A 144,179-nucleotide genomic window follows, 5' to 3' on the forward strand; every position below is an offset into this window, starting at 1 on the left:
AACTATTGTCACAAAAAAAGTTAAAATAACTATGAGCTTAATTAATTTAAATTTATTAATTTTTATCGCGTATAACTTCTTTCTGGTAAAAATCATTCGGAATCATAATTTTATAGCTTACTGTATTATATACTGTACCTTTTCTGTAGGCCTACTTTAGCCGACATGAAACAAAAAACTATTGTGACAAGAAATAAGTTAATGTATGTGTACTAAAAAAAAATCAAAATCAAAATAGGCCTATTAATGAAAGAACTCTGAACATACGCGTGGCAATGCGTTATTGCAGCATATCGATTATGAAATTTTAATTTCAATTCTCAATTCAAATTGTATTCATACCACAACATGCTAAATGGAACAACAATTCCCGTTAAATTTAGGTCAGGTTTCTAACATTTACTTTGTTCTATATAAGTGCAGAAATAATAGGTATAGATGCCTGGATGGCCGAATAATTAGCTAAAAGCCACATAAATTAAATTGATTACAAATGGAAAACAGAGTCACTCGAATCCTAACAATTCGCCTTAGGAATGACGTAATATACATTATATGACTATATAACTCGTATATATTAAATGGAGCCAGGCGTAAAATTGATTACATTTACGGAGACTTCACCACCATCGTTTATTGGATGCGCTATGCATGCGTGAATGTGCGTAATGAAGAGCCAAGCCACCGGGCTTGAATGATGCCGAGCAGCTTAGACACTGGTGCCAAACGAATGGTGGGTGGGAAGGTATTTATTAGTGATTAATAAAGACTTTAGGCCTAGAGGAAGTTTCTAAACTAGACGAATCTTATCGAGGATACTTAAGCCTCTGCATTACAGTACTCATTTACAGCTGAGTGGACTGGGAGTAAACTAGAAAAACAATGGAGACATGTAAAGGTCAATATACACGGACGAATGGTAACGGTAGCCTGGTCCACATTAGAGTCTGAGGGCATATCTATCCATCCTGAGCGGGTTTCCGATAATTCGCCCGTCCGCCGCTCCACGCGTTTTGTGTAAAATGGTCATGAGAAATAACATTCTATATTTGAGTTTATCTGTTTACTGGTACCGTTGCCCCTCGTCTGTGTAAATTGGCCTTTACATTTTCCATCGATATTTTGGTTTTTTTTCTAGTTTAATCCCAGTCCACTCAGCTGTAAATAAGTACCTTGTTGAGGATGGCGGCATGAGACCCTTATCACATAATGCAGAGGCTTAGTAGCTTCGCCTTCATAGAAGACTTCATCTTTACCTTACTTGACAAAAAAGCAACACGTTAACAGAACTATTCGTCAACGTATGAACAACAATAAAATATACTTTTACCGACAACATAATGTATTGATATTCTCCAATCACTTTATTCCCTATAAATGTGTTTCTACATATTACAATGTGATTTATAGTTTTGAAAAAGGACTCGAATTATGATAAAACACCGGTGATACATTATTTAATTGTGATGATTGATTGCGGTATAGAATATCAACGATTTTAATATTTCATGATGTTCTAATTCTTATAGCCTTTAGGTTACTAAGATTCAATTAATAGTCACGGAATTACACATAGAAGATAATTTATAACGTCTCAGCTTAGTGCATTCAGGTGTTAAGATATAACAACAGAGAAGAAGCAAATTTAGAATCTTGTTTTGTATTTTAATTTATTTTGTGTTTGTTTTTCTGTTATGTAGGCTTACACTAATCAAGTTTATTGAGGCCTGTTTAGGTGACCTATTCGTAGTGTAATTGCAAGACAACATACTGTATCCGCTGGTCCCACAATTAGACAATACTATGCAATTGTACATGTCGAGAACATTCATTTTATGTATTTACCTATTTTACAAGAGACGATTATTACCGTCGTAACCATAATCTTGGTAAAACTCTCACCAATTCGAGTACAAGAAAACGCCACGTATCCCTAACCATTAAGTTGGAATAAGTCACCTACATTGTTTCTGAAGGAAAACACAGTTACAACTTTAGAATTCTCGACCGTAATTGCAATTGGCGGCTCTGTCCTCCCCAGGCATTTTCAGTAATATCTTTTAATACACATCGTATACAATATGATATTCGAGAAAAGTCACTAAGTTACTGTATATGTAGGTCATCTTTAAATTATGTTCACTTAATCTGTATACACCCTGCCCGATACTGTTTATTATCAAAACACTTTATGCATTTTATAAATCCACACGAAATGAATAAGAACAGATAAACTGTTTGCATATATTTCTGATGTTTGGGTTAGTCCTTATTTGCTGTCAAAATACAAACTTTGTTAGGACACAGTGTGCATTATTCTCAGACAATACGATGAACGCACGATGAAATGTTGAGGAGGTGTTCCGTGAATGAAGTCAGGGAGCGGAAGATTAAGTCATACTGTGACTGAACTTATACCCTATAGTGCAACCTACATCTAAGAGCCACCGTAAGGTTGATTATCACTGACACGCTGTCTATTAATATAATGTCACACATTATTATCACATGTCACCGCGACGTCCGACGACAGTCACATGGCCAGGTTTCGAAAATTGAAGAAGCAGGTAGTAGCAACAGAAGCACTGGGAATTTAAAGAGTAGAAGCAGCAACAGAAGCAGGATGGACTAAATCGGTAGTAGCGGAAAGTAGCAGCAACAGAAGCAGGATGTACTAAATCGGTAAAAGCAGCAGGTAGCAGCAATAGAAGCACTGGGAACTAAAGCGGTAGAAGCAGCAACAGAAGCAGGATTGACTAAATCGGTAGTAGCAGCAGATAGCAGCAACAGAAGCAGGATGTACTAAATCGGTAAAAGCAGCAGGTAGCAGCAATAGAAGCACTGGGAACTAAAGCGGTAGAAGCAGCAACAGAAGCAGGATGGACTAAATCGGTAAAAGCAGCAGGTAGCAGCAATAGAAGGGAACTAAAGCGGTAGAAACAGTAACAGAAGCAGGATTGACTAAATCGGTAGTAGCAGCAGATAGCAGCAACAGAAGCAGGATGTACTAAATCGGTAAAAGCAGCAGGTAGCAGCAATAGAAGCACTGGGAACTAAAGCGGTAGAAACAGTAACAGAAGCAGGATGGACTAAATCGGTAAAAGCTGCAGGTAGCAGCAATAGAAGCACTGGGAACTAAAGCGGTAGAAACAGTAACAGAAGCAGGATGGACTAAATCGGTAGAAGCAGCAGATAGCAGCAATAGAAAGGAACTAAAGCGGTAGAAGCAGCAGATAGCAGCAACAGAAGCAGGATTGACCAAATCCTTAGAGGCAGCAGTAGCAGCAATAGAAACAGGATTGACTAAATTGGTAGTAGCAGCAGGTAGCAGTGACAGATGGGAACTAAAGCGGTAGAAGCAGCAACAGATGCAGGGTGGACTAAATCAGTAGTAGCAGCAATATAAGCACTGGTAACTAAAGCGGTAGAAGCAGCAGATAGCAGCAATAGAAACAGGATTGACTAAATTGGTAGTAGCAGCAGGTAGCAGCGACAGAAGGGAACTAAAGCGGTAGAAGCAGCAACAGAAGCAGGATGGACTTAATCTTAGAAGCAGGATGGACTTAATCTTTAGAGGCAGCAGGTAGCAGGAACAGAAGGTAACTAAAGCGGTAGAAGCGGCAACACGCAGCAACAGAAGCAGGATGTACTAAATCGGTTGTAGCAGCTATAGAAGCAAGATGGGCTAAATCGGTTGTAGCAGCAGGCATCAGCAATACAAGCAGGATGGGTTAAATCGGTTGTAGCGGCAATAGAAGCAGGATGGGCTAAATCGGTTGTAGCGGCAATAGAAGCAGGATGGGCTAAATCGGTAGTAGCAGAAGGTAGCAGCAATAGAAGCAGGATGTACTAAATCGGTAGTAGCAGAAGGTAACAGCAATAGAAGCAGGATGTACTAAATCGGTAAAAGCAGCAGGTAACAGCAATAGAAGCAGGATGTACTAAATCGGTAGTAGCAGAAGGTAGCAGCAACAGAAGCAGGATGGACTAAATTGGTAGAAGCAGCAGATAGCAGCAACAGAAGCAGGGTGGACTAAATTGGTATATAGTGCAGTAGCAGCAGTAACATAACAGTACCATCAGTTCAGTCCCATAGTAGCAAGGAGTTAAATACCGTAATATTTGTAGATGTACAGTAAATGGATTAGTTTTCATTCGTCAGGGATAACTACAATGTTAATCCTCAGGCTATTCTATGCAAAATTAATCAATTGCAACGTTCGACTGAAAATTGATATTAATATATCAAGTGTGCATTAATTTTGGAATTATGATTCCATGCATTATTCAATGATGAATGATTATGATTTAACCATAGTTTTAATGCTAAACGGTCAACTAGGCGATGCCAGCAAATAATAACATAAAATATTATGAATAAACTACACAAATCAGTAACTGTAATTTTGTTAAAGTACCTTTTATTATAAATGTTGGTAAAAGTCTTAAATTGTACAAATAGGCCTATGTTATCGCATTGATGCGTTGAACACGCTGCAAAAAAAGAAATGACGCAATCGTAAGAAATTCTAATTTCTTACGTCGACTGGAAACCAGGCTTTAAGCGTGGTTCCCACTAGAACGCAACGCAGCGACGTATCGACACAAAGTGCTGCATTGCGTAATCACAAGTGGGAATCGACGACGCAGTTATAGTGCTGCAAACATCATAGGTTTGATTTCACACAGGCGGACATTTTCTTACGTTGCGTAGATTGCGTTACGTTGCGTCGCTAGTGGGAACCAAGCATGGAACTGACGTCGTATCTGGTGTAAAGTAACCATATCGCGAGGATGGGGCAGTACTTATATTAGAGCTTATCGCGTGGTCTCTCTCCAAGGTGAATCTCTTTTGAAGCTGTGGCTGTGCTGGAGGCCGTCTAAAGCATTTCTATAGTGTGTATCCTATCCTATATGGAGTTTGCTGTTACTGTATTTGCCATTTTGTTTTGTATCCGATTTGATAAAGGTCGACTTTGACAAGAATAATAGCCCAATTAAACATTTAATCAATCAAGCTTAGCTCTTAGTATATATGAATTAGATTTTTAAGTCCAAGATCATCCTTTCCTTAATTGCAATGAATGAATGTGGTTTAGCCTAATTCCCTAAGTGATTACATACCCATGGTGAGTGATCTATTGTTCAGGAATACTTGAGTTGAGTAACGATCAATTAATAATTCTATTTGTTTAATTCTATAACCTAGATTAGAATGATTTATTTATCCTTAAATATAACGTAAATTTCTGTGAATTAATTCAAGTATTTTTCAACAAAAATCAATCTATATCTTCGAATTATAGAACCGCCCCAAACTGAGGTCTATTATACACATACACTTAGAATTCTGCATTTTGTTGTCATAGCACGTGCAAGTTAGTTACACATGCAATGCATGCTATTAACAAATGTCAAATTCAATAAGATAATTTAATTTGAAAACATGTTTGGTATTAACACTCACGTCAGCAACATATTAAAACTAATATTATTAATAATTACTTTTGTTAGTACATCCAGGGAGACATCAGTAACATGAGTTGTTTCAGATTTGAAAATAACGATCATGGAGGTTGTATTTTCAATTCTCAATTTTCGTACGCGCGCGTAATGACTATGTTTTATTTTTTGTTTTTATTCCATGTTTATAGAGGGTGACCCTTCTAGTTCCCTCGCAGGGAACTTGATATCCAGGGCCCTCTAATATTCAATTAAAAATACAAAAATTACAATCGCAAAAAAGTACATTCAAAAGATACGGTACAAATTTAACAATAATTATTGTTATTATCTCATAGTTGCGTCAATCATGCAATTGTTTCGTTTTAACGAGTAAATGCTAATTAATAAGCATATTCTACAGCTGCTCACATGTCCAGAGATATCCTTAGATTTGATAGGGCCTACATGTAAAGAAAGTTTAGAAACAGTAGAACACCGGCCTCCCATGGAAAGACACTTTCTCATGAAACTAACGAGGGTAGCTACTGCAAGCAATACCTATTTAGGGGTCACCTCTATTATATTTCGTCATCAGTTAGTCGTTACGTCATTGTACGAGAGACCGTACCGCGCATATGTCAACCAGGGACACTTGTTAGGCCCTAAAATGTATTTCCTTAATAATGATTCGACCGTGTCTGTTATTGTGTAGCTGAAATGATGTATAACTTTTAAACATACATTTTTTAGCATCATTTGTGAAATCCACTTAATCGTTCTAAAGTAAGCGTGGCTTATTTTAAATCCCTTATTACAAGTTCCTAAATCCGATATGTTTAAATCGATTGGAAACGTGGACACGTCATGTTTTCAGATATTTCATTAATTAACAGGTGTATCGCTATCAATTGCAGGCCTAACAACTAATCATGTACACTATTAGGTCTATGCCTAGAAGAAATGTACACATTATACGAAAACTTCTTAGTATTTATATAGTCACTGTTCAATTTGTACTACTGAGGCATGCTTCTTTGAATTTACGTGCGTTCGAGTTGAGTGTTTAATTTTTAAGGGTGGTGGGAGGTCAGTGTGGTGGTGGGTGAGGGGATGTACATCCATATAACAGGCAGTGATCTAAGACCCTTATTTTGGCGTTCGAGTATGGAAAACTATCTAATCGTATAGTTGAACAATATTGAATCTACGTTTTGAGAAACATCTGAGATATATAGAGTAGTTATCCAGGACGGTTATTTCTATATAAACTGTTTGTATGTGTTCGCCTATCTCAGAATTATGCAAACTATAATTACACAGATGCATTATTATCAACAACACACATGTCATTAATATTTATTGTACAATTCAGACTGAAAAGTATTTTTGATATTGCAATTGGATTGATTCATTGAGTTGATGATTATGCCCCTGGGACTTGAACCTATTGTTAAATGTATGTATACTTATTAAAATAAGTAGGTTCAGGAAACTGACAAATTGATCTTGTAGATATTACACGTGATGCTATTTCTCGATAAATATGTATTATGCCTACCTATGTTACTAATAATTAAATTATTAGTAACTTAGGTAGGCCTATAACCGAAGATACGTTCGCACTGAGCCCAGATTTGGTCCGAATGGCCGGGGAAAAAATGCAGGTTATACGTTCTTCGATTACACACGTACGAGCCCGGGGATTTGGTCCGGTGGTTGGATAATACGTTACGTTTTCGAACCTACACGTACGTTTTCTACGGAATGTGGAATAAACACTACCTATTTCTACGACAACAGGCTTATCGTCAACCAAGCTTTAAGCATAATAATATATTCTGTAAAATACCAAATTGTTATATGAGTTGAGGCGATTTTTTTCGTTGTCTTCTCCGTTTCATATTCATTTATTTTATAGCAATGACGGGACGTTATTATTGCTTTTAAAATTACAATTCACCATCTGATGTTTAATTCCACATACCTATGCGTACTACTAACGTTCACAAATAGGGCAATTAGGCCTATATACAATTTTTAACTATCATTTCTGATTTACAATGAACAAAATGTCACATAGTTCGAATATCTGTAACAAACGTCACAAATAAAAACAAAATAATATATAGCAATAAATTCACCAGTTTTGAGAGGAAATTAAAATTTACAATTAGTGTGCTCGAAAAAATATCATGTGTCTAGTAGTTTACCAGCACACATAATCAGTTAACATACGAAAATGTTTAATATCTGTATGTACGTAGCAGTTAACATATACAACCTTTATTAACTGAACTTATGATGTCGAACCCGCAAGGGAAGATGAATTTTTGTTTCACGACGCGCCATCACGTCTGCAAAATTTCCATTACAAAGTGATATTGGTAATAATTGAAAAAAAAATATGGAAACAATATCAGACAATATTATTTTATTTGGCTGTCACTGGGTTAGTTAAAACAGTGAAGAATAAGCGAGAGTGTAATCTCCATGTTCCTGATTTGTAAAATGATGAATTCGCATATTATTAAATTGTAGAACTCCGCACAGTTGTTAAAATGCTAATCACACTTTCCCGGGAGCGACATTTCTTGCGACTGGCAGTACAGTATTTCCGTAGTTTCAGGATAATCTTAAAAATTACTAGTAAAAACATTTCCACTGGCACTACCTAATTTCGAAAGCATGGGTTTAAATTAATATTGCTAATCTTGCTGTTGATTGTCATTAAAATAAAGTAGACCCTACTCTGTAATTTGAAATATAATTGTATTTTGTATTATTAAAACAATATCATTATTACGAACTACGAATTCTCTGCAGTAGGCCTTCTATATCTCTGTTATTTATAGGCTTATTATAGACGTATAATGTTTGAATCTGTTTGAAGTCCTAAGACTAAAGCTCTGTCTACAGTTTCAACATTAATGTGACAACAAAATGCGATGTGCTCATATGGACACACTTTGACGTCATATCACTATCATATTTGGGCACATCACATTTGTCAAACTATTGTATACAGCAGAACCCCACCTTCGTGACATTATTAAAGGGGAACTTTCTCATGAAGCGAACGAAGGGAAGGGAGTTGGGTCTCGCCGGGTGACCCTTTAACATGAGTTTTACTGTGTATAGTCTACAGGCATACGTTTACAAAAGTGGAATTCAAAAGAAAACTGTATCAATTCGGTGCATCATAAAGAAGTATACTAGATTATTCTGCGGCAACAATTGCACGTAATGCACGTAGGATTATGCCGCCTATAGCATGCTGTAAAATGTGATTTGTTGGTTTGTTTTACAACCTTATGGACGAGTGCAAAAGGTTTAGTGTATCTAAAAATATAAAAAGCACACTTTACGATACAGGAACTACTATTTAACATATTAAGAACAGTTGTTGATACTACTGTATTATCATAACATAATCCGAAATCTTTCGATTTTTTCATAACCCAGATTAAAACTAGTTTTTCTTGTGTAGGCTAATGTGGAATTTTTTTTCTCTTTTTAAATTAAATTTCCGTTTTCTACCTTTTTTCGTTATTTTCTGATTTTTACACTTTTAACCTTTATACATAGTGTTATAATTATGCATACAAATAACCGTAAACACTTTTTTGTAAGAGTTATTAATGAGCGATTCAAGGAATCGCTAACTTTATTGATTTCAACGGTTTTTCTTGCATTTTATGCATATTAACAAATGTTCAACTTAGTCATTTAGAAAGTAAGAATGAAACTAACACTGCACATTGATGTACTTGAATGGTTCCTGTATACTTTGATAGTTCCTGTATACTTCTTATTGTTATAAACATTAATCTATATATAAATCGTTCGTCCGTTCCTCTTGTGGCAAAGAATCTTTCATTAATGAGAGACACAAAGACGCGGCTCCGCTTTCATTTTGTTGGAAAGTATTGCAAGCGGTCGCTTTGTATTTTATCATATATAAAATAACCGTTGAAGATGACTGCTAGATATAGCAGACATGGATCGGTTATCATAACGTGAGTGTCCCGGTGAGTTTGTTAACGATAAATCGTATTCACTGTAGTATCATTTTGTGAAAGAACCGATGTTAATAACGTGAAATGTGTTTCGAGTTTCAGTATTTAACCATTATTTTGTAATGTTGTCTGATCGTCTCCATGGTCTGATGACCAAAGAGCTTCGTATTATAATGTTGTATAACGATTTTGAAATATGATTCTAGATTAAATATAATTATATTTTTACCAAAAAAAGGCATAGTTTAATAACGCGATTTTGATTACATTTATAGTTTTGATTTGTTCAAAATTAATATTTCTGTATCATCATACATCATGATTGAATGGTTCACTATAATTATGTTAAACTTAAATTTCTTACTGAAATGTGCTTTCAGGAAAGCGATTATTGCACTTAATAGCGTTCCATACGTGTGTCATGTTCGAGAGGCGTACACACGGTGGACTATAATTGGCTGCAACCGTGGATCCTATCATGGAGGTATTTGTTATACCTCCATGATCCTACTTATTGTACTTACTTCCACCATTCTCTTTACGGAACTGACGTTCCATTGAGCAGGATAGAGAGTAGCATATAGCTCTTCTAATAATACGATCCATAAGTATTGTTCTTCAGACCATTGTGTCTTTCCTTGATTTTAAGCAATATAAGTTGTTTGTATTGTTATTTAACCATTGAAGCTTTTACGCTACAGAAAAACACATCATTACTGTGACATCTTAATTCCCTGCGTATTCTTTAGACTGTCTAGATCTTCTTCGTATTTAAGGCAGGTTCTATACTTATACATTCTTCCCAATTCCTAATTATTCTCTCACTTTGTAAGCAGTCCATTATGATATGTATATTTTTATATAAAATATGACAACATCATAATTGTCTTTTGGCGCCACATTTATCAGACGGCACACTAGCAGACGAGATCTCTTTAATCTGTCCATCTCTCTGCATTTTTTTTCTATATTGAACGACACTATTTTCTTCGATTTTACAGTAAAATGTAAACCACATTGTTCATATTTTAATTTAATACTATACTTTTGATTTTGTAAGTGTGTCATAAGTCGAATTTAACCCATATTCATCATTACTTATTCTCTGTTTCATGCAGTCTCGTCTCAATTATCATCAACACCTACGGTGTAACCTGGTAATATTCACTAATAGCAGGTGCATATTGACAGTTGTAATTTAAGAAATATTTGCTGTTCGACTCGATTTAAATTGCTTGGAGTCGTATGTCTTTATTGTCGATAAGCCACCGATTAAAACACACTTATCCTTTCATCAGAAAATAATTATATTACTTGTGACACTGAATGAGAAAAAAATCATTTGAGTACGCATGTTCTGGATTATAACAACATAGGCCTATATACCTTTCTGTTGACGCTATTTCTGCTGCTTCTTCTAAAACGTGACGATATTTTCAAGGAAAAGTATTCATACCCTCTGGGTTAGTATTGTGTAGCTATATGATGTATAAATGATTTATTTCAGATTAAAATATTATTGGATTACGTTTTATATATTGAATGTCAATTAGTTCAGGTATAGTTTGTGTCAATATGACGGGTCAGCCAGAGAGCTGTCCATTTGGTTGGACCTAGACAGAATGAATTTGAATGTTATGTATTTATACTGGGTAACCTCTTCAGTCAAAGACTGGTCTCATAGAGGTCCCAGCTATGAACAGTGTCTGTGTGTGTACACTGGGGTAACCCTACTCGTCTCGAAAGATGTAGGTTCTTTAAAGTGCACATGAGCTAGATGTGTAGGCCCTGCACTGGTAGTCTTTATTCAAAAAGACTTGTTCTAACACCAGAATCATAGTCTTAAGATTGCGAGTAAGCCTAACTACTGATGGAGTTACACTTTAGTTCGCGTCACTTGAGGACATAGGTGTTTGCGATATGTATTCAAAGGGGGACATGTGGGAAGTTGGTGCAGTCAGGGTAAATAACAAAAATATAGGAAAATACTAAGAAGATGAACATCATGTCTATGTATCTATTTTGTATTATGAGGTGGATGCCGTCTGGGTGAACAAAGAACACAACACATAAAAAACATTTTAGTAATTATACGTGTTTTAATATCGGTTTAATTAGTAATTACAACGCCCAAAACTTGGTAAGAATACACATGGAACCTGATAAAGCTTCTTATTTTGCTATATGTATTACTTTACGTAACGTGCTGTTTAAAATCCGTGTAAAATATGTATTGTTCATGTGTTGGAATTGAAACACATTTGTCATTCTAAGCATATCGTTTCAGATGTTTCTATTCATGACATATTACTAAATATAATTTTCACAGACGTATCAAAGAACGAACAATACTCGACAAAGATGGTGAATACAAAACGATTCGAAAATTAATAGGATTTTTTAACTGATATCAATGTTTATGACAATTTCAATCACGACGCATAATTCCGTCTATTATGAAAAATATTTGAATATTTTTTTTATATAATTATGATTGAAACATTTTGCTAATAGGTTTGACATGGCGTATAAGATACATTATTATTACGAAAGATGAAGAAGGATTAGATTTAGACCTTAATTTTTGCATAAGAACCTTAGATTTAGAGGCCTTCGAGCAAAATATTATATTATAACGATTGATCAGGGAAAAATGAATTTAGTATGTTAATCTTTATGATAAATAAAAGACAAAGCATGTTACTAATTTAAAAGTCACGTATACCGAGTTAGGTATCGTCCAGTGATTTGTAATAGCCGAAGTGTTCTTATTACATCTCTCTCTGGTCTCGTCACAATGAAATATAGTTGTCACGAAAATCATCTTACCTCAACCTCCACAACAGTTAGGAACGATTGTTTAGGCTTTTACAATGTTATCTAAAGAAGCCGAAGGCAACTCTGTGCTTTCTGAGCATGGAAAGTACGTTTGTCAAATACCATATCAAATCCACAAAACGTTATACTTTTAGTAGACTAGTCTAAATTTAATTTGTCCTTTATGTTAATCCACCAGTCTGAGTATTATCTTCGTATTATACGTATGCAGCGCCAATGCTAAAATGTATCTTTTTAACACAGTCTATACAGTACCTAGAATAGTAAATATGAATTATTTTTTTTTGTTTATTTCCCTTTTGATTCTAATTATCTTGTGCATTATTTTATTTTTCTTAATTTTAATTGTTGCATGTTTATGTAATAATTGTATTTCTGTGAGGATCCTTTATCAGCTTCGGCTGGATGGACCACCCTCGTAAAATGTTGTTGAAATAAAAATACTTTTATGAACACCATTGCTTCTGCCAAAATATTCAAATTCTTTTTTTATGGTATATTTTTGGAAGCAGGAACAGGCACTATATTGAGTACTGTATACGCAGCAGGCCTTATCTTCCCAATGTGCATGTATATGAACACGATGTTTCTTTACCTTTACCAGACCTCATGAGTCATGTTGAGTTTATTTTAAAATATACAGCACGTTTGCTTTAACAAATAAAATGTGTCAGTAAGCAATTATATAATATTATTGGAATTGATTTGTTTTATAGGTACGAAACGAAGCTAAAACAGTCATAAAAAAAGACACGTTGTGGTCAAAAAGGTAAGTGAATAAATTTTACAATCGCAAATTATCACCATTTATAAATGAACCATTCCACAGACTATGTTCGACAAGTATATTTAAAGAGAATTATTCAAAGAGATTGCAGAGCAATTTAACTTACAAGTTCCGAGGCGTACGGAAGTTCTCGATCTCATGCATTTGGGTTTCAACAGCATGTTCGGGACCAGAAGCTTTCCCTTCTCGGTCCGACTGTATTTGATTAGGTGAATATTAACTTACTGGTTAATCTTGTCTCCCACTCGGACGCGACGCAAGCGCAACGCAGTTTGACCAATGAAGCTTGGTTCCCACTAGTGACGCAACGTAACGCAACGTAAGACAATGCTCTTCCAATAATTGCATTTTCCCTCGCCTGCGTGAAATCAAACCTACGATGTTTGCAGCACTATTGCGTCGTCGGTTCCCACTTGTGATTACGCAATACAGCACTTTGCGTCGATACGTCGCTGCGTTGCGTTCTAGTGGGAACCACGCTTAACGACGCGATGGATCATCCGAATTGTCGCTGGTGATTGGTCAAATTACTCAAGCTTGGTTCACATTTAGACGCAACACAAGAACAGTAAGCGTAACGCAAGTATAATTTTGACCAATCACGAGCCAGTGGATCATCGGGAATGTGGGTTATGATTGGTCAACTCACTTGCGTTGCGCTTCGTCCTTGCGTTCTGTCCAATGGGACGTGCGCTGAAGCTCTGGCACATAAGCGTTCCTTAAGCGTGGTTCTCACTAGAACGCAACGCAGCGACGTATCGACGCAAAGTGCTGTATTGCGTAATCACAAGTGGGAACCGACGAAGCTATAGTGCTGCATACATCGCAGGTTTAATTTCACGCAGGCGGGGGCAAACACAATTATTAGAAGGGCATTTGCTTACGTTGCGTAGATTTCGTTACGTTGCGTTGCTAGTGGGAACCACGCTTTAGTGAGTCACATAATTATATACCAAACGAATCTGACTGTGTAATGCCGCTATTCATCTCATCGTCTATAATAAATATTTTGCTATTTCTTTTCTTCTCTTTCTACTAAAAATAGTAAGCCTATTATATGGCATTTAATGAAAACTGAAAGTTCATTCGATAAGAAATTAACAATAGCGGCTTACTAATTGCCAGTTGTATAACATTAAATACAACACCTAGGGCATTTAATAGGAACAATTGCGTGTTTGGCGGTGTATTTGCAACACATTTAGTTTATTAACCAAGGTTCCTTGCAGACATACTTCGGCAATTGAGAGACGTAATGGTGAACGAACTATAATAATAACGCATGACGTATTTTAGTTTACAATATGGATATTGATTTAGTTCATGTGATGGCGATGTTGATATTTGATATGAATGGTGGTGCTGGCAGTGGTTGTTCAGTCATGATCACGATGTTTTTGATGATGATGATGTTGATGATTGTGGTATCTATGCAGACAATAAATGAACTACCATATAACGCATTAGGTATCATTGTCATCGCTTTGTAATGCTTGGTTCCGTAAACGCTTTACCAGATTTTCGCAGATGAGCAGAACTCGTAGCTTGAGTGAAAAGGGGCGTCGGTCTATCCCAATGAAGATAGGGTGTGTCTACGCAGATGATGAGTTATGATGATAGTGATGGAAGACGATGAAAAGGCTTATTGTATTTCTGATAATAAGTTGAAGATAATGATGGTGCTATTGTTGATGAGGATGTTTGATGAAAATGTGCCTCAAACGATGGTGGCGGTTATATGGATATTCATAAAGATGAAGATAATGGTGGATGTGTTTGATGGTGGTTATACATTAGTGATGTTCACAAAGAAGAGCTGCAGTGTCAGATAATAAATGATGTTTGATGATAATGACTACAGTGATGCTAGTGTTATTGATGATGATGGTGGTGAAAATAAGGGGATGATTATATCGATTATGATAGCAATGATTGTGATAATGATAAACGTGTTGGTGACGGTGTTTGATATGATAATGACTACAGTGATGCTATTGTTATTGACAATGATGATGATGATGATGATGATGATGGTCGTGAAAATAAGGGTGATGATTATATCGATGATTATGATAGCAATGATTGTGATAATGATAAACATGATAATAATATGATAATAATCTGAAGTTTGCAGACCTATTTAGGAAGGAGAACTGTAGACAAAATCGTGATTTGTTTGTAATATAGTTACAAATGTTTAAATATTTATTATAACCAGAAATAATTCATAACTAGGTCGAGGTAGCTTAGGTTTAATGTAGCATAGACTGACTTTATCGACCAGGGCCGATAAATTCATTTGTACATTAATTCTACACTATGCTGTTATTATTTTGCAATAGACTGCTAGACGGATAGATAATTTAAAAATTATACGCCGTATTGAATAGGCCTATTTACATGCATTATTGTGTGTGATAGTATTTTCAGACCTTACGGGACACATGATATTGATACTCTACTCATCCATGAGTGAGAATCACATTTTTTTAATCAAATGCAAAGTGCTCGGTGTAGATTTATGGTCTCTGATTTAATTTTAATGATTCTTTAAGTTCGATTGCTTGCATCTCTAATAAGGAGGATTGTCTACAACAGACGCACCGAGTGAAATAAGCTCATAAGCTTTTGAGCATATCCTGGACATTCTTGTTGAAATTTCTTTTTTTTAAATAAGAATTTCAATAACTTAAATATTATTTTAAGCAATTTTCGATCGCCAATAAATCAAATAAAACCGACTGAAATGAAAACACTATCAAACAGTATGTGATTATGTGTGATGTGCCCATAAATGGACACGATGTTGTCATATCACTACCATATTTGTGCACATCACACTTTTTTTTGTCAAACTATGGCTACCAAAATATCTAAGTGACTACTTTGACTTCTTAGGACTGAGGTAAAATAAATATTAATAGTGTACACTATTATTATTATTTACGGAGACCATGCCTTATGGCTTATTATAATTATTAAATTGATTGTAAATTTACAACATAATAAAAGCATTATCTCATTCTATGCAAATTTATTCAACAATATTGCCTATTATTAGGCATGTATCTAGATTTCATTTAACATATGCTTGTTTACAACACGCATGAGAATCTACCATTTTCTGACAGGGGTGTCACTTTCTAATTATTATGAAGGGTTATTTTTCATTCCAAAAAAACATTTCAGAATTGTAAATGACAACTCAATTATTGTGTATGATGCTTTAATATTGTCACACATTTTGTTTACTTCACGTAAGACTAAACTTTACCATTGTTTAAACCAGAGAAAAGTGAGTTGAGTTTAAGCAAAATAAATTGTTTCATTCAATTTGAGGAGGACGGCGATGCTCTGTAGTATGTTGAACCTTAATTATCATTCTTAGCAATGACCTGTTTTGTAACCTCTATTGTATTAGAAAACACATTGTTATGCATTTGCCATGAATCGAGCAGCCACTGAGGTAGAACTTGTACGACAATGTAAATAAGTCATGGGCTGTTTGTGACAAAAAGTTAACCCGGATATAGCTATGAATACGAATGAAACGTTGTTGACTTGGAACTTAATGGATTCAAGGAAGAAACGATAATTGTCAATTAATTATAGTTACAATAACTAGGATGTTGGTTTATTTTCAACTGAGATGTATTGAATATAATTTTATGGTTAACACCCATGGGTTATTGAGTAACGGGTCATTATTGTGATTTCACACACTTGAATAGTTTAATGGTTTTGCTTGTAGTTCATAGAGAGTACCGACAAAAGAAAGGATTTAAAGAAACCACCGCTAAGATTGTTTTGTTAAGAGACAACGGACAGGTTTAAAAAAACCCTCTTATGGTCTGTCGTAGTTATTTTTTAAATTGTATTCTTTTGTGTTGGTTTCCCTGGTGTATCTAGACAAATGCCATAATATAGTATCATAGGATACCAAATACAATGTGATATTTATCCTAACCCTTTAAAATGAATCCTATAATACTTAAAGCAATAAATAGAAACAGTTCGAAGAAAAAGTGTTTGCATTGATGAATACGCATGCGCATAAACCAACGCTTTCAATTCGTGCGAATAAAGTCGCTTAGTGGTAATAGTCTTTAGAGACGGCTTAGTTGTACTGTCAATATGATTTAACACAGGCGATATGGACAACAACGTTTATAACGTATGGGCTGGGCGATTAGGACGTATTCTTAGAAAGGCTCATATTAGATTGTAAATCTTGTAAATTAGGATAGTATATAAATCTAGATTTGGATTCACGGGGCTTTTAATGTTTATTATTTATTTTATTTTATTTTAACAATATTTTACGAGGCTGATCATAAGGGACCCTCACAATAAATGTATTTGTTTGGACGTTAACTCAACGTGGTTCACGGCTTGGCACGCCCTCATCTTTACGATGGAGGCGGGATCTTCGAAACGATATAATGACCCTCGTGCATTAGTGCCTACCTTGTATAAACTTGGCAGTTTAGCGTTTCTCACACTTATAATGCTGTATACACGTATCGTCTTGTTCTATGAATTCAGTATGCATACATTGATAAATTCTAATCGCTATCCTCGTTAAAACATCATCGTATTTTCGTTGAAAAGAATTTTAAGCGAGCATTATTGAACGGTTACCCGTGTGTTGCTTCATATGCAAAAGGCTTCAAATATGTGAACGAAGATTTATTATTCTGCCCAAATATAGACATTTTGTTAAAGATGTTGTGAAGACCGTAACTCGAAAAAGAGGTATTCGGACATTTTGCCGAATGCCATTTCGTCGACAGACATTTAGCCGACTGACATTTTCCCGACCGGACAAATCGCCGACATGACATTTTGGCCGACAGAGAGTACCAAACCAAGCAATGAAATTTAAATTGTGACACCATTATTTTTGCGTTAAGAAACATTATTCTTAAATACTTTATGATCCAAAGTGGTCTAGTGACTGAATCGTTTTGATTATGTATGGTGATAAAATGGAAAAAGGCAATGCTTATAAATTATAAAGGTATAAATCGGTATAAAAATCACTATCCAATGTGTCCAATGATCTTGTTTGATGGATCTTGAGAAATGAGTAGGCCTAAATCATTGGTGGTTTATCGAAGGCTAACAACAACCGCCGAGAAATTCTCAACTTTTATACGTCTAAACATTCTCAACTTTATTTCCTTTTTAGAAACCTATGGTGTACCGCAAACCTAACTTTAATAACAATAAGCATTCATACCAGTATACAGAAGACTAGCATACACACTTAACTGGTGAGTAGGCCTAATAATGATATCGATAATTCAATATTTGTATTTGAACTATAGGGATGAGCATTCGCGGAATACGAGTATTCGTTCATATTGACTGCTTAATGAAATCAAAATATTTAGATTTGCCGAGTGAACCCGAAGTCATAGCGACCTGAATTGCAATGCTACTTTATCGGAATTCACACTATCATAGCAAAGCATAAGGTCACGTGAGCCTAGCGGGAACCGTATAGTGGATCGATTAAACTAATAAAGTGGCAGACAACCAATAGTTTATCACAATTATTAATTTGTCATATATTTATTTACAGTTTTTATGTATAGTAAGTAACTTTATTTTGAATATGAATGTGAATAAAAGTGGTGTTTGCCCCACAAAAGAGAAAAAAAAACAACTTTATTTTGTTGTTCTAAATTTAATTAACACATTATACAAACAATAAGGAAACGATGGAAAAGAAAAGATATTTCTTGTTTTATCATGCTAATTACTTTCTGATTTACATACAACCTGTCCTATTGGTTATAAGTACTCTTAGGCGTTTTCTGTTCTGATGATGAGAATAATTTCTCGAAACATGTCACATTTTAAGGCAGTTTTCCTAAATGCCTCACTATCGTTATTTTAACTCGAAATCATTCATGATTTATCTAAAAGATATTTCCAATTTTATTGTTTTTAGTGTTCTTTTCATGTTATTATACAATTTTGTATTGTAAGGGGCTCTCATGAGACAAGCTTTTGAAATAGGACAATACAGGTCTGAAGTTTTGAGTAAACAAATAAAAATTAAGTTAATTTTATTGTTATTCACTTTAAAATCAGACAAACATTTTATATTAGTAATTTATCAACGAATCTGTTTTGTAGAATAATAAAACAAGACATTTAGAAATGAACATTTACTTTATTTCACTAAGTTGTATCATTGTTAATCTGTGTCTGACGATTATTGCGCTTAATGGGTGTCATAAATACTTTCTTTATAGCGTAAACGTTTTTTATCTGATTATCAAAACAAAAAGTTTAGACTTTTTATTTAGTTTTGACGTGTGATTGGTTGAAACAGAAAGCTATTCAAAGCTTTAGGCAAGCCTAGATAGTTGTAATGTTAAATAATCCTTCCATAGCCTATCATATAAATCGATATCAATTTTAAGAGTTAGGAGATTCTATGCATGTACCCCTGGAGGCAAAATGTATGTATGTGTATATACAGATCATTCACGGTATACTTCCTTTCTACTGCGGTCTTTCCGTTAGTTAGGGGCTAATACGCCGTGCGCGCACTTAGTATAACAACATGTTTTCTTTCAGACAATAATAATGCTGTTTAATATAAAAGAATTATGCCTTTTCTTTTTAACCTGCTGACCACCGCCTCATCAATCGTGTACTAAATTTCAAAGCCGATTCATTTCTTTCACCTGCTACGACTAGATATTGATCGACTCGATCTAACCTATAAACCGTGTTATTTTGCATGTATTGTAACTTGCATGCAAAAACTATATTTAGGCATTTTTTAATATTAAAAAGATAATAGATGTCTTTATAAACATCTAATTAAAAGTTGTGTTTTTTTTTCGTGGAAATTTCGTTCGATGTCTGTAGAGCTATTTTATATCGCGTGCTACTTTTAGTCCACCCATAGTAATAGAATTTAAGATTCGGTAAAATTCTGAAACCTCTTAACTTTGGAATATTTTTTCCTGCCTACTTTTTATTACTATTAATATAGTTTTTAAAATTACTGTGGAAATGAATCCATCTTCGTGAATACAACTCTTATATAACACTCTAATTTAATATAAAACCATTTTTTGGTTATTTGTACGCCAATCGTAATAATGCACTTTTTTAATCAATACGCTGGAGGAGCTGAAAATAGAACATTGAAATAATATAGATGAAACATGAAAGTGTATGTCGATGCATTATATATATATTTGTAATCACCAGAAGTAAAAGTATCAATATGATTTTCTATTTTTAGTTTAAAGGCATTTAGGATTTAGTTTTTGTTTCTATACTGGCAATGTCGTCTCGTCTCGGCGTCTCCTTGGCAGAGTTTAATGTTGGTGGTCTTGAACTAAACTAAAGTTTAAATATGAATTTCCGTCAATGTAATTGTTGTCAGTAGGCGTAATAGGTCTACAGTAGGCCTACTCCTAATAAGGAGTCGACTTCCTGCAGACCCAAACAATCCCTTGTGTTTCCCATTCGGTTCACAAGAAAGGGTCCTCATTATAGGGGTATCCTCTGAACAAGGTGTCCTCCCAATGGATGGTTCATTTTAAATACAGATAATAATTGCATATAAAAATATCAAAATGTATTATGTATAAACGTATTGTGTTCGTGGATAATAAAGATAGAAATTTCAAATAGGCCTTAATTTACATATCATTACAATTCAACAGACATGTCCGCTATCGGAGAGCGGTACACTAAATCCACATGCGCTGCAGTTATTGATCATAAAAGTAATATAATAATAATATATTCTTGTTTAGTTTGTTGTTTTAACAACAACAAGTTGTATAATAATAACAATAATATATCCGTGTTTAATTAGGCAAACTTTTCGTTTACTATTTTTAAATCATTTTCCAGAAAAAGGAACACCAAAGGAAACATATTGTGAGTTGAATATCCTGTCCTTGAATAAGCATACGGTATGCATAATTATTATTAATGTATTAGATTGAACATATTTTAAATAATCTATTGTATTAAATACAACTAAATCATGGAATGGTTAGAAAAATAAATAAATAAAATGTTCTTAGGAATTTAAAAATAGTTCATGGTAGTTTCAGGTATTATAGAAATTCTTTATAGTAATTTCGAGGTATTGAGTATTACTGTTGTATGAGGTTTCAATGATAAATATAGTTTGTGACGTAACGATATGTAACCCAATCTCAGTCACGGAAAGCACGCCCAAAATTACCCCGGGAAACCCCTAACGAGAGGTGGCTTGTGGGTTCAGGGCCTTCGCGAAATTGTAATGTAATTTAGACCTAAGAGTTGATGATGATTGTGTGATTTGTAGGCGAGTATACACCCTAGAATCTGCCTTTGACACTGCCGTACAATGTATTTGTTCTTTAATGTGACGTGTGACATGGTAATTTATCTCCCACTATTTTCTTTAAACATATAAAACTGAATTCACTACGTTCTCTCTTATTTCTCTACTCGACTAATCACGGTTGTCGTGACCATGGATATAAATAGTGCGGCATTGACAATACACTATACAGTACTAATAATTATATGCAAGGTCATAATAACTTTGAGCCTTTAAAATGCGTGTGAATCCGCTTGTTATTATTATTCGAACTCACAAACAGATTAACCAGACACGCGCAAGTCGTTTATCTAGGTAGCTATTCACACGCTGTCGTGTGCTCATATACTATGGTTGAACAGAAGTCACCATTGATAATATTGATCTGAGCTACCGAATTTGAGCTAGTTTAATTAATAGGGTCGTCATTTAGTCTTCAAACAAGTTGTGTACGTGTAATGCCATCATCGTCGTCTTCAAACGTAATGTTTATCTCATTTTACAGGTTGTTCTGCTAGGCCCAGCACCCTTTGGAATTAACGTTTCACCGGTGAACTGAATGTGATAATAACTCGGGTAAGTTACACTTGATTTTGTGTGCTAAAACTGAATTAATTCACACTATGTGGAGATCATTGACAAAGACTATTGATCGCATTTAGTTTGTATAGCTTGCTGCAGCCTGGTGTCGAGCATGTGTGCGTTTCATACCACGATGTTTAATGAAATTACACCAACATTAATATACTCATAGAAAGAAATGCTCTTATTATATTGTACGCCAATGACAAGTATACGGTATTAATATCGGAAGGGGATGACGCTAATTATAGTATTATTACAAGGCGAGCAAAACCACTTTTAACCCGTTACCCACGTAATGTGGAAAACATCTTTAATGAGTCATTTTTTTGTCATGGTTCCACTTGGTTTAGCTGAGTTTTCATAAAAAATGGTCGAGTACATTATTCAGCAAAAAAAATGTATAGTTATGTCTGATTTTTAATTATATAGGCCTATTGTCGAAAACAACCACGACACCAGGAAGAATGGTTTCGGTTGGGTGAGAGTGTGTGGGCCATTCATTCAGTGCCATATTCTTTTAAAATGTACAAGTTTATTATTTACTCTAGCGTTTGTCATCGAATTCAAACAGCTTTATTCAGAAAACAGTTTAGATATTATAATGAACTATTATTAGATGACAATATTTGCATAGAGTTTGTCTTATTGTTATCTTTCCACGTACGTTGTGTAGTCAGTCGGAATAGAGTCTCCTAAAATAGACAACTTATTTTCTTGTATTCGATTTCTGCTTATATTTATAGATTATCCAGACCTATTGACATTACTGTTTATTATATATCGTTTATTATATGTCCGTTATCTTCGCCGTCGTATCTGCTATTGAGGAATCTACTGTAGGAATTGAATACCGACAAATCAACAACAAAAAAACTCGATTATCATTATTAATAATTGAATATACTGAAACCGTGTCACATATATTGACCACTGTATTTAAGTGGACAGACCAACAAACTAACACTGAGACGCATACAGAGAACGGTCAAATTTCGGTATTATATCGTAGGCGACAACAGGTAAGGCTTGGTTCCCACTAGCGACGCAACGCAAGGAAATAACGCAACGTAAGTGATATGACCAATCACAATCGATAGATTATTAAAACAGTGGCTTGTCATTGGTCAACTCGCTTGCGTTGGGCGTACGTCCTTGCGCTGCGTCTCTAGTGGGAACCACGCTTAGCTGTTGACTGAGTAGGCTAACTTAGTGTTTCGGTTGCATAAAAACCACTGCGTCTACAAATTAGGACTAACCGACAAACCAACACAATACTATATCACTAAAGCTAAAGCTTCTGTGTCAGAATGAATATACTCATATCGTATTTAGCAAGGTGAATTACGTATGTTGACAGAGTGAGGTAATTCCACTCGATATACTAATCGTGTTATATTGACCACTGCGTTTAGTAGTACACGCTATATTAAACCTTCAAGTGCATTATTATGTGACATGCAAAAGTACTTTATTGAAGACTCGTTGAACTAATCATGTGATGTTTGCTTTACTAATGTAAAACACCTCAACCTAATTCTTTAATCGTTCAGGCATACTTACGTAGAAAATGCAAATACGTTTGTATATTTATTAAAATTATTATATTTTAGTGATAATCAGCAGTTACTCATTAACACTTTTCAACGTCATCACCGGCATTTTCGTAATTCACTGTATTTTGTGACTATGACGATTTTCATCATCACGCTCATCATGTTATAATTTTATATTACCAGCGTTATTTTCGTCATCATTACATTCATCGTTTTCATCACCAGTATCATTATCATTGCGTCATTATTTTCGTCATCATTACAATCATCGTTTTCATCACCAGTATCATTATCATTGCGTCATTTTCGTCATCATTACAATCATCGTTTTCATCACCAATATCATTATCATTGCGTCATTATTTTCGTCATCATTACAATCTCGTTTTCATCACCTGTATCATTATCATTGCGTTATTTTCGTCATCATTACAATCATCGTTTTCATCACCAGTATCATAATCATTGCGTCATTTTCGTCATCATTACAATCATCGTTTTCATCACCAGTATCATTATCATTGCGTCATTTTCGTCATCATTACAATCATCGTTTTCTTCACCAGTATCATTATCATTGCGTCATTTTCGTCATCATTACAATCATCGTTTTCATCACCAGTATCATTATCATTGCGTCATTTTCGTCATCATTACAATCATCGTTTTCATCACCAGTATCATAATCATTGCGTCATTTTCTTCAAAGTTTTAGTTTCATTTTGTCAGGACTCTTATCGTAATTGTCATCATCATCAGAATTGTCATCATTAGAATATCACTATTATATCCTGCACAATCCTTTCAAATTACTATTTCTGTATTTACAATTATGTTTTCAAGGCTTCAAGTACAGCTAGCAGTACCTGATGTTTTGTTTTCATGAGGCCTAGGCCTGATATTGATTCTTCGTACCGTTAACAGAATTCATAATTGTGTGTTAGTTATATATCTCCACAATAAATACTACTATCTAAATAATATGACAATGAAAGAAACATCTGAATGAACTACACGATAAACATATTAGGTTGAGTCAATATTATATTGAGGTGTCAACACCCGAACAACAATTAAATGAAATGACACAATAATACAAAACACACCGTGATGTGGCAAACGCTGTCAATACTGCATTCATGGGTTTGTTAAAACCTGTTCACACGGGGTTTTTTTCTGAGTAAAAAAATGTACTGTGTTTCAATCCGTTTAATCAGGGTTAAGTTTCACTCTTCCCTGGTTTAACTGAGTTCACACTTATGTCTGGGAAAAGCCCTGGGTTTTGTTCGGATGCTTTGTTAACACACGTAGCCTACGCTTTGTACGAAACACTACATACACCTTTCATGGATTTTTATCCGGCAACCGGACGCTAATATATGCTCAGTGTGAAACTAGCTTTATACCAGAGTTAACGACGCGGATGTCAGTAAAGATTTAATAACAGCGAATTGCCAATGCACCATTATAGAATGGATGTGAATACCGCTTAAAGGGTCGTTCACACCTGTTCCGGTACGGTTCAAGTCCAACAAATCGAACGCCAATGTTTCGTTTTCACGACGTTCCACGCGGCTATGCGTTAATCGATATGCGCGTAGCCGCGTGAAAACAAAACATTGACGTCTGATTTCCAGCGCCGGACCCGAACCGTGCCAGAAAAGGTGTGAAAGACCCTTAAGCTATTACTGTATAATAAATTACTTTTAAGGAAAATTATTATATTTGCAATTATAATGTATATATAATCTGGATAGATTAACAGTACGCAACGTAATATAATAGGCCTCCTACGCGCATGTTTGAATGTGAAATGGAGTGCGCTTCAAATGATGTATCCCTGTGAGTGAATGTCCTGCGGTGGTGGTGGAGATTTTATCGAATTTTTCACAATATTCCCAGTACTGTAATGACAGATAGTCAATGAACATACTTCCACGAAGTCATCTCCTTTTACTATGCAAACTCACCATTACGCCATGCTTCGCAATACGTTATAGAAATCACAATTGGATTAAGACTGTAGAGAAACCGAATTTAAATTCAATGCACTGCAAATCATTATTGATTACTTACATCTAATCTTAGTGGTTTGCCTTCGTTGTCGATTTAATCAGCATAACCAACATAAGAATTAATATTCCCTTCACTTCCAATTACCGTTTGAATAAAACACATAAAAGATTAATACACAATACATTTGTGCCGTGTGTTTAATTCAGTATTGGAATGTTTTATAGATGATTCAGATTTTCACATCTGAAAGCACTCGCCCGGCCGAGAAAGCGTAAATTATTGTTATTAAATAGCTTATGGTAAGTGTTGTCTTATTAATATTATATATAAAATAATTTTGTATATAAATATATATAATACATTTTCACCCGAATTGTATTGTATCTCTGCTTTATGGCACTCTGCTCGGTATCATAGGCAAATTGTGTAATACGGTCACGTGTATCAGATGTGCCTGTTAGGGTTAGGTTAAGCTTATACAGGCGTCACATGTGATACATGTAACATTGTATAAACTGTCCTCTACGATACTGACAAAGATACAGTGACGAGAATGACAAATTACTGAATTTGTACTATATTTTTCCAATTTCATTTAAACACTGTGATACTCTGTAAATACAATAGGCCCCTTCTAAGGACGAAGGGTATAACATATATGTTTTCATACAACAACTATTTAGAGGACACCCGCTGATATCCTTAATTCATAATGTACTTGTGTTTTTTAATTTGTTTCGGTAAATATTTCAAATGTTATATTGTACTAGTAAAAATTCCCGCAGAGTTGATGTTTTCTTTATTTCTGCTTCTCTTGCCATAGTAGGTATAAGAGGTATAACAAAAAACAGACCCCTCAACAGTTTGTTTATAGATAATATTTGATTTAGTCATACCTCAACTATTAACATTTGAGTGTAGAGACGACAGTGCCAATTTAAACGAAATGTAAAATGTTGCCACACATCTTGTTTATAAAAGTAATGTTGTTATCGTTAACTTTTCTCATAACTTATGTAGGCCCATGAAGTTATCCATGGCAGGTAGGCCTAACTATTTAGATTAAGAAGTCGTAAAATTGCCAAGTACAGAAATATACCAAATCTTTATACTTTGTTTATAAATATTTAAATTGTTCTAATCCACAGATGGCTTCAATCAGATCCTTAAAAATAAACTTAATTATTTTTGTCTGTGAACTGGCAATTAAAAACTTGATAGAAGTTAAACAATCCGGGAATTTATCTAAAGCCGTCTACACTATCAAAAACGTGTGTATAGTAAAGGTGGAATATAAAACATCGCATCTTTTAATAGATCACATTCCCTTTCTTCTTCACTATGGTATTTATATACGGCCACCGTTTCCGTAATACAGTCAACTCTCCCAATACCAGAAACCTTTGGGCGTGCCTAATAATTATGTCTGGTTTTATGAAATGGTATTAATGTGTTTCTAGTGGTAAAACTGAATTTGGGACATTTTGGATCTCAAGAAAAGTCTGGTTTTGGGAGAGTTTCCGGTTTTCAGAGAGTCCGGTATTGCGAGAGTTGACTGTATTAACATTTTGTCAAACCAATTCCTATTATGATAATAGTCTCTATGTAGTAATGATTTGCTTTGTTGTACTGATTTGATTGATTGATTGATATGATTATTCAGTTTTGTTTTCACTGTTATTATAAACCAATACCTCGAAACCTTAACGATTGTGGTAATGCTAGTGGGAACTCGCTTCCTTAATCGTGATCCTTCTGTTTGTATTTCTAAGAGCGGCTTAAGACCCATTTATTTTTGTCAGTTTAGACATTGGTTTTCGTTCATGACTGAGTTTCTATAGCTTTACTAGGAGATGAGGCGCCCGTCATGGGAACCAGGGGACTCAACTGGTGCTAAACCGCTTCAATAGTTCAAATCCTGGTTAGCGACGAGGGCGTATCCCCATCGGATTAGATTGAAACTACATATACTATCTATCTGTATAAGTAAGGGATACCTAAACCCCGACTTTCACCTTAACAGCCGATTCTCGGTACTATTTCATATGAAAGTATCATATGAAAATTTGGGAATACATCAGCACACGTGTCTAGTAGTAACAAACCGTACATGATACAGGCATCATATGTGTATTACCAAATGTTCCTATGATACTTGGGAATATAGATAGTGTGGAGATACAGCATTGGGAATAGGGGGTGACCTTAATCGAGGTTTCTCCTATAAAAAAATGATTGCATGCCCTAGTGATGTCCCAGACGAGGAGGTTACGTCATCAGTATCCCTTCAATAGAGTGTCTATTTTTTTATTATATTTAATGAGGGTGATCCATCTAGCAATTGCTGATCATAAGGGACCCTCAGAGGTTGACAAGACAAACATACACAAGCTGCTCTACATAAACAAAGTCTTATTACAAGTCTTTGGGAGTGGAGTTGTAATTTTTTCCTTAGAAAAAAAATCCTGACATGTGACGGGACTTCAACCCAGGACCCTTGGAGTGGTAGCCAAGCATCATAACCACCAAGCCACACTCCACTCACATTCTCATGAATATGGTTTTAATAAATTAATTTCCATGTAACATCTGCGCTATTGTGCTTGAATCCGTTAGTTGCCATTCGCTTTGTATTTTATTACTTTTTTTGCTTTTGAGGTCGCGGTTCGTTTAGTTTAATTACAGTTGTAATGAGAGTATGCGATGCTTCCCGTTTCTCATCATAATCCCTTAGATTAATGTAGATGACGATATCAAACAGTAATAACAATCATATTCTACTGCTTTGTAATAAACCGTGCATGTACACTACTAAAGTTTAATCAGATTTTAACCAAAACATCTATTAGATTTTGGTTGAATCTTTTCTTTTACATTTTGATCGTAACTATTTCTGGCTTTTATTGATTCCTCGAGGCTTTTTGTTGAACTATTATTGGGTGAAAAAACTCTAATCGTAGAAGGATGTTGTAGAATAGACATTTATGAACACAAATCGTTTCCGTTTAGTAAAAGACGAGTAAAATATAACAAAATGGAAATAACCGCGAATAGGCTCGATACGAAGGACTTGAAAAACGGTAAACTATAGCGTAGATTATTAATTTTATTAAAGGCATTCTGTCCCAGTTTGAATTCTACTCCATGATCAAAATGTCGTCTCATCAAAACATAATGAATGACACAATGAGTACAAGTCTTCTCTGATAAGGTCCAGTGTACACATCTGGTTCGTGTGAACTTCAAATAAACCAGTATATCTTTCGGAATAGTAGGGGAGAGGACTATACCCCGGTTGGTCCATCTCAGCCAGCCCATCGTTCATGGTAAGGTGGACTGTTGCTAGCGTGGGTCCGTAGATAGCATAAACAAAATGTAAAACAGACAAACAAAAATTGAAAAACGTAAAATACTTTTAATGACAAAATGCCACTGTGGAAAATAGACGTCAATGTACAGTCGTTTATGCACAGTTATTATACATAAACGACTCTACACAAACGTTTTTTTTCACATTTAAATTTTCATTAATTTTCAGCTAGATAAGAAAGATTCCTTCAGGACTCTAATTTACTGGAACTGGAACTCATATCCGGCTTAGGCACACAATACCGTATAATTAATGAAGACGAACATAAATTACAACACATATAGGCCTAAATAATGTACCCTGAACTACTTTTTAGATGAATGACACGATGAATTAGTGTCACTTTGATAATGAATAAATTAAGTTGTGTTCCTAGTTAAATTGTCAATTTGAAAATAAGGTTGTACCATTTGACAAACAAGATCAACCTCCGGGGCTCAGGGTTCTTCATTTTCAAGAGTTGTGTTAGACCTCTCCTTTTTTCCATTAATTTCCAAAGTATTATACATTTTATCCACTATTTTAGTGTGACTAATTTCCCACCTAAATGTTGTGTTTAATGTTTGCTTTAAAATGAACACTAGTCCTTTTTTTATGTTTTTATGTTAGTCCACCAGTCGGTGTTTCGATTTTTGTATGAATAGGCCTACTCTAGCTCATGTATTACGTATGAAACGCCATATGTGCCAAAATATTTATTTTTACTAATTTCGGTCTAGAACCCAGACTATATGCACACCCATGGTATTCAAGATTCACACGCATACGCTATTGACAACCGCTTGAAAGAAAGCAGGATTCACAACTTCTGTCATTATGCACGTTTACAACATAAAATGTACGGTATCTATTTTAATTATTACGGATTGATTTTAGTGTTGTTGTAATTGACTATAGCTTGATAAGCTGAGAGATTTTTCTAAAATTAACGTTATGATTCGAAACAAATTCTTCATTTCAATTAAGCTCCATAGCTCCCATTGCAGTACTATAATTAATGAATTAAGTGTCGCTATGACATTTTCAGCGTTTTCAACGCGGCTTTTATTTGTTCGCGGCACTCATATTTGACTGCTCCAATTATTATGGTGTTATGCATGCAGTGTCCATTTAGCAATTGCGAACATTCGAATTATTTAAGTTAATTTTATATTTCTGAAAGAAATTCTTATGTATTCAACAATTGAAGACTATCTTTTCTAACAACCTTTTTCATAACCATTTATTTTGCCATTTCTGTTACATTAAGTTATGTACAGCGCATCGAGAGCTATGCGCTATCATAAAAATGAACTAATATAATTACTTGTTACCACAAAAAGTCAATAATGTAAAAAGGCATTTTCACTCAAACGTGCAACAATGTTATTATTTTATTTTTTGTCACTAATAATACAACATTTTGTCCAAAAATGGCTACAACTACCATTTTATGTCGCTTTCTGTACCCACCACAGCTCAGGTTGGGGGACAGGTAGGGGGAAGATGTCAAAGAAACCACTGTGGTCATGCTACAAAACAATAGACTATCTGATAACTTAATCACAAGACTACCACAATAGAAAACCACGTAAGAAGCATTTTACTATTTCACCACTAACTGAGCTGGCATTATGAACAATACAATACTAAGGTATGTTCCTGTTACGGTTAACAATGGTTGGCCTAACGTTTGTTCATGTTTTGACAGTCGATAATGATTTCGTAGTTTCTGATCTTTTTCCTTATCACGCATACGGATCCTTCTACTACTATTGCTATATTAAACTAGACCAAAGTCAAGGTGAAACGATCGATCTATTCGTAAGCCTCCGTGTTGTTCCATAATGTGTTGTTGTTTTTCATGTCGTTTTGTGTAAATACGCATTTCCGGTATTACTATTATATTGATATTATGTTCCTCCATGGTGATACAGTATTCTACAAGAACAGTCAATTCAACAACAACTATTGATGTTGACTTCGTGTAGCTTTTAAGAACAACACATTATTGATTTCTTTTTAGTATTTTTCATGTTTAGCTTTAAAGAAATTATATTATCATTTCCAGAAGAATATCTAAAATGTCTGCGAATTAATGAAAGGTAAGAAATGCTATTGTGTTGCATTTGTTTGAAGTTGCCGACTGGTCATCTTCTATAGTGTCAGATGGTCATCTAGTGACCGATGGTTATCTTCTTATTCATTATAAAGCATTCGTCTGTTTGAATATTGCTCCCTCAGCTTAAATTTCCTTCGGCCATATACTGTCTTCGACAATTACTAACATTTACCGAAAGCTAGACCATTACGGAATAGATAAGAAAGAATAGGCTTTTGCCTCAATTTTCCTGTCCCAGGAGAGCCAACCAGAGAAATATTATATTGAGATTATTACTAAAAGTATAAGAACATAAAATGTTAGGGAAATGGACAGGTAAGAGAGAGCGTTTGTACGTTTTCACAATCTAAACAAACGGAGTCCGGTATCAAAATGACCGGAATTGAAAGTTTTAAACTACACTGTGGGCCTACTTTAAACCCCGTCTTAAGGAAGTGTGTTTGAGATGGGGGCTTGGAGCGGATTCTCTCTTATGTGTAATATAAAATAATACTACTATATTTAAAATAACGTTGGTATAAGAGGATAACACTAGAGTTGCAATCTGGAAATTGATGCTAGCCTGCGGCAATTTTTATATAGCTGTTATGCAAGACTTGAAAGCTCGATATACCTGAATATTTTATATACATTAAACATTCAATACACTTATATTATAATTGTATATACTTCTTTTAGCGACTGTTTTAACGCCTTCGGTAGTTTAATTATAGGCCTACGGTGTTTAAAGTCAGACTTTTGAAGCTCAGTGATGAAGATTTAATGACAAATACCCCCCTTGGGCCGAAGAGTCGTTGGTTCAGTTCTATCTATTTAAATAATAAATCATTTCAGCTTTAAATCAATCAAGCCAATTTACCATTTAGTCACAAAGTGCTAAAGAAATTAATTTCACCTCGAGTATAAGTATGAATCGTCGCAATTCAATAATGTTTATTTTCTTCTTGCGTTGATGCTTATAATAATATTGTTAATACAATATTTTGTATGTACCGGTATAACATGTAACACTTTTTTTTAGTGCTCTATCTCGGGTACAACCTTGCTTGTTTTTTCGTTTGTTTATGAGATGAATAAAGAGATTTATGTTACAACAATTATTGTACCAGTAGCCAATTTGTACTCATAAGACTATCACATGCGATGCTGTGTTTCGGAATTTTCTTATGATATTGGGAAAATATATATACAGAACCGAGAGGTATCATTACGGCTAAAAATAGTAATTTCGTCCCCATCCGTAACCCTCAAAATCTGGTACAAAATTAGTAAAATTATTTGCATCATGGAGTTTTTTCTCTAATGTAAAACTATTACATTCCCAGAAATTGTTTTATGAATTGCTATACAGTAGAATCGTTATTAAGGGGTCACCTTCGGCATAAAACAATGTGTCTATCCTCAATAGGGGTGTCCCCTGAAAGAGGTGTCCCCCATAGGAGGAGTATGTTGTGATTAGCGTGTACTACCGTTCACATTGTATAACCAAATGGGAACAAGTCAACGTTAATCAACATGCGTGTGTTTCTGTGAAACTCTAAAGTAACAACAACTGAAACAATCAGTTATGACTAATATCGAATCAATTTAGGATTAGGATGAAAGTCAAGTGAACCACAAACATCGTTAATATTGATGTAAAAACCATGAACATCGATAGATGTATATTGTAAATAATATTTTCATTTGTTTATTTCACTAACCACAATCTAGACTTGCCCCAAGTCTGTATATATTGTCTTTTTTATGTCAGTCCACCAGTCGACGTTTCGATTTTTGTCTGAAAATACAAGCGCAAGTAGTATACGTATGAAACGCCATATGTGCCAAAATATTTATCTTTTTACTAATATTAAGTCAATCAAACATGAAAAAATTGCTTTGTATAGTCACGGTCTCCAGTTTAACAATTCTAATGTTTATACAATAACTGTTATCTTAATGGCCGACGTCTGTCGCAAACAACAATGTCATTAGGCCTACATTATCTGTTAATTTATCAGTTATCAATGGTTTCTCTCGTGGAGTGCCCTCCTTGGTCAGAGGAAAGGCATGAGCCAATACGTCTGAGGCAGATACTAGATGCAGGGGATGCCATAAGAGTCAGCAGTGCTGATTTCAAACGCGTGATGAGACCCCAACTCCATATTACATTCCCAGATGGTCTGCCATCCAACCTCTAAAGACCCCAACTCCATATTACATTCCCAGATGGTCTGCCATCCAACCTCTGAAGACCCCAACTCCATATTACATTCCCAGATGGTCTGCCATCCAAGCTCTAAATTTTCCCTTTGATATATAATTATTATACGTACTGCAATATGGTTTAGGCAGGCGCTGGATAACCTGGGCTATTGCTGATATAAAGCCTATTTTACACACTACCGCGTGTGCAAATTGTTTCGTGTACCACAATCTTTCCATAATTACGCATGCGCTGTGGGATATGCCTACCATCAACTTATTAAATTTGCTTATACGGCTTTAATATTGACCAATTAAAACATTTATCTTATATATTATGTTGTATTCTATTATTATTATCATTTCGATGATAAACTCGCGTTAAATTGAGTAAACTGACTACGAACTTCGGTCAAAAGTTTTTTTTATATATGTAAACATATTTTGACAAGGTGTAAATGACCTGCAAATTGGTTGTGTTGTCCAGGGAGAGCGTATAGCGCCTCGCAGGCATCTGTAACTGTTTGACATTCAAACAAATCGATATGTATTTTGCATGTTGTTCAACAGGTTAAGTGTTATTAAACACAAAGCCGTCTATCTGCTTAGATATGACAATAGACTACGCTGGTCAGTTTGGTAAAGGCTGTGGAAGATGCTTAGTAAAGTAAACACGTCTAATATTGTGATATCAGCATGGTACGCAATGATCGTACTCTGGAGTGAAGGACTGTTTAGCTAACTTCTTGATTCCATCACGTTTGCCGCCAACATGTTACCGTCTGATTTAGTTTCAAGTGTGACAATTGATTGTTGTAAAATTAAAATACGTGTTTTTTTACAATAAATATGAGTGATTGTATAGTCTTGTTCGTCTGTTTTGGAGATGCGATGTAGGCCTACAGTAAGTACTAACTAACTACTATTATATCAATACATACCGAATTGAGTAGCTGATTTTATAAGGTATCGTGCATATTATGATGTAGGGCTTGTTACAGTAAGTACAGTAAAGTATATCATTCTATCAATAAATTGAGTAGATGATTTTAATTTGCATTTTAGGTATCATGCAAAATCTTAAATTCGATTTACGTTACTTCCATGCGTTGATACAATTTGTAATGGAATTTAGATAAAGTTCAATCAATTGTTAAAAGATTATTCTATATTTAAAATAATGTCTTCAAAGACACAATTTGGACACAAACTTAGAACCATCTCGATTTACAGCTTTAAAATTAGTAACCTACCTTGTGTTACATTATTTATATCATTCTTAATATTCGATTCGCGATAAAATCGGAGTCCACCAAGTTAATGCCGAAAGACCTCGGCGATTGACTTGACGGCCATAATTGCATAGTGAGTAGGCCTGGAGTAGCTATTCGTAACTATTTTTGGATCCTAGGCGTGAAATAACTATTTATGGCGACAAGAATCGATTTTCGTGCATTTTATAGATCATCATATCTTCTGGAGATTCTAAAGCTTCCAGGCTATCTTGGAAATTCGATTCAATTGATTGTTGACTACAAATGCTGGTTCTTTTGTCAATTAGTTTGATAGTTTCTGCATGGCCTATATAAAACGATCAGATAAGGCACTGTTTACAATGTGGTTTAATAATGTGTATTAGTCTGGTGTTTGCTGATATAACAATGGTTTGGGGTTTTGGATATATGACTATAAAAAAAGGCTCATAAATAGGATTATCACTGTCGTATATGGAACATCACCGCGTTGGTATCTCCACTCAACTGAGCATAAGACGATCCCCATGATTCTTCAGAGTGTGTAATTGTCTTCTTACTGAAATTCTTCTAAATACGCTTTTGATTTAAGATTTTCTCTTTATCTTACAGTAATGAGAGTACAGTGCTTGTTTTTATAAGGAAAACTGTCCAGGATATACCATAAGCGAATATTTACTCACTGTTTTTGTTCAAAGTGACAAACTGTTAACAGGACCAACCTTTGTCTTTGGAATGGAGTCGTTATTTTGTCATGAGATGACGGGATTTGAACCCAGAACCTTGGAAGCAGCTTAACCACCAAGCTATAATTATTTGTGTATATTTTGTAATAATGACATGTTCTTTTTTATAACTTTACAGCCATGATATGAAAATCACAACGTAAGGATCTCGTGTCCTGGTGGTCGAACGCTTCAAGTCACCAAATATGTCTACAAAAGCCGTTCAACCTAACTTGTATTCCGTGACTGTAATCGGACTTACATCGCCGTACAGAACAGTGGTGTTGGATGAAAATTCACTAAATAGTACATATGAATTGAGAGTTCCAACAAGTGCTTTGATGAACGATGGATTCGATCAATTATCATCTACAAATTCTTCCGGAAATCTACTTTGCCCTACAGAGGGCAATGCGCAGGTTGCAGCAGGTATTGCACTTACGTGCATAACACTTGCAACGTTTTTTGGTAACTGTCTAGTCATCGCATCGGTATTAAATTGGCGACATCTACGGAAAAGAATAACAAATCATTTTATTGTATCATTAGCCTTCTCGGACGTTCTCGTCGCTTTACTTGTTATGAGTTTTAACGTTGTTTATACAACGGCTGGATATTGGCCGTTTGGTCGTTTTTGTGATATACACACGGCGCTGGATATAATGATGTCAACCGCTTCCATTTTAAATTTGTTTGTTATCAGTTTGGATAGATATTGGGCTATAATGATGCCGTTTCAATACCAGAGTAAAATGACAAAAAGAAAGTCACGAATAATGATAATGACTGCGTGGATAGTTTCTGCTCTTTTGTCGTTTGTACCCGTTTTAACTGGAATACACCGGGAACCAGAAGATTTAGGACTACTTGATTGTGATATCCCAAAATGTGATTTCGCCTTAAATAGGTATTACTCCGTTATATCGTCTTGTATTAGCTTTTACATTCCGTCTCTAATCATGGTTGGCCTGTACTTACGTATATATTTAGAAGCACAAAAACAGGAAAGGCAGATACGTCTTCAAACAAAACTCTCACGTCATCAAAAACACGCACGCGGTGAGCGTCGAGCGGCAAAAACGCTTGGAACAATTATGGGTGCCTTCGTTTGCTGTTGGCTGCCGTTTTTTGTTGTAAATTGTATCAAGCCATTTTGCAGCGATTGCGTGGGACCTACAACGTACTATGTTGTTGTCTGGCTTGGTTGGATCAATAGTTCACTTAACCCTTTGATATATTCCACGAACACTGAATTTCGCAGTGGATTTAAGCGCCTTCTCTGTCGTAAAGCTTTTTACAGAGACCGAGACAATTCTGAATTTACTGCATTGACAAACGTCATGTCATTCGTCTCACCAAATAAATCAGTCAATGGAAACGGCAGTTCGACCACGATTGACGCCAACAAAAACCACCATATATCTCCTGAACTTCAAGTGTGTTTAAACGATATCACAGAGGAACAAACAGAACCATTAAATGGTAAAGAATATGTGCGTATTGATCAAGTATAACATATATATAAAATATATTAAAAACATATATAATATAATAATTATATCCCACCCATGAGCTTTTATATTTAATATTAAATATTTCGTCCATCGAAAAGCACGTGAATCTATTTATTGTGTGCATTTAGGACATACCTGCTTTAAAATCTATTTTACACGAGCTCTTAGTCTACGCTCTGCCGTTATAATATAGTCGGTATGAAAAGCATAGTCCCTATTACTCTAGAGACGCATCGCAAGGATGTAGACACAACTCAAGCGAACTAACCAATGACAAGCTACAGTTTGTATAACCCTTCACTTGTGATTGGTCAAATCACTTACGTTGCGTTACGTTATGGTAGCATTAAGCTACGTTCCATCAAAATAGTGAAACAAGTAGAACCGTTCACACTTTACTCATCCGGATTTCGTTAAAAAACAACGCAACGTGGCCTTCTTCTCCGGCTACCCGACCGAAATGTCACTATTACTGATATCGAAAAAAAACCCAAAAAAGTTCAAAGCATCAACTCAGTAAAAAGGTATCTCGTTTTACTTCTATGTTTTGTTATTGTTAGCATCAATGAAATTGACTCGAATGCTTGATTCCCACTAGAACGCAACACAAGGACGTAGACACAACGCAAGAGAGTTGACCAATGACAACCGACAGTTTGAATATTCTATCGATTGTGATTGGTCAACTCGCTTGCGTCCTGGTGGGAACCAAGCTTAAAACGGAATAACCATTTCTTTCTTTCTTTTATTCAATTTTTCACACTTCAAAAATAATACAAGTTATGTGAAACATTAAGGTAATCAAACTAATTTAAACAAAATATATAGAGATACTTGTACAACAAAGAAGTGTGAAAGGAGGTCAAATAAGTATGATACTTTAAGCTTGACCCCCTAACAAGACTGCAGTTACGGTACATGACAAAAACCATGACAAGTGGTCTAATGGTAGTTTATTAAGTTCACTTGATGTGCAGCCGGGTTCAATCTCTCACCATTTGTTGAACAGTGTACCTCTCTGATATGCCTACAAATATTACAAAATATGGGCATTTTATAGATGCAAATAAAATATTTAGAAACTCACTATTTACAGTCATTAACGTTAGTACATGATACGAACTATTAATCGAACACGTGTGTTGAATACCGGTTTCTATGAAGTTTTTCTTAATAAAATGCTTATAACGAATAAATAGTCTGTGTTTTCTACTCTGTTCTGCCATGTCTGTCGTTATAGGTCCGCTTTGGATGATTAAACTAAGAATCTGGAACTGCCTCTTGCATCTGGTTTTGTCAAGAAAATGTCTCCAGTATCAAAGGAAAGTTCTTTAATACAGCATCACATGTGTCTCACATGTAGGCCTATCGCTTTGCATCATAGACCAAACCTTAACATAACCACGATACAGTACCACATGAGATGCTGTATTATGAAATTTTCCTCAAACACTGTACAAGTATTGCCATGATATGGAGACAGCACTGGGGATCGGGTAATAGAAATTCACTATTCCATTGTAGTTATTTGATTATTTAATTTATACAAATAAATGTTTTAATAAAATCGAATTTATGATTACCTGTTAACAAACATTAAAACAATAATGTAGGAGGGCGCCAGAATGGTTTGTAAGTAAAAGTGAAAAGTAAAATTTGCTGCCACCTATCTTGCTTTCATTGATGAGTAAGTACATTTGCATAAATCTTTATCCAGGTTGAATATGCTCCCTGTGGATTACCATTGCATGCCGCTGTTTAGTGTCGCAAGAACGAAAGCAATAATATGCAGCGGAAGAAACTCATTCTAAGCCGTGTATGTTTTTATTTCTACTTTTTAAAATAATAGGCCTAGCTATAATTGACTATTTAATATGAGTTATGGCATTGAGTAGATAGATAAATTGATATTGCTAAAAGGCTGCTATTGTGTTATTTTGCATATAAATGTTCATTATGATATATATTGTATGTTAGTTTTTATTTAATTGCAACTAAACTGTTTGTCGGTCAGTTAAATGCAGAAGAGAATCGTATTATCGATTGTTTCTTCGCGACAGTGCAATGACATTAAAGTGCAATTCCCATTCAGCGGTATGTCAAATACCGGATATACTCGCGTGCATTGCTCGTGCAAAATTCGTGGGTTATTTTATATAGAAAGACATCATCTAATCTGGGAGTGCCACACGCGCATAATGAACGCGTATTGTCCGCGAAACAATGAGAACGATATAAAGTGCCTATCTGTAATATCAATATCCATATTTTATTAAATTCATTTTATCATGATTAAGTGAAGTATGATTTTATCTAAAGCTTAGAAATTCGAAGGTTCATTACTATGGTAAGCGCATTAAATATAATTATATGGCGAAGATATTAATAAATAACTGTACTAAAGTACTGTACTCGAATCCGACTCGAATATGTGGCGCCGTTTTTATGAAAATAGTTTGTGTGCACATGTTAAGTTAATATAGATATTCGTCGTCGTCGTCGTTTTCGTGTAAAATATATAGATTTAAACATCGATAATGCTTTTATCTAATTAATGTTAAAATCGGCTTGTTTGATTATAATTAAATAGTCATTATCTACCCATTGGGAATGTTCTTTTCATTTATTAAAATATTAAGTTAATGGGTTGTTTTTAAGCTTATATATACGTCACATTGTTTGTATCTTTAGATATTTTATATAACTTTTTTTTTCTAAACTTAGGTTCTAAACTAAACGCGCGTGTCTGATCGTGTCGCAGCTCCACAGATAAACCCTCTGATCTTCGTAGCCCTGCAGCATCCTGTTGTTAGATTGTCTTGGTTGTCCCAATGAAAGCAGACCTTACTACTATGTCATTTGAACCAATTTTACAAAAACATTAATAATCCCATATTTATATTGTGCCTGTGGTAAGCCTATTTTCTGTGTAGGCCCAGATCATGCCGTATTAGAATTGAGTGTCCTGTGGCCATATTCAGTTACAGTAAGAGTTAAGTTACACTAAGATAAGAGGCTTACCCTGAAAATTAAATAAACAATCTCCTATCTAACTGAATACAATTTAAGGGAAGTATGTATTGAGTTAAGTGAAATACTTAACGCAACGTAAGCGAGTTGACCAATGACAAGCGACAGTTCGCATAATCCATCGCGTGTGAATGGTCAAAATCACTTAAGTTGCGTTCGTTACGTCCTTGTGTTGCGTCTAGTGGAAACCAAGCATTATCGAAAACAAGGCCAACAGCCATAAGTCGCGTGCTCTCAGAAAAAAATGAACTTTCAAAAAGTAATGTACTTTAAAACTTTTCTGTACATCAAAACAGTTCAAAAAGTACAGAAAAGCGATAAAACGCATAGTGATACCGGACCGACAGACAGACCGACAGACCGACATAGTGAACTATAGAGTCGCGTCCACGCGACTAAAAATGACCTATGCTAAGAAAGAAAGGAATTGTTAGAGTACCGTATAATGATACTTAGTATCGGTTAAGTCGTGATTTATCACATTATTAAATGGAATTAGCACTCTTAATACTACTTCTTTTTATAAGCAAGTAAATCATTGACAAACCATTAAGATTAAGTAGATACATGTCGTAAGTATTGTTCGTGGTATTTCAGAAATACGGCAAAATATATTACGGATTTTACTATCGCCTTTCATACGACCGGATCTTTCTGACCTACTTTCAGAAACATTAATGTAATTAATTCTCTGTTTGAGTTCAAGATTACACAGTTCGTAAATCTATCAAAAATGAATTGCAAACATGATGTGTTCTTAATGGGATCGATAAAATCGCACAAAGTTATTTTAATATTAATAATTACTAATTACTGAAAATGTTATCGCAATGAAGATCCAAATAAAATAAGCAAAAAGCTAAATCAAAACGGTAAAGCAAACAGCCAAAAAGATTAAGCGCCATGGTTTTGGAAAATACATTCCTTCGTCATTATAATAAAAGTAATAGTTAATTTCATAGAGGCCTTCTGATATATAAAGTGTTGAGTACCACAGAATGTTCGTCAACAATGATTTAGCCTATAACATCTCTCGTAGAATGTACAACCATTTATTAATTTTCAATATTGATAATTCGTGTATGCCTATTGAACTCTAATAGCAATTTTTAATGAAGTACAGTAGCCGATTGACCGCCTTGGATTTTTATAAGTACTGTAACCTAATGCCGATGCCGTGAATTCGGCGCATGAAACGGATAGACGGGTATTTTACTTTTACTAATGTTAGAATCGTACTATTAATCAATATGCTTTATCCGTTCACGAGACGTCTGGCGGCAAGATGCAGGTGTACGGTTTTCTACAAAAATCTACGACATATTCAAGGTGCATGTTGGTGTTTTTTTAATTAGTTATACAGGTGTATGTGATCTAGGTATTGAATGTATGTATTGATTTTGTTTAACACGGTAATCTAATTCAAAAAATGTGATATGTATGAACATTTTTTTTTTCCGAGGGTTGATATCCATGCAGTGACTTTAAAAAAGAAAAGGGGGATACATACACGAGTATAGCATGCGAGGTATTGTGTTATTATAGGATGAGGGGGCTTTGGGTTTTATCAATTTTATCAGGCCAACTAACTTAACTACGACCATTTAAATGGCTTGTTTTTTCTTGACCATTCAAATGGCCTGTTTTTTCTTGACCATTCAAAAGGCCTAGTTTTTTCAAAACAAAACAAATCTCCAAAGTTCATAAAAATCTTTTCGTTGAACAATTTAATAAACAAATACGTGACTAAAGTGCATAATCCATTAATACAAATTACTCTAAAATTTATCAAATATAAACTGGTAAAATATAAAATGTATTATTTCAAATGTCAACCACACCAACAGCGAATCAATGTCACTATTATAGGCTGGTATATAACTATATAGTATATTAGTATATAATAGTATAAACCTTAATTCTATGTTACATACATCTATTTACACAAAATGTAATAATCTAATATTAAATTGTTAATATTATTGGTTTTATTGTTAGCACCATGGAAGAAAATCATTAAACACAAGTTTAAACATATTTTACATTTCACAGTTAAATTAAATATAATTTATATATATCTAAATACCCACTACATCTGGTTAGTGTACTATTTATTCTTTCGCACCCACCCTTACCGTCGGAAACCCCCCCCCCCCCGCGCAAATTTAAACATATTTAAATTTTTACAGTTAAATATAATATAATTTATATATGTCTAGATACATTTCAACACGGCACATCTGGTAATTCTTTCGCATCCACACCCCACCTAACCGTCGAAACCGGCTTACAAAACAGAAGCTACTGGGCCTTTTTTATAAATTTCATTAGCAATCATTTCATTACCAACAACCAATTCTAATTGCACTATTTACTATAACATACATATTACACTTAATTTAGGCAATATAAATAGGCATTAATATTTTTTATTTTCAGAATACTGTTTACAATTAGGACTAGGAATTTGAAAATTAAAATGACTTGAACCAATGCATTCTGACAACAGGACACCGAGCATGCCTTGCCAAGATATGAATTCGTAACAGTCCTTTGATCTTATGTCTGGCTGCGACAAATACCACAGTGCTGTACTATGTACATTCTCAGCGCGTGCGGTGCGTGTTAAGGGGCGTGGAACTGATCGTGTCGCAGCCACAGATAAACCCTTTGATCTCAGGAGCTCAGCATCCTGTTGTTAGATTGCCTTGCTTGAACATTTTTTTGTCAAATTCATAAATCTTAATGTCAAATTCATAAATCTTAAAGATGAAAATCTTAAGCTCCCTAATAAATAGGTGTCCGACAGTTTAAGATTTTCAATTCTGTCCCTGTTTTGTCTCATAAAATTAATTTTTTAATAGCACGATTGCCGAGTTCGTCGTACTCTTTCCGAGTAATCCAACACTTTTGAAATGTACTCAACGACCCTAAAATAGATCCCCCTATCCATACATTAAACTTTCGTTCCGGTGCAGCTACTACCTTTACTCTCATGGACTTAGGAGCCAGTGATTTTATTTCCTTCTGGAGCCTCTCGGCAAATCCTGGTATTAGAGAAGTTCCACCAGAGATCACAATACTGCAGCATATGTCACGACGTATATCAATACCACACTTCATTATACTGTTATAAACAGTCTGGTGAATGCCGCAATGACCCAGTTCCATCAAATACGGATCAAAAAGAACTTCCGGACATCGGAATCTTTCTTTTCCAAGGGTAATCTCGCGACCATCTGCAAGTTGGTAACTCTTTGCTAGTAATGGATTGGACGATGCTGATGCTAACTCTTGTTGAAAATCTTCAGCGACGTAACAGAGGCTGTCCTTTAATTTTCTTACGCTTTCCATCTCGGCTAAAAAAAAACACATAATTTTTGTTTAATTAAATCTAAATGGACAAGCTGTTAAATTCCATATTAATGAATATTTTTACATATGACTTGTTAATCAAGGCTACCTGCTGTTAACAATGATTATTGAGAATATTCTCACTCCGTTCTTTGAAACAACATAATCGTCCAATTATGTCAAACGCAATGATAGAAACTACTAGATTATGGCTCGCCCCATTTTTTCATTTTCATTTTTTCATTCAAATGGCCTGTTTTATCCTTGACCATTTAACTGGCCCGTTTTTTTCCTTGACCATTCAAATGGCTTGTTCTTTTCTTGATCATTCAATAGGCTTGTTTTTTTTTTCTTGACCATTCAAATGGCCAGTTTTTTTCTTGACCATTTAAATGGCCTGTTTTTTCCTTGACCATTCAAATGGCTTGTTTTTTCCTTGGCCATTCAAATGGCCTGTTTTTTCCCTGACCATTCAAATGGCCTGTTCTTTTTCTTGACCATTTAAATGGCCTGTTTTTTCTTGACCATTCAAATGGCTTGTTTTTTCTTGACCATTCAAATGGCCTGTTTTTTTCTTGACCATTTAAATGACTTGTTTTTTCTTGACTATTCGAATGGCCTGTTTTTTTTCTTGACCATTTGAATGGCCTGTTTTTTTTCTTGACCATTCAAATGACTTTACAGCTCACTATGTTGGTCGGTAATACGGCAATACAATTACGTGCGTAGCGCATATAACGCATGGGTTCGCGCACTTACAATTTTCAAAATTGTCAAATCGGTTGGTCGGTCGATAAACACTAACTTGAGCACACGACTGCAGCCATGTACATGGCCTTGTCTCTTGACCATTCAAATGGTATGTTACTTGAACATTACAAAAATGACTGATACAAACCTGTATTCATGAATGTATATCCTCTTTCAGCAAGCAACTGAGCCATATACTGCGTTAGGTCACACCCTCCAAATTCAATTCTTTGAATAGCTTTCTTAATGGCATATCCCTCATAAATCGGTACGATGTGAATCACCCCATCACCTATATCCACACTTATTGCACTACCTCTACCGGATGCATAGATTGACATTTGACCTTGGATACTCACATACATTGCAGGTACATTAAATTTCTCAAATAACACCTATAAAATAATAATAATATTGATAGTGACTGTCACAGTCACTAAGTGTCTTTTGATGATGGACCATTAGGCTGCACAGAAGAAATCATTTTAATAACATAATGGGTAAAACCGTGGAAAAAAATAAATTTCAAGAGTTTTGATAGTCGTTTTATTGGTTTACTGAAATATGACCTAATTAATATTTTGATTCCAACTCCTTCATCATGCCATTAATGGGCAATTTCTTCTGGTTGGGAAAAAAAACATTGTTTACTGTAGAAGCTCAAGATACTCAAGATTGTTTAAATAGCACCCTCTACTATACTGTTTGATGTATTTTATAATTTGTATAGCACCCTCTCTTGTTTGGATGCTTTCACAATTAATTCTCCAGATATTTAATTTTTTTTCAAGTTAGGACTTCAGTGGCGGATCTAGGATCTGACGAGGGGGGGTGGCCACGAAAGTGGCAAACAAGGTGAGTAGCTCCGAGCGGGGGAGGGTTTGGGAGCTAGCGACGGTCAATCGGAGGTAGGTTGCATCTTTTTTTTGGAGAGAGAATTAAAGGGGTGGCTAGCCACCCTATTCACCCCCCTAGCTAGATCCGCCACTGGACTTACTGTTTGTTATATAGGTCATATGGTGAAAATGTATTTATTCTTGTTCCTCTGAACAATACCATAACTTAATAATAATTCTAATACTAACCACTTAAAATCTTTTAGTGGAAAGTTGGCATTCATATAGTTACCTTCATAATCTGCTCTCTGTTTGAGTCTGGGTTCATAACTGGTTCCAATACAAGAACTAAATGTTCCTCTGGCTTGATTTTGAGTTCATTGTAAAAACAATGATGCCATATTTTTTCCATTGCATCCCAGTTGGTTATAACACCACGCTCTATGGGATATTCAATATCAAGATTGTCTAACTGTGAATAGGCTTCATCCCCAACATAATATTCTTTGTGCTCCAGTGACTTTTGGTAAACAAAAAATAATAATTTGAAAGATAAATAGCCACTAGGTAGGGAAGCATTATTTTTTTTCCTATGAGGTTAAGGCAGAAATCATCAATAATTCATTACCTTATTAGAGCTATGAGTACAGTATTAGTTATTACTGACTTATCATTGACATAACAAAAAAAACACAAGATTATAAAATATTATGCACAGCACTGAAAGCACATTTCAATTAAAACATGATTAATCCATATATTATGTTTAACTTTACTCTCTCATTCATTAGATAGGCCTATGTAATGTAGCATAGGCTAGGCCTAGATACTTTAACTTGGCTTCAAACCGGTTCTCTACGGCAGAGTACATACTCAGAGAGGGTTCGTACCTGATGCTTAGGCCAACCAACGACTGCTGGGAACATGACCCGAGGTGCATCCTCTCCAGCAAAACCAGCTTTACACATAATAGAACCATTATCGATAACAACTACTGCAGCATTCTCATCAGACATCTTGTTGTTACGGGATATAACATGAATGTAATATTTTATTTAGGCCTAATTATACCAATAAATACGGCCTATCAGCTGTTCTAACCATTCGGAATGTCATGCTCGGGGTCTTGGGAGTGGTAGTGGTGAGGCTAAATATAAAATAAGTGTAGAAAATAGAGAGGGCGGCAAACATAAATTAACGCACTTCACACTTAATTCCTTTATTTCTTGATTAATCAAACAATGAAACCAATATAGGGCCTATCACTTATTAATATAATATTATTTTTATTTCTAAAACACAAAGTACATTTCAAATTAAATTGTAATTACATTACACCACTGTACTTTATACTACACTAACCAAAATAATGTATATAAAAGAACTGAAATATAGTGGTACAGTAAAGTTCTTCAAACCTATATGTCCATAATGCCTATCTTCTTTCACTTCCAGTGTTATGATGAGTTTCTTTGCAATTAATTATATTAATTTTAGGCTACAATTTTTAAAAACTTTGCACACTTTTCTTAATAAATTAACTGTTGTTTTCTATTTAATGCTGCTACTTAAATGATTTGGTGCTGACTTTAATATGGTGAAGGGTGCGAGGCTGGTGGTGGCGGGTAAGCTGCACCAGCCTGTGGCATTGATTGCTGGACAGGTGGATATGGACCACTTGTTGGCGGGTATGTGGTACTTGGTGGGGGATATGTTGGACCAGAAGGAGGGTACACTGTCCCATACGGTGGCGGCTGTGGCGGATAGCCAATACCGGGCGGAGGAGGCTGCATAGGTGCATGATACGGTTGTGTACCATGGGGGTAGTAATTCTGTGACGTCATTGGTTGTGGTGGATAATGGTACCCTTGTTGCTGCTGTGGTTGTTGCTGACCGTCAACCTGTAATTAAAATTATATTAATTAGTACGCCTATATTTCAGTAGGCCTACCGGTGGTACATATGACAGGATTTGAAACAAAATTTCACTTTATACTTCCTTTCTTTCCTAGGAGCATTGCCTTGGCCATTTATTTTACATAGGCCATTGGGCCCAGTAGGCCTACATCAATATAAATATTAACAATAAAATAAACTTAAATTTATGTGTGCGGTAATAAAAAATCTTTCTCTTTTTATAAGCAAAGTATGAACTTAACAAGGCTAGAATCAATATTTTCTTTTTTACTTGACATTAATAAAATAAATTGTTATAGTTCACTGAACTTTATTGTCGTTGACTTATTAAAGATGTATTGTCCCCTGAAAAAAATCATTCTTAAACATTTTTTGTTGAAAATGCCATTTTAATGTCACATAATATAGTTATCCACTTTGACCAAAAGTTAGATCCAAAAAAAATTATTTACCTGAAAAAACTGTAATTTAAAGCAAAAAATAGTCAAATTGGCTGCCAGCCAATGTTTTTGGTTAGATTTAACCATTTATTTTGTCATTTTATAAGTGAAAACATTATTTTCTTGTTAAATTCCTACGGAAGTGATTAACTTTATTAAAACTACACAATAACCTATTCAAAATATGATTAAATCAATCTTAATTGTTCATGTTTTTGGGGGACAATACATCTTTAATATATCCATTATAATATGAAATCATCTTTAGTCATTCTATGGCTGTTATGATCAATAGCCGATTAATGGCTAATTTTGGGAGGCTTTTTATTTCGAGCTTTTGCTTGTTCCAAACGTTATATTACAATGTGTAGGCCCAGTACTTTTATCTTCTTACATGAACATGAACGACTGTTTCGGTGGATCCATGTGTTCTGTTTGATCCGGAGGATGCCATGGCTGCACCAGCTACAGCTCCGACTGCAAGGGCGCCAAAAGGAGCGCCTCTTCTTCTCGGAGGCCCGACCACAACTACTCTCTTAAAGTAAATAGGGACGGTTAGAATTAAGACTTTAATTAAGTCTTACATTTTGAAAGATTTATGTCTATACAATAGACATTGGCCTACTAAATGCTAAGGGAAAAAAAGAAAAATATTGGGTTTCTATCAAATATAGAATGAAACGATTTACTTATTTACTTATATTTTATTTTAATTCTGGGGTTTTTAAACTGTAATAAAGAGTTCAATAATACTATAACATAGGCTACATTGTTTATTCATCTCTACATAGTTACATTATGTTTTATTTATGATATAGTGTTATTGTAAGTTTTTTTAATTTCTTTTATGAATGTTTTTAATCTATTGCTAAAAAAGCAGGATCATATGTAAAACATGTTTTTATCCTGTCTAAATAATATGTTTAAAAAAACTACAAATTATTCTTACCCGTCTAGGCATATTCACTCGTACAATTCGATAAATTTTAGTAATAGAAAAAACAAATATGACAAGTATAATTGTTTCCGAACAAAATATGTAAACAAAACAAAGAAGATCACATGATTTTTATTTCAGACTATTCCATTTAAATTAGTGTAAATGTATTTTGAATTTTTATCTTTAGTGTCGATGACTTGTTCTTGAACGTTGTGAATTTGTAGTGTGTTAAATCAAACAATCGATAATAATAACTTTAAATTTCATTTCCACCAGCCAATTATGGATAATTCAACAAACAATTGTTTTTAATTTATCATCTCCCCTGCGATAGAATAAATTTCAAAATGTTATTGTGTTTGCTGGTATGTAGAATATTAATGTACTGGTATCTAGGCTGTGATTGGTGATTCGTCATTAACTGATGACTCTTTCTATTTTGGTATATTACGTCACAACAAATATTAAAGTCGTGTAACATACGTGTAATATGCATGTGGCATACGAATAATACACAATCATTGAAGTTGAAATAAATACATATTCATGTAATTAATACATTTTAAAACCGTGTAAGATGCGTGTAATATTCGTGTGGCGAATAATATACATTAATGAGCACTTAATGAACACAACAATAATATTCTGTTCTAATAACAATTTATTCATAATAAACATTTAATAAAAAAAAATTATAATATTATTAATACATCTATTTGTTAGTAATTAAAACGAATATAATATAAATATTAAAACATATCAAGGAAGAGAAATAACGTATTTAGTTAGCTCTCTCTTCCCTGGTATATTTATTTTACTTCATTCATTAGGCCTATATCTTTATGATAATTCATCAAGCGGTGTTAAACTATAGCATTATAAAAAAATCAAGATATAAATATTACACAGTAGTTATAATTGAAATTGTGTGGTACTGTATACCTCCATATAATGTTTCCAAATTAATTGCCTGGGTTCGAGTCTAGTTAACTTCTACTCTATTCTAGCTATCAAAATTTAAAATAAATAAAACACCAAACAATAAACAGGTCTACTTTCATGTAATGTTCACCAATTCACCAAGAGACGAGGATGACGTTTACAATGTTAATATGCCATACAAACTAACATAGGCCTATACCACCACATTTCGTATTAGTCATGAGTGTATTATACTATATCTCTTTTTGGTCCTATTTGGTCCCGGATAATAATAATATTATATTATTATCATGTTGACGAATTCAACTCATTTTTTTGTGACAATCTAACAACAATATTCAAAAGTATATTTTTACAGTTTTCACAAAAGTGAATGTACCTCCTGTACATGTGTGTGAATATATAGTGCATTTTTCTTTTAAAACACCAACGATATAGACAAGGTGAAAATTCATAATTGCTCTTTCAAAAATACCACAGTAACTAAATATAGGCCTATACAAAAATATAATATAAACCATTTTGAACAACCTGTCGTTTACAGGCACCGGGTAATAGTAATCACATTACCAGTTGTGATCAATCATGATTAGGCCTAACTACTGAGGAGGGGGTTGTGTAGGGGGAGGATATTGTTGCTGGGGTGGGTAGTACCCCGGTGGTGGTGGATACTGATATCCTTGCGGTGGTGGTTGCTGTGGATATCCTGCTGGTGGCGGTGGTTGAGGTCCTGTTGGATATGGCTGCGGTGGCGGATAGTAACCTTGTGGTGGCGGTGCCGAATAACCAGGATATGGTGGTGGTGCTGACGGTTGTGTTACTGGTGCTGGTGCTTGCTGTGAATTAAAAAAACAACATTAAATACATTAGATACACAGTAGGCCGAACATTTTGAATGTATTTAAAATTCAGAAACCGCCTGTCATTTTAATCTTTAATCAACTTCCCCTTATATCCTATTTATTTTTTCCAAATCCAATAGCGTTGTGTGATGATCAAAAATCGTTGAGATGACGATAAAAATGCACGACGATAATACGACATAAATTATTATAATCGTCATGCCAAAAGGTGGGTTTAATTAATTATTTAACACACATAATTACAGTATGTATGTATGATTATAAAAATTCATGCAGCAAATTGTGGACGGTGGCCAGCGCCAAAATACTGCAAGTTCAACAGTACTTAGGCCTAACTGCTGTAGGACTATAAATTCATGACGTACGCATCATATATCTTGTTCACACAGTTAAATTCTATTGTCAATTTCGTGTCGTCGTGTATCCTCCCTGACGTCACATAAAGGATATTGAGATTCATTGTTGAATCATGTGACCCCACTTGAATATAGAATAGAAGCAAGGTGGGCTATTGCTGTTTAGCAATGGTATAGGGCACCCGCAACTAGTAACCGGGCCACGTAAAGCGAATTACAATTCACTGGGCTTTTATACACAGGATGCGCGTTGTCGTATATTTTAATAGAATTAAAAGGCGCATCATAAAATAATGTGGTCATTGGGATTTTAAAATGTCAATCAATTTCTCACACCAGAAAATCAAACGAAAGAGGACATAATTATGTAACTTTTTGGCACTAAAACCCTCAAAACAACAAATTATAACATACCAACGCGGACAAGGAAATACATGTTGGTATTCCGAGTTCGATGCGGTAGGCCTATGCGTATAGATAATATCTGTATTATTCGCGAAGGATAGTCGTAGCTGAGTCGTAGGCCTATGGTACTAAGCGGAACCAACCGTGATTTACAGAATAATAATCTGAACGTCAGCTTCCATCTGAATACAGTAGGCCTACAGTAAAACTATCTATTGGGGCACTCGCCCCTATGAGGGACACTTAAAAGAACATTGCGTCAAATGAATTTGGAGCGATGTTTTAAAACAATGCATCCTCTAAAGCTGTCTACACTATCAAAATTTATGTGACAAAAAATGTGATGTGCCCATATATGGACATGATGATGTCATACCACTACCATATTTGAGCATACCACAACAATATTTGGGCACCTCACACTTTTTTGTCAAACTACAGTAGTTTGATAGTGTAGACAGAGCTTTACGCCTAGACACTTTGTCGGATCCCGAAATTGTCCTCTTGAATTAATAGGGGTTCTCTTTTGAAATAACTGTTGGAAGCAAGGTCACGTAATATTTGATTGAAGTTTTGCTTTTTAAGGAACATCATTCAAATTATATAGGCCTATGAGATTATGGCATGCCAATCATAATGTTTCCATGAACCTATACATTTAGCTTACGTGGTATACATGTACAACTTCAGTTTTTGGTTTACTTGAACTTGCAACCGCTGCTCCTGCTACTGCGCCAACAGCCAACGCTCCAAGAGGAGGTCCGCGACGATGGTGGTGTCCAAAACCGCGATGACCAAAACCTCTCTAAAATTGAGAAAATGAAAGTTACTACTTATGTCACTGGAGGTAAAAAAATAATTTATTTTTTACATCCATGCTTATGTCTACTTAAATCGATCCGTATATCATATGCGACTTTTTTTTAATTCCATCATTCTGAGCTATATATATATTATATAATATTATACTGAAACTATATTGGACATTTTTAACTATACGTTTTCTAATTTTTAAACGTCAAATAAAATTGTACATTCTTAATTAATCATTGATGTACATACATTTTATACTGTAAATTGGTGTTATGACATGGTTGGATAGAAATGGAATACATTTTTATTAATTATTCATACTGTAGTGAGGCCCAGGTCTAATTTTATTTATATATAAATTAATATACAGTAATGTATACACGTAAATCCCTTTCATTACAATACCGCTTGGTAAATTGTATATTTGTTTTAGACTGTAGACTATAATCATTATTAATTAATTAACCTTTGTACGTTGATGATCACAGAGACTTTATATAAAATAAAATGGTTTTGTAATCGTCACAACGATACTGCTGTATAAACCATATACCACCACCATGTTTACACGGAGATCCATATTCATATCATTATCACTCATATATTAGGCTATGAAAAATAGCTAGCTTAACACAGTAGGCTAGAAGAGTCTTACCCCATGGTGTCCTCTGGGCATTTTGCGTTTCCTTGTTCTGTAAAATTTATTACACAAATATCCAATACTAATACTCTTGTTCGCAACAGGCTTTTCTATAATGATTCAGAATTGTTTGGGACCGTTCTGTATACTGTATTATATTGATCTGTCTGTGGACCATTCCATTATTCTATTGTGTAAACGCAACCTAATGAAGGTCATATTGATTTACGGAGACCCAGATGAGACTGCCTATTTGTGTTCGTTCACATAATATGTTTTACCAAGGCCTTACAGTAGAATCCAAGTGGAAAACTTTGGCCGCTAACAAAGAATGAACAGTTGGGGATAATTAATTCGGATTAATTTACATTAAAAAAAAACAACCTAAAACACAAAAATGTCCCCCGGCCAAGAAGATTAATCATAAAAATTAGACATAAGCAATTTTAATCAAGTTACAGGTATCCACTTTCAACAAAAACCGTTTGATGATCAGGCAATTTGTTTTTCTTGATCCAATTTTTGGTCAACTGAATAACGATATGTGAAATTTAAAATTGCCCTTTAAATTAACTAAACTATATTATTTAATATTATTTTAAATATTAAATTTTTTTCAGGAATAGTTTACTTAATTTTTGTTGTATTAATTTGTTCTTTTTTTTTTGTATATATATAAGTGTGTGTGTATTATTTTTCACTGTAAACTTGTTGCACATCTCATTGAGACTGTGCCTCTGATTTAAAAGAGATAATACAAGTTCAGTTCAGTTCAGACAATACTGTATTGTCTATCTCTGTGAGATATCACGATGACGACTGGATCAATTAACTATAACAAATATGTGCGACAGCAAAACGTCTAATAATGTTCTAACGAAATATAGTTGTCTGTCTGTAAAAGTTGTTCCTTTTCATTGTAAATTGAATATTTAAATTTATTTAGTTATTATAACCATACTTATGTTATATACATATAAATATGTTTACATGACATGATTTTTAACTGTATTGTATTTATTTTTGATATTTTTTGTAATAAAATGTTTCTCATATTCTTCTGCACATGCTCTGTAAATTCATAGGTCATTAGCAAAAATCATCGGAAATAAATTTGACACCCAACACGACCGGTGGAAAATTTTGAAGATTTTTGCCATAAATAATTGTCCTAGAAACTTATACATTACAGGTAAAACTAGACTGCACGTGGCATTGGTTTAAACTATTGAATTGTTTGAACATTTTACTTTGAACTGTAGGTTTTTAACTGCAAATATCTGGCTCGGTCTTGTCTGTTAATTAGCCCCACTGCAAAGTCACAAGAAGTAGGCCTAGGCTAGCTAGCGGAGTCGGCGAGCCAACCGCACCGGTTGCTACCTGTGTAGTATTGTAACTGGTAGGGCCTGCCCCAGGCCTTGGTGTATCAACATCATTGCTAACCTAATTAAGGGGAGAGAACTCCCTGAAGTGGTGTTGATATATAGGCTTACTATGTAATTAATTATTATAGGCCTAATATAATCTATATCCTTTCCTTCTAGGCCTAGCCTAGGCTAGGCCAACAAGATATATAATAATTAAAATGATGTAATTTTATTTTTCAATTTAGTTGACATTCAAAATGGCTGGTGGTGCAATTGATGAATCAAAATTTGCCCATTACACTGGTTTGAAGCGTTTATTCAATGCTGATACAGTATTTGGCAAAAGAAATGTAAGACTAAGTGCTATAAGTTATAACCTTTTTTAATAAAAGTACTGTAGGACTAGGCCTAGGAGATATCATGTAACATGGATATTAAATATTAATATGAAAGTCAAGCATAATATTCCAAAGTTTTTATGGTTAACTTAAATGTGCATTTAAAACATATGAATAATTTATTCATAATATGTTTTAATTGCACATTTAAATGTGCATTTAAAACATATATGAATAATTAAATCAAAATATTACGTCTTTCTATACTTTTGGTTCAGGACATGTAAGTTATTTTTTTATTAGGCACACTATGGATCCTTTCACAACAGTATTATTATCGTTATCAAATCTGAATTTATACTTTTATTGAGAAATATATATATATACTATATATATAACAACTAACCCTTTTCTTACAGTGTGTTGTAGCAACATATGCAGCAACTTTTGCCATAGTTTTGTTCTTTCGCTCTCGATCTCAACGCAAAAAGGCCGCCGCCTCAACTTCATCATAATGGACCGTTACCCATAATAGGAAATGCTAAAGGATTGTTTATTGAAAGTTTAATCTACCTGGAACATGCAGTTATCTAGAACAGTACAAATCAAATTTATAGAATGCTTGATCATTACCACGGAGACACTTGTGAACTTTACAATACTACAGATGCTTTAATTTTCAGCAATAAATTTAGAACCATTGTGATTCTTTATGAAGCTTGCTCTCTATCCTTTGTGGTTTAAATAACCTACATTATAATATTATTAGATAATAAACAGTAGTGTTGAATAAATATACAGATGTGTGTTCTTAAATAAATATGTTGATTGAAAGTCTATTTTTTATTTAATTTTGTTTCTGTATTAAATGATTTATCCCAAAGATTCCTGACTGAAATTTAAAATTCTATACATTATAAAAAATATAGTACAGGCTGAGGTATGTGACGAATAACATTGTTTAATAATACTATGTTGTACGTCATTTTCCTTGTACATGTGAAGCACTCAAAATAAGGTTCAAAATTCTGAAGTGGGAAATGAGAAAATAATAATAAGACAATCATGAAAAAGGTAATATCGCCCTCTATGTTAATATTAAAATCATAAAGCGTGTAAAATCAGTCAAGCGGTAACTTTAAGATAGGTCGTTCGCGCGACAACTGGTGGTTTGTTTTTGTGGTGCTGGTGGTGCAGGTAAAGAAACCGTCCAGAGAAAAGAAAAACGTTATCCCTTTTTTGTTGTTAAACCAAACACGGCATAGGTTTATGTTATGTTTTAATTTGGTAAGTATTATTCGAAAGACGTATCATTTAGTTGTTGTTATTTAGTAAACTTATCAATTTATTTCGACTATAATTTTATTACTTCTTCTTCTTCATATTTGGAGCCAACTTCATATGTGAAGACTCTGCTCCTCCAACTCTGTTTTGCTAGCTCTACTGTATTTGGTTGTGTATTATTATTCTATTTATAGTTATTCTTTTACAGAGAATTTCTATTTAGTTATTCTTTTCTATTTAGTTATTCTTTTATTAATTTTTTTAATGTTATTATACGATATGTTAGGCCTAGCATTTGATGGGTAGTTTTTTCGATTCACTACTGAAAATGAAAGATTTATTTTTTAATCTTCGACTAAAACTTACAATTATAATAAGCAACCTTCACACTTTAGATCTAGCCCAGATCCAGCAGGTGGGTACAGAATAATATAATTACGAATAATTAAATTAGCTTTTGCTTTACGATGACCTCGAGGCCGGTTTCATCATCATGTTAATAATATTATTTATGTTTGGAGACTCGCTCTATGTTTTTGTGGATCTCAAACTATCACATGCAATTAATTTAAGACACCAAATAAGATTTTGATACAACCAATCATCAGAACCTGAAAATAAAAATAGAATTGAATAATTTTAATTGAAAAATTACAACAAGACGTCACTGTTTTGAATCATGCCATGCTGTTGGCTCAATACAATTATTTATTTATTCACACTCTTGCACAAGACCAGCAAATTCTGGCTTACTGTAGGAGTGAATAACAAGTTAAATAAATGATAAAAACATCAATAAGATATACATCCTGTATTTACAATCATTATAATTTTGTGTTTAATAATTTTTGGATGTGATCATCTGTTTTGTAATTCAATGTGTAAAAAATTCTTTTTATCAAACCAATGCATCTTTCAAAAGAAATTAGGTACATCATTATAGATTATATAATTAGTGCATTATAGTGATCATGCTGAATATTCTTGCCATTTTATTGGTTGGTTATGTATCACATGCTATGCAATATAATTGAATCCATCCTTTATGTTTGTGGGTACATTTGCATACTAAGTTTTTTTTGTCAACATTTTGAGAATTTTGTGTGACACAGGGCTGCTGTACACATTATGTAGGATGCGCCCAATTCGGGTATATTTCAAACGACAACTTAGTAAAGACGACACACAAAGATATGCGTTAATTTCGGTAACTCTTAATAAATACTGTCAAACAAAACAACATGGTGGTCTCCGCACGTTGTACCTCTACATAACAACCCTCTACTGTACGTCACGAGTATGGCGGCCTTAAGGGCTTCACATGTCCTACAGCACTATGCGCCCTATTTTTCATGACCTATTGTACTGTAGCATTTGAAATTCATAGTAATACTAAATGTTTTTAATTTATGGAGTGGATAAAGTAGCTACAGTAATATCATGAGTTGAAAGAATACCTGATTTCTCTGCCTTATTAATTATTATCCAGTTCAACTCATGAAAATATTCAACCAATTCTGGCACTCTTTATTATTTGTATTGTACTGTAATATGGCCATTGATAATACTGTACCATCATTATAAGATTCAATATCAACTTGAATAATGAATACGGACAGATTGTTCAATGCACTTTGAATGAAATTTTATGACCTTTTCATATTATTGCGTTATGTTTCTTAGCAACGTGATAGATGTATACTGTAGATCGAAATGGTACTTAAGGGAACCGAGTGACCAGATTACAAAAAGCCTACGCAAAATGACAACATTAAAGAACAGTTCATTTTTAGGTAAGTTTTTTGATACAAATTCAATACAGTACTTTTATCACATGCCAAAGTTTGTGTGTGATTACATACAGAAAAATGACAATATTAAAATTCAATTCCTTGTACTGTGAAAAACCGAGAGTGCAATGTTAGGAAAGTTATGTTTTCCTCTCAATTTTCTTTAAAATTATATTTAATTTGCTTTATTAAAATCCTGCCATTATTTTTTGTAATACTTTACTTCTCATATTTTATACTGAAAAATGCCAATACAGTACATATGAATTTAAGTTGTGTATAAAAATATTATTTGTATTCAATACATTTTTTTTTTTAAGAAATGAATATTTTCTTGTATTTCTGTTATTACTTATTACTGGAATTGCTTCTTTATGAATTGTTACAAAATATTGATTGCATAACACAAGAGCATTGTTGTAAAACATATATTGTTGTCAAAATCAATATCAGTATTAAAGAATAAATAAATTGGCCAATTGTGAATAGAAAAAATTTTAAGTTATGATGTTGGTTGAAATATATTAATCATTTATTGACTGACTTCTCATTAATATTAAATGATAAATTAATGATTGTCAAAAAGTTTATAATGATACAAGAGAACAGGTAAAATAATCAATATTATTTAATAGACTATTTAATACTTGTGCAATGGTAGCCTTTTACGAGTTGGTATAATACCATATTTCATTTGCATAATCACTCGCCGCAATTTATAAACTCTGTACTTAAAGATATATTGTCCCCCTAAAATAGTTTTTTTCCACATTTTTTTTAATATGCCATTTTAATAGTTTTTTACGTTGACCAAAAAACTAAATCGAAAAAAATTATATACCTAAAAAAAATGTAATTTAAAGCAAAAAATTGTTAAATTGTCTGTCAGACAATGGCTTTTGCTTAAAATTAACCGTTTGGTTTTTTTTTGTCTTTTTATAAGTGAATTAATAATTTCTTTTGGATTTTTTTTTACAGAAGTGATTCACTTTATTAAAACTGCTAAATGGCCTATTTAAAGCCTGATTTTATTAATCTTCATTTTTCATGTTTTGGGGACAATACACCTTTAACTGTGTGGGCATCTTGACTTTTTCCCAAACATGATATTTCACCTATAATTTATTGTACCTAATGTATAATGACATAGCAAGACTCGGAATTCATTTATTGCGAAAACTAGGAAATTTGCTAGTAGACCAACAAACTCCTTTTAATAGTGAGTGTTCCCTAAATCAGAATAGGCCTATTGCCACAGTGTGTTAACATTTTTATTGCAGGAAAGTGTCCCTATAAAATAGATTTTATTGGTAATTCTTCTGAGTGTTACAACTTTATACGACATTATTTATTGATGTCATTAACAACGAGGTTGGTTGGTTTACATTTTGTTTTAAACATACAATTATACAATGAATACAAAAATAGAATGTAACCAATGAATCTAAAGAGATCTTACGAACTTGCTAATAAATACGTGAATTGAATTATAAACAAATGATTGTCGGCAGCGTTTAGTGTTTTGATTCACAGTGATCAGTCTACCAGTTTGGCTGATTTACTTAGGGCGCGTTTATACAACACGCATATTCAACACGCCTACGAGGAGTGTGTTGTATAACATCGAAGAGATTCCGTGTAATGAGATTTTAATTGCAAAAAAGGCTACTTGGCTGAATCCTAAAATTTTGTGGATTCCCGGTTGCTGTTGGCGTGTTGGAAGTGTCCTCAGGGTATTGTTTTGACCTCTCGTTAAATATAAGTATGTGCTGTGAAAATGTTGACCAAATCTGGTAGATAATTCTGCTTTTTTTGCATATTTTCATCGATTTAGCACTTAACATTAACGCTAATCAAATGTTGGCATAATTTGGCAAAATGTAGCATAGTTTTATCCTAATTCTAAAACATTTTTTTTTCTAATTTCAAAATCAGATTTAAAAAATCAATACCTGAATAAACTAAATTTTAAACGAAATCATCCTTTATTAAAATCCTTAATAAACTCATATTAATTCATAATGCATACGAGTATATATACAGTTAGGATTTTGAACCAAGGTATAACACGGTATTACGATTTAATGTATAACTGCAAGGTTTTTGAGGGGTTGACCTCGGCCCGTGCAACACGCTAAAAATTAAAGACGTGTTCAAATTTAGGGTGTTGTATAAACACAGCCTTAGAGGGTGATCGGGATTTTAACAAATTTTTATTTACAGTTTTTAGGATGTTCCTTTCATGAAGCGCAAATAAGAGGTTCAGGGCTAATGTCGATAATTTTAATGATGATTTTATATAGGTTTTATCTTGAAGCTACAAATGTTTGGTTAATTGATAACAGTTTGAACTTAAATGTCATTCTACTAAGTGACATTTAGATTGTGGCATTTAGATTATGATGTTGCATTTTATTTGTATTCAGATCACTCTACCTTTCAAGTGTGCTGATAGGTTATGTACTCAAGACATTGTGTTTGCTCTGTTTTATAACTATTGAGGCAAAAAGCTAAATGATATTTACTTCCGATATTAATTGCTTGACAACTCACTATAATAAGTGTGTCAGGTCTCAAAATGTCAGAGTTAAATACAGTACATCATGTGTAAAGTCAAAATGAGATATTCATTACAAAATGTGTGGTGTTTATATTATCAAAAGTGTACAGTAAAGTATTTTCCCTAGCACACCATCGTTCACCACCACACCCATCCCAGAAATATTTTGTTGAATTTTTAAGCCATTTTAATAATTATTATTTGCTTTAAATTGAATTGGGATCAGAAAATTATTTTACCAAATAAACTGTAACTTAAGGGTGAAAAATGTACAATATTAAAAATATTTTCTCCTTTAGGTTTAACATTTTGCTGAATAGGCCATTTTAATGTCAATAATTATTCACTTTGACCAAAAATTGAATTTACCCAAGAATTAAATACTCTATAATATTTTGGTCAGAAATGCCTTTTATGGCTCAGTATTGGCATTTTCTATTACAATATATTTTCCAGCCTGGGATCCATGGGTGATTGCTATTGTATCTGGTTTTTTTTTGTATAGTTCTGTATTAAAGAGTTTTTTTACAAGGATTACGAAATAATAAAGAATAAATGAATAAAATATACCACACATTTTTTGAAGGACAATCTGGATTTTGTTTAAATATAACATTTATGTTATCGAAAACAAACTGTTATTATAAATGTAAAACTTTTTTAAAAACATAATTTACAGTAATAAATGCACATCTATTGATACAACATTGAAAATTAAATAATTGTTAATAATAATTTTTAATAATAAAATCAAAAGTAAAAAAATACTAATCAAGACAGATCTACTAATTTCTATTTATAGGAATCTGCTAATTTGGATAATTAAAACAAGCAATTTTATAAATAAATTGTCAAAAATAGTTCATCTTGATGACATATCTGGAAGAGACTATAATTTTGAATTAAAATATTATTGTTCAGTAATGGTAGAAAAATGTAATTGTGTTGTTGCTTTTTGATATACAGTAGTAACAGCATAATTAATCAAACTCACAAAAGGTATGGCAGGTTTCCATAGAAACACAGAGACTTGATATACAGAAAGAAAAGGAAGAGGAAAGAATCAACTAATGTTCTTAATAAACAAGAGAATAATATGTTATTTAGAATCGAATATATTAAAATATTTCATATTAAAACTGTAAAAACACCTGTTGCTTGGTTATAATATGTTTATATAATCAATCATAGTACAGCCTTTGTAAGTATGTAGAAGGATATACTGTACATCAGTGGTAAGAAAAAAGCCAATCCAATTTTCTACAATACAGTAGCCTATACAAAAGCTGTCAAAACAAGCACGCTTTTTATGTCCCTTACTGCCAACTTCTACAGGATGCTGAGAATCAACTAGTAATATCGTAAACAAATACATCAACGAAACATGTACCCAATATAAATGATATCCGCAGTCCGACTTCTCTAGATATAACATGTATACGTCTAGGATTAATTGACAAAAATAACTTGTTTTTTTTTTCATCAAAATCTGTCCACGGAAAGTTAATTTTCTTTGGACTACAGATTTAAGTACAGTATATTATTAAATTTTAAATAGAATATGTCTTTTTTTATGTTTGTATTCAATGTTGTTATGAAAACTATAAACATTAAGTCCTAATGAAATTAATCATATCAGTGTTCCATTAGTCATTTACAATTTTTTGTAAATAATTTGTAAATTTATTGGAAAAAGATCATGAGATTCTTCTAGAATGTCTTCTAAACTCTTAAGCTCTGTCTACTTTGGTATCAAACTAGTTTGACAAAAAAGTGTAATATACCAAAATATGGTAGTGATATGACATCATGACCATATATGGGCACATCACATTTTTTTGTCACATAAAGTTTGATAGTGTAAACAGAGCTTTAGATTTGGAGCAGTTATAAAATTCTATCGAGGAAAAAAAAATATATTGTCCAGTACAATGATAGTTTGTCATTTTCTCAGGAGTGAAAACATTTTTTTTTCTTCAGATGATGATGAGGATAGTGATAATGAGGAGGACATGCTAAAGGGTCATATTGGAGCATATCGTGGAGACTTGAAGATGGTAACACAAGCAATCAGTTCGGACCCCAGTGCCTTGGAATACCAGGATATGGAAGGTACATAGTTTTATCATTGTTACTTTTATTACTAAATAGGCCAAGAAAATAACACGATCATCTCATAAAATAGCTAATAATTATTTTTTATAATTAATAATTGTGATTTTACATCGTTTGCCGTCTTCTGGGCTATGCCGCATTGGTGTTTTTGATATACGTTTGAGGCGCAATTAAGGGGGTGGGGGTTGACGATATACCCCGATGGTAATCCCCGTAATACAGTATTTTTCTTGCTTTCACTACCCTATGTTGCAGAAAGTAAATTAAAATATTATTCTGTCTGTATACTATGGCACTGTGACACCTACAATAAGGTTATTTTCTTGCTCCTCTTTGCGTTGATATGTTTCTACTGTATACATTGCTGACTGGTTGTTCTCTTGCACAGCTCCATCCTTAAGGCCCATTTACACTAGGACGATAACGATCAACGATAAATAGACAAATGTGCATTTTTCAAAAGAAAAACTTTTCATTCTAGAACTACAGTATAGAATAATCATCTATGCTTCCTTTGATGAAAATGATGTTTTTACACATCCAATCAAATTACGTCATGATTGGTAAGAGCAATAATATCGTGACAATACAACGATTTTGTTTTTATTTATCATGATGTCATTTGATTGGAAATTTATAAAATAATATTTTTATCAAAGACAGCATAAATGATTATCCTATAGTTCTAGAACGAAAACCTTTCTAAAATTCATGCTTATACTGTAATATGTATCGTCCATCGTTATCGTCCTAGTGTAAATGGGCCTTTATGTCCTTATTGAAATCTTCAAACAGTTTCTGAAAACCCATCTCTTTCACATAGCATATGAAATGATGTAATTTTTACCTAGTTCAAGGTAATAAAAATTATTTTGATTAGGCGCTACACAAAAGACAATTATTATTATTACTGTATCTAGACAAGCTTTGTCAAGGCGTGCAGAAATACTAGACTGGTGTCTATTGTTTGTGTCTAATTTATGGTTTGAATTAATTTGATAACACTTTAATTAATAATTTAGACTATTAAAGTGTATTTTACTGTGCAGGCTATGTGGCTATTTGAGAGGTTAAATAATGACATTTTTTGAGAATTTGTTTTTTTACTTGGACGATTAACAGGAGGCTTAGTCAACAAATTATTAAAAAACATGATGAGATCACGTGTTGAACATAATTAGTGAAGCCAATTCTATAATTTAATTTTTGTAATTAAAACTGGAGAGAATTAATGAAATATCTGATCAAGTACAGTATATTTTTGCAAAATGTTATATTCTAAAAATTGTGAACATTTGATTAATTTTGGATAGAGTATATATTGCCCTTGAAAAGCTAACTCCAGAAGATAATATAAGAATATGAGACATTTTAATATGTTTACAATTTAATATGTTTTTTCATATGAGTACTGTAAATTAGTATATCTATATATAAATTTACATAAGGGCAAAATTCGGTAAATCGCGCGTTATTTCTAGAATGTTTACTCGATGGTATATAAAGTTGGTTAGAATCTTAGTACTGATTTTAACCACCAGATGTAACCCTGTTTATACTAATTAAATTCAGTTAGATAATTAGTTATTGACAATTAAAACGAATTTAGGTTGAACGATTTGCCCCAAATAGGGGTGTTTTCCGACCGTAGTATACACTGTCTAATGAATGTCCTCTTAAAAAATACCTGCACACAATAATACGAGGATGCTTCGCATTTTCCTATCTCCTCCTACGATAATTTTTGTAATTTTGCTTACACACATTACTACTTCTATCTGTTAAAGATGTATTGTGCTAAAAAAATAATTCTTAAAAATGTTTTTGTTGAATATGCCATTTCAATGTCTCATAATAGATGAAAAAAATGTAATTTTATAATTAAAGGAAAATTGGCTCAGCCAATGGGTTTTTGGTTGAATTTAACCATTTATTTTGTCTTTTTATAAGTGAAAACATTTTTTTTTCTGCAGAAGTGAGTAACTTTATTAAAACTACTACAAAATAATCTTTTTGTCTGATTTTTTTAAGTCTGATTTAATTAATCATTTTTCATGTTTTTGAGGAAAAATACATCTTTAATGCTTTTTTATTTGATCCAACATACTTATCTGTGATGGCGATAAGTAGTTTTGAAATCAAAGTACTTTACAATTTGTTTACTTATGATTCATTATCATTAACAGGACTGACACCTTTATCAAAAGCAACCCAATTCAGGCAGTTTGACGTGATGAAGATGCTTGTGAAGATGGGAGCCGACTTAAACACGAGGGATGCCAAGGGAAGAACGCCATTGTGTCTTGCAGCTTACGAGGTGATAAATGCTTTTAATATTGATTGTAATAATAATAAACACTTTGATGGCTTGATGCTTTTTTACTTCAAGGCCAATTGATTAATAGAAACATTGCTTTCTTAATAAATCCATCATCCACCATCCATTTATAAAAAAAAGGACCATGTCAAAAATTCTACTGCAGAATACTGCAGTAACTAAATTTAGTTTGATCTATTACTGTACCTATTTACAGGTATGACATTATTTCGCAAGCTTTTTTGGCTAATCACACACTGTATATTGCAGGAGTTTTTGTGTGTTTTTATATCTATATTTTCATCCTGTAATTGGTGTATACACTGTTGGATGTGAAAGAATAAAGTGAAAGAAGTAATACTGCCTTATAAACTTCTACGCTAAAAAACATTATTTACTGTGCTGGTTTTACAGATAGTTTGTTTAGGTCATAAAATGTACTCCAAATTAAAAAATAATAACAATATTATTGAACCAAAGGTCGAAGTCTCAATATTAACTGCTCCATTATTCTTATTTTATATCATGCTGTATCTGATGCCTTATTGCTATAAAATAAATAATTTATTAACATTAGATGTGTGTTGCCATGGAGTATACATCCTCTGTAATAAACAATCGCATGAATATTATATTACAGTTAACTTAATCAAGATATAATTATGAAAATAATATTTATGTACTTATTTGATTATGATTAATGAAATAATGATTTGGTTAGGATAGATAGTAGCAGGGGTTGGGGAGTAAAGTTATGATGCTGCTGATAATGAGATTTGTATGGTATGCTTGATGCTGACAATATAAATTAATTAATAATTAATGATAAATATAAAAATGCAGATGTTATTGAGTGATAATAATTAAGAACATGTTATTGACATTATGGAGAAGATAATGATAATGACAAATATATTTATTGTAGAATATGCATAGCTGTAGCTGGGTATTGCTATACTGCGCAAACCAAGCGCAAACCATTTGGAGGAGGTTTGCGCAGGTTTTTTTTTTAGGTTTGCGCGATTTACACTGTAAAATCTGACATTTTACCCAAAAATGATGTTTTTCTCCCAAAAAAAAACCCAACTTACAGCAATTTCATTGTTTTTTTTTCATAAATTACCTGCTATGATAGTCCTGGTCATGATAGAGCCAATAATAAGCCATTTGGAGGAGGTTTGCGCAGGTTTTTTTTAGGTTTGCGCTTGGTTTGCGCAGTTTAGCAATACCCGCTGTAGCTTTAGTGGTTAACATGCTTACCTTCTAAATATATATTTCAATCAATCAATACCAAGGTTCAGGGTTCAATCTTAACTGAAAGTTCAATCCTATCCAGGGTCATTTTGGTAGTATGCATGTTGGTTACTCATGGCTCTTTCTACTCCTTAAGCTCAAAAGAATAATTATATAACGATAAATTAAAATGTAAATACATCATGCCCAGAACACTAAGTCTAAACTGCCTGGTGATATACTGAAATTTTAATTTGAAACGATAAGATGAGAATGAGAAAAAATCGCTCCATAGTTTATCCATCCTGTAATTGATGAATTGCTCACTGTTTGATGGGTATGACAAAAAAAAATAGAATGCTGATAATGAGTAATAATGAATCTTGTCAGATTGTTATTCATATTCAGATATTTATGTTTTTATTATACAATGTACAGCATTTAATCCGTGATCCTCTTTAAAATCAGTGTAGTGATACGGTTACTGTTATCTCGTAAAAGACAAATAAATGAAACAGAGTTGAAAAGGACAGTCAGGCATTCAATAATTTTTTTCTGTATAAAGCAAAAGCAATATTCATTGTATAACACATCTACTGTTTTTCCCTATTAATACGCAATTCTGCATCATTTGATATAAAGGTAATTTGAATGTTGATAGAGGTAGAGCAACAATTATAAAAATGAAAGCGATATTGTCATTCCTTGAAAGCAGATTTTAATATTATTTTTCTCATTTCAATTCTTTTACCTCAAAAAGATATATAGTACTGTATATAAAAATACAATACAATACATGGACAAGGAAAAACACAACCAGAGTCAGGATCCAAAAAATGAACTTAATCGCTGTCTATATATGTACCGTATATATATTATATAATTAATTTTATTCGAATGCAAGTTCATACGCGTTGGTAAAAATATAAAATGTTTTTTAAACGAACTTACAGCACAAAGTTCAAGGTATGTTATGCTGTAAGTTCATTTAAAAAACATAATAATAATAATATAAAATGTAAGTTCATTAAAAAAACATAATAATAATAATATAAAATGTAAGTTCGTTTAAAAAACATAATAATAATAATATAAAATGTTTTTTATATTATTATTATTATATCAATACTAACAATGTAATTATCATTTTTCTTTTGCTAGGGTTGGTACGAAGGCGTTTTATATCTACTTCGTAATGGAGCTCATCAGAATATCACGGACGAGAATGGCAGGCTGCCTTTACATGCTGCTACCTACTGCTCAGACACAAGGTTAGATTGTGTTTACACTAATTAATGTAAAGCTGTACGATTACTAATTATGGTTAATGAATCTTTGTGTTATGCTCTGTCTACACTATCAAATTATATGCAAAATGTGGTATGCCAAAGTATGGACATGATGATGTCATATCACTACCATATTTGGGCATATTACTACTATATTTGGGTACATCACACTTTTTTGGTCAAACTAGTTTGATAGTGTAGACAGAGCTTTAGTCGTGATGACCTGTTGTAGTGGTGAAAGAATAATCTTAGAATAATCATTCATCCACCATATAATAATATAAATAGATATAATAATAATTATCGAAAGGATTTTATTTCAAAATGGAAAAACTTGATCGCTTTATGCAGTGTTTTTAACAAGGCCATTTATAAAACCATATAGATATTATAGTTTGTACAATATCTCTATGATAAAACATACACAATTACTTACAAATAAATTAAAAATGAAAGTAAAAGAAATTATGAACAGTTAATTGGTATTTTAATCAAAAAGGGCATAATTAAACCCACGACACAAACAACTTGATTTAAATTAAAAGTCTAAATATTGGTTTATGATTTTTTTTTTTTTATTCTTACACTTTTTTTAACCCGTTCTTTTATTCCACAGATTAGATCCTAGAAATGAAAAACAATAAATGAAATAAATGATAATAAACAACAAACTGTTTAATTTTTCTACTGTACACCTGATTGTGTTTTTGTATGTGCACAGCCCAAAGAAAGATGATTATGTATGCTGTAATAATGAATTCTGTTTGAACATAAATTCTGTGTGTGGGCAACATCGTTAAAGACATAAAACAATGGTTGATAAAGAAAGCGTTTTTACATTATATATTAGGATTAAATTAAAGATGATAAGCAACTATAATGCAATAGGACCTCTTTATAAAGGGGACACCTTTGGGACACGACAAAGTAAGGGTTTGCTGTAGTGTTAAAAGTTATATTGCCCCTGTGTTTCACTGAAAGGTGTCCCCTTAATAGGGGTATTCCAAAGGAGCAGTCCTGCTGTATAAAATCTAAAGCTCTGTCTAAACTATCAAACTAGTTTGACAAAAAAAGTTTGATGTACCCAAATATGGAGGCGATATGCCCAAATATGGAGGCGATATGCCCAAATATGGTGGTGATATGCCCAAATATGGTGGTGATATGAAGTCATTGTGTCCATATACTGTATGGACATATCATAACATAAAGTTTGATAGTGTAGACAGGGCTTAACATAAAAAAATGGTTGTTTTAGGTTACTAACTGCACTACTACAGTCGCTTAGCATTGACGATGTTAACCAACAAGACAACGATGGCATGACTGCTTTACACTGGGCTGCATTTCATGGTCGACACGAGCATGTGAAATTACTCATGCTTCGAGGCACAGATATATTTATCACCGATGTAGATGAAAAGACGCCGCTACATTGGGCAAGTCAGGTATAGAATTATTTTATTGTATTTATTGATTTCTTTTTGTTTATTTGTCACCTTCTTTTGTTCTTGTTTGATATATATAGTAGCATATTCATCTATCAATAGGTTGTGTCAATACTCAATATTTTTTTTCTTCACATTTTCTTATTATTATGTAACAAAGCAAATTTCAATATCTTTTAACCCACTGCACACAACAGTGGAAAAAAAGGTTTTGTTCTGTTCAATCAATCAAATTTGTATCAATCAATCAATTTTTTATCAATCAATCAAATTTAATCATGAAATTTAATCAATCAAATTTGTATCGATCAATCAAATTTAATCATAAAATTTAATCAATCAAATTTGTATCAATCAATCAAATTGTTATCAGTCAATCAAATTTGTATCAATCAATCAAATTGTTATCGATCAATCAATGAAATTTGTATCAACCAATCAAATTGTTATCAATTCACTTTTTTCAATCAATTATTCAAATTTATTCTTAAAAGAACGGGTCATTGTCTTGTTGTAAAGCCCTGGTTCATTGTAACAATGGTGGCTCATCTTTGGTAAACTGCCTTGAAGCTAGCGGCAAGACCTGCGTGCATCTTGCAGCTGCTGCAGGTAGGGGAGACATCATTGAGGAGTTCTCTTCCATTCCTGGTGTTGACTTTGAGGCTTTAGATCCAGATGATAGGTAAGACCACATCAACTTTTGTAATAAATTTGTTTTCTGTACACTTGTTATTTTTACTCTTTAGAGAAATGGTAGTCCAAAGTATTTAATGACTGTTTTTAAGTTTACGCACTATTATTTAAAGAAAAAGAATACAAAAAGGTGAAAGGTGGAAAATTAAAATGTGTTCGGATTCAATATTAAACTCAAAACAATATTCTCATAGCCTTATAAGGAATAGTGCAGAAATTGCCAAATTCTTTCTGACTTTTTATTTTATTGTTTTGATTTTTTTTATGCTTATTTTCAGTAATTTGCATTTGGAACAAAAAAATATTTCTATTATTTTCTGTTTATCTTTTAATTCATTTTTTTTTTAGATTTAGAATATAAATCAAACTTAAAAATAGGTTTAATTGTAAAATATTTTAATCCATAACATGCTTTTTTGTTCAGTATTATAATGCTAATTGAAGATGTCCAAATTAAATTCAAATTTATCAGGGATAATGTAAAGGTTTTATTTGATTTAGAGTAAAATGACCTTCTACAATATATTGTTTAATAAAGAAAGTAATTGTACAGTATGAAGTCCTTGATCATTGATTAATTCTTAATGAACATTCATGATACCTTCCGGCAATTTTGTCACGTGACCTACTGCATTTGTCAATGTATACATTTAATATTTTAATTTGTATTATGGGCTATATTAGCTATAACCTTTAAAGGGCAAATTTACAGAGAAACATATTTTTACAACGTATTAGGGATGTACATATGATTTCAGAACAATTGCGAGATTTATGAATTCACCGCGCGCGCTCTTATCTGAGAATACTTGTTCTACCAACATCAGAACAATGGTCGTGGAGAGCCTTGAACCTATGCCAATTTCATGGCTAGGGTTTGCTGTGCCCCTGTCTTAACCTCTCAACTTGACACAATTTTACGTTTCATTGCTAATAGTAATCTCTACTGCTTATTTTTCTGATTGAATGTATTTTATTTTTTTCAGAACGCCATTGCACTGGGCAGCTGTAACTGGTCAAGTGGAGTCATTAAATATCCTACTAAAACTTGGTCTAAATGTATCTGTAAAAGACAGTCATGGTGGTACCCCTTTGGACTATGCCACAAAGGGAAAACATACTTATATTATTAGTATATTAAAAGATGCTGGAGCTAAATACGGAAATTTAACCACCAAACCAAGTTCGGATGGAAAACAAAACGAAAGCCAAAGCCAACCATCTAAAAATAAATTTCTAGGAATTTTCAGCAGTTTATTTGGTAGTAAACGACAAGATACAGAGACAACGAACGAACGAGTTGAGGTGTCTATTAATAACACTGAGAAAAGTGATATACATTCTAATGGTGCAAAGCAAGAATTGATTCCTCCAAAAGACAGTAATGGCGGATATATTGATAATCAGTTAACCTGTGATGTAACCATAACCCTTGAACCATCACCCCTGTTGCCTAAATCCCAAAAGCATATAGTGAGGAACGCAACGATCGATCTACTCGACGACACTGATGAAGAAGATGATTTTGTTGAAACTGTTTTATATTCTCAGCCCCAATACGCTTTCCCGAATTTTGAAAAAGAGAAAACGGATCATATACCTGGACAAAAACAGTCTTTACAGAAGTATTCTCCATTGCCTGCTCCTGCAAGCATGAAACAGGACGTGGATTCAAAAACTGATTCGCAACCTCTTGTTCATTCAGCAATTGATAACTCTGATTCATCTTCTGTTGAATCTAGTGCTAGACAGATTTTAGAAGCACAAGGCCTAAACAGTCGTAAGTTCAGAATAGCAAATAGTTTTACTTAATTCATGTACTGTATATTCCATAGGTTTTCCAAAAAATTTAAATTTAGAAAGTTAAAGTTATTGGCTAAAGTTAGATTGACATGACTATCGTAGAGTGGACTTCGTAGGTACAGTACAAATTTATACCGGAATTTGAGATGACTTTGACGAGGGGATAAATGTACAGTACTTAATATGCAGCTGAACCCTGGACTCATATCTTCATCTTTTGATTGATTTTTTTTTGTATTAAGCCTTGTCTACACTATCAAGTTTTATGTGACAAAAAAATGTGATGTGCCCATATGTGGACATGATGATGTCATATCAATACTATGTTTGGGCATATCACTACCATATTAGGGCACATCACACTTTTTTTGTCAAACTTATATCTTTATTATTTTGTTTCAGAAAAATTGTATAGTAGCAGTGGAAAAGGTCGTTTACCCGTTCTTGCTTATCGAGGATCGATCAACAATAACGATGACGCAGATCAATTCAGTTCAAAATTACCATGGTTGCAATCGGATTTTGGTAAGGAAACTTACATTTAGGATTTCTAAATTTCTTTAAACCAAATCGATTCTCCCTTTTTCCTTGTGAGATGGCCTATTTCACTTTTTTTAATGTATTCAATGTACAGTACTTTGGCTGGGCTGGTAATATATAATAAATAAGCCAAATAATTAAGGAATTACATTGAGGGTAAGGTGACCACGGTAGTGGTATCAAATACATAATAAAATGTTAACTATTGTATTACTGTGCTTATGTGGTGTTGTGTATAAACTTATTCAAACAGATCCTAATATTGCTACATAACCGTATATCCATTCCAAAGTTGCTCACAGTTGTGTAGTAACTAACCTAAGATATGGAAATTCACTTCTTTTTTTTTTGTTATACTTTTTTTATTTCTAATTGTCTTGTATCCTATATTTTTTTGGGTTATATTATCACTTCTGCCTTAAGCTGGCTTTTAAGAAAAGTGTCCCTGTATTTTAAAACTTGTTTAACAATATTTTTCCATCATAAATTGTTGTATTTTTCTTAAGATAGAAATAATTATTTTTTTGGATTGATTGAGTTTAATTTTATATTGGAATAGACACCTTTTAAAACAACACCTTTGTATTACTTTTTATTTGCAGGCTCCTTGAGTAATTCTATCAACAGAAGACCACTACTCTCTTTAGGTTCTGCAGAGTGTGTAAAGGAACTGGACAATATCTACGTAAGGCCACCTAGCCCTAAATTAAAGCAAAGACCAAGATCAAAATCTCTCAATTTAGAGGGTTGCAGGTAAATAATTATTAAATAAACTATAACCAATACATTTATCATACTTACCTTAACATACACTCTGAGTCAGTAGGTTTTATTGTTTGTATTTATGCTTTATTATACTGGGTAGCCTCTTCAGTCAAAGACTGTTCTCCCAGAAGGCCCAGTGTATAGTACTATGATGAGTTTGTGACAGTGGCTGTGTGTGAATTAGTACAGCGGGGTAACCCCCTACTTGTCTCGAAAGATTTACTAGGTTCTTTAAAGTGCACATGAACCAGATGTGTACACTGGACCTACGGTTTATAGTTCTTATCCGAGAAGAACCAGAACCATGGAGCGAGTGAGCCTTGAACCCTTGCCGATGTTATGGTTACGTATACGGTTCAACTGTCTTAACTGCTCGGCCACTCACTCTCCCGAAATTTATGATTTACATATTGTATCAAAAGTATCAATTGCTTACAATGGCAGTATCCTCCCCCAGGTTGCAACAAGATTGGCCAAACAGACCCTTAAACAAGTGTGGCATCTTTTGGTTTCTCAAAGTTGTAATTTTGGTGCATTTGAGGCAATTGTGCCCTATACGTATGCCAATCTTGGACTGGCACACTGTAATAGTCCAGTCTGTTAATTCTTCACAATCTCTTTATAGTGTTATAGCAAGTATGTCTGCAGCATCATTACGTCCTTTAAGACCTCATCTTAGTTCAGAAGATTCAAGCATTTCAAACAGTAAGTTAAATCATACACAGATTATGTAAAATACAAATAGTTTTTATTTTATATAATCTAACAATACATAGCCACACTGAAATTATCCTAAAGTGAATTCCACTAAGTGAAATATATAGTATTAAAGGGAAATATCTCCCTTAAGTGTGATTGGTGAATACAGCCACTAAAGCCTACCATTTGTCTATAGGCAAAAATAATTTATGCATTTAATACAATCAAATAAGCTTGTATAACAACTTTAGCGTCAGTGCCAATACTTAATTTGTCAAAGCACAACCTTTTGTTTTGATTCCCTTTTTTAATAAAAATTAATTTTAAAAACATATTCATCTTTTAGAAAAATCAAGCAAGAAGAAAAAGTCGAAGAAAACTAAAAACCAACCAATAATTGCTACTTAGAAGTTTTCAAATTGGGTAAAATATATCTTTTATCCTGTTATACACTACATACAGTATTAGTAGTGTAAAAGTAAAGCCAAAAAACAACAGTGATTGAGACTGTACCATAATATAGCTAGCCAGGCTAAAGCGCCTAGGCCTAATACTAACAGGCCTAGCTAGGCTAGAAAGACAGCGATATCATTACGAAACTTCGACAGGCAAATAAAATTTATTTAGGTGTTACAGTATATAATAATATTTGTTCAAAATCATTTATTCATCAATCAAAACCAGACAAAAGCAGAGTATGCACTTTATACATCTCATAGTTCACATCCAAGACATGCACCGCCAGCTCGGTTAAGGTTAAGTTCATCTCTTCATTTTAAAACGTTTAGGCCCTATGCCCTCTCTATCTCAAAATTCTGCATCCACTACTGTACTGTCTTCTTTATCCATGGACACTGCTTATGTCGTAGGCTGTGACCGTCCACTATGTGGTATCATTCTTGCAGTTGTAGACTTAAAGATAGACACTGTAACAATGATGGTTATCAAGTAACCAGCATTTCCTGGTTATTTTAATTTTACTTGTGGTCTGTGATTGCACTGTGTCTCGGTAGCTATTTGGCATTGTGCAGACAACCATGGCGTTTTACTGTCAGGCTCTGTAGATTCTGATGAAATTGTTTTATATTTCATACGACTTGGTAACCATCTACCATATTGTAGAACCTTGTACGATGTACCAAAAACACCAACAAGAAGCCACATGATACTGTATAATAAAATTTCACTACCTATCTTACTGAAAATTAATTTTGACTGAAATTCATCACTTAAACCATCATATGTAGTTTTCTCCTGTTGTAAACCATTCTGTTTGCAATACAGCTTGTTTTGGTGTGCAAAATGTGATTAGAATCTACTGTATGGTAAATCAAAATCTAGCTTATTGTAGAGCCTAGTATCATGAACCAAAGTCAACAACCAGCTGCCATGTGACATAGTACTACCTGCTACTTTACTGAATATTAATATATATTTTTTACCATTTACCAAAATCAAGTGGTAAACATAAAGTTAACACCAATTCTATTATTATTCAATATTTTACTCAGCGGCTCCTCACAAGGGCCTTAGTCTCGTAGAGCCTCTGCAACATATAAGAAATGTGTCTGTTTCAGTCCTCAAATATACAACCCATGAATGCTGCACCACCTCCCAAATCCTTATCAACCTTATCATTGGAAATAGTCTTGGTGATGGCCCAAAATGAAGATAAAAAATAAACAACTTAGCATTGGAATATTAAAACTATTAAGAATATAGTGGAATCAGCATTTTTTTTTATGTGAATTTACTGAGAGTCATTAGCAAAGGTAGCACTTGAAAGTCACACCTGGTAATGTGACTAAGTGATTACGATGCCAGTATAAACAAAATGTGTTCATGTGTACTTGGAAAACTATTCCAAAATGTTGGAACTTAAACCAAAGATCTCTGTTAATCAAAAACTGGATATATTGCTTATGATGCAATAGTTTTAGAATTTTTAGAACTGTTTAATTATGTGGCCTTAATAAAGTAGTAAATAAACAAACTAGTAAGTCCTGTTAGTCAATATTTCCTATAGATTGGAAATTGCAAGGGAAGGGGCTAGAGAATACTATTAGCTTCTCTCTACTAGTATTTTTTGTGTAACAATCCGTAGATATTGCTAAAACATACCTTGAATCAAAATAGTGTTTTGCATATATTTTTAAAACAGCTCAACACCTTGATATTGTTAAATTATAAAGAAAAATGCTTAAAACTTAGAAATATATATACTCTTTAACATAAATTGAACTAAATATTTAATATAATTGAACTAAATTGTTAATATATATATTTGTGTGCAATATCAAATATTGATGTATAAGTGACATATAATAGTTGACAAATGAGAACACGTTTTTTTGTCACATAAAGTTTGATAGTGTGGGCAGAGCTTTAGTTCAAGTATGTCTGGTTATAACGTAAACTATTAGTTTTAGATGTCAATTTTATGAAATTAAGATGGGTATAAAGAAGTGAAATATTTAAAGTATAGTACTGTAATAATGTTTGACCACTGTGCAATAGAACGAATTAAACCATTAATTAATAATTAACCATTTTGATGGCTAATTTTACATTTGTATGCAATCTTCTTGCATGGTTAATAGATAAAAGATACAAGAAACTGTATTTGTCTTCGTAAAAAACAAAAAAATGTCGGTTTAAAAATCTCATTTTAGGCAACCAGAATTGTACCATCTATATTTAAAATGTATCATACAGTATTTAATGTTATTAATTGAAGGACATTTTATGATTCTACTCATCAAACGCGCTGCAGCGGCATACAATTAAATTAAATTATTTAAATTAAAATTTATTTATTCATGGTCTCATTATCTAAGGCTTGGTTCCCACTTGAATATAACGCAACGTAAGCGCATTACCCACTTGCGCTGCGCGTACGCCATTTGATGTCCCAATTGGTCAGCACACAACAAAATACATGTATCCCGTTATCTTAAAAAATATACACTGCCTACAAAAATCGAACAATGCCACTTATCATATATGGTCAATATTGGTATAATAGGCAAACTAAAACAGGTTTCTATGTTCCTAACGTGACCAAGGTACGAGCTATATCAGATATACAGGTCCAGTATCTAAACAAACCAATGTCTCTTGTTAGAAATATCCCAATGCCTGTTTATCATTCCCAGAATTATATACCCTGGTTGGATGTACCCCTCTCGCTTTAATTTTCAAGGACCGGGTGTCATCATCCGGCCTTGTGATGCATTAACTTATGCATGCGATATTTAAACTCCGCCCCTTATCTAATATAATTATGACGAGTAATTATGACTGGTAGAGTTATATCGAGATATGGTTGTTCGATGAAGCGTGTCGCATTTGTCGATTTGATTCAGTGATCTACAATACATCGGTTATATAGTGGGAGTTTATCGCTACGTAATTATTACTACACGGCACTACATTGTTGTTTTTAGTTGAAATCGATTATAACATGTATTGTCGTTGTTGAAGGGCAACAATCGTGGTTATACGCATCAATACTGTCACACTGCTAAAAACACAGAGGCGTGAGGAGCAGCGTTATTACTATTAGTATACTGAAGTTGAAGTTTAAAGTCTTCGGAAACTCTCTTTCCCTTTTCTGTCACGTGTGTTAGACCCATTCGATATGGACGCATTACCAACACCTACAAGGGTAGTAGAGGCCAAGTTGGCAACGTCCGACAAGGATAAAGTTAAACTTAGTCCAACTCAAGAAAAGATATTGGAGTCCAACTTTAAGCAAAGTAAGAATGTTGATGATATAATGTTGGAGATTATAGCGGCAGAAGCTGGTTTGAGTGTGAAAGATACAGAGGTGAGTACCGTGTACCATTTCTTATTACATCCGATACCGTATGGACGTTTTACCATACATGTCAGTAATTAATCAATTAATTAATCAATTAGTAACAGAAGAACTTGTAGTAGAATCAGATAATAATACATATTATAGTAGTATGAGTATCATAGAAAAGTGCTGGCGATTGGTAATGTATTACTGTAGTTATATGTATTTTATAATTAGACCTTAAGTTGGGTTTTGAAAACTATCATAGTGGCCTAATAATACTATTTAGACCTAGTGATGGTGGCTAGATTATATCATACACAATATACTATTGTGTATCTACATAGGCCAACAGAAAAGGCAAATACTGTATAATGTACACGTTGCTGTTTATGGTGTTTATGACTAATAAACAACTTCAGTTATTTGGTTTTAAACTTCACTATTTGTATAATTCATATAAGTGCGTTTCGGTTAATCCTTGAAGAATAGAATATATTAGAACACTATTAAATTCATATACCGCACATCTAAATCCAATCTTGTCAAGTCCACCACACAACAATAAATATTAAAATTAGCATCAATAATAGATGATAATCTCATTATAGTACATGCTTCTAATGCAATGTACATGCATTATGAACCATATTATAATTACTGTTAATGGCTGATCAGAGGGCTATGCTGCCCTAGATGATAAAATTACCAGCTGTAGAAAACATCCCACTGTGACTGTGGACTTTAAACGTGAACAAGGAGGTAAATTAACTCCATCATGATTGTGAACAAGCAGCCACGATGTTTCAAATGCGTTGTAATAATAATGCAATGTTTAAATCAACTTATACTCGTATCAGATTTACAATTATGTTCTCAATAGCCTGTAGATAATGCAATAGTGATTTAAATAAAGTGTAATGACCTTTCTTAGAGAACAAATCTTTTACTCGAAAAAGAAGTTCGTACGTTTATCTGAGATGAAGTCTTCAAGGAAAGTAATTTACAGTAAAGTATGGACGTCTAATGTCTTCATTCAGGATGACGTCTTCGTAAAGACGTCCCTGGTCTTATTTGAGGTGACGTCTTTGTAAAGACATCCCTGGTTTATTTGAGATGACGTCTTCGTAAAGACGTCAGTGGTCTTCATTTGAGATGACGTCTTCGTAAAGAGGTCCCTTAGATACAGTCCTTACTCTCCAGATGAAATATTCATGCTTTACGTTTACAAAAGAGATGGCGTCCTCGTGAAGACGTCCATGAAACTTACACACAAAAAATACGTCTTCGTAAAGAGGCCCATGGCCGTTAAGTTTCCAGGAGATATTTCCTCCATTTAATTTAAACTCTTTGAAATAAGACCATGGGCGTCTTTTCGAAACCGACTTTTTTTTTATAGTAGTCCATATAAACCTTTACTCAATATACTTTCCTTTCAATATATTATTTACTGTTAGCAGTCTGCTTTTAGCATGATTGTTATTGATTAATAGAGTTATTATAGGTCATTTCATAATTAACTAACCTCTTCCCATAATTTACTGTCATTTCTCTAATATTTTAAAATAGATCTGTAAAATGTCAATTGACCTTTTGAAACGGCTTGTTAGAGGTTTGTTGTTTAGAGGTCTAATGAATTAACTAGTTTTCAAATAGAAGCATCGCAATTAGGCTGAAATCGATGTAAAATTAGTACGAATTGAGACTGAAATAGGCCTACATTTGTTTAAATGAATTGTGATGTACTATCAATTTTTTAAGAATTGGAAACTATTTAAAGTCATTTGTGTAATACATTTGTATTCTACCTCGACCTTTTTATTCTATTTTGTATTAATACAACAATATTTCGAATACATAATAAAGTGGTGTTTATTTTTAAGAAGAACGATGAGAAAAGTTTCGCTCAGATCTGAATCATACTCGGAAATGACAAAGCATGTCCAGTAGTTTGTTAACCTTGGGTAATAATAAAATAAGTCCAGAGTTTCGGTCCCAAGACACAAGTCAAAAACATATGTTTTAATGTTAATAATTCTGAATTATAATTGCCCTGTTTCTTTGACCCTCGGAGTTTGTCGAACATCTATGCAAACAGCGCGACCATAGTGATGTAGTGTTTGCTTGAAGTTGTTTAAATATGGTGTGATCGATATACCTAAAGCTGTCTACACTATCAAACTTTATGTGACAAACACATGTGATATGCCCATATGTGGACATGATGATGTCCTATCACTACCATATTTAAGCATATCACTACCATATTTGGCACATCAGATTTGTCAAACTAGTTTGATAGTGTACAGAGCTTTATGGTGTGGGCCTTGTATTAATTGATGAAGGCTAGCATTCGTCGGAAACGTTAATACGACAGATATTTCAATTCGGATACGTTGAGCACGATACGTTTTGAGTCATTCCACTGTTTTAGCAGTAAAGCAGATTTTAATTTGAAAGCCTACTGTTTACAAAAATATACTGACGTATTATAGGCCTACGTTCATAATAATTAGTTAGAAACAACGGTCGTACTAGGTCTACAGGTTGTATGCAGATGCTCAATGATGAATTAATTGTGATGACGTTCGGGATGCTTTTACATTTAATAAAGTAAAGGGTACTCCTTGATTTGTAATTAACAAATCCAAATTCAAAATGCATTTGACTGCATTGACAAAATTAACTGTAATACTAAACATTAAAAAAACAGACTTGAGGTATGAAAGTCTAAGGTGCACAACAGTCATCACTGCCCCGTCTCCCCTGCTTCGATTCCAGTCACCGACACGTAGGCCTATACTCTGCTTTTTTTTTTGTTTTTTTTTTATTTTTTTATATTTTTTTATTTTAAGGCATATACTCATTACACTCATCTGATACAGTTTTGATATGATTCCTTTTGATCATGCTAACATTCAAAATGTTGTCTTCCTTCCTGAGTAGAAAGTGACTGTCCATTTAACACCACCGGTATCATCATTTATCAATGTACTGACACAAACCTAGACATGACTTGAGGCATTCACAGATAATTGTTTTCTTGTTGCTCCATTAAATAACATTATGTGCTCTGTTAGTCGCCGTAAATTCTACCTTTAGTCCATTAGTGGGATTCAGAACAACACGCATGGGATTAGCATGTCGAGTAATGAAATTAACTGTTTGTAAATTATAGAACAAATGACATTTATTAAAACAGTACGAGATGTAATTAATCAATAATATACTTATATTGTGAAAACACAGATATGTGAAATTATGGGCCTATAGACCAAAAAGGCACATACTACGGACGTTAACGATCGACGATACATAAATATACTGAAAACATAAGAAATACGATAAACCTTGTATTGATCATGACGTCATTTGATGTTAATATTGGTTATCGAGCTTGGTTCTAGAATGAAAATCTTACTTTTTTTCTGTGGAAAAATGTACATTTATCTATTTATCGTAGGCCTACGGTATTGTAGTATAAACGGATATTAACAGACATTAATACTATAGTATTATTTTATTATTGATTAATTACAAAAATAATATTGATATTTATCGATTATTAAAAGTATGCATTTTATAATATGATGCATAGCATTTAACGTTTTCTGAAATTATTTTCTTCTTAATTGTATCCTCAGAAATGGTTTCAGAACAGAATAGCATTATGGAGAAAAGAGGAAGGCCTGGCACCGAGCAGTGGTGGATGGTAAATGGATGAAAGAACATGGCAGGCCTAGGCCTAAATGTTTCCACGGGTGCTAGTTGATCAGAATCAGGACTGTTCAAACAGAAACGTATCGCGTGCCTTAGAATATTGAATGTGAAACATGGCTACAACTACTTTATAAATAATTTTGAGCTTCAGAATATCAATGTTTATTAAATACTTATTAAAGGTAAACAGGGCGTTGGAATTGAAAATCATATACTTTTTGAAGTATGCGTCTAGATTGTGAATTTTATTCCATATTGTAAAAATGAAGCCTTAGCATACGTTTAAAATTGAAATAAATGTTGGAAATAGTCCTATAGTATTATATTATACTCCGTATAACCTGATAATGTGAATCTTAATAATTGTAATCTAGATACGGTAACTCGATATCTAGTAGTGACTTGATACGCTTTATAATTTCCAATAATAGCCTTGCTCTTTATAATCGCCACCAATTATTTGGTAACTTTCATTCACTACAATTCAGCCAGTAGTATGAATTATAATACGGAATGGGGATACTAGATTAGAATACCAAAATTCCATTCTGCCAACCATCGACCGTTTTCGCTTCAACGCCTAATAATGCATTGTTTCTCCAGTGTAAGTACTATAGGCCTAGAGTAATATTGTTTACCATGACAAAACGAAACTTTTTCTGTAATGGATAGGCTACTCAGTCTGTGGTTCGTCGACCAGTATTTTTTTCGATTTGTGGGGAAACGTTGCGTTACATAATTTAAAATGTTACGTTAAACTACTGGTAATCATCTAAACTGTTTCTTCTTAATGTTATCATTAAGGCCTGCTCAATTTACGAATGAATCAATTCACAACTGTGTGCTGTATATTCTGGTTTTGATGTATATTTTTTGTTTATCTCTATTGAATATCATACTTATCAAATGTGTTAGTCTTTCTTATGTTGTTAAGATATAAATAATACGTTGATTTTCAGATAATAGCTGCTATCATAACGTGTGTGTCTGTGTTTCAACATTATTTGTGCAGTATGACAATTTTGTTCAATTAATTGTCTCCACATCTATTGTAAGATGCTTGTAAATAAAATATATAATTAGGAGTATACACTTTTTAGAATATTATATATATTAAAAATGTAATATTTATATATGGATATATTATTATATTTTGTGTACATTTAAAATTCCATGTGTACGATATATTGGTAGTAGTAGAGGTATACGCACTTAGTTAAATAAGGTTATGTGAGTCATGGAGTCAATTCTGATTGAACCAAAACCACTAAGTAACACCACCAAGTATCATAATGAGACAGAAAGAATAGTGTATCACTGTATTGATAGTATTTTAGCCTATAACTGTTGGAGTGAATGAAATAAAAGACAATACGTCACACATGGCCGTAGTTATGGTTGTTCAGAAATTGCATTACTACTTCCCAGTTTGTGAATTGATTTGAATTGCTATACGATCTAATTAAGCATGCAATTATAGTACCGTAATAATAAAGCACTTGGATATGAATGGAAAAGGCTCACGGGCAAATACTTTATAGGGGCGTTGCTGAGATTTAGTGAATGGGCCTGTATAGGGGGAATGCAAACAGGCTAAAATAAGTAGGCCTAAACCTCGTCCATTATACTACAAAGTTTGGAAAATATCATGCAGTTAAAGTGTACTCTAATAGCACTGAATTAAACCCGGAAAGTAGGCCTACACGCGACTATACTCCGTGTAAAGATCGATAATTGCATCAGTTGACGTTCCAATTTTCTATTTATGATTATCAAGAGCAATTGTTATCGCATAATTTAGAACGGAAATTACTTAATTTAGTCTCTGGTTTGTCATTGAATATTGATCCAATTTGAACATCACGTACGTCAACCTGGTGGCGAAATGGAGGTGATGATGTCATGTAATGAATTAAAATCTGTAATAATCAAGTCCGAATCTCTTCCCTTTATTATTAAAAATGATATAGGCCTAATGATATTTAGTAGATTGAATTGAATAGGCATATGGTGTAAATACAATATGAAATAAATATTCAGATTCATGATATATAATATTATTAAGATTATAAAAATGCTTTTATTAACAATTTAAGAAGATAATCATTACAAAGGGAATAAAACCATGCGTACATTGACTTATCATACGATTAGTGTAAATCCATTTCTACCGATTCTCGGTACTGTATCTATTTCCGAAGTATCATAGGAATATTTGGCAACACAACATCAACCTAACCCTTAACGTTCCAAAATGAGATGCTGTATTACTAAATATTCCTATGAATATGAATTGATAGTATGTGGAGATGCAGCACTGGGACTCGGGTCATTTCTTTCAGTTTCAGACCAAGACATGAGGCTGAATTAACATATACAAAATCCCGGATATGCGTACATTATTTTGTTGTTATATTTGCTACCAAAGTAGACCTAAACATATAGATGAAATTTTATATAAAGAATAAACAAAATAAATATACATTTTATAATTCATTGTTTGATCCCCTACACATTCCCATTGTCCACTTTGCGGTAGTCTTTTGATATTAGCATTATTGTATCAAGGCGGCGGTCAAGCGCTTCAAAGTGTCCATCGCTAAGGATGTTGTTTAAAGAGTCACGTCTTAATGAAGCCTTCATCAAAGCTCCAAGTTTTCTATTTGACGCCAAGTGACTTAAGTGTGTCCAGGTTCGGTTTGATATTCTATGATAAGAAAGAAAAGCGACATTTAAATAGAACAGATGTGTTAAATTTCTGTTTGTATTTATAAATAAAATATCATAATATTCATTTTATCATAACTATTGTACACTCAGCAGTCAACATTTTCCGCATTTTCTATAGGCTAATCAGTTTGGGCTTTGTAAAATCTTACGCTCCTCATTAAGAAACTCTCGATTTACGAGGACCCATAAGACGTCATGGTAATTAATGCAGTGACGTGATGCCTTGCTCGATTCCTCCCCATAGTTTGGCGCGGATTCTTAAGCCTGTCTACACTACAAACTTTATGTGACAACAAATGTGATGTGCCCTTATAGTCATGACGATATCATATCACTACCATATTTGGGCATATCACTACCATATTTGGGCACGCCACACTTTTTTGTAAAACTAATTTGATAGTGTATAGACAGAGCTTTTAGGTAGTGGTCCAGAAAAAGACAAACGACACACATGTTTTGCGGTGTCTTCCCTATGTCCGTCGCAAATTGAAGGCTCCTATTAAAAACCTACCGTTGACATTGTGTAAGTGGGGCTAAAATCCGTACGTCATCATCTGTGTAATTTCCAAACGATTTGCCGTGATCATAATGTAGAAACATTGCCGACGTTCCCAGGTCAGCAAAATAGGCGTAGGCATGTCTGTCGTAATTGCCTGTTGTAATATATATGTAAATATAAAATATTATATTTTCCTTAAGAGAATAAAAGTACAGTAGACCGTTGAGCCAATCAAAATTGTTAGAGGTAATTGCATTTGCATTGCTTTCTACGATAGACGATGATGAACATTGAATGCAACAATAATCACAAGGCAAAATAATAACAAAAACTAGAATACAATTTGAAGTTTGTTAATTTAATAAGCAATGGTAAAAATTGTTGTTATTATGATGATCAGCTTCAGCTGGATGGACCACCCTCGTAATGATTGTTGAAATAAACAATATGTCTTGTGATTATTCCTCGACCTCTTAAAAGGTCCGGTTTTTATGGTCATACCATGGAGGTGTAGAACTTGTTTTTAAAGATCTTCTGGAAATGTTTAAATACCATAGTACACTTAACAAACAATTGATAATCTTACGGAGAAGAAAGTCCAAGATGGATGAATCAATCAGGTTGAGAAGAGCTTGTTCTTCGGACTTAAATTCGTTCTAAAACAAAACAAATAATAATGGTTTACGTTTTTATATAATATATTCATCACAAAAATAGCAAACATGCCTAATTCAATGAGTTCGTTTGCGTTCGAAACTAAACCCAGGCCTAAACTGTATACCAAGACCTAATTGTCAATGTCAAGAATTAGTTCTAAGTTATGTAATATATAAAATTAAATTAAAAAACTCACCAAAAGCACCTCGTCACAGATATTTCTATTTTCCCACCTGTGTAAAATAAATAAATACAGGAAAATCAAATTTTATACGGTCAACTAATTTGCACTTTTGTGCATCCGTTTAGTTACTCAAAATACACCTGTATCTGGACGCAGCCTGGTAATAGCAACAATATACAAAACAATGGACAGAACTTGAAAAGAAGGTTTGATGGTCTATACATCAGATGTGTCAATGGCTTATGTAAGAGCAAGAGTAAGAACAAAATAAGAAACAATAAAGAGAAGAACAATAAATAATACAGTAATTCTTACATTTTAATACGATCTGGATTGAATGTCCAAGGGTTAACTTCCTCGTGCCACGGTTTGAAGACGTACGTAGTCATAGAAATCTCGAGCGATCCATTGACTGCACATATCAACTTACTTGGTTTACAGAAAGGACCTTGGCACACCCCGTAGAAACAATATTCACCATCTATCAATAATAAATTTTAATATGCCATTATACCTCTTATCAAAGTCCACTTCGAAAAACCTTTTGTTGTTAAGAGGTTTTGTATACAAATTTTGCATTTATATATTCTACAATAGGGTTATTTCTGGTCCTGAATGGTTCTTCCTGCCGCTAAAGATCTGTCTACACTGTATACAACTAGTTTGACAAAAAAAGTGTAATGTGCCCAAATATGGTTGTGTGATGCCCAGATATGGTAGTGATGTGACATCATCACCATATATGGGCATATCACATTTGTTGTCACATACTAAAGTTTGATAGTGTAGACAGAGCTTTATTTGATTATTTAAAGGTTGTATATTATTCTACGTATTAATTGCACACTTACTCTGAATCAAGAATGTGTTGAGAAAGGCTTCATCTTTCACAAGATCACGAAATTCGCCAGTAATATTGATAGTTCTTCCAACTGTTACCGGTGCTCGATTGAATCTAAGAATTCTAAAGCCAATCATTTTAAGTTAATAAAAACAACAATTAAATCAGATAATTTAAGTAATATTTATAAGACAGTATTTTAAGACAATAATAAAAGTGAAAACATTCTGTACATAATTTATTAAGAGAAGTAGAGACGATAAGTAAGTTACTTATTTACACCACACACACCCTCTCAACACACTACAGAGAAACTATGGCAGTGGAAACTTGGGGTATCTTCCCTTCCTCTTCAAGAGGGACAGGCGACGGCGAAAAGAGGCTGGATAGTCAACAAACCTGTCTAGATGATACGCTGCAATCTCCGAGGTATGTCTTTCAATATCACCTATCCAATCTCTTCCAGTCATAAAGTCCCTTCTAGATCTGTTAATTATAACAATAAAAATATTACAAATAAAAATGGATTTCTATACGTAATTAGAGGTCTACCTATTCTATCCTACACACCATGTGTTTGTTTTATTACGTATATAAATAATTACCGAATTGGTTTAACAAGTACATGATTGCCATCTTCTAGAATACACTCCCATTTCAGCTGTGTTCCTGATGTCGGAATTTTCACGGCAACGATATCCAACTCCAGTAGACTGCGCTCCAGGTTCCATATATCGTCTGCAAACTCCTCTTGATATAACTTCCCTCCAATTCCAATTCGCTGATTAAATAACTTATATGGAGGTAACGTCTTCTCTGTTTGCTGTTTTAATCTGCACATTTAGAAAATAATAGTAATAACCACCAAACAAAGTGAAAAAAGTATTACCGTACACTTATTCTGCCAAAATCTTAAACTACCGTGTGCTCTAAGATAGGCCCAGTTTAGTAGCTATGTTTTTCATATTAAAAGGCATTTTCACATATTAAGCTCTATCTACACTAGCAAACTTTATGTGACAAAACAATGTGTTGTGCCCATATATGGGCATGATGATGTCATATCACCATATCTGGGCATATCACTACCATATTTGGGCAAATCACACTATTTTGTCAAACTAGTTTGATAGTGTAGACAGAGCTTTATAGTCTTCTACTTTACCTGGTTGTCATTGATGGTTTTTCAGACATATGCCTTATTCCAAAGTCATCAAATATTCTCGAAGACGATGAGTGATACTCTTTGAAGTTCTTCCGAAGATTACCGAACATAGTCGAATACGCCACCGGAGGGGCGGTTGCCCTACTGTTTATAGTCATTTTAGATGAAACACGTAATGCGTTTAACAACACTTTATCAACTCCTTGATGACGCACGTCGTTCGTTCCACTCCCTTCATTATGACTTTGAATGCTGATTTGCATAAACTTAAACTGGATATAAATCGTAATTATTATCGCTAAACAAATAAGAAGTCTAGTTTTAAACATTTCAATAGTATCCAAACTATTTACACGTTGAGAAATGATTTATGAGTAAAAGTGTATTTGCTTAGTGGATGTTACAGGTTTATTGTACGTCGTTGAAACAGATGGTACTTGTTGCGTAACTTTACAATTAACGCGCCATCCCACCATTTGTGAGATAGAACAATACTTTATTAATTTATCTGACGTTATTATACACACACAGCAGGTCTGCAAAATGACGTGGTAGAATATGAAGGATAAATAATGGTCTATTTTTGTTTAAGGAGATAATTTGTTAATAGAGGTGTCCTAAATGAGGGGATCCTACTATATATTTGATGTTTGCTGAAGTCAAAAATAAAATACATATGTATTCATACAATTGTAGCCTAATAATTAAAAGAAATACTTTACTAAATACAAAATAAGCACATTCTCTTTATAAATAACCTAACTAACAAATTATATATATGGTTGACGATTAAATGAGTACCAAAGATTAAAAAGATTGGTGATACAATAAGGTTGAGAGCAGCTTTTCTGGATATTTTTTTGTTGTCTATTCGATCGATACAAAGTGAAAAAAAAAACAAAGACGAAAACTCATTTTTAATCTTTATTTCAACTTGAAGTAGTCGAACAAAAAATGTTAACAGGTAGAAATAATTTTATGTTTTTAAATGGCACAGGTCTTTGTGCGAAATTTGATGAATTAAATCACTACGAATAAAAATAAAATAAGGCACTTTTTTGTTAAATTATACAAATAATTAAATACTCCTTTAAAGAGGAAAGGTGAAACAACTGCAAATCTAATCATTTGTAACATAATAATGATTTTTAAAATGATAATGGAAATTATAATAATATTAAAATATAATATCAATGTAACAGTTCTTATTTTGAGTAATTCTCAATTAAAATAATAAACTTAGTAAATATGTATTCCTTATGCAATAAATTAGTATCCTACACTGAATTTTAAACGATTGAATGCATGAAAAAAGTACAATTGATGCATTATTTTATTTAAAAAAATAAATATATCACAAAGAATGGACCTGGACTTAGAAATTGCACTTTAATGAGACTCATACTAAAAATAGTAAACCAAGGTAGAATGTTTTTAATTTTTAACAAACTAACATTTCTATAAATTAGTTAATGAAATAGACCCATTTACATTTACGATTTGGGCCGGTCCAGGGCTGGACGCAGACCTGGACCACCTGTGAGATAGGTCCAGGAGCGACTTTTACATTTGGGCCAGCTTATGCAATGAACAGTGACTAATGGCAGTGTAAACACGCTGGATCAAACCAAAACAATTAAATCTGGGCTATCTAAATCTAGAGCAGGCCAGGACACAAATGTAAATAGGGTCATAGATAAGTATTTTAAATATATTAAATAAAACAAATAAATCATCTACTCTATTACTATATAAAAAGAAAGTATTCAGGCATCCAAATAAGGTCAATAGTACTGGTTAATAGCAAAATAGAATCTCACAGCAAGCAAATTGAGTACAGTTGAAAAAGGACACCATTTGGACCAAGAGTCCCCCGAATAGGGGTTTGCCTTAACCCCGGCGAACAATGTTGCTATCGGCTGAGCCAACTGGCACGAATAACACATTACTTGCTAAAACATTTCCCGCAAACTGTGATCGCGTTCTATCGGACGCATACTAAACGCCTTCAGTATGCGATTTTCTGATTGGATAATTACTTACTACGCTATACGGCGTGTACTGACATATTATAATAAATTAGAACATGTCATGCCCAGTGGAATTTTTTAGTGAGCTGTGTCAGCAAATAGCTATAGTGTGCGCTGAATCTCTTATTGCCCCTTGTTTCCTTAACAGAAACGTATCCACCTAAATATGTGTGTTCCAAATGAGAGCTTCAAATAATAATAATTAATAATAAAAATTAATTTAAAAAATTAATACTTAACATGAAATTAGTTGTCATTACTTTGCTACCCATCCATAAGAACACTTTCTCTATTTTTGTCCAATAAACAGGTTTTTACAGTTTCTAACACTGTTTTAACTCGCCGATCAAGAGCCTCCAAGAATTTATCGTTGACGACGGGCGACAGTACATCTCGTGACAATGATATACGCATTAGGGTGCTCAGTTTATTTTTTTTGTCTTGTGAAAGCTCTGTTAGTCTGTTGTAAGTAGATCTACGAATTCTAAAACAAAAACAAATTTTATAATCAGATGATAACACAAAAAACACAAAAGTATCATCAATCCAAGCAAATCCTTGTCATTTGATTGGTTGATTTTGTATCACATGCTACAATATGTATCATTCTCAAGGATTGTGGGTAATATATGTTATACTCATAAAGATGTTTTTCACACTCAAATCATAAATATTCCTTATTTGTATAATATTTTATTGTTAGTGGATAAAATATTATTTGCATATTGTATAATATTCTCCATGTCTGATCAATTATACACACTATATGTTCAATCAAGCATGGATAACCTAATCTAAAATTAATCTGTAGCTCTTTCTTGTTATTGATGAATTATTATTGATAATAATAATGAAACTTCATACTGGTAGAAGTACTTCCTTGGGTCAAAACAACAAAGTGGGGCCATTATCAGCCTGCAAAACAATTTGGCAGTGCTTTCCTCCCCCAACCACTAATTTGTTCTCTCTGAATTCATAATGTTCTCCCTCTGTTCGCTTTAAGGGTCTTTCACACCTGTTACGGCACGGTTCGAACATCAATGTGAAAGACCCTTTTATCCCTGGATGCCCTCTACACTTACTTGCAACACTGATATACTGGGGCTAGAAATGTGATATCATCCTTCTTATGATTTCCAAAGCCTTTCCCATTATCCAGCAGAGTTATAAAGCTTTCGTTTTTAAACTGACTTAACATCGAGTAGTGGTGGCGATCATAGTTCACTGAAAACAAGATGGTAATTTGTTTGATTTTAAATGAAAGGGTGTGGTTTGTGACTAGGCAAAAAACAACGAATCAAACGCTTGTTACCTAGTAGTAATATTATTTATATTGGCCGGAGATAAAAATGGCAAGTATATACTTTTACATCTGATAAAATAGATAATAAATGTTTTGCGTTCATTGAATGGGGAGAATATTTTCATTCATTGAAGCGTCATTTTACTATCTAACTGAGTTCTACCTTGTTGAATAGAAAAGTCAAAGGATCTACTCCTGAATATATTTTCCCATTCAACTCATAATCATTCATTATTTGTATATTATTTCATGACGGACTTACCTATGAGAAAGTCAAATATGCCTAAGTCAATAAGATCTAAAAATGCACGATCTTTACCATTTTGTAAACCCTGGAAGTATAGAAATTGTTCAATTAAAAATGTGTTCATGCTGTTATGCGACTCCAGTTTCTTTTGTGTAATATTTCTTTATTATTATTCATCATTATTATTTCATTTGTTCCACATAATACATATTACGTATATAAAAAAGACTGCCACCAAAGAAATTAAGCCACAAATTCGCCAACTTTAACCTTTTATGGCAGTGTTTTAAATTATCAATGCCGACGTATATAACAATCAATTGTTTGACTTCAGACTTGCACATGACATGACATGACATGACACATGATATGTATTATCATATTATTATCATAATATATTATTTTTTACGACATTTTTTATTTACCAATAACATTTATTCAAAAAGAAAGTCTCAAAACAGAAATAGAAAATTTGATATTATGTATATATAAATTTGAATCTTACCTTAAATACATCATCACATACATTTGCACCCTTCCATCTAACAATAAAAAAATCAAAAATATTGTGGTAAAGCTCTGCTACACTATCAGTGTGATGTGCCCAAATATGGTGATGATATGCCCTAATATGGTAGTGATATGAGTTTATATGGGCACATCACATTTTTTGGCTTATAAAGTTTGATAGTCTAGACAGGGCTAAATATTTCATAAATGATAAAACTGATACGTTGGGTTGCAAAAAAATAAAAACAGTCATTATTTTATTTTAAAGAGACATGGCCCTGTTAAATTTTAAGGGGCTAAACGAATAAAAACTATTATGAAAACTTACACTTTCGATTCTTTAATTCCCTGACTCCATGGATACGGTCTGTCAAATACGGGGTATCTACTTTTAGGAGCCTGTGGTAGAAATTGTGAAACAGATACCTCCATAATCTCCTCTACACCACACATCGCACGATCTTCATTGCAAAACCATGGAACACATACTCCAATGAAACACAGGTTTCCATCTACAAGATAAAGTGCATTGATAAATATTCCCGTTTGTTTGTTTGTCTGTCTGTCCATGTGTGAATCGCTACTCGTTTTGGTCAGAGAGTTCTAAAACTTTAATTACCTCATAAAAACATATTTCAACTTCCTAATGCTTTTGTTAAAGTCTGTGAGCAAAACTCTGTTTAATAATAACAAAAACTTACTAAACTCTTTTTTGTTCTGGGGATAATAATCTAGAAACATAGTATTCAAAACTACACAAACCAATAGTGGTGTTAGTATTCTATGAGTGCTAGCTTACCTGGATAAACCGACAATAGCCCGGCCGTACTCTCCAGAGGGAGGGATTAGATACAAAAGTAAAACGTTCCTAGAACACCCCTGTACCCTAATGGACTAACCTTTTTTAATGAATGTATCTAAAAATTCCTTGTCATCACATTTTTGTATAATATCTTCAGTCATGTTTATTCTTCGACCAGCAATAGGAACACTGCGACGGAAATTTAATATTCTAAAGTACATGTAAAATAAAATGAGGTGAACAAAAACTTAAAATTCAAAAGTTTGACAGGATAAAAACAATACTATTACAATCAACCCAATCATTAACAAATTCAACAGAATACTGAGCTTGCCTTGCCAAGATAGGAACTTGTAACAGTCCTTTGATCTTACGTCTGGCTGCGACAAATACTGCGCACGGTATCTGATAAGGGGTGTGTAACTGATCATGTTGCAGCCACAAAAATAAACCCTTTGATCTCCGGAGCTCAGCATCCTGTTGTTGATGAAACCCACATAACTCATCATGGGAGGTTGGATCATCTGAGCACGGAGCTATAAATAATAGCTCCATCATCTGAGTGAGTGCAGTAATTGAATGTGAGATGAAATAAAATATATACAAAAATGTACCTATCAAGGTGAAATGATGCAATCTCAGCACTGTGTCTTTCCGGGTCCAGCCAAAATGGATGTTCATTTGTATAAGGATAAATTTCATTTATTTTCATTCTTCATGAAAAAAAAACCACAATGAAATAAAAGGCAAGATAATACATAATAATGTTTTATAAGCGCAATGGTACAAATATTTTCATGAGGTGAAAATAGAATATTTTATCTTTCACCAAATATAATACCTGTATATAAATATTTGTTCCATTTATATGAATATTAAAAAAATAAGAATGAATGCACATATTAAAAGTTTGGACTCGCATAAAACAAAATATTTTACTCTTGATGTTGCATGAATATCATGTGACACACAATCCACCAATCAAATCAAATATTCTCACCTCTGAGGTTTTACAAGCCCAGTGTTACCATCAGCAAAAAGAAAAAGCAATTTAAACTGACTTCCACTTTTAAACAGGCGAGTTTCTTTTATTTCAGTATGGGCTAAATAGTCTAACAGATCTTGCATATAGGGGGCATCCTTTGGGTACATGAAGTCCTTTGTAATCCCGCTCTGAAATTGTTGCCATGGTTTTTGTGCACTGAAAGTAAAAGAAATAACAATTTGTTTGATGGAGTATTTGTGTAGTGTTACAGTGTAAACAGTCCAGTGATATACTGAAAATTTTATAAGACGGGGAAATCAAAAGAATTAGAAAAAGCATCCCCAACCGAGATTTGAACCAATCATTTTCTGTTTTATACATAATATTTCCTCTTATGTAGGGTGAATACACCACTGATTGGGGTGGTTCCAAAATAAATAAACTACAGTAAATTTGTTGAGTACAGCTTTCACTAATAGTGTCATGAACAATGATACTGATGTAAAATTATAGTTAATTTGTCAGTTTTTTTAATCGCCAGGTTAATGAAACACTGCAAAATCAATATATACACACAACTTGTGTGATTTAAATTTACATAATCAATATTCAATGTGCTAGTCACAATAGTCAGTTTTTAATGTTATAATAGGACAATTATAAATATATATAATAGCAGCTATTAATATACCGAGAAATACACACATAATTAGGCCTAATGTAATGTGTTGGTTCATTCAAGTCAGTGGGTTTAGCTTAATTCCTTACCCAATTTTTGCTATGTGTACCTTATCTTTTTCCTTGGGTGGGATCAATATTTGCATTTCATTCCTGAAAATGTTAAATCAAAATAGTAAGATATATAAATAACAAATGTCATTATACCACTTGTATATTAAATCAAACAAATAAATTAAATACACTAATATTAAATTTAATTCTTAAGGATTTTGAAATAGGAAGGCCCAGAGCCTAAATATGGTGAAATAAAAGGCTGACTAAGCTTATTTGCTCTTATTTTTTAATTACAATCTGCGAAATTTAGGGGGCCCGAACTGGCTGGGCTTGATTTCACCCCCTGGTACACAGGTGTATTAATTTGCAATCAAATGGAAAAAAATGTTGAGGCAAAGGTGGGATGTGCTTGAGGTGTGCGCTTCGCCTTTAACAGCTAAAATGAAATGATGAACTGCGTTTTGATATCTATTTTTAATATCTATATATTTAGGAGCCGTGTTGGTTGTGCACAGTACATAACAGATATAACACTATTACAGGGTTCTTTACATGTAGTATTTAAATTACCTAAAGTCTGGGATACTGACGTTACTTTTTCTTGTTAATGATGCACATGTTGCGTACCATACGAGAAATCGGGCTGGATCCATGTCTCAATCTTTTCAAAGGGAGCCTTTTCAAAACCCCACCCACTCACCGTACCCCAATGGACGACGTGGGTCAAGATTGATTGTCAACCCATTTGTTAAACGTCTTTAGTACTAACTTACACTGAATATACTTACACATTAATATTGTTGTCGGGTTGGTTGTGCTGTTGTGATTTAAGCTCATGATGCTTAGATTGTTGTGAGTCGCTCTTCTTCTGAATGGCACGCTGTCCCTCGAAATTTGATTCATTTTCTAAATTCTCCAATTTCAAGAGAAAATAGTAGAATAAAGCTACACTATTAATTAATATCAAAACAAATATAATTCTAAAAACCTTCCTCGTAGGCCCGAAACACGTCATCATACAGTGTTCATGTTTTCAAATTAAGTTCGTTCTCTGACGACACGTTCACTTCCGCGAAGTGTTCCCAAAACAAAAAGTATATCTCTGTACGGGGCGCCGCTTAGGACAATACTGTACTATGTATGTTCCACCGGTGACATAGATAGGTTTTGAGAAAAAGAACAACGTTCAAAATAATTATACAAATTAATAATAAGTATAGCGTACTTTTTTCATTAAATAATATTATACCATGAAATCATAACACATGTTACCAACTTTAACAATCATGTTGTGGTTTATACAGTAATAAAAAAATTCGTTAAAAAATCAATGACATTTTTATAGACCTGTAATGGCATATGTAATATGTATGTATATTTGAAGAAAAAATTATATGACGTGTGCACACAGATGTTAATGCTGTATATGAATAATATTATAGCTACAATATTAACATAAATTCTCTAAATACTATATTATATTTAAAACAAGACATTTTTCTTACAAAAAACGCTGCTTGACTTTTTGGCGTTTTATTATTGTTCTTTCTTCATTAAATGATGCTTTAAAAAAAAATTAATATTTTACATAATTTAATAAATAATGATTTATTATTTAGTTAACAATCCAGGCCTAGTACCGTAAACATTTGTGTAAAGTAAAATATAATCTGAATGCTCTATTCAATTATAAAGCAGGGCATATCGGGTATTAAATACTAGGCTATAACTGTTTTGGGGATGAATTTTTGATTGGATTCGATTTTCTTTCTGTAGTTGATTTAGCTTATCAATAAAATAATTAAATCCGCAATCAAACAATCAACTTTTATTTCAGGAACAAATTAAAATTCACACGTAACAAAAAAATCACAGTAGTGGTTCAAATGTTTTGTTTAATGATTTTAATGTCACGTAATAGTTATTCACTGACGAAAAACTGGATCGAAAAAAATATTTTCCTGAAAAAATACTTAAATTGTCTGTCAGACAATGGTGTTAAAATTAACCGTTTCGTTTGTCTTTTTATAAGTGAAATAATTATTTTTGAGTTTTTTTTATAGCTTTATCAAAACTGCAAAATGAAGTCTGATTTTATTAATCTTCATTTTTCATGTTTTTGGAGGACAATATATCTTTCAATTTTATAGTCGAAATGTGTTTATTTTATTAGTTTGTCACCATGTTGCACCATAACGCGTTAAGTCGTTTTTTAACGCTTTAAACGCGCCTTGTGACGTGAGGACGAAGTTTGATCTGGAGGGCGCCCCAGCTGTTTTTTCGTAAACAGCAGAGAAAACGAAGAGAAAAAATGGCAGTTGTATATTAATTATGTTTTTCAACATAAACTTTAATGGACGGTAGTGATATTGATCGCACTTTGGTGGTAGGAAGTGTTGGTAGTACAGATGATCTAGGAGATGGAACCGCGACCTTCCACCTGGAGGCTCTTGTCTCTGGCCAAGATAAGGCTAATTTTCAAGTGACTGGAATTGACGCAGCAGCCCTGATTGACAACGTACAGCAGGTGACCGTGCAGGATATCGCTGCAGCTCGGTTAGTGCAGGGAAAATTTTCATTAAAAAATTTTGTTTAGCAATATGGCTAATCAAACTGATTTTTAAGTCGAGAAACATAGTTTTGTATTGAATTTTTTGCTACACAATTTTCAAAATGTGTAGCAATAAGGTTGTTTTGTATAGCTTTTTGCTACGCTACACTGGCGAAAATGTTCCATGTAGTGAACTGCAGAATTCTAGGCTAGGCCTCAAGGTGGTTTGGACCTAATTTAGCTAGCTACGCCTAGCTCATTCGCTTCGATTGATAAAAAAGATTAATTAAAATATATGAATATTTTGCTTTCAATGTTTCTTGAATCTTCAAAGAATTAATTAACAAAAAATGCATACTAGCCTACTACTATCCTAGGCCTAGCCTAGTATTAGTAATAGTAGGCCTAATAAGTAATAATGCACCAATACCTAGATAATAGCCTAATACAAACAAGGAATTTAACACAGACAGAGGCTCTGCTTGATAACTTTAGCCATCAAATACAGTGTAAATTAGTTTAATAGAGTATGTTCAGTTTTGTTTCAGGTTTAGGCCTAGGCCTAGGCCTAGTTTCATTTTTCTATTGTTAATATGTGCAATTGTTGATTGAGGTATTTGACCATGACTGTATATAAATAATAATTTTTTGTATGACTTTAATTTACTTTTTGCAGCCTGGTGAGTGGAGCAGATGCATTGCATGCGACTACGTTAGATGGAACTGGCATCACTGAAGAAGCTTTATCTGCAGCTGATATGGTGACCACTATTAGAATTCCTCCAGAACTTGTTTGTAGTCTGGAATCAGTGGTATCTTCATCAAACTTGCATCCTGGTGAAGGCAATGTGTCGTATGTCAATGTACCTAACCTGGAATTGACTTCTGCAGGTATCAATTTCTATAAATTATTACAAAAAAAATAAAGAACGTATACAGTAGTTCATAAAACGACTCTTTTGCTTTCCATATAAACAAAAGGATACAACTAGTTTGACTACTTACAGTACTTGATTATTATATGCACTTGTCAATTGTATGACCCACTATTTTTAATTATATGGTGCAAATTTTAAGCTTAAGGCGACTATGTTTCAACTGGTGGTTGCTGCCCAATGCAGTGGTAAGTAACAAGTGGATGAAATGGACCATAACATCAGAGTAACCCCTACTCTGTGCACATGAATCAAAAGATTAATAAATATGCATTTAACATTTCCAACCTACAGGTCAGCTGGTAATTAGTCAAGGGTCAGTAGTATATGCTCAGGCATTAGCCAATGGCCAACAGGCAATTCTGACCAGCAATATTGGGCAAGAAGTCAATATAGTTCAAGGTACAGCGGTCAACGGAGAAGCCCCAAAGGTGTGTTTTAAATTTTTATAAAAGTTCTATTGACCTGGAATAATTATGTTTTAAAATATTAACTTAAATTCTTTAATTTGTTATTTTAAATTGATTAAATAAATTATTTTAACTTCACTGAAGGTGTTTATGACCTGAAGTAATTCCGAACATTTTAGAAATATTTTATTTTATGTTTCAGAGGAAAAAGGGAGGATGGCCAAAAGGGAAAAAACGCAAAAGAGATTCTTTAAAAGAGGCTAATGCACCAAAGGCTCCAACAACTGCGTAAGTTATTACCAGTGGCCCTCACTACAAAATGAGACTAAAGTTTTCATTTTTTTATACACATGAAATATTTTACTTAAAAGTTTCTTGTTTTTTAACATTTTATGTTTATTTTTTACTGGACCGATTCAATAGTGAATCGTCAACAAATAAATAAAATTTGGTTTTTTAAAAGTTACATGGTAGATACTATCAACGGAAAACAAACAATTTCTTAAACCTTATACTGGTTGTACTTTATTACAGGTATGTGTTGTTTTTAAATGAGCAGAGGTCAAGGGTTAAGAAAGAGCACCCTGAGTTAAATTTTACAGAAATTACAAAAGTGTTGGGAAATCGGTGGTCATCATTAGGAGAAGACGAGAAAAAGGTATAATTCAATAGAAAACACAAGAAAACTAACAACCTAACCTAAAATTAGCATAAAAGGGACTAATATTAATATACATGCTAACGCTCCTGTTTAGGCTGGGAGAGAATTTTCACTTGTCTCCTGGCCTAACATCATGCTTTTTTCTCACAGGTTACAAGAATACCTGAATGTATATGTTGTTTTTTGTAATCACATATTTTAAAAAAAGCTCAAAGCAAGTTTACTCTATATTGTACGCAGACAATGTATTGATATTTTTTAATGGGAGTGGGTTTCCCTCACATATCCACTATGATACTCCTCGCCTCTATGGATATGTTGTTGAATTTAAGAGCTCAAAATCCACCACCTCCTATTTAATCAACTGTAGATGTTGGCATATATGTGTACAACTTGTACTTGTAGAAGCTGTGCATTGCATTAGGAATATACAGTTTATAATATAAGAGGCTTAATTGTTTTACAAAAAAAAAAATATATGGAGCCATGTCGACTGTCAATAATGAAATATGAGCTTTTATTAAAGTAGTAGTTAATGTTGATTGTTTTTTTGTTGTTTTTAGAAATACATAGAAAATGCAGAATCAGACAAGAGACGGTATATCAATGATTTAAAAGCCTTTCAGCAAACTGATTTGTATCAGATGTTGATGAAAAAACAAGCAGCAAAAAAATTCAAGAATTTAGTGGGTAAGTTTTCGGTGACTATTAAGCTCTGTCTACACTATCAAACTAGTTTGACAAAAAAGTTTGATGCCCAAATATGGTAGTGATATGACATCATCATGTCCATATATGAGCAGATCACATTTTTTGTCACACAATGTTTGATAGTGTAGACAGTGCTTTAGTCAGGGGTTCTCAAAATCGACCTGTATTTGACTCGCAAAAAAGGTGTAGTCCTTAAAGCCCATGGGATTTCGAAGGGTCCGTGTAAACATTGAGGCCCTCTCTTGCCATCTGGCCCTCGAGATTATTTGTAAATTACAATCAGTCCCACAGTAGAATCACTGCTCTAAAGCTCTGTCTACACTATCAAACTAGTTGACAAAAAAAGTGTGATGTGCCCAAATATGGTAGTAATATGCCCAAATATGGTAGTGATATGACATCATCATCATGTCCATATATGGGAACATCACATTTTTGTTTTTGTCACATAAATGTAATAGTGTAGACAGAACTGAAGTTTCAATATAATTAAAGTATCATACGCACATGCCTAATGCGTAAAACCTTTTTTGTCAAATAAAAATTAAACTATATAAAAATTGATATTGTGTTTTGATTTATTTACATAATTTCTTTCTTTTTGTTTTTATTATAATAAAAACATAATAACATTTTTTTATTTTGCTTTTTTAGGCGTAGATCCTGATGCTTTGGAACCAGACATTGAATCAACTTTACTTAGTGGCATGAATATGGAGGTAGTGTATTATTTTATTTCAATAAATAGTACCAATGAAGTAGCCTAGAAGTATGCAATGTGTAATTGAAAAAAATCGTGATAGCGCCCTCATTTATAATTTCTATTTCTGTATATATTGTAATACTAATAACTCTTTTCATTTAATTTTTCTAATGATAATGATGTAATTTTGGACATTACATTTTGATAAATATGCAAAATATACATATATGCCATACAACAAATCAAAATGAGTATGCTTTTCACATATTAATATGGCAGAAGTGGATAAATAGAGCTTATTTATGTTTTTTCAGATAACCATCCTATCAGGCGCTCTTCTCCTGGTAGTGAAAAATTAGTTTTTGTAAACATAATATTAAGACATTTCACATTAGAATTGTATTTTAGTACAGTATTTAAGAATAATACATATTTTTTGGAGTAATGTTGATGTTTTGAGTCAATGGTATATATGTAACTTATGGTTCCTAGAAAATTGTATAAGTTATGGAGTTTTGTGACATTTGCTGTGTGAACGTAGTGTGAATAAAAATCATTCAGCGCTTTCAGATCTGATGCGTCGCTTTATTTAACGAATGTCATCTTGTTATCTACGAAAGAATGCCTAGGAGTATAAAGCAAGGGAAGCATCACAACGGTGTCAAATGCCATGGTGCTGTGGAAAGCACTACCATATCTTACCCTATACTGTAGAATTATTCTTCACCAATTAAAGTGGTTCCTTTTTTTCTAACAGGATGATGATTCATGTGAGCTTTTCTGCAAAACATGTGACCAGTATTTTAGCTCAATGCACAACAAAAAGGAGCATTTATATGGAAAACAACATTTACTGAATTTGACAGGAAAACTATGTAAGTTAAAGCACCATATAAATCTGACTTGACTTCATTCAAACATTTTAAGGGCACACCTTGCTTCCAAACCCAACAAAATGTCCCCTGCAGTCAATTGAGTTTTCCCTGATTAGAGGTTGGCTGCAGCCTTTTTTTTCATGTGAAAGTGTCCCCTGAATAGAGGTGTCTCATGAATAGGCTACTGTAATCTTCACTTCCAAACTCAATCTAAAAATTAGTTTCATAACTTTAGAGTTATTTTTATTTTTAAAAATAGTAAATTAACCATCTATAATGACATTTTAAAAGACAGAAAACAGAATATTTATTTTTTTCATTATATTTATTTAAACGTTTGTCATAATTGGAGTTTTTATTATTGTTTGGCTAGATACATGAGAACTTGCAAGATGTGACTTGCTTTGCCACCGTATAGTACAATGTGTTGTACCACTAATTCTTAAAAGCATTCTTTAATATTATTGTATTGAAATTGTCTGTCAGTATTGATATATTTTTACATAAATAATTTACCAGATTAAACCAGTATTAATATCCGTTCTACAAACTTTATATACATCTACCCCCGCTCAACCGATAAGTTATAAGCAAATATTCATTTTTCACCTCAATAAAGTGTAGCTTCCAGGAAACATTTTTCATATTAAACATTTATTTTTTAATGTAATAAACAGATAAATGTAGGTCATAGGAAATAAGAATTTTTATATAGCAGTAATTCACTACGTAAAAGAATCCCATATAATTTTACATAAACATTCAATTTAATTGATAGTAGCGGGAGTGTTATTTTATTCTTTATATCTTTTTAATAATATAGATTTTTATAAAGAAATTTATCTTTTAATATGGTTATAACCCAGTAAAAACTAGGTCAACAAACATCTCTGTGAAAAACTTGTTCATACATAGCTGATTGTTCCTTGCCTATACCACCACAGGCAGTTTCTTTAGGCACCGGTAAATTATTTATTCAGTTCTAGTATTATGACAAATTTAATGGATTTATTAAAGTTAATTATAAACCATTGTTACTTATATTAATTTTGATATAAGAGAAAATTACTATTACTATATTAAAAGAATTTTGGAATTCACCGATATTAAAATTGTAGTCATTATTATTCAATTATGCATTTGATGTGAATCTACTTTTAGGAAATAGTTCCATGTCATTAGAACCAAGTTGTTGAGTAGTCAATTCTCAGCTAAAAATAGTGCTGGTGGTCGACACCCTCTTCTAAACTGATTAAAATTATTAACAAGTTAGTGGTCAAGCGGTTAAGACAGTGGAACCTTAATACGTAGCCATAACTTCGGAAAGGGTTCGAGGCTCACTCGCTCCATTGTCTTCTTGGATAAGGGCTGTAAACTGTAGGTCCAGTGTACACATCTGGTTCATGTGCACTTTAAAGAATCTAGTACATCTTTCGAGATGAGTAGGGGGTTACCCCGCTGTACTAGTTCACACACAGCCACTGTAGTGTCACTAACTCATCATAGTACTATACACTGGGCTCTCTGGGAGAACAGTCTTTGACTGAAGAGGCTACCCAGTATAAAAAATAAATAATAATAATAAAATGTCAAATGTAATTTCAATAGTATGATTTTTTAACAAGTTTCTGTTTTATTTTTATCAAACTTTATGTGACAAAAACAATTTGATGTGCCCTTATATTATATGGACATGATGATGTCATATCACTACCATTTTTAAGCATATATCACTACCATATTTAGGCACATCACAATTTTGGTGTCAAACTAGTTTGATAGCGTAGATAGAGATTTTTCTGAACATAATAACAAGAGTATCTACCTGGCATTGTATCTCATATGATTTTATAGCCTATCTATGCACTTTGCAGTTGGTTTCTATCCTAAATCTACATATTTGTTAAATTTATTTATTTATTTTCTCAACACTATTAACCCCACTTAAAGCACAATGATCCGTTAATTTACACTGTTACAGACTTGTCTGATTATGCACCTTATCTTTATACATCGATGCAAAATAGAAATTAACTTTAATAACAAAGTATATTTCAATTAATTCTAAAGTTCATGTTTATTCAGTCAAAAACCATTCGTTCCATGAACTGAAGAAAGTTAACCTCTTTGTGTTACTTAATGACATTATATTGTCCTGATGAAAGTACAAGATTGTTTATAGTAGTTTAATATTGATTAAAAGACTACATCATCCTATTACACTTGCATTAAATTAAATAAATTCTATTTTACATGCTTGCAGGCATGTTCTTTTGTACAATTATTGTATACATAAAGGTTATCATTGAAAACCTAAAAAGTTCTTGCTTGGTAACATGTGTGCTTGTGTGTCAATAAATAATCTTAATGAAGATATTACATTAAAATTTGTATTATTGTTAGGGAAATTTGTAATAGCGTTGTTATTGTATATTGTTAATATATTCCCAAATGCTCAGCTGTTTACAGTCTGCGTGCTTACGTTTTATTTTGTGTTATAATAAAATATTCATTATTGTACTTGTATTGTGCACCCACGTATGCAGATGACATTAACAGGACGTTAGTGTTGCCCCCGAGTGAAGTCGGGAATGATATTGACGTCACATTACTCTGTTAGTGGGGGTCTTGTGGGCAGGGAATTTTAATAGGTTTTATATGATAAAATTAGTGAGCTGCACATGTAATGGATCACAATTCCCATAATAGGCACTCATTATAGATGTTAAAATATGATATCTAATAATATACAATTATGGAACTCATTACACCTTTCCATTCAAAGTGCACCATCAGTTAAAGAAATATTTTTAAATAGCAATTTACCCAATACTGTACTTTGGAGTGTTTTTGTTTTTTTTTTTTTTTGTCGCATGTTTTGCTTTTATATTGTAGAACTACAAAGAAAATAAATTGACCGGTTGATACTTTTTGGTTTTTTTCATCACATAAACAAAATTGTGCTTGTGTTTGTTTCTTATATATTATACATTTTGATTTATATGTTTTTCTTTTTAGTAGGATACTGTTCTTTCGATGGGCCCTACAAAACTTTAAAAACACTCAATGTTAATGTTCATACTGCAGGTTGAATGTCATGTTTTCTCTAATTTTCATACAGTAGCACCACTCCTTTTGGATTAAGTGGACACTTTCATGTTTTAAGTCAGCCAAGCCCTTGGCTAATTGAGGCTTGTACCCCTATTCAGGGGACAATGTTGGGTACCAAAGGTGTCTTCTTAAGTTTCTACCATATATAATATTAATTATTATTATTTTTTTCCTTTTCAGAGACTTTATTCAATAATATTTTCTATTAATACATATTTGAGATTTAATGCTTACAGTTACAATTACTTAGTCCAGACCAATTTTCCCTGAAAGATGGCAAATTGATCCAAAATTATATATATATATATATATCTATATAATAATTATAATATGCAGTGCTACTTCATTAATATTATGTATGTGAACCAAAACATTTTTGTTTCAGGTGAGGTGGAGAAGGAATTGTTTGATTTGGATAACAGCAACCAAGATGGTTCCTTGAGAAATCTCGACACACAAGCTGAATTTACAGAAATTGAGAGTGTTCTTGTTCCAAAGAGGATTCTACCAGCGCCAATAAATTTAGAACAGTTTAAAGAAGAATTTATAGAATTGAATGCAGGTAAACAAATAATTGAAATTATGATTTACCATCAATCTAACTAAAGATCTAAAGATGTATTGTCCATTTTAATGTCACTTAATAGTTATTTACTTTAAACAAAAATTGAATCGAAAAAAAAAAATATTTACCTGAAAAACTGTAATTTAAAGCCAAAAATAGTCAAATTGGCTGCCAGCCAATGAGTTTTTTGTTGAATTTTACCATTTATTTTGTCATTTTATATGAGAATACATTATTTTTTTGATTTGATGGTTTCGATTTGTTGTTTTGATTTGATTTTGATGGTTGAAGCGGTGTCTTATTTTTTATTAAATACACATTGAACAACGATAGACTCGCCAGTCACAGGGTTGATAAACCACATGCTATATAATAAAACTAATAAATGTCTCATTTGAAGCTTAGAAAGAGTGAAATAGAAAGAGATTCACAACCCTGACACTAGGTCAGGATTGAACCTTTAGACGTTAGGATTGGAAGGCAAGCATGTTAACCACCAAGCTACAGTTCTACTAAAATTTAGCAACTTGTATTGTACAGTGGCATATACTGTAAACTTAAAGGGTTCCACACATTGTTAGAACATGTACCAATAGCCTCAATTAATTTTGAGAGGTCAAATCATTGAAGCATCACTCATTAACTGTTGTTGTACTGTAGCTAACAGCATGGAAGAGTTGCATAACACTATACACTTCCTAGTAGACATGCTATACTGTCCCCATCAGTATCAACACTGTTATCGCTAATTATTAAATGTGGTACTAATAGAAGATTCAATTCAATTCATTTCATTTTCCACATACAATAAACTACAGTACTAAACTAGTACATGGAGGATGCATATTAAGATATGTGCAGAGCATAGATCTTTAAGCTAATAAGCAACCTTAGAAAATAATAATAAATATATTCCTATAGTTACTATTCCAAACCTCAGCTTTCCTCTATTTTATTTTACATAAAACAATACATGGAGATCTACTACTGTACTCATTATTTGTGTTGTTTAATTATATGTACATCACATTATGCAATTTAGTTTTAAGACAATCCCAAGATATATAAATTAGTAAATTGTGTTTTGTTCGTGTTTTGAAAATATTAAGCTGCCCAGAGGTTACTTTACAGTGTTTTTTTTTTTATTTAATACAATACTCTGATTCTTCTGAGTAATTCCATAATTGCAATGAAATAGTATTTTAATGCTTTTACAAACATCTTGAGGCTTCCTCTTTTCAAAATTAAACCCTGAAGGTGATTTGAAATGGATATGAAATCTGGAAATGAGAATCTTGAGAGAGAAAAATAAGAATAAATGACTATTTGAATTAAAATTTACAAGAGTTGTTTCAATATACAGTATTTGTAATTAGTCTTCTGAAAATATTGCATAACAGCATCTGAAGTTACATTCATTATCCGCAAATTCAAAACAAACTCTTCAGACAATAACATGTCTAAAAAACTAAAGAGATAGAGGCAAGGGATGGAGGGATTTGGATTGGAATCATCGGAAGGGAAGAAGAGAATAAAATAGAAATATTGGTTGAAATTAAAAAAAAAAAATTTGCTTCATTTAAAATCATTTCCCTCATTTAAAATCATTTCCCCAGTGTATAATAATTTTGAATCTATTATAATCTTTGGAAAGCACCATATCAATTTCAAAGTTGTTTTATGTAAGTAAAGTACAGAACAGTAAAGTAGTACAGTAAATTAGAGAACAGTAAATTAGAGAACAGTAAAGTACAGAACAGTATAAGTAGAGTACAGTAAAATATGAAGAAGGAAGTATATAGTATATCAATTTCAAAAACAAAAAGTATAAAAACAATAATTTGTTTTAATTTTGTTGTTTTCTTCAGCTAGAGAGCTAGAAATGAGAATCTTGAGAAAAAGACAAGAAGAAATGATGGAACTTAACATGATATTGAATCGAGATTTAAAAGATTTACAGGTATGTTTTATACCATTACTATTTACTATATTGTTTGTGCTATATTATTCCTACGCATAGATATAATTGTTCTGAGCAGAGGTGGGTGATACCCACAGGCACCTACAAAGTCTTCCACACCCAGCCTAAAGCTTATTTTTGTACTCATGTTTTTTTACTCACCAATAACTATTGGACACCACCCCGTTGACTTTTCCTGAAATGAAACTATAGTTTTTTGTTTATAAAATTTGAGTTCCAGATGACATAATGACTTCTTTCCTTGCTTCTCAGAATTGCTATACTGTATATACTGTTTCATTATCATTATATTTTGTTTTAGAATACAATTTATAAACAGGAAGAAGAACTAAAAAACCAGCAGACGTATGGCGCTGCACTTCAAAGGCAATTAGATGGACTGAGAATGATTCCAACACTCTTTGGGGTCATCAATTTCTGACGAAGGTTTTTGCCCATCCATTGGGCTAGATGTTTTGTAGTGGACATAAGCATCTCTCTGGTAAGAAAAGGACCAAGGTTATTGGCTCAAACTTTAGAATCGTTATTTATGAAAATAATATTGAAATGGTTTTATTCTTGAATAAGGTTTTTGCCCATCCATTGGGCTAGACGTCTTGGTAGTTGGTTTTCTGGTAAGAAAAGTTAATTGGTTCAAACTTTAGAATCTTTATTTATGGAAATAATATCAAAATGGTTTTATTTCTGAATAATGTTTTTACCTGTCTGCTATGCTAGATGTTGTTTTGTGTGTAGAAAGTTCTTCCTGGTCTACAAAATGGTGCAGCGACATTGTTTTTGTTAATGCGTATACACTGTTATAAGATTACTATTAGATTGTTTTTAGCACAATTTCTATGACCACCACAAAAGCACTTGTACCTTGGATCTTTTCTGTTACTCAATGCAACAGTAATTCCTTTCAGTTGTGATGAACTGCTGTCTGTTCCAGGCTCCTGCAGATTAACTGTTTTCAAAAGTTCGAGTCTTTTTCACCTTCCCTTTTAATTTCAATAACATTGGCTCTTTACATAACTGTTTGACATTGATTCTAGCGATGTTTATCGAATTGAAAGAAGAATTAATATTATGTTTTGTATAATAACATTTTAAGTTGTTGAGTTAAAAAGTTGTATTTATGCTATCTAGAATTTTACTTAAAATAAGTAACTTTTTTTTTAGTTAGCTGTGCACCAATGCAATATTATGATATTTAAAAGTAACTTAAAAGTGGTACGATGTCAGCAATTCTATTCTATTTAATTGAATGCATATTATGAGATAATATATTTAATACTACCTGGATGGATAACAATATGATATTGCCAACATTCATAACCATTGAGAGGGAATGAAATTAAACAAAATCAAACGTTGGTAACCTTTCATTTGCAAATTTGTTTATCCAAATTAGTTGAAAAATGTAGGGTTACCATATTTTTGAAAAACAGCCATGTTTGTGTGATTTAAAAACTGTTTTATAATATAATTCAGCATGTAATCAATGTCATAATTATATACATAGGTATATATGTGGATAAAGCATAGAACAATAGCATTGTTTTTTCCTTTACCATGATTTATTTAATGCACGTACATTTGATGCACTTATTCAAAAGAGCCGCTTTTGAAAACACTGCATTAACATAGCTTAAATGTGTAAACCCAGTGATTCTTGTTTTGGTACATTGTTCACTGGACATAAAGCATACGTAATTAAGCGAGACAGACAATAATTATACTGTGTGTGGTCGTATTAATTTTTACACATCAGTACTTCAGTCACACAACAAAGGAATATGGTTGTAAAGTGTTGAAATGAGACGTTCTTCTGTCGCATTCGTTTTCTTATTTCATCAATAAGGCGATTGGTTAATTCATTTGATTGTACTATCACTTTTTCTATGAATATGTAAAGATGTGTAATATTTTGGCAACCAGTGCCCTCCATTTAACCCCACTTTGTTGCAAAAAGCAAGTGGGAAGTGCATGTTTTTATTTACTGATAATTGTTAGAGTTAAACTAATTATCATGTTCCAATAACTAATTGATAGATTCATAATTAGTTAAATATATTATTATAATTATTTGATTTATGGTGGTTTGATTTGGTTTTATATCCAAGATTTAATAACTGACAGTAAGGCCACGCCCACCTCGTATTTGGAGTTTAGAGAAATTTTGCTGGTCAGAAATTGCTCCTCGGTAGCATCAAAATGCATTTTAAGCTCTGTCTACACTATCAAACATTATGTGACAAAAAAATGTGATGTGCCCATATATGGACATGAGGATGTCATATCACTACCATATTTGGGCATATCACTACCACATTCGGGCACATCAAACTAGTTTGATAGTGTAGACAGAGCATTAAACACAAATATAGGTACACGCGTGGTTTGACATCCTGTATCACCACTTGTTTTTTTTTAATTGCTTGATTTATTATTATAGGCAGTTTTACTGTTCACAATATTTTTCTTCAGTTTTATCAGTACTGTACATATGTATAAATACAAACAACGAATAAAATCCAATACAGGCACTTGATGTTTAAAGCTATTTTTTAAAGATTTATTATTAATTCCAATCTTGAATGTAGTACTATAATCATAAATAATATTTCTGAACACAATATCCATTACATTTCATATAAATCAGGTTTTATCCTAATTGTATGGAGTAAGAATTACCTAGTTCAAAGTTATGCAGTGATGTGCATTCACGTAAACACATGTTCTTAAGCTATCAATGCCCAGCGAAAGACGTTTTAAGAAAAACGTTAAAATATTTAAATAATATTAAAGCGATGTTCCTAATACCATTCTTTATACACCAAAGTTTATATTGTAACATCTGCAGGAATCGCCGCTCAAAACAAGATCGGTTTTGCAGAGTATTTGTATCCAACGTATTGGTATTGACGGTATTTGTAGTCGGGGAAGAATAAAGTTCCCTGGTATAATGTAGCTCTGATAACACTCATAAATACATTTAATTTTTACTTGCTTTGCTTTTTATTACCAATAACTTTCAAATACCTAATGATACTACCCAAAATTCGCAACTGCGTGCTTGGGCTGCTTTTAAGCTTTTAAAACAGCTTTTTAAGAACCACAAAACATTGCCTTCAATTTATAGGCTAACTTATATTTATATATAAAATTAAAGGTCGGGAATTTGCTCTGAAATTCACTCTGGTGTTATGAATTATAGAGGTGGACCATTAAAGGTAAGCTTTGACATGTTTGGGCAAGGCTCCATAATGTTGACGAATTTCCCCAAAATCGCATGAAGATTTTTTAATCATCCGACCGACATTGAAAAGCTGCTTATTGTGTTTAGACAAGAGCGTTTTAAAAATGATGGTTCGATTAATTTGCGTTTTAATAAGCATACATTTAAAAATAATTACATGTGTTTCACAAAGTTAGTTGTTTGCGTTAACAAACGCGTCCCAAAGTTGACGATTTGCTGACGTTTCCTGTGGTAAATGTGAGTTTGATATTCTACCACTCTCACAAGAATAATCTATGGCACACGTATCTGTAAATAAAACACATATAACACGTTATTAGAAAGACGTATTTTAGAAAGACGCTTGGTTCTTACTAGGATGCAACGCAACGTTGACGAATCACGACGCGATGGATGATCAATCGCGTCGTGATTGGTCAAATTATGTTCTTATTAGTCCTAGTAGAAAATAGAGAGGTTTCGCAACGCTACGAATACGATAACGAAAACGAATACGTCACGCACATGTATTCGTTTTCGTAAGCCTGCAAAAATCGAGGGCGCCGTCGATCCAAAAAAAAAAAAAATGTGACTGCGGTAAATTCGAAGCGCAGCAGGTACGTGTTGCTTGGCTGCCTAGGCCTAGCGTAACATCAAAGCGAGTGAGCACTTTAAAAACTGCTATTTATCAAAATCGACTTGTTATTTTAGTAAATTACTTTTAGTAAATTACTTTCAATAAATCTATAATTATATTATAATCATGAATCATTTCTGATTCAAATGCAAATGTGGAAAATAATCAAAAACTATACTCGTTTTGTAGTTACGAATATGACTGGTGATATTCGTCAACACAAATACGCTTTACGAATATGAAATGGGGATCAGCTCAAAAGTTTCATAAATGTATGACGTATCCGTTTTCGTTATCGTATTCGTAGCGTTGCGAAACCTCCCTAATGTTTCAAAACTAAGGTTGGTTCCCACTTGGACGTAACGAAGCGAATTGACCAATCACAAGACAGTTCGAATAATCCATCACTTTTGATTGGTCAATTCGCTTGCTTTGCGGTTTACGATTGTCAGTCGATCCTCGTCGTTTTACCATTCCGTATTAGGGAGGTTTCGCAACGCTACGAATACGATAACGAAAACGGATACGTCATACATTTATGAAACTTTTGAGCTGATCCCCATTCCCTCGATTTTTGCAGGCTTACGAAAACGAATACATGTGCGTGACGTATTCGTTTTCGTTATTGTATTCGTAGCGTTGCGAAACCTCTCTAATGTTATTGAATGAGTTTCGTTGGAAGACGTGTAAACCGCCATAAACCCTTCGTAACACGTGACTTCATCCCTTACCCAATCAACATGCGTATTAGGCTTAGTTACTCCGCCCATTTCCCACAAAAATACACATGAATAAATTATTCGTGACGTTATTACGACGTTTAATCGCGTCAATTATCGTCTGATGAGAATAAATCTTCTTGGAAATATATTTTATAGCATATGGCCGTGTTTAAAATGTTATTGTGAATGACTAGTGATGTTCATCTACGAATAACGTAAGTTAAAAAACTAGCCTAGTAAGATCCAAAAAATTAAAAGTCTTAGGCCATGCCTAGGCTAGCTTGCGAGCTTCCGAGCGAGGCTGACCAGGCCGTAACTCAGCTAAACCTCCGGTAGTAGAGGTAGATTAGAGAGTTTGTAGGTAGGCCTATACCTTATTTACAGCGTTCAGTTTATTTCGGTCAGTACTAGCATTAATTTATAGTAGGTCTAGCACTACTTTTGATTGTTTAGATGTTAGGATTGAGTTGTGAGTAGGGATTCAGGGTTTCTTCTTAAAATGGGTGATCGTCCGTGTGGACTACCACTTAGAGCCGTACTTAGCCACAGCATAACAGCAGCACAAATCGTGACGTCATCCACCGAAAATTAATGATGATTAATAAACTATGGACCTATAATTTATATATTCATGGCTAACTAAAACGAAAAACTACACACATTATTTTATTTCAAATTAAATATCCCGCCTCCCCACATTACCTTCATTACAACAAATATAACTTGTGGCACAACTTCCGCCCTCTACAGATCGACAACTTGATTGCAACTCTAGTCCAGTACAAGGTGTAGAAAGACGACTTTCTTCGGAACAGACCAGTGTATCTGGCGTGGCTAAATGACAACCAAATGATTCACCACAGCATAATAAAGGCCCTACACACTGTCCACCTTCAAATGGTCCACATTTTGGACACTGCGAAAAAAAAGTATTACAAATAAATTCATTTATTAAATCACCTTTTCCCAATTTAATAAATCTAGGCCTAATACAGTTTACATTTTAAATAATAGAAGATGCTGAAATAATCGACATCGTCTTAAATCATATTTTTAAAACCTACACATTGCTTCATGCTCGTTAACGAGTGTGTCTATTTAATATAGGTATTCTCTTGTATTAATATGGATTCCAATGGAACCTAGGCAATCTACTACAGTATATGTCATGTCGAATAGTTTGATGGATTGAATCATTATGATTGATATTAGAATTGTTAGAAACATGTTCAAATAGAATCAACCGGAGACACATAAGCAGTTGATTGTGTTTTTTCTTTCTATTTTTGTTAAGACCAGTAAAACATTAATTGTTACAATGATTTTAACTGTTTTCTGTATTCGTCTAAAACCAGACAATTGAAAACAATTAAACGAATGACTGTTTGGCAATAAATACTCATTTCTTGGCCATTTTCTTTTCTCTTTACAATCTGTAAGTACAATTGATTTAAATGTCAACTAACTACTGATAAAAATTTCTGGCGCCTTTATTACATCATTAACTAACACTTTTAATGAAAATAAATTGTTATAGTTTAAATTCCGTAAAACGTGTCTCCACTACCTGATAAAATTGTTTTAAATACTATTACATTTTAAATACTATCACTTATAATAACATCAATAATAAATGTTCAGTGTAATAATCTTTATACAGTAGAACCTCTCCGTGGGGACAATGTTTAACACTACATCCAACCTCTATTCAGAGTACACCCCTTTGTTACTGTAGGTACCAAATGTTTCCCCTTAATAGTTATAATATTCTTTCGTGTCTCTAGTCAGTGACGTAAAGGTTATGTGAGCGCTCACTGCTAAACCAAGAGCTCAAGAGGCCCCAGAGCATGAGTAGTCCAATGCAACTCCCAGTGTTGGAGGAATGCTATTTCAAGGGCCTTAATCATGAACTTCGTCCACCACCATTATTATCAACACTAATAGATTTAATCTACAATGCGCATTGAAATGTTTGATAAAGCGCAATATAATGGTGGTATGTATCATATATTATTGTAACTAATATTAATAACGTAATTATCAACGTATCATTTGATAAATCTTCATAATAATATTTCGTATGCATTGCATTATTGTCATTGCATTGTTATCATACCACAAATAATAACATACAATAATCATCATCATACACTCAAATATAACACACCGATGGGATGTATTTAATTCCATTCTCATTCTTGACTCTCGTTAGGGTGTAGGCCTATATCCTTAATGTATTTTCAGATTTCTTTTACATCTCAACATTTCCATTATATGGATTGAAGGTTTTGCAGCCTGATCCCTTGTGGTTAATGAACACACATAGATATAGGTCTCAATGCCTAAATATTTTCTCTTGATACGTCTTTATAATTTTATATATATTTTTTTGAATGTATGAATGTTAAATTCATTCATTCATTCAACTTAATACAGCCTACAGTAAGGCAGTCAAATGATGAAATGCGTACAATTACAATTCTGTGTATAGATTTAAAAGAAAGGATCACATAATTAAGTATAAAATCAATCACCTATTAAAATCCATGACTTAAGCTAAAATAATATTAATTAATTACCTAGGCACATACAATAATTTAGTATTATTAAAATTACGTGATCGGACTGTTTCGAACCTTTTTTTGCGTCCTTTTGAAAGTGCATCGGCATTACATTAAATCACGCACATTATATACGTTATGAATAAGAATTATTTTATTTTTTTTTTATTTGCAACTGATTTGTCTTGTAAATAGATATAGTCAGTTAATCAGGATAGTTTAAAAGAAAATTTGTATATAGATAATATAATGATTGGAATATAATACCGACCTTCCAAAAACTACTATACATTTTGTATTGCGGCAATTAAATCGAAACCACACTGAGCCGCCAGGCAGTTCAAAGAATTATTCAAATAGCAGCCCGCTAAGATATGCCCTGACATACTGTAGACAGTAAAATAAAATTAATACTTTTAAAGAACAAAAAAACCTGTTTAGTTATGAATAAAGCCGTGTCTGAATTATGCGATGTCATGACATTTACTTAAAGTATAAAACTGAGCTAACAATACCCTTGTTGTACAAGTTTCTTTGCCATAAGACATTTTGCCTATGTCGACTGCAACAAATCAATTAAATGACTACTTTGTTGCAAGTGTTCATACCTTACCAAATCTAACCTGTGCAATAAACTATCCATTAACATGGCATTCCTCATAAAATTAACATAAAAGAATGTTTGGGTATAATAAATACGTAATCTATATCCACACAATACATTACATTATACTGTTTTATGCGTTTTGATTACCTATTTTCTAATCATTCATATCAACGCAAGGACGTGTAAGTGCAACGAAAATTATTTTACCAATCACCTGCAGGCGCGCGATGATTATCGTTTGTCATTGGTCAACTGGCTTGCGTTGCGCTTTAAGTCCTTGCTTCTACCACCAAACATAGACTCGTTCTCTCGTATTACAGTTCGACCTTTGCCCCATATATTTTGTGTATACAGTACTGTACGTGTTATACTGTAAGGCCTAAACCTTAAAAACGCCATTATCAACGCCAAGAATACGAAAGTACAGCACTCCGACAAATAATAAGTACACACAGTGGCGTGAGCGCTGACTGGCTAGGGGGCCATGAGCAGTGCCCAGATGAAAAAAACGCAGAAGAATCACATGTTATCGAATCGAATCATGTGTCATTGTTTGGAATGTATAGACATATACTTTATTTTATTATTCATGAATGTAAAACGTGAATAAAGAGTTGTCTATTGTAACGCGTGTAACGCATAAGATATAGCTATGACCTGACATTTGATGAGCACATTTTACAATCTATATAGACGTACTGATTTATACATCCTGTCACCACAGAGATCCTTTTCAATCATTGCTTGTGTACTAGCGTATCTTATTCTTATTTGCCATCAATTTGACGTGAAATCATTTTTACTAAAGATTGGTTCCCACTAGCGAGGCAACGTAACGCAACCTCGCAACGTAAGAAAATGCCCTTCCAATAATTGTCACCGCCTGCTTGAAATCAAACCTGTGATGTTTGCAGCACTGTTGCGTCGTCTGTTCTCACTTGTGATTATGTCCATCGCTTGTGTGATTGGTCAACTCACGTCCTTGCGTTGCGTCCTAGTGGGAACCAAGCTTTAAGCTTGGTTCTCACTAGCGATGCAACTTAACGCAATCTACGCAAAGTAAGAAAATGCCCTTCCAATCATTGTGTTTGCCCCCGCCTGCGTGAAATCAAACCTACGATGTTTGCAGCACTATTGCGTCGTCGGTTCCCACTGATTACGCAATACAGCACTTTGCGTCGATACGTCGCTGCGTTGCGTTCTAGTGGGAACCACGCTTTAATAAGGATTACGTACGACACTCCCAAGAGTTGCTAAACAATATGAATTACTTACTCCCTATACTTTACTCCTATAAATATTGGTTCTCATGTAATATAAAAACGTTTTATTACTATGACCCCCAATTGTTTTCGGGCTTTTTGCTAAAGCTTGTTTCCCACTAGAACGTAACGCAAGGACGTAAACGCAACGCAAGCGTTTTAACCAATGACAAGCGAAGTTATAGACAGTTAGCAATCACAAGCGAATAAGCCATCGCTTGTGATTGGTCAATTCACTTGCGTTGCGTTACGTCCTTGCGTTGCGTCGCTAGTGGGAACCACGCTTTAAGAGTCGCGTTCATAAACCACAAACCAGCTGGTTATGGTTATGATGTACAGTACTGTACAGTCCATGTCCTCTCTCAATACTTTAATGAATTTACATTAGTGAATTAAATAACAAATTGAAACCGGGAGTTTATTTTGATGGAAAAAGTTCACTCCTCAAAATATAAGAGTGTTGAAAACCATCGACAATTAAAAGGGCAATTATTATAATAGGCCTAAAGATATCCTAATTCCAGGGTTGGCCGTTAAAGTGAAAAGTTTTCAAAAACATTTTAAAAATTATGGACTAAGACTAAATAATATAACACGTTCCGTTAATAAATAATAGTTCAAATTAAAAATCATAGGCCGAGGCATATTGATAAATAGTGTATAGTTCTTCTACAAACTCAAAGTGGGTGGGTTATACCGATTCTCACAATTCTAAAGCGTGGTTCCCACTAGCGACGCAACGTAACCCAACGCAACGAGGTATTGACGCAAAGTGCTGTATTGCGTAATCACAAGTGGGAACCGACGACAGTGCTGCAAACATCGAAGGTTTGATTTCACGCAGGCGGGGGAAAATAAAATTATTAGAAGGGCATTTTTTTACGTTACGTAGATTGCGTTACGTTGCGTCGCTAGTGGGAACCCTGAAGTAACCTTTAACTCCAAACACAATACAAGATTGTATTGCCTAAAAGAGCTAAACGTAAACAAGTATGAAAATATATATCAAAATAATATCTTAAATTTCATTTGATAATCAACGATTGAACGCACGCGTGAATTAAAGACCCATTTCGATAAATTAGCGGTACAAATCTTAGCGAACAGTGGCTAATTTTCCCTGTGGGATTGGTTTCATTGAATAAGTTGATTAAAAATATAGATTTGATTGATATAGTCTATCTTGATATCAACCTTTGTTACAACAACCACATATAATACAATAGCAAAGGAAGCCAAATACATCCGTGTTCGGCAAACCTTTTGAACAATACGTGGAAAAGATTCATTAGGCCACGCGTATACTCCCTCATATAGGCTAGGAAACGCCCCTTTTTTTAAATGGCCCGAAACGTGCGCCAGTAAACCACTAAAGCAATAACACTATAATGTGTTTTAATTAATTAATACCATTATTTATTTGTTTTTATATCACAGTATCAACCTTGGTACATTTCCCGGAGCTATATTGCCAACAAATATTGACGTCACTCTTCGACAATATTACGGTAACTTTATTATATTGTCTGCAGTTCATGTGATGTGCCCTTAAAAATCTTTATGGCACGAACTTTTTTGGAAACCGTAAATATGATGATACACACATTTATTAAAAGGCACTCATTGGTCAATTTGCTTGCGTGGCGGCTTACGTCCTTGCGTGGCGGCTTACGTCTTTGCCTCGTGGCTTACGTCCTTGCGTTGCGGCTTACGTCCTTGCGTTGCGTCCTAGTGGGAACCAAGCTTTACTGATACCGTGTGTATCAACACAAAATAACAATCCCCAGTTCAGTTAAGATTATGAAGGCGACGTATACCGTTTTATTTTATATACGTAATTAACATTTTTTGTTTATGTTATAATGTTAGGTCATAATACATAATAAAAATATTGTTAAAATCATGTCGAGGAGAATTTTAAAAGGTTATCCAGAGGACGAGTTCGAAAAAACATGATAAAACTGACTATTAAGTTCAATCATAATTTTCTGAAACAACATTGCTACGGGAATAATGACTTGTAACCTTACGCTTTAGGCTTTTGTAAATAACTATATAATTTTATACAGCCGACATGGGTAACATTATTATAGTATACAGTCATTGATAATAGTAGTATATTTTATGGGGTGTTCTTGTGCAGTCGGCTATTGAGGACATATGACCGGTTAAACCAAACATTACCACCAAGTGCATCCACTGTAACGTAATATACTGTAATTAGAATATAACGAGATATGTTTTACCTCAAATACCCTTAAATAAAAAAGTACACTTTGTAATTATATACCATTGTATCATGTATTATATACATACCAACCGCTTGTATAACAACACTTTGGCCTTATCGAAGTGTTATAGTTTGGCTAACGTTTCATGTTTATGAACATACTCTAGTCAATGTTAGATAGCGGGCGGGAAATATAAAACATGAAATAGAAACGCGGTACGCGGAAATGTACAATAGTAAAGTAAAGTAAAAACACACTCGTGTGTTTGAAATAACTTAACATCGCTTCAAGAAAATAGATTATAATTACAATAATTTGCCAGGTTTGTTTAATTAATATCATGTAGATTAGCAGAGATCGCTAAAATTGTATTTTTTTACTACTGTATTTGTAAACGATCCGAACAAGGCCCATTGTCGATCGTCGACAATTTACCAATCCATCACGCGGTTTAATGAATCTTCACACCATGAAGCTTTGATTAAAACATGATGTTACAACAGTATTGTAAGTATTATTGTTGTGTTGCATCACACAATTTTCATTACCCATTACCATCAAGAACGCCCACAGAGTTCAGTGCATGAGGTACGTCATTTAAGCGAATTATTACCTTATTCAAAGGTTAAGAAAATGGTTTATCTTCTCTTACAGGTATAATTTGCCATATGATTCTTTAGTGCTCGTAATTCATAAGCTTGTTTTGTTTGTGTAAAATATTGATTAATAATACTGTTACCCGAATTACGGTCGTTGTTATTTAGTTTAACATTTTAAAACTTCTCGTAATAATTGTTTGCTTTGTTTATATATCATGCTGTTAGGCTCTTGCTGTAAATGTTAGAATAATAATTCGTGACAAGTATTCTGAATATATACCTAGTTTCACAGAATTCACAAACGCTATGACTCCAAACGAACTCTAATGTCATCTTAATGTTACTCTATGCCTCCACATAATTCCTCTATCGGTAACGATCTAAACATCCGAAAACGTTGGCCTAACAACAACAACAAAACAAGTTCGCAAAAGTCACGTTCCACTCTTTAAAGCCTGTTTCCCTCTATGGCGCAACGCAAGCGAGTTGACCAATGGCAAGTGACAGTTCGAGCGATAACTTTGACATGATGCGCTCTATCATAAGGGTAGGCCTAATGTTACCTGTAAAAAAACAGCCGAATCTCGCACGGTACTATAATAGCGGCGAAAAAAAACAGCTTGCAGTATCGTCAGACCACCGTCAGACTGAGTATCGTGTCTGCAGCTGACGGCAACCATAACATGAAAAGCGTCTTCCTAAATTTAGTACTACTTTTACAAGATAAAGGCTAATCTTTCTTCTATGCAGAAAGTGTTTTTTTAAAAAGCTCCGTTCCTACCCTGGACCGCGACGAAAATATTATTTTGTCGAGAGCCGTACATTGGCCTTTCAACAGGTTATCCGTGGTGATTGCGAAATAAAATTATATTACATTATGTATCGTGCTTTTGCAATGCTTTATATCAAAACGTATAAATAGAGAACAATTTCCAATCAACTTATTATATGATCGTTGTAGAGGGAGATATTTGTTCATATTCATTACGGTTTTGTATTCAATAAATCAAAATAACAGACTGAATTAATTACGTCATTTAATCTCTATGATTGGATGTCTTTGTTTGTGATACTTGAAGTTAAGATGGTATTAGATATTTTTGTTTTCAAGTCTATTGAGATTTATACAAAAAAGGATTGTTATTAGATAATAATAAAGTAATTGCTTGAAGAATTAAGATGTTTCTGTGGAACCAGATGTATGATATACTAAACAATTAATTTATCAAGATTCAATGAGAATTAAAGTAGTCTTAGCAAAAGATCATTATCATCCATAGAGAAATGTATAAACAAATTTAACATTTAAAAGGCATAATTCTTTAGAACTATAATTAATCAGATTAAGAATGTATTTGTAGTTAACCATAAGAAGTTGATGGACGAAGAACAAATTAAAATATAAATAATTGAGAGCTTAAAAAAAAGTAAATCATACAGTATGTTGCCATTACAAATCAATTGATCCAACATTAAATTTAAAGAAAACAAAATCTTAATGAAACTATAATATTAGTATTAGTTTAAAAAAAAGTTAATTTAAATGTTAAACTTTACCTGTCGTAAGGGCCTAAACGATGTTCGTTTTCCCCCTACAGGACATGTCCTCCAAAAACAAGCTGTAGATAATGACACCAAAGCAAAAAGAACCAGTAGTATTCGACAACACTCCTGCATTTCTGGAAATATCTTGACAAAGTCTCTACTCTAACGGCGTCTGGTAAAGTTAACTGAATGAGTGAGTCGGTGGTGACAGTATGAAAACTCAATCAACTTAATGAAATGACAGAGAGCTAAATTTTGCGTACGTGTTCCGTTGATGATATCGTGTCGAACAATGCTGATTTTTTTCAACCACGCGGTCATTAGATAGATTGTTTTTTCTTCTTCTTCGTTCCAGTCGTCCGTTATGTCGACGTGGTTAATTTTCTTTTCGCTAGAATTTAATTTGCATTACGCCTTAAGTAAATAAAATATGAATGAGTTGACTTGAGAGAGACCTTCTTGAAGTTATGAATTCAGTATAACTAACAATTCTTCTCATCGATTTAAAGTGTGTTTTTGTTTCGATATGAACAGACGAAAGCATAGATGTGTTATTGGTTCGATTTACGACTTACATAAATAATATACAGCTTATATCTTGAGACTGTCTATTACACTTTTTAATATCCTCGTATATTTGTTATAATGATCCACGAATGAAGTTATTAATTTAATAATGATATCACTTTTACTGTAAACGTGACCGTGGTGCGGTGTGGGATTATAGCTACAATAGGCTGTGGGCAATAATTCATGATTTTTTTTTTATTATTGTTATTAATTCATGTAAACCAGTTTTAAAATAGTGGCAGTAATACATTGAATAATTTTTTTATTTAAATTAAACCTCATGATTACGCTGTACTTTAATTTTGGGAGTTTTAACTAAAACACTACCACGATAGTATACAGTACGTTTACAAATACTGAAGTAACTTTTTCAAATGTTCAATTCTTTAACAGCAGCGCGAAAGATAATATTACAATCGCGCGGCAATTCGCATTCGTTGCAAATGATTAAATTCGATTTATTAAACAAATTAAAATAGGGCTACTGTACTGCTTCCACAGTGCATTTGGTTTATGCGTTTTTCCTTCCTTGATTAGAACTGCATGATTGGAATAGGCCTACAGTAGATACATCTTGCGTATATCCAAAAACAACTTTTTCTATCAATCATTATATCTTTAATTGCTATTGTTGTTATCATCTTTTCCAAAACGAGTGATGTAAATTTTCACTTCAATGAGATAAGATGATCTTTATTGAGATGGTTTTCCCAGATTTCTTCATCAGAAATACAAATTTATTTTGTGGTTAATAAGATGATTAATTTTGTAATCTCAGAAAGACTGATTAAATTTAACGATTATCGGGCTAATGGGCAACTACTTTGTAAGTGTTGGTGATTTCAAGTGAAAAAAGAGAAATTCTCGTAGAAATAAATACGAAATAACCACTTGCTTGCTAAGCAACTAAAGAGGTATGCAATTATAATGATGTAGATGTATGGTCATTTTGAGAAGGAGTGTTTATCAAGGACAGAAAACACATTATTGAGGTTTTCGAGAGATCAATTAGTTTGAATAACGATATCAGACAAAAGACGAATGTTTTGAAATACAAGTGCAAAGAACGGGGTTATATTTCCAACATCATTGTTCTTCAACAAGAATGTTGTATGCGTGTTTTCAATTACGAGATGAAACTCAATGAGAATGCCTTTTAATGTAAGTTGGCCTATTACAAGTATGCGATGTTATATTGCTTAAAAAAATTATGATGTAGGCCTACACATATTTAGCTTGATGGCATAACAACTATTAACAACAATAACGAACCCATCGATCTAAAATATTTACTAACATTTACTTACTTTATAGATTGGCAATTTTTGTTTTGTCATTCAGTGATTTTATTGTTTTTCTACCATCTTCATGTTAGGAGGCTTTTTTTTTAAACATTGGATTTACAAACTTGTATTAGACTTACAGTAGAGCCTCCCCAAAATATCTTATATTTTTTAATAACTATGATTAGTAAATCATTACTTTTTCTACCCTCTTATCTCCACGTTTTTTAATGAATTTAATTCAAGTTAAATCTTGGTAACGTATATTTAGACAAATAGATGTTGGTAAAAATACCTTCTAATAAAAATACCCAATATTATGCCCATGATTTAAGGTAAACGCATGACATTGTATCTAACGTTTGACACTCTCCAAAGCTCTGTCTACACTATCAAACTAATAAAATGTGCCCATATATGGACACGATGATGTCATATCACTATCATATTTAGGCACATCACATCACACCTGTTTTTGTCAAACTAGTTTGATAGTGTAGACAAAGCTTTAAGTTCAAATCAGCAATATACTGTACTATACCTTTATTTTCGATAATTTTTTCCATTTATTCTTTTTCTATGTGTTATTGTAGCAGGCCTAAGCTCAAATCACCAGTATGCTATACCTTTATTTTCGATCATTTTCCCATTTATTCTTTTTCTATGTGTTATTGTAGCAGGCCTAACTTTATTTTAAGAAATTGTTTCAATAGAGTACTAAGAATTCTAATCCAACAAGTTTATGGACGTTTCTTATAAATAATTAGCATGAGTGATGGCAAAATGAAATAGTTTGCCTGCAGGTGTTTTGGTTCTTGTATCAAATCAGTTCTTATATTTATTAAGACAACGTGATTCCATTTAATTTAGGAAAACCACTGCGTTTTACATTGCATGTCATTCAAACAGTCCCGCCTATATATTAAAGAAATAGAGATTTAAATTGAAAATAAATGAACATGAAAATATATATATATATATTATACATTATTACTGTGGAGTGGTAATACCCATGTGAAACAATTATAATTACCGGTAGTTACATCCATTCGATCACGTATTGTATTCTGATTGTTTGGTCTGATGATATCTGATAGCATTTTCTCAACAAGTTCCCTAGCCTAATGTTTCCCCTTAGATAAGCCTTTAAGAGAATCTGAAATAGCCTATTGTTTGTTTGTAAAGCATTATACCCACGTATGAATACAGTACTGTAGATGAACAGACAAAAAAGAATGTTGAATGAATGTTTTAGCTAGAAAAAATCGTCTTAATAATGCATGTGCATTGAGTGATATTTACACATTCTACAATTACATTTACAATTTACAAATTATTCAATGTTTATCCTTCTATTAACAAGTTACGTTTAGGCCTATTACTTTCTATCACAAACTCATAATTTAGGAAAATTAATTAATGATGTTATAATCATTATATTTTGTATTGGATGGAAAAAAAAAGAAATACCTATCCTGATATAAATTTATTTTATTAGGCTAATTATTGCAACCATTTGTCGACATATATTTATTTATTTATTTATTTATTTATTTAACAACATATTTATACAGGATTATACACAATCATGTAGAAATATACTTGTATTGTGGTATCACATTAAGGCCTACAATATAAAATATTAAATGATTAAAATCATGTTATTTGTAATTGCATTGAGATAACCAATGTCCAATTAAGACAGAAACAACGACATCTTGCAATCCACGCAAACAGACGTTTACTGTTGTCATGTTATTAAATCACTACTTCAATCGACTAAATCACTGTCTATTAACGTTATTAAGACATTCTCTTATTACCGCGAATCTCAGAAATCGGTTACAAATTAAAGAAGATTACTGTACAAAAAAGATTTCATTCAATAACAAAATTAATGTTAATATAATTAAGATTCTGGTTACAACATTAAACACATTGAATAAAGATTAATGTATCATTATTCAAGTAAATATTTTATAAACAATAACAGGCCTCCGAAACCGGACCAAAATGAATTTTTCGGTACGTCAAGAATTCGTCAAAAAACTGTTATAAACATGTTATGAACTAACAATTATAGTGAAACTAAAGAGATTGTTATTTATAACTTTTTTTGGTGAGACATAACCTGTTCCGAATGATGAATAAAGACAAATAAACTTTGGATAAATGGATGAATAACTTTATAAATTAATGTAATCTAGAATTACCCTTGGTGGGACGACTATTTTTCTGTGTTACTCTGGGAAAATGTTTTTATCGTGTTTACACATAACATTTTTGATGATTTTATAGTTCTTTGTTCTGAAATAAATTAAAATTGAAATACATTCGATATGTTTGATTAAATATTTGACCTTCAACTAAGAAAAAACATGTCATCATCTTCCCCCTTTTTTACCACATCTAACGCGGTGAACATAAACAAATTCAAACACCTCGTTCATGTTCTTTAAACAATACGTTTTACAATATACTAATTAACCAAAAAACCATTACATGTATCTGATATCATCAGAAAAAATGAGTTTACACAACCTAATATGACGTATAAGGGACCTTGTTTGATGTTGTATCATTTACTGTAAGCATAAATCTATTAATGCGCTTGGTATTTCTTCTGGAGACAGCCCGGTTATTACTTAAATTTTAAGATTAGTTTCGTTTTCAATCAAGAAGATTGTAAAACGAATGAGTCTGTGCACTTTAGAGTTTATGCTTTTAAAATCTTGGTGATGATTTGTATTCAGTATTATGGTCATCTTAAATATATCCTGCCCTTCATTAATCCCGAGCTGATGACTTTAGGCCTATCAAGGAACAATTATTAAGTTGAACATAATTGAATAGAAATAACATATTTAATTAACAATAATTTGAATAACAAATGTTAATTCTCGGTTATTTAAAAATTTCTTTCCTTTTTAATTAATGTGAATTTTTCCGTTTGTTTTTTCTACGGAAGTGGTTAACTTGATTAAAACTACAAAATAACTATTCAAAATCTGATTTTATAAATCTTATTTTTTTCGCGATTTTGGAAACAATTATCAAAAGTATAGTTTAATTTAACGCACTTCGTTATCGTCCTAATATTACCAGACCTTTGAAACTGATTTTTATTTGATTCTTGAAAATGCACTTTTTTAGATATTAATATTATTATTAATTATTTTATTTTACATCTAAAATGACATTGTATCTTTAAATGACTGTATTCTGCCATCAAGAAAACAAAAGTTATGCAGTTTGATAAAATTGCCTATATAATTTAGTTGCTTTTATAGCCTTAATTGGCCTGGCAATTGGCAAATGTCGAAATCGTATTCACATTTTATTTACTATTTTATTTTTCAGCTACACCAATGTAAATATTTATATTTTAAAATGAAAAATATGTTTGCCATCAAGAAAACATAAGGTATGTGTTTTTGTATTATATCAATATGGTGAGGATGTGTCGAGAAGAAGGGGGTGGTTGGGGATATCAAAATTATGTGTTTTATTGGATGGAAATGCCAGCTGTGTGAGATCAATTGTTTCTCTGAATTTTATTTCACATGAGCTAATTCGTCTAGCATTGCACGTTCGGAAAATACATAGTTTTCCATTTTTTCAGCACTAGTAGTAGTAAGTTTTTGTCAGTTGTCATAAATTCATTTTTGTTAATTCTACCATTTTTAATCAAACTCATACATGGTGCTCTTTTATTTCATTTTATTCATTCATTAAAATACAACAATTGCTGAAAGAAATGTAAGAAAATAAAACTAATTACTGTTTTGAAAATATAATTACTGTTTTTAAAAATATAATTACCTTTATTTAATTAAATAGAAATTACATTACTGTTTTGAAAATAAAATTACTGTTACACAAGTTATTTATATTTAGGCAATACGACACATTAATGTACGGCCTATATAAGTTTCAGTGTATACATTTATTAATTAATTAGCTATACGGGGTTAAAACATTATGATTGTTACTTTACTTCTTTGGCTAATAATAATAATTAACTACAGTACCTAACATACTATAATTTACCAACTTGGAAGAGTCAATACCACAATGAGAGGGCGCTATACAAGTTATCTGATCGATACGTTCTAATTGCTGTTTCGTACAAACAAACAAGTCCATAGCTGTTTATTACAAACGGCAGGAATTGTAAGTTTGATATTTCAGAACACTGTCTAGACAATATATTAAAATTACGTTCAGAGAAATATATTGTAAATGTGTGTTTTTATAGAGAGAATCATAACGATACGACATTAAAATGTGATTATTATAGGCCCACTAAGTTGTAGACAATTTAGTATGTACAATTTTAACCATAGAGCCCTATTAAGGCCTATATTTAATAACTGAGATTCTGTAATATCAATAAACTGTGCGTACATTGACAAGCTTAGCCTAGCTACATACGAGCTGAAAAAAGATCCAAACTAAAAATATCGTATTATATGAAGCATCAGTGTCTTATCTGCGTCAGTAATGTTTGACACACACACATTTCAAATAAAGTAACAAGATTATTACAGTAAAGTATTCAATTCAAGTACATTATTAAAAAAAATGTATGACATAATAAAAATGCCACATTAGACTACACTCCAATAGGGAAATGAATAAACAAATACACGTTAACAAACATAGCCTTGGTTCACCAGTACAGTGGCATTTTCTATGGTATTCAAATGAGTATTGTTGCCCTTTACTTGTATAAAATAACGCTCTGTTAACTGTCTTTTGTGAATTTTCAACAACAGTAAGCTTAAATGTTGCCATCTGTACTCTATACTCAACACTAACTTGTTGTTCTGCGCAATAAAGTTTTTCATTATTTTATTCATTACTAAAAACACAAATATATACAACCATCGAATACATATAATAACATTCAAAACTCGAGAAATAAATGGTTTAAGGAATCGAGTAAAAAAAAACGTCAAATAATCTTAAATACAGCTATAATTTACATATGCCTAAATAGACATAAAGACAATATAAAAAATGGGAATAAATAATAAGTTAACTATATATACACTGTTATTAATCAAGCTTTGGCTCTGGTGTAATAAAAAGTACCTAAAATTCTAAATCACAGACAAAGGATTCTAGTAAAGAATCGTATCCAAAACTACTAATCCGTAACTCTTGGCTTAGATATTGTATCGGAGTCGGATAAATTCTAGAGGGCGCAAAAACGTTGTGCTGACTTGATGATGCATCATGCTACTCTTAGCTTTTCATCAAAAAAGAGATAGAAAGACAAACTACAAGAAAATATGCAATTGGATCCTTCAATCCCACTCAACTTACAAGAATTTCAATTTATATCCACAAAAATGTATAAAACAAACTCTGCATAATATTAGCTAGTAAGTCATTATGACCTATTGCGTTCAGAAAAAAAACATCATACATATCCCTAATATTTCTGTACTAGAAAAAAGTCTGTAAGACTAACGATCCAGCATTTAACAAAACCCATTAATATTTTTTTATGTATGAATTAAAAGATGAAACAAAAAATCGTACATATGCCTAATATTTCTGTACTAGAAAAAAGTCTGTAAGACTAACGATCCAGCATTTAACAAAACCCATTAATATTTTTTTATATTACATAGCCTATGTAAATACGTGAACGTGATTGGTTGAAACTGCGTCACATGACTACCGCTGCGAGGATCGTAAATCGTATATATCCTCGAGAACGATGATATTGACCGATTAATTTTCGCGTAATTATCGTGTCCCCTGTCATTAAACATATACATTCTCGAGTTCGATGATATTGACTGTGTAATTTTCGTGTGGCAACACTCGCGTTTGCCGATAAATAAACAAAAGTCATCTACTGGATTTGAACTCGGGTGGAATTGTCACTCCACCATCGCAAGACAACGCTTCCACCGTTGCGCCACGCAGCTTGCTTGAAGAAATTATTCATCTAAACTATTTAAACTATGCATACATAGCGCCCTCATTTGTTATTAGTCCTCCCTAAATGTGATGAAACACCGTTTGTGATTGGTCAATACTCACGGTAGTAACCTAGTAACTACGCGCTGAACATCCGGTGATTCGGCTAGCTCCTCGAAGAGAAGACGATGAATTGTTTATTCGGCCTACCTGATTATAATATTATTATTAATAGGCTTATTGATGGAAATTCTTCTGTTAATTTAAACGACCTAGGCCTAAGTGAATATTTTATTGCCAAGGAATCATTAATTAGTAATTATCTGTGTATTATTCTTCGCAAGGTAAGGTGTCTAGGCAGGAGGCTTGTTTACATACAATACAAATACTATAGAATAGGAGGCCTAGCCTAGCTTCACCAGCAGACTTGTTCTTGGCTATATAATATAACAGATATTGCCTTTTATATCGGTTAAATATAAGATTTGACATCCCCTTGGGAATGATATTATGTTCTCGGGGAATATATATTTCCCTCAGCTGGCGCTTCGGGAAATATATATTCCCTCGAACATAATATCATTCCCTCGGGGATGTCAAATCTTATATTTAACCTCTAAGCAGTCAATATCTGTATAATGTATGAATTAAAAGATGAAACAAAAAATCGTACATATGCCTAATATTTCTGTACTAGAAAAAAGTCTGTAAGACTAACGATCCAGCATTTAACAAAACCCATTAATATGTTTTTATGTATGAATTAAAAGATGAAACAAAAATACAACTGAAGTATTTTAGGAGCTACAGTATTGTATACAGTATACAGATATTGCGGAAAGAACATGGTATTTAGTAGAAAGGCTCCATTTACAAATACAGATAGGAAAACCCGTGAGGAGGGCTTTCAGCTCAAACACCATATTTAATGATTATCATTATACTATTTAAAAACTGAACCGTCCATTTTACTTCCAAGTAGTTTTTAGTCGCATGCAAACGCGACTCTACAACTCACTATGTCGGTCGGTTGGTTGGTTGGTCGGTTGGTCAGTCGGTAAACACTAACTCAAATTTGAGCACGCGACTGCAGCCATGTATATATCCTTAACTACCAACAACGATTCCAAGTTAACAAGGTAATTTACAGAACTGGTTCTAGATTATTAATTTAGGTATTCTTAGTTGAAAAAGGTATGTAGGCCTAATTGTTAAATATGGATCAAAGCTTGAGTATCCATTATCTGCATAATACAGTATTATACACATTGACGATACTTTCTATTCTTCTGTCGAATCGACTGCTTGTTCAAGATACTTTATTAGATCAAGAGGTTGCACAACAAGAGTAACGACATCACGATCTTCTATTAACAACATATCGGTCTGTAATACAAAACAGAAAATAGCGTTAATATGCACATATATGGTAGTGATATGACATCATCATGTCCATATAAATGGGCACATCACATTTTTGTTGTCACATAAAGTTTGATAGTATAGACAGAGCTTTACAGTCATTATCCAACTGTTACGAACATGAAGATAGTATTTTTATACATGATTTAGTGTTATGTTTTTTGAGGATTTATCTTCATGAATTATTCTCAAATTTGGCGATGAATCGGTCTCCTTATATCCACCGTAAATTTTGGTTTACCACAATAATGTTTAGGCCTACATCTGTGAAAAGATGTTAACATACTGTACTCACTTGTGCTGGAGTGCAGTGTCGATCAAGAGGGTATTCGTTTATGAATGTTATGCAATTACTAGTCGTTCCACCAAATTGAGTCGCCTTCATTGTTTGCTTTCGCAAACCTGCAACTCCTGCCAGTCCACCCTCTTCTACACTTTCAACCTACAATTATAGTTGTTGAAATCCTTAACATATGCCTATGTACATAGTAGTAACTATAGGCCTAAACAAACTAGTAACTAAACTATAGGTTAATTATATGTTTTAGTCTTTATCTTTGTTATCCTTTACAAACCTTTCGTTTATCCAGTTTGAATCCAAGGTTCATTTTAAATTCTGGTCGATGGATAGTCACAATCTCAGCGTAAGGAAGTCGAATGAGTTCCATCTCTACCTATAAAGAACGAATAAATTAAAATTAAAATTTGTTTTTCTTGTTTCTTGTTTCCTTGTGTGTAAATATAAAAGTGTCATTTCCACTTGCATGTAACCTACAATAGAAAACGGTGTTACTGTGTGACAAAAACGCAATGGTGCAATTATGACGTAAGCCTACGTCACATCATTCTCGTACATTTAGTGCTCTAATGCTGTATTGCGTAATCATAAGTGGGAACCGACGACGCAACAGTGCTGCACAAATCGCAGGTTTGATTTCACGCAGGCGGCAAACACAATTATTGGAAGGGCATTTTTTTACATTGCGTCGTTTGCGTTACGTCGCTAGTGGGAACCACCCTTAATACGTGATACTGTATACTGATACTGTATCAGCTAAATACATCTCGCGGTATAATCAAATATTTCAGTCAATTAATAGTTGTGTGGAAGTTGTAATGATTAAGTAATATTTTTTTATATTGATAGTTATGAACTTTACCGATCCCTTATCTGTTTTCTGTATATATTTCATGGCTTCTTCAACAGAGTCTATACGTTGGTTGTTGATGGTCAACACCATGTCACCTTCATACAAGTCATGTTTAAGCGAAGGGTCCACCGATGCAATGCTATATTTGACAAAAAACAGAAATTGAAAATTCTGTCATACAATTTTATATTATTGAACCGGCGATGTACTGTATGTGGTCAATCTGCTTTCATAAAACTATTTGGGCTACCGTTGTTTTTGGATGTGTAAAGAGAAACCATAGGCTAGGCTAGAGAGACCAGAGAAAGCGACAGTGGTACATAATTATATAATATTAATCAATTTCTTTTATATTGAACGTTTTGTTCGTTTGTCATTTGTTTTTATTTTTAGCATAAACTTTTATTCAGCAGAATTGACGTTCCACCACCACATTGACTAAGAAAGCGAATGGAACTTACAAAAGGCAGTTACCGGGCATCATTGACAGAACTATTGTTCTGCTGTCTAGTTTCTTCTTTGAAATTGAAACTTGTACTCTTTGCCTGACTTGCTGATTCAGCTTTTTCGTACGCTTTCCAACATTACCAACTCTTTCACCCACATCTTTATTACAAACATTTTCTGCAGTGACATATACATCTGGTTGATAATTAAACTGCTCCAGGTTTTTACCCTCTACTATGTCAAGGTATTCATTGTCGGTTCCATATATATTGTTTTGTGTTGTTTTATCACAAATTGGCTCGTATACCTCAAAATCTGTTTCTTCATTTTGGTATTTGTTTGACGGTGTGTTTGGTAGTTGTCTGTAAATGCCATACTGATACTCAGGACTGTGCATATCACTGGGTGGTATTGTTGAATAACTGGTCTGTAAAAAATGGATGTAGATATATCTTGAGATTGAACATTTCCACTCCTTTTTCCCCTCTACTTGTGTCTCAAAGATTTGAATAGGTAATACTGGCATTATCAACAAGAAATTCATAATAATAAAATAATACAAATATGCAAAGCTTCATGCCTTTGTTAAAAATACATTTTTTTCTGTCCTATTCTCCACGTGTATTGTTGAAGAGATGAATTGGGTGTGGCGGTGTTTAGACCCATTTTACATGTTCGTTGGTTTTAAGGACATACACACTGTTAGCAGTAAATTCTTATACAATTAACAGTATGTTCGTGTTTCCACATTATTTATGCCTATTTATTGTATGTATCTTTAGACATATCATTTTAAGTATTTCATCTAAATTTTAAATCAACTTACCTTATAAGTCATGCGAGATGTTGGATCACTTAGTGTTTTCGTCAGTTTTTTCTTTACCTTTGAATATTTTGGTTTAATTTGCTTAAGTAGTGCAACTTTGCGATTGATTTTAGGATCATACTCCATCGGAAAGTTGAAACCTAATTTGTTCAAAACTTCAACTACAGTGTCATACCATTGGTTCGTCAAAGCTTTTTTCGAGGATGAAAGCTGAATTTGAAATTCTTGATTATCTATATACAATGCGTAACCATTTCCCTGCTGTTTAGAGATCGAAATGCACTCGCTGTCGCACAGAGAAATTGATGAACCGCTACTAGGACAACTTTTAAATGTGATTGACAGATTTCCATTGTTCAGCAGTACTGCTTGTATTTTTTCTTCCGGCTAAAATTAAATATTATGTAATTAATATACAATAAAATCTAACAGTTAGTCTATAGTTACAAGACGATGTTAGCTGCCACTCACTGATCGCCATTCTTGGCTTTAACCAAGAGAATCAGATAACAGGTCTATTGAACCAGGAAAGAGGTAATTTAACTCTTCCCTGATTGAACTCATTAGCCTACCTCCTAAGTAGTTAACAATATTAATGCTCTTTTATTAAGTAGGTGATAACACAATAACAGTCATGTTTAAATTCAACTTAATGTAAACAATATGCTAAATTACCAAAACATAATGAAAACAAGGAGGTTTTTAAACCACTTAACTTTTGTTATATAATTTTAGAAGTACATAAATTGTAATAGGCCTACTCACTTGTTTTACTGTTTCGCGGCGTTCAAATGTTTCCTTCCTATATTGGAGAGTGGACAACAGGACAACTTCCGTCCCTTTAGTAGCCATACAAAACCTGTATTGTATCAAACTGAAAAACAAAACAACAACGCAATAATTTACCTTTTCAATTCTCGAATTTTCGCAGTGAGCCCTCAATGTATATCAAAGTTTTCTTTGCAATATAACAATCAATCCCATAACAAAGAATAGTAAACTTGTAATCACTTTTGTCATATCTGTCATATATTCATTAGAGCGCATTGCGCTTGCGCCATCGATTCTCTCCCAAATGTTGATATTATTGACAATTCTATTTCACTATCTGTAACATTCATTTTCATAATTGTTATGACTTTTTTAATGGTAAAAATATGAACAAAAGGGACGCCATTATATTCTCTCCCAAATGTTGATATTATTGACAATTCTATTTCACTATCTGTAACATTCATTTTCATAATTGTTATGACTTTTTTAATGGTAAAAATATGAACAAAAGGGACACCATTATAAACGTCACATATACCATGTAACATTCGTTTCAAGGATATTTTGTTTTTTCAGTTTTTTTCATTCCCTTTTTCATTCCCTTTCTATTCAGCATTAAAAAAAATATTGTCGTTGTCATAATTTTAGGATTTCAAATTTCACCAGCACCATTACTTCTAAATCTTGGATGAAATTTCCAGAGATCAAATGTAAAAAATGAACACTTAATTTAAAACTACATAAAGACAGGTCTCGATTTTTGTGAAGAGAAAAAGAATTTCGATTTACCGTCCGTTTAAGGCGAAGCGACAAACCACAGTATTCTGAAAACCCCGGTTTAAGATTACCAAATGGTTTTCTAAAAAGAATATGTGTCTTTGGTCGATAGTTGATTGATTACCTAGTTAATAAATATACGCGGCGGCTCAAAACTATTACATAATTATCATAATCTTTCTGTCTTATCTGACGTATATTAAATAATCAAATCATGAAACTCACCTTTTTTATGTAGGCCTATGTAGGATAACGTTCTTCTGGCTTATACTGAATGTACTGAAGTTAAGTGACTCCTTAAATAACGTCGTATGTTACTGTATTTTTTTCAAAATCCCAGATTTTAATTATAGATCTAGGATCATTATTACTATTATAGATAAGGAAATTCCTATGGAAGTTCCAAATTCTTTATTTATGGTAAAAAATATTTCATAATAAAGTTAACAATAGTGCATTGCAGAGTGACTTTATGGTTCAGTGGCTATTGTCGCTATGACAATGAGTCGTACCGACGCCGTATGGTACAGAATAGGACCAATATAGATATGATTATTATTAGGCATATATACAAATTATACTGTATTTGAGTGTGGCGGAGGCAAGCGCTATTTATTTATACATTTTAAACAGGTGAATGCCTTATAATTTGCCCTTTCATTATGCAAAAGTGTATTTTGCACTATTTTGGGAAAATCATATATATAATTTGTTTTACAACGCTGGCACTAGGTCAGGATTGAATCCTGGACCTTGGGATTGAAAGGCAAGCACGTTAACCACAACTACAATTAATTCGAGCGTTTTCGAAAAAAAACAACAACAAATCAACTGTTAATTTTACAATGTAAATAATTAATATATTAACTTTTTTTTTTTCTTTTTCTGCCTGTATTCTTCTGTTTCCTGAAGTGGTATCTTGTAGGATGGTTGTATACAGGTTATTCTAGTCTAAATCAAACTTAATCTCGATATAGCAAATGAACTGTACATTGACGCTGTAATTGACTTTAAAATAAATTATACCGAAAATGTATGGTTACTTTTCAATAGGTTAATGGGATTGTGACATGCTTCAATTTATATCAATACATCTCACTTGGTCTAAATGATAAATATATCAGACAATATTTGTTTGTACCCTGATACACACAAGGTAGTCATAGATTCCACACGGTAGTCAAATGAAATACAAAAACTATGGCCACCACCAGGTAGGCTTACTTCATTATGGCTTTTATGAATGGATGTACTGGTTGGGAGCAGGAACGATAGTAGACCAAACCCAGTACCGTTTTGATTACGATCAATCGTGAAATTACCTCACGACGTAAATATATCAGAAAACATTTGTTTGTACCCTGATACACACAAGATAGATTCTACACGGTAGTCAAATAAAATACAACTGTAGTTAGGTAATCATTTATTTTTTAATATATCAATATATAATGCTATATTTATTTTTAAAGCACTGATTTATTATATACATTGCATATAGGCTTTTTTCAATAGGCCTCCTATAACATTTTATTTACTTATGTAATGTTTTATGTTCATCATCGCAGCCGATTAAGCTCAATTACAGAAAATTTACAATAAACAATAGTACAAATTTTACCACAGAAAAACAACTGTACAGAGAAACAACTACTGTACACTACAAAAACGCATAAAAAGTACAAATACAAATTTAATAATAATTAATACTGTATAAGATAAGGATGGTGCAATCGTTATGTGGTTAGATAATTGACGAAAACAAACAAGTTATAATGTTAAAATAATTGGAAAAGTTAAAACTGGAATCCTTAAACTACGTATATACTATATTTACTTTTTTACAATATTTAATAATTTGGCCTATATAAACGTAATATCTTTAAATTAGGTGACAAGGAAAAGGAGACAATTTAATAATAATTAATACTGTAAAAGATAAGGATGGGGCAATCATTAATTTTGTTAGATAATTGACAAAAACATACAAGTTATAGGCCTAATGTTAAAATGATTGAAAATTTAAAACTGGAATGTTTGAATTACGTATTATACACATATTTACTTTTGTACAGTATTTAATATTTCGGCCTATATAAACATAATATTTTTATATTCCTTGTAGCACTATAAAATTAGGTGCCAAGGAAAAAGGGAAACAAAAATATAGTGAAAAAAACTTTTTTCCTAAACTACATTTTTTTGTTATACAATAGATTATTGTAGGTTATTTCCCAGTATATATTTAACAATATATAATATATATAACAAATATTTTCAACAACAATGCAAAATAGAAAATAATGCAAAAATTGAAAATCACTAAAAACTTTATGAAAGTTACTCATGTTTTCGTTTAAAAAATAAGCTTGTAATAATACAAATGTTTTTTTTCTTCAAATAATAGCAGTTTTACCAAGAAAATACTATTTTTTGTTCACAAAATATTTGTGATTTGTAGGCTATCAAATAAAATATTATTTTTACATAAGCATATTAATACTAACAATAAACATACTAAATAAAGCAGAAACGATGGCCATTTTGATTCTATCTCACACCATGGAGGAATTCCTCCATATCCTCACCAACAGGCATCCTCTGATACTTTTAAGCTACTGTTTTCTTTATGCCTGTCATTACATTATAATACTGATATTATAAAACTGTTTATTCCATTTTTACACTTTTCAAATGTCAAATGTCAACATTTGATATTACAGTAATAAGTTATGACTGTTCTATGATTGTTTTAACGAAATCAGTAGGCTGTACAATTAAGTTTACAACTTTTCCAGCTCTTCGAAGTTTTTCTTCCATCTAAAAAATACAAAATAATAAATGTATAAGACGTATATGCTACAAACTGGGTAGAGTTAATACTGTGGTGGAAACATGGCCATTGTCATCTATCATCATCATCATTGTCATCATCATATGTCATCATCATCATTACCATTATCATATGACATCATCATATGACATCATCAAGGATCCCAATGGAAATAAGCTGATAAACTTTTGGGGCTATCTTGGAAAATCTTTTATACATGTATGATTTGTAATGTCCGTAATTTATGTTATCACTTTGTATGTATTTTTTATGATGATTTTCCAAATAAATTCAATTCAATCATCATAATTTTGTCATCATCATCATCTTCACAACCATCACCTGCTTCGGTATCAATATTATCATCATTACCACCAGTCATGATCATCCACATCATTAGCTAGTCAATCAATCTGATCATAATTACCACAACCATTTTACGATTTACAGACTTAATTACTGTAATAATTATGTGATCATTAATCATTATGTACTTACCATTTCTGTTGTGATGTTTCGAGGGATTTCTTCCGAGTTTACGTGTGTTATTGTCCACGTACAGTTCATTCCCATGATGCCTGTAGCTTCTGGTCTAAGCCGACCTTGCGTTGAAGCTAAGTGGTCAGGAGCTACGTTAGTTACCTGATTGATAAAAACGCAATATTATAAGTAATAAAGTTGAATAAATGATTGAATTAAAAATAATTGTATTAATTGAGCCAAACGTATAAAACAACGATATAATTTTCTGCATATGAACGTGTTGTCGGTTTCAGCTTGCAACCGTCTCTCGGACACTTTATTTCTAAACTCCCCCCCCCCCCCCCCCTCTCCACCAACCTTCTCCTCCATCCAATTCCATCCATCATGCGTGTATTTGGTGTATAAAGTCACTTACCTCTCGACTGTGACATTCTAAGCCAAGATCCTGTCCTGAGTGTTGACGAGTTAGAGGTATAATTTGAGCATGAGGTAAACGTTTTACACACAAAGACACCTAAAAAAACAAATAAAATACTCAATTCTTATTCTAGTATTTACTTATGAGCTATAAAATAAAACGTACGTGTCGTACATATTGAGATCAATGCTGATCCGCCATTCCACTTTTATAACCCAATTCTCGTATAGTACCGTATAAAATAAAATAAACAGTATCATCTGTAGTTTCTTTACTTTTAATGCCCCTGACATTATACATTGCCTCTTTTTTTCGATACTTTACCTCAATGTGAACCAGCTATTAAATATGGTTAGTGCTTAGCTTCTTTGATAAGTCATCAGTTTCGGCGCGCACAATATATATACGGGAGGTTTAGAATTAATGTTCTTTGCCTGATTTGTTTATATATTATCGTATATATATAAATTAACCTCTATTCATAACAATCTCCTACCTCTTGTTTAGTAGTGGTGTTAATAATATTGTCTGCAAACTTGGCTGAATTCAACCATTGGTCATTGATTTGAATCAGTTGATCTCCAAACATCAGCCATTGTGGAGTGTCCTCTGCATTTTCTTCCAAAGAATTTTCAAAACCACCAAACCTGCAAATAAAGTGTTAACTTTGTTAGTAGTGATACAATAATAACAGAACAGAAAACTCCCTGATATAGCCACTCTTCAAGGTTTTAAAATACGACGCCAAAGGAAAAACATGACAAACATGAACACAGCAAAAAAAACGTAATGGTAGTGGTATTCATAAGTAGCATGCTTCCTGTTGTGTCTCGAATATTTCTATTATCTTGTTTACTCCAAATGTATTAAACTTGATATAATAATGTGAAACAGTAATATATACTGTATATTACTTACCAAATCCCGTTGTTGATTTCAGCCAACTTGATTCCTCTGTTGACAAGTTCCTGTTTTGGGACACTAGTTGTTTTTGGTATTCCTTGCTCACGAACTAAGTTCCTGATAAGATACAAAAAATCACAAAAATAATAACCACTGAAACATTAATGATCAACTACAAGTGACCAGATAATGAAATTTGACACTTGGTTTACATTTGCTATTCACAGATCATTGAAAAAATATTCAATACATAAAAGCATACCTGACATCATCAGTTCTGAACGACATCAATGGAGATGGCTTGACGTAGAGGTTGTTACATTTTTTAGTTGGCTTTGGAGCGATTATCGGTTTTTCCAATCTGTTCTTTTCGGCCAAACAGGGCGAACTAAAACAAAAGTAAGGTATAAATGTTAATATATAATAGACGTATGTATAATTAGTAATATTACAGATAAAATAGATTAGATATAATATTTGATAATTATTTTTAAAGTATTCATTAATATAATGTATCAATAGTATAATAATGAAGAAAAAATATTCTCCAAGAGTTTAAAAGCACTTTATATTATTATATTCGTTGTAATGATGAACGTGTTTAAATATATTACTGTACATTGTTGTATAGGCTATGCTGGTTATCGTAATTATTTATTTAATTTCGAGCCACTAAATCAATGTTATACCATGGTTGATTTCCTACACCCACTCATCTAAATGTCCTTGCATTCCATATATTCTTAACCTGTCAATTTAATATTATTACATTTGTAACAACTATGGATAATACAATATTATATACACATACCTGACATATACATTAGAAACTCTAGATTTCAATGAAGATGGCTCGTCGGAATTGGTATTTTTTATAGGCTTTGGTTTTGGAGCAATTGCCGGTGGTACCACACTTTTCTTTTTCTTCTCAGGCAAAGGAGGTGGACTGGAAAATGTGTAATAATTAACAAATGTTAGAAAGGCATGTAAAGTTGAAAACGACAACACAACATTACAAGATTAACCTTTAAACTAAAACAAATCAATACCATTATTACCTGACTGCAATAGTTTCTGTGTCATGCCAAGACTGCCTGTTTTCTTCAGGTAACTTTCTTGGTGTATTCGTGTAAATGGGGTCATCCTCTGCAGCGTTTGCTTGTTCGTGTTTCTTGGAGAAACAATCGTTGATATTTTGTAATTTGTTAAGTTTACTTGCATAGTTATAACTTTCATTATTGTTTTTCAATTTCAACTTGCTGTCTTCTGTTTTCCTCTGCCATTCTTGTGCGTTCCTCACGAAATGAATGTTTACGTAATCAGTGTCTGTGTCTGCCATGTTCCTCCCTAGATACAGAAAAAGAAGTAGAAGGATTCTAATAAGCAACACTATGACTACTAACTTATGATTATAATGAAATATTGTTTGAATTTTTAATTTGCGACGACCTACTACGACCAAATACTACGAACATTTGTTACAGTAGTTCCTTCTCCATAATTTAATTCAGTCCCAGCTTGGTACGTTATTTTTATCCCCTTCGTTAAACTGGATCCATCGCCGACATTTTTAATGTCCTCTTATACATTATAATCGATTAAAACTGTCTCAAGGAATCGAGTGATAAAGCACGTCCCAGTGTCCCCGGGTTGTACAGTATATCGAAATCTCCCTATTGTAACTTCTGGTAAACATTTTATTTAAAGTGGAGGCCTCTTAATCCTTTTTTACTATTTAGGCCTTTTATATATTTATTAAATAATAATGTCAATAGCCTGAAATCAATCCCATACCGGGCTTGATTCATTTTCGTTAGGTTTTAAAATATGATTACATTTTTATTACCGTATCAATTTGTGTTCACATTGACATTTTAAGAGTGGCCATTTTAAAAGTTTTCTTTTCGCCTATATTAATCATAGTCGGAAGTGCATAAAGCCAAACTTACCATCATCACGTGTTTGTATCACGTGGTGTTTTATACAACATGGCAATTCACTCAGTACCTGAAAGTTGATGTTGTCTGCATTTGCATCTGAAGATTTTGTGGATTGTTCTTGATTTTCTGGTACGACAGGCAAGGGTCTTCGTTGATGCTATAGAACAAACATATAATACTCATTATGAGTTAGAATATTAACATTGGGCAACAGAAAAGTGAAAAGGAATAAATGTCTGGCCGATTTGATTTAGTATAGAATATCACCGTTGAATTGCATTTCATAACAAAATAAAACTTAGGCTACAATTTTACAAATACAATTTCTTTAAACGTCAGCAGATCTTTTTACGGTAAACATAATCATAATTAGGGAGGTTTCGCAATCTTACGAATACGATAACGAATCGAACGGATACGTCACGCATTTGTGAAACTTTTGAGCTGATCCCCATTTCATATTCGTAAAGCGTATTCGTGTTGACGAATATCACCAGTCATATTCGTAACTACAAAACGAGTATAGTTTTTGATCTATTTTGCACATTTTGCATTTGAATCAGGAATGATTTATGATTATAATATAATTATAGATTTATTGAAAGTAATTTACTAAAGTAATTTACTAAAATGCCAGGTCAATTTTAATAAATAGCAGTTAAAGTCCTCACTCGCATTGATGTTACGCTAGGCCTACGCAGCCAAGCACCAAGCAACACGTACCTGCGCTTCGCTCAAATTTACCGCAGTCATATTTTGGACGGCGCCCTCAATATTTCATTGCCATGCGAAACAGATTTTTACTGGCTTACGAAACGAATACGTGCGCGTGACGTATCCGTTTTCGTTATCGTATTCGTAAGATTGCGAAACCTCTCTAATATGCCTGCTAAATATGGTAATGGTGATGATTTAACCTCAATCTAGGCTTATACTAACCTCATTATTCAAAGCATTTCCAAGAAATCCACCTAGATTTGGGGCACTAATGATACTTTTTCCGATTTGTACCTGTGTTCGGTTGTATCGTTCAGTGTATGATCGCTGCCTTATTTGTACTTCTGATTCAATATTGAACAATTTGCATAAAGCAGAATGCCATTGATTGATATCCTCCCTAAACAATAATACAAATAATATAGTTGAGGAACCGAATAACAAAATGAAATTAAAAATAATAGGAATAATAAAAATAACATATACAGTACTCACTTTTTGGTTGCCATGAGAAAAAATGTTTTGTCACCGTTCGAAATACATAGAATATTGTCATGTTTGCTTTTCTCAACTTTGGTTATTTTTGTTAGTTCTCTGATTTCTAACGAATATTTCGGTTCCTTTCCTGATGCATAATCCTTCTGCTTTCCATAACAATTCAGCTTGGAGCTTTCCAGTGAATAGAAATTTTCTTTTCCCTTTTTGCTCTGAAATGTTTATAATTTATTGAGGTATAGTATCATCGTATCATCTGACGTGTTTGTGTATTTGGGTTTTAAACGAGTATGCAAGTTTATAAAATGAATTGCAAGCTATTGCATATTAGTCCTTACCTTTGCATAGTTGTATTCGTAGAGATGTCCCGATAGGTTAAGTTCTGACAGGTTAAGTTCCGACGCCATATCTGTGTAGATAATAGTAAACAATAGGTACAAATAAGGAAAATTAATCTTTTCCAATATGTAGGGCCTACTATGCACAGGATATGCTTAAGCCACAAACATATTACCATGTAAGTTGATTAACTTGAGCAATGGTTAACTAATTGTGTATAACTATAATGAGCATACGTTTAGACGAGTACAATTGTATTTTAAAGTAACAACTTTACCTCTGATTTGTAGAGTAATACAAGCACTGCTTCTCGTTAGAACTTTATCGTTAGAATGGTACTACTTGTGTCGAAAGTTTGTTATGTCACTCGTAATGTGCTTAAAAAACAAAAGGGGAAAACCCTATATCCTCGATTATGATTAGTTGGACGATGCGTGATGAAACTTTATTTCCTTTTTGGTTGTAGACCCATTGTGAGATATGATTTATTTTGGCATCCTTGTATTTTCCACTGATTTAAAAATGTACTATTGTTTCCATAGTAACGCAATGAAGGATAAAGAATATGAAAACGTCATAATAACTTTGTTTGCAACGTATTGATATAAATATGTTTCCATTTATGTTTTGTTTATCCTTAGGGGATAGTATGTGGTGATAAATATACGTCTAATACGTCTACTACGTTAAAGTTACGTCCAGATTCTGTCCGGTAGCCCAGAAACTGTAGACAACGTTACGTTTTCGATCATACATTATACTTTTTGTACCGTACTGTACGGACCCGAATCCAGTCTCAGTGTGAACGTAGCTTATATTCTACGGGTTCAATCTATTAAACAAGGAAGATGTTAATAATGTAGGCCTATACCCCTTATAAAAGTGTTCAAAGCAACACCTCCCCGTCCCAAACTTTACCTCGCTGCTCGGGTTTTTACTGGGCTTGTGAAAATAACCGAACTGCCGTATCGTAAGGGGGTTAATAATCATAAACAACTCGTGATCTTTTCCGCACGACATGATACCTGAACAATATTTGTTTGACTGGACACTGATTTGCTTTCACACCGTCACAATATTATTTACACTTGAATCTAAAGAAAATATATTCGTTTACCTTATCGTAAATACTTTGTTTAAACGGTAGTTTCGTTTACGTTTACGTTATTTTCGATTGCCATGATTCGGTTTTGAAATTTGTTTGTGTTGTTTAACACATTGTGTTTGACGTCTACAATTTGGATAGAGCAGAGTACTTTATGAAGCCAACTTTTATTTATACACTTTTTGAGGAGTCCTAAAATATTGGGTGTGTTTTTAGTCGCGTGCAACGCGACTCTACAGCTCACTATGTCGATCGGTTGGTCGGTTGGTAAACACTATACTTGTATATGGCCTTGTCTTGTTTCATCTAGCTAAGTCAATTTTTCAGAGTATATTCCTTATGGCCAGGACTCGATGTGGTTATGTTTTTCGCTGTGCGCAATCAAAAATTACGCGGTTTACGCACGATTTAACGAAATCACGTTTACAATCATATCTTCACAAGCATGATTTACAATTAAATAAAATTTGGTACTCATAAATTTCAGGTCATATTTCATCATATGGCAATACAATTACATGCGTAGCGCATATAACGCATGCGTACGCGCGCTAACAATTTTCAAAATTGTCAAATCTTTCGATGAAATTAGAGTACATTAATTGCAATGAGTGCGCAGATTTTTGCACGCACACTGCACGTTAAGCGTTAATACGCAATCTTTTTGCCCGATTTCTGTTTTACAACCTTTCTTTAATAATGTCATCATATTTGATTCACTTTTCAACTCGAAATTACGTTATACGAGCACGTCAAAGGTGACAGGCTACGCACGTGTAAATTTAAAAAAAATATAAATGTTTTTAAACATGTTCAGCAATTTCGGTCGGTTGGTCGGTCGGTTAACACTAACTTGAGCACGCGACTGCAGCCATGTATATGGCCTTGTTTTTTTAAAGGAACGTCTTTTTAGTCGCGTGCAACGCGACTCTACAGCTCAGTATGTCGGTCGGTTGGTCGGTCGGTCGGTAAACAATAACTTGAGCACGCGACTGCAGCCATGATGGCCTTGTTCATAATGAATACGCCGTACATTTCTCCTCGGCCTGCGGTCTCAAATCCGCAACCAATACATAATGTAACGTTTAAATGTGCTCTCCTTAAAAGAGCACTACAGTACATCATTATTCCTGTTTTTTAATTTTGCTGTACATATATAGTAGGCCTAGTTTATATAGTACAATATCATGTATCATCAAAATGTTATAATTATTGACAATGAAAGATACAATTTAATTCGAGTAAACGCCAAAAAAACGGAAATGAGATAAAAATTTTCTTTTAAAAACAAAATTGTTTAGCCACGCCCATAACTAATAAAGGGTAATTTTATAGCCTGACACATAAAACACTCATTATAATATGTTATTATATATTAATATCATTATACACTACAAGATTTAAATGTTATTTTGATAATTTTCTGTTTGTTTTTATATTGCCTTGTACACGTGTGCCGCTGATACAAAAGTGTTTGTTCAATAAAGTTTATCGTTTACAATAGATATGTATTTGTGTAGGTAAATGGCGCATTAACAGTTATTTGTTTAGGATGATAAGGATGAATTAATAAACAGGACGTCTGCTGGTGAGTTTACATTTTAATAAACGGCCCACTGATATAGCGCACACATACAAATGTTTCCTAACCTGGCTTGATACAGTATATGTAACTTCGTATAGTTTAAGATAAATTGAATAATTTGAACAAAGTGAGAAGTTACAGTATCAAATCTAACCAACAAGTTTATCTATGTTATTGTGTATTATCTGTAAATAAAAAACAATTAAAATTAATTAAAATAATTTTTTTTAGAAACCTTTTTCTTGTATACACCATTTCTTTTGCCCTTCATTCAAAGCTAGTACGTTTGCACTGAGAACATGTGGACGGAGAAAACCCAGGGTTATGTTACGATTTTTCGATCATTACACGTTTTGTCGGAATCCGGAATGCAGTAGTATGAGCGGTTCACATTTGTTTTTTGTTTTTTTTTCGAAACGAAGACGATTTGTAATCCGGCCACCGGACCGAAATCCAGGTTCAATGTCAACGTAGCTTTTTCTAAACTATACGTTTGTAATTGTTTCAATAGAAGTACAAATAGATTAGTTTTTACTTCCTTATATTATATAGTTCAACACTAATCATGCGTAATGTAACGTTGTCCTTAATTTACACAATGTAAATAATATACTCTATATTAAGATTATAATGGAAGTGAGTGAAAAACAATCAGTTTTTTACTTTCTGTCCTGGTTCAAATCTGCTCAATCTGTGACGTTTACATGGTACTGTAATAAATACGGTACCCTCCACTGTAATTGATAATTCATTTTCAGAACTATATGCTCGGTTCCTCTCATAGGTTCAAAGCTTGCCAGACACGTACTGTATTTCTTTATTTGTTCCTAATGTGTACACTGTACGGCACCTTTCATTTCAATATGTCTATAAACGATATGCTATTTTTTTTTTATATAGAGGAAATAAGGTTTCACTTCCAGGTTCAAAGCTTTAAACGGTTACCCTCGCTGCTATGAATTTTATAAACTATACAAGGTTCCTCAACAATTTGCGTTTTAATTTGTCCCTAATGTGTACAATGTAATTAATACCCGTTACCACATTGTGATTGTTTAGCTATTGATGCTGATTTTCACAATGGATAGAGTAGGACAAAATTAGTTTTACAACTTGTTCACACATGGTATAAACGATCAGTTATGAGTAACATCACCTTTTGACTTTGTTCATAATGTGCATATGTGTTTTTGCCAAGTCTAGTATTTACTTTGTTTGTATGTATGTATGTATGTTTTGTTTGCGATAGCGCCTACAGTTTTCATGTTATCATTCTGAATTGGGTGCAGCTAGGTATATACTTTCAGACCATGCCTATTGAAAATCAACAAAATTGGTTTATTAATAACTTCACAAATAACAAAAATGATATTATTTTCAGACCGGCTAGTGTTAAAAGATAGGAGAACATTTTCAAATGTTCAGGTTTTCTGATACGAGTAGTTTAAAAAAAAAAATTCAAATTCACTCGTTTGTTTTTCGCGTTTCTGTTCTGTTGTTAGTCGGCTGAAGCTATTGTTAGTTGAAAGGCGGGTTACATAACCTTTACACAAAGCTCGCATACACATGCTTGTAGTGAAATTAGCCTAAATCACACACAGCATTAAGACACACATTTTCCGGTGACTAAATCTGATGTAGAAGAATTTTCCAGTAGGCGGAGGTATGCACTATTATGAATTTGAACCATGGTGGTGGATTAAGATTTAGCCTACGTGTTTCTGATATTTCTATATAGGCCCTAAGTACTGTTTTTTTTACCATGGGGGATTTACCGGTTATGTGTTATTTGCGAGGTCTTGCA

General features: G+C 33.1%; 12 protein-coding genes across 20 annotated transcripts; 4 read left to right on the forward strand and 8 right to left on the reverse strand.

Moving 5' to 3' along the window:
• Positions 1–13,015: 13,015 nt before the first annotated feature.
• On the forward strand, positions 13,016–38,073 carry LOC144836794 (D(1) dopamine receptor-like). 4 transcript variants are annotated; one of them, XM_078691653.1, is made up of 3 exons: positions 13,016–13,068; positions 21,945–22,015; positions 35,369–38,073. In XM_078691653.1, exon 3 carries the CDS (start codon positions 35,436–35,438, stop codon positions 36,741–36,743), a length of 1,308 nt encoding a protein of 435 aa, XP_078547779.1. In that variant the 5' UTR covers positions 13,016–13,068; positions 21,945–22,015; positions 35,369–35,435; the 3' UTR covers positions 36,744–38,073. The 4 variants fall into 4 exon arrangements, with proteins under 4 accessions (XP_078547779.1, XP_078547778.1, XP_078547781.1 ...); XM_078691652.1 differs by lacking the exon at positions 13,016–13,068 and adding an exon at positions 18,348–18,362; XM_078691655.1 differs by lacking the exons at positions 13,016–13,068; positions 21,945–22,015 and adding an exon at positions 30,914–31,044 and having other exon boundaries at positions 35,367–38,073.
• Positions 38,074–38,320: 247 nt separating this feature from the next.
• Positions 38,321–75,072, forward strand: LOC144838575 (uncharacterized). 4 transcript variants are annotated; one of them, XM_078693992.1, is made up of 12 exons: positions 38,321–38,559; positions 56,702–56,811; positions 61,349–61,480; positions 63,670–63,800; positions 66,195–66,304; positions 67,581–67,770; positions 68,265–68,452; positions 69,450–70,243; positions 70,669–70,791; positions 71,409–71,559; positions 72,197–72,276; positions 72,617–75,072. In XM_078693992.1, exons 2-12 carry the CDS (start codon positions 56,781–56,783, stop codon positions 72,676–72,678), a joined length of 1,992 nt encoding a protein of 663 aa, XP_078550118.1. In that variant the 5' UTR covers positions 38,321–38,559; positions 56,702–56,780; the 3' UTR covers positions 72,679–75,072. The 4 variants fall into 4 exon arrangements, 3 of the variants coding, with proteins under 3 accessions (XP_078550118.1, XP_078550117.1, XP_078550119.1); XM_078693991.1 differs by lacking the exon at positions 38,321–38,559 and adding an exon at positions 54,888–55,021; XM_078693993.1 differs by lacking the exon at positions 38,321–38,559 and adding an exon at positions 54,888–55,021 and having other exon boundaries at positions 69,450–70,240.
• Positions 41,486–45,829, reverse strand: LOC144838578 (actin-1-like). Its single transcript, XM_078693995.1, has 4 exons — positions 45,604–45,829; positions 45,006–45,233; positions 44,026–44,272; positions 41,486–43,132 (listed from the first exon to the last, which is right to left on the reverse strand). The coding sequence occupies exons 1-4, from the start codon at positions 45,727–45,729 to the stop codon at positions 42,615–42,617; spliced, it is 1,119 nt and encodes a 372-aa protein (XP_078550121.1). The 5' UTR covers positions 45,730–45,829; the 3' UTR covers positions 41,486–42,614.
• Positions 46,117–48,085, reverse strand: LOC144838528 (uncharacterized). Its single transcript, XM_078693930.1, has 3 exons — positions 48,020–48,085; positions 47,465–47,605; positions 46,117–46,614 (listed from the first exon to the last, which is right to left on the reverse strand). Exons 1-3 carry the CDS (start codon positions 48,029–48,031, stop codon positions 46,303–46,305), a joined length of 465 nt encoding a protein of 154 aa, XP_078550056.1. The 5' UTR covers positions 48,032–48,085; the 3' UTR covers positions 46,117–46,302.
• Positions 48,654–52,203, reverse strand: LOC144837492 (uncharacterized). Its single transcript, XM_078692633.1, has 3 exons — positions 52,045–52,203; positions 51,244–51,381; positions 48,654–49,788 (listed from the first exon to the last, which is right to left on the reverse strand). The coding sequence occupies exons 1-3, from the start codon at positions 52,063–52,065 to the stop codon at positions 49,552–49,554; spliced, it is 396 nt and encodes a 131-aa protein (XP_078548759.1). The 5' UTR covers positions 52,066–52,203; the 3' UTR covers positions 48,654–49,551.
• On the reverse strand, positions 66,391–93,548 carry LOC144838576 (extracellular serine/threonine protein kinase FAM20C-like). Of its 2 annotated transcripts, XR_013611660.1 has the most exons (11): positions 93,272–93,548; positions 92,517–92,579; positions 91,764–91,964; positions 91,378–91,476; positions 90,861–90,973; positions 90,290–90,473; positions 89,957–89,993; positions 89,467–89,536; positions 88,984–89,125; positions 88,108–88,385; positions 66,391–66,401 (listed from the first exon to the last, which is right to left on the reverse strand). XR_013611660.1 is itself a non-coding variant. In XM_078693994.1 (10 exons), the coding sequence occupies exons 1-10, from the start codon at positions 93,499–93,501 to the stop codon at positions 88,166–88,168; spliced, it is 1,359 nt and encodes a 452-aa protein (XP_078550120.1). In that variant the 5' UTR covers positions 93,502–93,548; the 3' UTR covers positions 86,825–88,165. The 2 variants fall into 2 exon arrangements, 1 of the variants encoding a protein (XP_078550120.1); XM_078693994.1 differs by lacking the exon at positions 66,391–66,401 and having other exon boundaries at positions 86,825–88,385.
• On the forward strand, positions 75,651–81,877 carry LOC144837157 (homeodomain-only protein-like). Its single transcript, XM_078692169.1, has 2 exons — positions 75,651–76,099; positions 79,717–81,877. Exons 1-2 carry the CDS (start codon positions 75,911–75,913, stop codon positions 79,786–79,788), a joined length of 261 nt encoding a protein of 86 aa, XP_078548295.1. The 5' UTR covers positions 75,651–75,910; the 3' UTR covers positions 79,789–81,877.
• Positions 82,301–86,163, reverse strand: LOC144838120 (glycosaminoglycan xylosylkinase-like). The gene is made up of 9 exons (XM_078693478.1): positions 85,872–86,163; positions 85,312–85,539; positions 85,106–85,192; positions 84,717–84,829; positions 84,181–84,346; positions 83,878–83,914; positions 83,611–83,680; positions 83,037–83,178; positions 82,301–82,499 (listed from the first exon to the last, which is right to left on the reverse strand). Exons 1-9 carry the CDS (start codon positions 86,132–86,134, stop codon positions 82,301–82,303), a joined length of 1,305 nt encoding a protein of 434 aa, XP_078549604.1. The 5' UTR covers positions 86,135–86,163.
• A 1,243-nt stretch (positions 93,549–94,791) lies between the features above and the next one.
• LOC144836792 (SWI/SNF-related matrix-associated actin-dependent regulator of chromatin subfamily E member 1-related-like) lies at positions 94,792–107,514 on the forward strand. 2 transcript variants are annotated; one of them, XM_078691648.1, is made up of 11 exons: positions 94,792–95,039; positions 95,711–95,925; positions 96,264–96,400; positions 96,582–96,667; positions 96,914–97,037; positions 97,604–97,730; positions 98,406–98,470; positions 99,212–99,329; positions 102,826–103,002; positions 104,874–104,965; positions 105,288–107,514. In XM_078691648.1, the coding sequence occupies exons 1-11, from the start codon at positions 94,837–94,839 to the stop codon at positions 105,405–105,407; spliced, it is 1,464 nt and encodes a 487-aa protein (XP_078547774.1). In that variant the 5' UTR covers positions 94,792–94,836; the 3' UTR covers positions 105,408–107,514. The 2 variants fall into 2 exon arrangements, with proteins under 2 accessions (XP_078547774.1, XP_078547775.1); XM_078691649.1 differs by having other exon boundaries at positions 94,893–95,010.
• Positions 107,515–107,533: 19 nt separating this feature from the next.
• LOC144836811 (mesotocin-neurophysin MT-like) lies at positions 107,534–118,693 on the reverse strand. The gene is made up of 3 exons (XM_078691681.1): positions 118,383–118,693; positions 110,268–110,481; positions 107,534–108,515 (listed from the first exon to the last, which is right to left on the reverse strand). The coding sequence occupies exons 1-3, from the start codon at positions 118,500–118,502 to the stop codon at positions 108,400–108,402; spliced, it is 450 nt and encodes a 149-aa protein (XP_078547807.1). The 5' UTR covers positions 118,503–118,693; the 3' UTR covers positions 107,534–108,399.
• Positions 118,694–126,853: 8,160 nt separating this feature from the next.
• On the reverse strand, positions 126,854–130,876 carry LOC144837291 (uncharacterized). The gene is made up of 7 exons (XM_078692340.1): positions 130,772–130,876; positions 130,007–130,393; positions 129,195–129,607; positions 128,743–128,872; positions 128,158–128,256; positions 127,878–128,024; positions 126,854–127,546 (listed from the first exon to the last, which is right to left on the reverse strand). The coding sequence occupies exons 1-7, from the start codon at positions 130,856–130,858 to the stop codon at positions 127,442–127,444; spliced, it is 1,368 nt and encodes a 455-aa protein (XP_078548466.1). The 5' UTR covers positions 130,859–130,876; the 3' UTR covers positions 126,854–127,441.
• Positions 130,877–132,893: 2,017 nt separating this feature from the next.
• Positions 132,894–139,992, reverse strand: LOC144838008 (uncharacterized). Its single transcript, XM_078693345.1, has 13 exons — positions 139,963–139,992; positions 139,685–139,755; positions 139,347–139,558; positions 139,074–139,251; positions 138,144–138,291; positions 137,253–137,541; positions 137,006–137,140; positions 136,457–136,582; positions 136,210–136,311; positions 135,788–135,938; positions 135,289–135,387; positions 134,889–135,032; positions 132,894–134,377 (listed from the first exon to the last, which is right to left on the reverse strand). The coding sequence occupies exons 2-13, from the start codon at positions 139,751–139,753 to the stop codon at positions 134,288–134,290; spliced, it is 1,743 nt and encodes a 580-aa protein (XP_078549471.1). The 5' UTR covers positions 139,754–139,755; positions 139,963–139,992; the 3' UTR covers positions 132,894–134,287.
• Positions 139,993–144,179: the final 4,187 nt, after the last annotated feature.

The sequence above is a fragment of the Antedon bifida genome, chromosome 3, assembly GCF_963402885.1.
Source record: "Antedon bifida chromosome 3, ecAntBifi1.1, whole genome shotgun sequence".
Classification (NCBI taxonomy): Eukaryota; Metazoa; Echinodermata; class Crinoidea; order Comatulida; family Antedonidae; genus Antedon; species Antedon bifida.

Excerpts from the sequence above, each read along its gene's own strand:
- LOC144836794 (XM_078691653.1), top strand. The coding sequence starts at position 35,436 with ATGTCTACAAAAGCCGTTCAACCTAACTTGTATTCCGTGACTGTAATC.
- LOC144838578 (XM_078693995.1), bottom strand. The coding sequence starts at position 45,729 with ATGTCTGATGAGAATGCTGCAGTAGTTGTTATCGATAATGGTTCTATT. Across the intron at positions 45,234-45,603 it reads TTGGTTGGCCTAAGCATCAG|TCACTGGAGCACAAAGAATA; the intron begins GTACGAACCCTC and ends GTTTACCAAAAG. Across the intron at positions 43,133-44,025 it reads ATATACATTCATGAATACAG|CCGAGATGGAAAGCGTAAGA; the intron begins GTTTGTATCAGT and ends GTTTTTTTTTAG.
- LOC144838528 (XM_078693930.1), bottom strand. Across the intron at positions 46,615-47,464 it reads AAACAGTCGTTCATGTTCAT|GTTGACGGTCAGCAACAACC; the intron begins GTAAGAAGATAA and ends TTTTAATTACAG.
- LOC144837492 (XM_078692633.1), bottom strand. The coding sequence starts at position 52,065 with ATGCCCAGAGGACACCATGGG. Across the intron at positions 51,382-52,044 it reads TGCCCAGAGGACACCATGGG|AGAGGTTTTGGTCATCGCGG; the intron begins GTAAGACTCTTC and ends TCTCAATTTTAG. Across the intron at positions 49,789-51,243 it reads AAGTTGTACATGTATACCAC|CAAGCACCAGCACCAGTAAC; the intron begins GTAAGCTAAATG and ends TTTAATTCACAG.
- LOC144838575 (XM_078693992.1), top strand. The coding sequence starts at position 56,781 with ATGACAACATTAAAGAACAGTTCATTTTTAG. Across the intron at positions 63,801-66,194 it reads TGTGTCTTGCAGCTTACGAG|GGTTGGTACGAAGGCGTTTT; the intron begins GTGATAAATGCT and ends TTCTTTTGCTAG. Across the intron at positions 66,305-67,580 it reads ACCTACTGCTCAGACACAAG|GTTACTAACTGCACTACTAC; the intron begins GTTAGATTGTGT and ends TGGTTGTTTTAG.
- LOC144837157 (XM_078692169.1), top strand. The coding sequence starts at position 75,911 with ATGGACGCATTACCAACACCTACAAGGGTAGTAGAGGCCAAGTTGGCA. Across the intron at positions 76,100-79,716 it reads TGAGTGTGAAAGATACAGAG|AAATGGTTTCAGAACAGAAT; the intron begins GTGAGTACCGTG and ends TTGTATCCTCAG.
- LOC144838120 (XM_078693478.1), bottom strand. The coding sequence starts at position 86,134 with ATGCAAATCAGCATTCAAAGTCATAATGAAGGGAGTGGAACGAACGAC. Across the intron at positions 84,830-85,105 it reads GCAGCGTATCATCTAGACAG|AATTCTTAGATTCAATCGAG; the intron begins GTTTGTTGACTA and ends GATTGGCTTTAG. Across the intron at positions 84,347-84,716 it reads CAACACATTCTTGATTCAGA|ATGGTGAATATTGTTTCTAC; the intron begins GTAAGTGTGCAA and ends TATTATTGATAG.
- LOC144838576 (XM_078693994.1), bottom strand. The coding sequence starts at position 93,501 with ATGATGACGTGTTTCGGGCCTACGAGGAAGGTTTTTAGAATTATATTT. Across the intron at positions 89,994-90,289 it reads GGAATTAAAGAATCGAAAGT|ATGGAAGGGTGCAAATGTAT; the intron begins GTAAGTTTTCAT and ends TTTTATTGTTAG. Across the intron at positions 88,386-88,983 it reads CCAGTATATCAGTGTTGCAA|AATTCGTAGATCTACTTACA; the intron begins GTAAGTGTAGAG and ends TTTTTGTTTTAG.
- LOC144836792 (XM_078691648.1), top strand. The coding sequence starts at position 94,837 with ATGGACGGTAGTGATATTGATCGCACTTTGGTGGTAGGAAGTGTTGGT. Across the intron at positions 96,401-96,581 it reads TCAACGGAGAAGCCCCAAAG|AGGAAAAAGGGAGGATGGCC; the intron begins GTGTGTTTTAAA and ends TTTATGTTTCAG. Across the intron at positions 98,471-99,211 it reads TTAGTGGCATGAATATGGAG|GATGATGATTCATGTGAGCT; the intron begins GTAGTGTATTAT and ends TTTTTCTAACAG.
- LOC144836811 (XM_078691681.1), bottom strand. The coding sequence starts at position 118,502 with ATGCAGGAGTGTTGTCGAATACTACTGGTTCTTTTTGCTTTGGTGTCA. Across the intron at positions 110,482-118,382 it reads CGTTTAGGCCCTTACGACAG|TGTCCAAAATGTGGACCATT; the intron begins GTAAAGTTTAAC and ends TTTTTTTCGCAG. Across the intron at positions 108,516-110,267 it reads TTATATTTGTTGTAATGAAG|ATACGTGTGCCATAGATTAT; the intron begins GTAATGTGGGGA and ends TTTTATTTACAG.
- LOC144837291 (XM_078692340.1), bottom strand. The coding sequence starts at position 130,858 with ATGGCTACTAAAGGGACGGAAGTTGTCCTGTTGTCCACTCTCCAATAT. Across the intron at positions 129,608-130,006 it reads CATCTCGCATGACTTATAAG|ACCAGTTATTCAACAATACC; the intron begins GTAAGTTGATTT and ends CATTTTTTACAG. Across the intron at positions 128,257-128,742 it reads AGAAAACAGATAAGGGATCG|GTAGAGATGGAACTCATTCG; the intron begins GTAAAGTTCATA and ends CGTTCTTTATAG.
- LOC144838008 (XM_078693345.1), bottom strand. The coding sequence starts at position 139,753 with ATGGCGTCGGAACTTAACCTGTCAGAACTTAACCTATCGGGACATCTC. Across the intron at positions 137,141-137,252 it reads ACAGAAACTATTGCAGTCAG|TCCACCTCCTTTGCCTGAGA; the intron begins GTAATAATGGTA and ends CACATTTTCCAG. Across the intron at positions 135,939-136,209 it reads GAAATCAACAACGGGATTTG|GTTTGGTGGTTTTGAAAATT; the intron begins GTAAGTAATATA and ends CTTTATTTGCAG.